This window comes from Jaculus jaculus, chromosome 12 (assembly GCF_020740685.1).
Source record: "Jaculus jaculus isolate mJacJac1 chromosome 12, mJacJac1.mat.Y.cur, whole genome shotgun sequence".
Lineage (NCBI taxonomy): Eukaryota > Metazoa > Chordata > Mammalia > Rodentia > Dipodidae > Jaculus > Jaculus jaculus.
The window spans coordinates 55053532-55177944 of NC_059113.1; the positions used below are offsets into that span (position 1 = coordinate 55053532).

Sequence of the window (124413 nt, forward strand, 5' to 3'; positions counted from 1 at the left end):
AATTCATCCTGACATCACTGTCCGGAATGCAAGGCATTGCTGAGTCTGAGTTTCATCTTCAACTCCTGACCACATTAAACCACACCTGAAATATACTTCAGATCCACCAATGTCCCTGTTCTCTGCCACTCACCTAAACCACACCATCTTTACTTCCTGAGGTACCTTCACTTTCCATCTTCTCTTTTCTTCCTTCTTCCATCCAATGTCATGAAGCAGCACCATTTTTTTAAAGATAAATTGAACACTCACACCCCACACTTAAATCTTCCAGTGGTTTGGCATGGCACTCAGATAAATTAAACATTGGTAGCAAGACCAAGAAGGCTCTGAATGATCCAGCCCCTCTCTTTCTCTCCAGCCTTCAATCCTATCACTTTCCTTCTCATTCATAACATATAAGCCATGTCAGTATTTATATGATATCTGTAGTGAATAAGGACATAGGTTCAGACTCTTTGCTGCCTCTGTGTGATAGAATTCTATGTCTGTGCCTCATTCTCATTGGCCTTGGGTTATATTCATTTTGACCAAGGGAACAAACATGATACCAACAGAGGCTGTGGGTATGCTTCTGTGGTTTGGCTTATCCTTCTGCACTGATGCCATCTGGAGGGTAAAAAAGCCAACTTTGACTAGCTGCTTGTCCATCCTAAGAGTCAAGGAAAGAGACCTGAACCCACCCCATAGTCTAAAGCAGCAGTGACCACAAGCAACCCACATATCCCTCCACAGAACAATAGATGTTTGTTGTTCTAAACTGCTAAGATTTAGGAATTGTTACACAGCAGTAGCCACAGCAATGCCTCACTGATGCACTGAACTCTTTCTATCAAAGCCTTCTGTTAGTGTGTCCCTATACTTCTAGACATAGTGCCAGGAGGAGAAATTCTGTGTCTATTCTGTGGACCTCTATAGAATCTTGGCCTGGAATAATACTTAATATGTGGTAGTGGCTAAATAAATATCCTTGAAATAAATTATTATTTGTTTTGTAAATACAATATTTGTTGCCACTATAACACAGTCATAAGCATATAATTGGTTTTAATCTACTCTGTTATCCATGTAATTGAATGCTTTTATTGTTCCAATTCATTTTCCAGCTGGTTCTCTTGGGTTGTCTATAAGTAAAATTATACATCTCTGGTGTTAGCTGGTTAAATTGTGGTTGTAGTAAACCTCAGCTCCTGACACGCTTGTGTCCAGGATGTAATGGAAGGCTGTGTGTCTTTCCTGGAGCCACAGGTGCAGCAAACATCAACACTCACCTCAGATAGGTGACAGACAATGGTGGACCAAAGAAATAATTTCAACCAAGTCTCTTAGTTAACTCATGAGTTTATTGAGGTTACTTACAGAAGGATAGTGAGGGTCACATACAGGAGCAGGGACCACTCAAAGGCAGCTGCATTACAGAAAACCCCTCGACCGCTCGCAGCACAGAAGCTGCATCAGTGAAGCACAACCTGCAGGCAACTCAACTATTGGGAAAGCCTCTCCCCAGCAACCACTGCTGCTTCTGTGACCTTAGGGAGGGGCCTTGTGACTCTTAACATTCAGGAGCTTCCTAAGACTTAGAAATTTGGTTTACAGCCATACAACAGGAAAAGTACTCCTGGACCTAAGCCTTGGGAAGCCTAGGAATATCTGCTTCCTGCAGTTAGAAGCCCGGGTTCACCTTGTGTGACATGTGGCATCTCTTCTTGGGAGATCCCATGGAAGGTCTTATAGAGAAAGAACCCAACCCAGTTGACAGATTTATAAATAAATACAGTGGTTACCTTAAGCCACAGAATTTTAGAGTAGTGTGCTAGGCATCAATAGATGCCTGAAATATCTGTAAATAACAATTCTGCATCCCTAATTAAAATATCACTTTATATAACACCATTTGGTCTCAACTTGTGACTCATCCAAAATATGCAATCAATCTTCATGGGCTTAGAAAAAGTATAATTGAAGGTTAAAAAAAATCAAATGATTGATTGATACTGTTTATTTTAAGAGAATGGAGGCCAGAAACGGTGGCACATGCCTTTAATACCAGCACTTGGGAGGCAGAGGTGAGAGGATCGCCATGACTTCAAGGCCACCCTGAGACTCCATAGTGAATACGAGGTCAGCCTCTGCTAGAGAAAAATCTTACCTAAAAGAGAGAGAGAGAGAGAATGGTGTTTTAAAATATTTACCAGGGTCCAGGAGAAACCGCAGAAGCAGCAGCAACACAAGTACTTCTCCCAGTGCTAGCCAGACAACCTGCAACCAGCTCTAGGGAAATAGCAACAAACACTATGGTGAACTGAAGCACATTGAAACAGAAATACAGAGGCTACAGAGAACTCAACAGTAAAACTGATAACACAGCCAAGGCTCAGGGGTTGCTGCAGAAGAGGGAGCAGGAATATTGTAAGAGCCACAGGGTGGATAGAAATATCCTAAAGTACAGCCCCCTGAAACTAACAGAGGCCCTACTTACCACACAGTGACCACCAAGAACCCTACTAAGCAGAACCCTCAGGGAAATGGGGACTGGGGGGGGGGAATCAAGGGATATAAGACTATAACCTATGTAAAAAAAATTATAAAACGCTGGGTGTGGTGGTGCATCCCTTTCCCAGCACTTGGAAGGCGGAGGTAGGAGGATTACCATGAGTTCAAAGCCACCCTGAGACTACATAGTGAATTTCAGGTCAGCCTGGGCTACAGCAAAACCCTACCTCAAAAAAAAAGAAAACAGGGGAGCGCTGGAAAGATGGCTTAGTGGTTAAGGCACTTGCCTGTAAGGCCAAAGGACCCAGGTTCAACTCCCCAGGACCCATGTAAGCCAGATACACAAGGTGGCGCATGCATCTGGAGTTCGTTTGCAGTGGCTGGAGGCCCTGGTGTACACATTCTCTCTCTCTCTGCCTCCTTCTCTCTCTCTCTCCCTCTCTTTCTCAAATAAATAAATTAAATTAAATATTATTAAATGATACATATGAGTTGAAAAACTAAAAGAAAAAAGTAAATAAATAAATGAAAATGGAGTTATGGGAAAGGACTTTCAATTTGTGTCATGTTCTATCCTGTTTAAATTTGATATTATAACATGCATTATTTGTGCTAAAAATATATTATTACTAGCATTGTTTTACTCTTCCTTTATGGAGAAAAATATCTAACATTAAGCAAAACATTGACTTTTTAATTTTGCTATATGGATGAATGTGTGTGAATGTTATAAATATTGTCATGTACAGCTTATTTCCAGTTATCATTATGTAGCCACGTATGTTGGTGACGGTTCTGGGGGCTGGTAAGTCCAAGATCAAGATGCTGGCAGCTCCTTATCTGGTAAGGGCTGCTCCATCTTCACAGCTGGTCCCTTGTTGCTGTGTTCTCACCTGGTGGAGGAGGCCCAGGAACTGCCTCACGTCTTGTTTAGAGGGGTACTTACCTCATCCATGAAGGCAGGTCAGAGCCTTTAATACACAATCACTTCTCAAAGGTCTCACACTGGATACTGTCACATATAAATTTCAAGGTGACAAGTGGTAATATGGTAATTTACATTGCCTAACACTAATTTACTGTGGCATGACTGACTGTCTTGCAAAAAAAAAAAAAACAATTCTGCTATTACAGTAGATGATCTGTCAAGAGAGAAGCAGATCGGTATACCCCAGTCCTTTCCATCTGAGTACAAATTCCTAGGAATTAAGTACATTCTCTGCCCCTTTAAGGGAATCTCAAGTGTCCAGCATATTCACCACACCAGGTTTCCTGTAGTCAACATCCACATTCCCTGCTGGGGCTCAAAGCTTTTGGGTTGTGTAGTAGGAAACATACTGATCAATCTAGAGAATCAAATTGCTGAAGCAAACAACATGACAGAGAGAAAAGAGCTGGGCAAACAGGAGCTAACCCCAAATGAAGCAAAGTTAACACCAAAATCAGAAGGGAATGTTAAAATACGTGCACTTACCAGACCAAGATATTTCAATAGATAAACATTCTGAAATCCAAAGGTGAATTATCAACAACAAAGAGACCTGAGTTCTTGTAAATTAAAATTAAAAATTAAAAGCCCAACTTAAAGCTAAAGCAACAGGCCAAAATGCACAGAAAGGCCAATCTACGGGTATGAAAAATTTAATATAATTTATTCTCCAGAATGCAATGCAAAATAAAAGGAATAATTTTCCTACCCATTACATCCTCTCCTGCTTTCTGATGCAACTCTTTTTTAAAAATTATTTTTATTAATTAGTTTTGTATTCAGCAAATACAGTCAGTTTGGTACCATTATTAAGTTCATCCATGACCTGCCCCCTCCCCACTGGCCTCTCCTTGTTGAGGTATATGGGTCATGCATTGTGGAGTTAGCCCACAGTTATGGGTAAGACAAATGTCTCTGCATATCATGACCCAACATGTGGCTCTGACATTCTTTCCGCCCCCTCTTCTGCAAAAGTTCCCTGAGCCATATTGGGTTCATTTTTGGTCTGACAACTCTTGGAAGCTTGGAGGCAGCTGGACAAGCAGGTCACAAGGAAGAGAGACCACAGTCAGGGAGGGAGAACTAAGAACTAGGCCTCCCAGCTCTCCCTTCTGAGGAAGCTGCCACCCCAAAGCACAACCTGGCACAGGAAGAATAATTTTACCTCTCTTCCAAAACCTTCAAATGGAATTTGAAGCATCACACATATTTGCTAAAATGAGACTTCTATGGCTTGAGGTGACTTGATAACTGAGTGACTAATAATAACTAGGAAATTTGTGAACTTCCCAGGGATTTTTGTCAGAACAGGCTTGAACACACAGTGGGGAAGGAAAATAAAACTGCTGAATGATTATGCCCACAGTCCAGCTGGTTGTAGCTAATGGTTCCATTTGGTTCACAAACTATAAGGGAAATATAATCAGAAGCTCACTGGGAGATTTTTTAAAATAGACCAGGAGGCCCCAACCTCAAAAAGGCAGACTGAATCTAGAGAGGGTTCCAATGATCAGCATTGTAAACAAGCCCACCACCACCCCCCCAGAGATGGTTTATAGCAAGTTAACACACTTGCCACCTCTTCAACAATAATCTTCAAACCCAAAGCCAACCTACACTCATTTTTCTCTAGGCTGCACTGCAAGATTTCATTGCTCTTGGAATTCTTTACTTCTGTCTCAGCAGCTTGTGTTGCAGTTTACATGTTGAATGTTCTCCCAGGTGTCAAAGGCTTGGGGCCCAGGGTTGTGTCCCTTTGACTGAGGAGACATGGACAAGCGTCTCTTCACCACAGAGAATGAACTGACACAAACCAAAAAAAAAAAAGAGTCCACCCAAGTCTAGCTTAGTGGGCCAATGAGCTTGTTGGGGTTACTCACAGGAATATGGGTAAAGTGTTATAAGCTTGTAGGTGACTTATAGAAAAGCCCACCCCAGCATAAGTGACAACTTATGAAAGTGGCATCTCTGGAGCCCCTGTATTGGTTGGCCACTTAGCCAGAGCCTGCTCTCCTCAGCAAGGTTTACTGCTTATATAACCTTGAGGAATGGCCTTGTGGAATCTTATAACTTCCTAAGCCTTGTAAGTTTCATTTAGTTCCCAGGCCTTGTATGTTTCTATTACTTCCTGAGTCCTATGAGACTGCCTTCCAGGAGAAAATGGTTAAGTTCAGAGGATATAGCTACCCAAAGTCCAAGGTACTACTGTTGTGCTATTAGGAAGTATTGAAACCTTTAGGAAGTGAGACCTAGTAGGATGTTTAGGTCATAGGAATGAGCCCTTGAAAAGGGATTATGGAACTCAATCTGTTATCTCTCTCACTTTTGCTTCCTGACCCTGCCACAAACTCCATGACATTACCACCCAGTGCTCTCATCAGAGGCCCAAAGCAATGCAGCCACCCAGCATGGAACCAGACCTTCTAGAGCCATGCCTCTAAAGAAACCTTTGGGCTGGAGAGATGGCTTAGCAATTAGGGTGCTTGCCTGCAAAGCCAAAGGACCCAGGTTCCATTCCCCAGGACCCACATAAGGCAGATGCACAAGGTGGCACATGCATTTGTAATTCATTTGCAGTATCTGGCCTTACACTCTCTGTACTGATCATACTGGCCTTGACCTCATGATCCTCCTAACTCCTTCCCAAGGGCTGGCATTATAGGTGTGCACAACGATGCCCAGCTTGTCCTTTGAATCCTGAGAAGAGAATCACTGTTTCAGTCTGTCCTACCCACAATGCCAACTATATACACAATTCAGATTTCTGTCTTGGGGCTAGAAAGATAGCTTAGCAGTTAAAATGCTTGCCTGCAAAGCCAAAGGACCCAGGTTTGATTCCCCAGGACACACATAAGCCAGATTCACAAGGTAGTGCATGAATCTGGTGTTCATTTGCAGTGGCTGGAGGGCCTGGTATGCCCATTCGCATTCTCATTCTCCTTCCCTCCCTCCCTCTCTTCTTCTCTTTCTCTCTCAAATAAATAAATAAACAAACAAATAAATAAATAAATAAATCTTTTGCAAATAAATAAATATTTATTTATTTATTTTAAGAAATATTTGTCTTAAAGGTAAAAGGACAGGACCAGAAAGGTACTTAAAATGCCCAGCAACTTGATAGTCAAATATATCCCAGCACACCACTGAGTCTATCCCAGGTGATCGTGAACATCAACCTCTGTGAGTCATCTTTTCTAGTAGGCAGGTTCGTGATACATAGGTCGAACACACCCACTCAACAGGCCGTGTGGAGAGAAATGAATGACTGCATGCATGCATGAATGCATGAATGAATTCTCCTGAAGGGATTCCCAATGTGAACTCCTAAAGGAGACACATTATAAGCAATTTTGGTAATTGCAGCTTTTCAGGTGGCAAATGAGAGAGGCAACCCCTGCAGACTAGAGTCAAGAACTCAAGCATCATTAGTCAATCGTTGACATCTCTTTGTGAAGCACAGTAAATAGACATTTTTAGAGAACTTGGCAACAAGCCATTTTCTGCAACTACCTTTCCCTTTCAGCAAGGAGAATGGGAAAGTTCATGAAGAGAGTTTCTCTGATATAAGAATCAAACCATGGCTGATCTCCCCCAGCAGGTGAAGGCTGTCTCACAGCTTCAAGACAAAATACATGAACAGGAAACTGGTGCCTCTCTGGCCTTGCACAGCTTCCATCAAAACCATCTCAGATGTCTTGGTCTGCACAGGAAGTGATGGCTTGGTATACAGCACACTGTCCAAAGGGGTTACAAGGTAGTTGTGAAAGCTAACACACACTCTCTGCTTCCTTACTCGATGTATAACCATGTAAGCAATACAAAAGTGTTTGAAAGGTATAAGAACAAGTTTTGATGGTTGATTAAAAATAAGGCTGAGAGTCTGGGATGTGGATTAATGGTTAAGGCATTTCCCTGCAAAGTCAAAGGACCCAGGTTCCATTCCCCAGGACCCACATAAACCAGATGCACAAGGTGACACATGCATCTGGAGTTCATTTGCAGTGGCTAGAGGCCCTGGCATGCCCATTCCCCCCCCCACACCTCTTTCTCTCTTTCTCTGTCAAATAAACAAAATAAATAAATAAATAAATTTTTAAAAATAATAATGAACCAGGTGTGGTGGTGCACACCTTTAGTTCCAGCACTCAGGAGGCAGAGGTAGGAAGATCACGGCCACCCTGAGACTACATAGTGAATTCCAGGTGAGCCTGGGCTAGAGCAAGACCCTACATCTGACAAAACAAAACAATAATCATAATAGTAGTAAGGTTAAGGGAATCTACACAGATGCCTCAACTCATTTTGAACCTTGCAAGTACCACTCTTGGAGAAATAACTACACTGAGAAGCTCTGGCTTATCATTGTCCAAGTTACAACCTTTCATCCTTAGGATCATGCAAATCAGCACACATTCAGTAGTAACTAAACTTTGCTATTTTGATCTTTTCCCAGTCTAATGATATGTTGTGCAATATTCTTTTGTGATGCTAGGTAGTAGAAGTGAGCCACAGTTGCAAATCAACTATAAAATTACAAGGGTATCCACCAACACCCCAATGTGCCATGCTTATAAGCTATGACAAGGGGTAGATAAGGTATATTAAATTCACAGATGACTTAACAGTATTTCCAATGTGTGGTGCATTTGCAAGGAAGTAGCACACTGTAAGTCAAGAAGCATCTGTATAAGCTTGCTGAATATTTTAAACGTTTCCTTTAGGAAACCTGAGAAAATGCAAGGATGTTCTTTAAGAGCATCAATCATCAGAGCCACAAGATAGTAAAGTGGATACTCCCAGAGTCCATTCCACAGAAAAGCCCATCGTCCAGTATCCCCAATAAACATGTCCTTGAGTGAACACAGTGCAGTTGGGAGGGAGGAAGCAGGAAGCTTGTCAGAACCTTCTTGTCCTTCCACAGATTGCTGGAAAAAAATCTCTTTTGTCACACTCTCCAAGGCTCAGGCACCATTGAGGAAGAGGTGGCAAGAGGGGAAGGGAAGGAAAGGGAGGGGAAGGGAAGGGAAAGGAAGGGAAGGGAGGGGAAAGGAAGGGAAAGGAAGGGAGGGGAGGGGAGGGGAGGGGAGGGGAGGGGAGGGGAGGGAAGGGGAGGGGAGGGGAGGGGAGGGGAGGGGAGGGGAGGAGAGGGGAGGGGAGGGGAGGGGAGGGGAGGGGAGGGGAGGGGAGGGGAGGGGAGGGGAGGGGAGGAGAGGGGAGGGGAGGGGAAGGGAGGGGAGGGGAGGGAAGGGAAAGGGGAGGGGAGGGAAAGGAAAGGAAAGGAAAGGAAAGGAAAGGAAAGGAAAGGAAAGGAAAGGAAAGGAAAGGAAAGGAAAGGAAAGGAAAGGAAAGGAAAGGAAAGGAAAGGAAAGGAAAGGAAAGGAAAGGAAAGGAAAGGAAAGGAAAGGAAAGGAAAGGAAAGGAAAGGAAAGGAAAGGAAAGGAAAGGAAAATAAGAAGAAAACTTGAAGGGAGGAGGGTACTTAACAGGTTGATATTGTATATATGTAAGTACAATGATTGAGGTGGGGAGGTAATATGAGGAGAAATTTCAAAGGGGAAAGTGTTGAGGGGGTAGGGAGGGAATTACCATGGGATATTTTTTTATAATCATGGAAAATGTTAATAAAAATTTAAAAATTTTAAAAAAAGAAGAAAAATTGATATGCTGGGACAATAATGCTCCCTTTCTATGACACAAGGCCCAGAGTCTCTTGAAAATTCCTCACTCAAGGAACCAGGAAGTCACAAAAATCACCAGTCACCTTTTCCTGGTGCATCTAGGCAAATACAAGGGCCACAGTAAATTTCTAGATCCCAGCCTAAAATCTGCCTCAACACCAACATACAGCTTTGAGTCTTTTCTACAACCTCACTGTGATTATTTCCTCTTCTAGAGTATCATTTACATAAGGACACATATTTATATCTTTGTGAGATCCTAAGGAGGTCCTCAGTAGATACCGGTTTGTTTGTTTATTATTTGCAAGCAGAGAGAGAGAATGAATGGTCATGCTTGGGCCTCGTTTTACTATAAATGAACTCCAGGTGCATGTGCCACTTTGTGCATCTGGCTTTACATGGGTACTGAGAATCTAATCTGGAATGACAGGCTTTGCAGTCAAGTACCAATTATGGCTAAGCCATCTCTCCAGCCTGATACATGCTTCTTTACAAACATACTCAAAAATATCTGGCCAGATGTGGTGGTTTATGCCTTTAATCCCAGCACTTGGGATGCAGAGGTAGGAGGATCATCATGAGTTTGAGGTCACCCTAAGACTACATAGTGAATTCCAGGTCAGCCTGAGCTAGAGTGAGACCATACCTTGAAGAAAAAAAAAAAACATGTATCTGGAATCCAGGCATGGTGACAATAATCTGTGATCCCAGCACTCTAGAGGATTAAGCAGGAGAATGACAAGATTGAGGTCATGATAGGCTACTAGAAGATTCTGTCTCTAAAACAAAAATGACCTGGATGGAGTATTAGATACTCCAGTATCTATTTCAAAAGACAGAAGAAGTTGACTAGCTGTCATGATGCTGGAAAGACCTATGCAGTCTGTTAGAGGAGAAAAGTCATCAACAGTCTTAACCAACAGTGAATTCTTCAAGCTTCACAGCTGGCCAAGCCAAATGTGCCAACTAGTGCAATGGTGGCATGTCTATTATGGGGAAACCATCTGATTTTTGATTGGATTTGAGTTCTGCTCCATGAGAAGGACTTCATGCCTGGAACTGAAAGTCTAATCAAAAGCCTATTGCTGGGAAGGTCATAAGTTCTAAGGGAAAAACTACTTCTGCTGTCTGGCTAAATGGATGCCACCAAACTATCCTCTAAGTACCTATCTATGTCCATATATTAATGTTACTCTCACTTTTGCTTAGAGAAGCTTCTTGTTTCAGATGGCAGTGACCACTGGGGAGACTCAAAACTCATTAAAGTGTTGAGAAGATACAATGGAGTTTCCAGCAAATGAGACATATCTATCACATGTTCCAAGGCTCAGGGACAACTGTGAAGAGGTGGCAGAAAGAACAAAAGAGAAAAAGGAAGGGAAGGCATGTTCATTCATGACTTCACAGCAGCTGATGCTACCTATACAAGGCCTGCATAATAGGAAGGCAAAAAATATGGAGACATCAAAGTATGACAGGAGCTAGTTGGGAAGAAGAAAGGGTTCGGTGTAGAGAGTTTTAATAGGGGGGACAAAGGGGAATGGTGGGAGTGGATTTTGATCATGATACATGGTAATAATATATGTTCAGCACTCAAGAAGACATCTTTACCATCCCCACCAAAACTCAGGGAACACTGCAAAAGAGGTGGTAGAATGTAAAGATGTAAGAGCCAAAGGATGGGGGACAAGTGCTTTGTAATGTTATTTTCTGTACATGAGGTGGGTATCACATTCATGACCTCACAGCAGCTGTCGTTACCTGCACAAAATCTGCATACTATTTGGCCCACTGGCATGTCTCCATGGATGCTGGAGGAGGGCAAAAAAGGTTTAAAGTTCAGTTTCTCAAAGCCAGACTATGTAGCTTTGTTGTGGCTTACTCAGTTCACAAAGTGTAAGCCCATGAAAAATAGAAAGCTTCCTTTCATCCTTTGGGCTGGAGAGATGACTAAGTGGTTAAGGCACTTGCTTGCAAAGCCTGACATCCTGGGTTCAATTCCTCAGTACCCATATAAAGGCACAAAGTAGCATATGTGTCTGGAGCTCATTTGCAGCAGCAAAAAGCCCTATTCTCTCTCTCTCTCTCTCTCTCTCTCTCTCTCTCTCTCTCTCTCTCTCTCTCTTTCTCTCTCTCTCTCTCTCTCCTTCTCTCTCCTTTTCTCTCCACTCTCGCTTTGCAAATAAATAAATAAATCCCCTAAACTCTGCCTGATTCAAGTGCTATCTCCATTCTGGGATCCTACAGAAGCCCTCCACCTCTCTACCTATCATCAGTGTCCTCCTCTGTAAAGTGAGCTCTAATTAGCATCAACATCACAGGACTGTTCTGAGGATCAGAAAACACCAGCCAGTAGAAGCACTTCATGAAAATGGCAGATATAAGCACTCAATAAATACAAGTCATTAAAGGCAGTATTCCCATCCCCAAGTTTCCCTGAGAGCAGAACCTCCATCACTTATAATCAGATTTACACCTTTATGTACCCCATGGACACTAATTAATGACAGTGTTACCAAAGCACAGAAATGGGCCTAAATCAACCATTGGGATTTGGGCAAGCACTGCTGCAAAGATGGCTCAGAGAAATGAAGAAGTAAGGAGGGCATGTCAGCAGAGACAGTGATGCGGACTAAGGGCGAGATCAGGAAGAGTTATATCTAGCAGATTCTGGGGATAATCACCCCATCTTTCAAGACTGAATCAAAGTGAATCTCTATGTTCAGAACAATCCAGTGAGAATCTCCAGGACATCTATACTGATGACAGTGGAAAATGAAGAAAAGAGGACGTGAATATCTTCAGTGATTCTTTAGTTTCTGTTCTGGACATATGGGTCAACATAGAGAATGTAGGTAGCAGGTTGGGAGGGGGCAGAGCACAAGTGTGCATGTTAAGTTTCATAACTTGTAAAGATGTGGGTAGTGAGATTTGATGTTCACTGAAGAAATTGGAGATGCCATCACATAAATGGTAGTAGCAAAAAATAGTGCCAATCTTTAAAAAAAAACTTTTTATTGAAAACTTCCATAAGTATTGATAATAAATCATGATAATTCCCACCCACCATCCCCATTTCCCCCTGTCCAAATCCACCATCCATTGAATCCATTCTTCTTTCCAAGTAGTATCACTGCTATTTTAATGTCACATTATTTCTTCCTATTATGAAGTCAGTAGTATCAGGCACAGTGAGGTCATGAATATTAAGACCACTTAGTGTCTGGAAGAAATCATAGTAAGCAGTCCTACCCTTCCTTTGGCTCTTGAATTCTTTCCTTCACCTCTTCCACAATGGACCCTGAGCTTTGGAGGGTGTGATAGAGATGTCTTACTTAGTGTTGAATATTCCACCATTACTTCTTCTCAGTACTATGGTGACTTCTTTTTAATTTTTATTTATTTATTTGAAAAAGAGAGTAGGCACCCTAAGGCCTCTAGCCACTGCAAATGACTCCTGATGTATGTCCCACTTTGTGTATCTGGCCTTACATGGGTACTAGGGAAGCAAACCCAGGTTGTTAGGCTTTGAAGGCAAGTGTCTTAACCATTGAGCAATCTCTCCAGCCCCTATGGTGACTTTTGAGTCATCATCATCTGAAAAGAAAAGCTTCTGTAACCAAAAGTACAAGTACAGAGAAATGGCTTAGAAATTAAGGTGCTTGCCTGCAAAGCCTAAGAATGCATATTTGCATCTCCAGGTCCCACATAGCCAGACACACAGTGATGCAAGCGTGCAATGTTCCACATGTGCACAAGAGGGCACATGCATCTGGAGTTCTTTCAGGGTGGCTGAAAGACCCTGAAATACCCATTCTCTCTCTCTCTCTCTCTCTCTCTCTCTCTCTCTCTCTCTCTCTCTCTCTCTCTTTCTGCCTGCCTATTTTTCTTTCTCTCAAGTAAATTAATTAAATTAAAAAGAAAGGAACAGGCCTCAGTTGCCCTTTTAAAAAAAGTGAGAGTAGTGTTAATATATGGACATAAACATTAGAAAGTACTTAGAGGGCAGTTTGGTAGGCATAATATATGCATTTAGCCAGACAACAGCAGCTGTTACTCTCCTAGAGTTTACGACCTTCCTGGCTTTGGAGGTTTCCAGTACCAGGCATGAACTCCCTCCTGTAAAGCAGGCTTCCATTCCAAGAGATCAGCTGGTTTCCCCCATAACAGACATGCCTCTATTACACCAGTTGGCACATTTGGCCTGGCTGGCCAGCCATAGGACTTACAGAATCTACTTCTGTTTAACACTGTTTATGACTTCTCTCTCCCAAAAGGCTGCTTAGCTCTTTCCAGCATTCTGACAGCTAGTCAACATGGAAGAGGTTTGCAGCTCAACCAGCTTCTTTCGCAGTGACCTGCAGCCCAACCATGTGGACTCTTTAGCAATAGGGTCTTACCATCCAGTTCTGGTGGGCAGCCAAGAGCTGAGCAAAGGCTTGTAATGTTTGGGGGACATTAGAGACCTCCTTGGCCAAAAATTCACTGGAAGGTATCCCACCCCTGGCACTGAAGTTTTTCTAATAATAATCTATGGCATCTGGGTACACCATTATCCACACCCATGGAATACTCTCTCTCTCTCTCTCTCTCTCTCGCTCTCGCTCTCGCTCTCGCTCTCGCTCTCGCTCTGTCTCTCTCTTTCTCTCTCGGTTTTTCAAGGTAGGATCTCACTCTAGCTCAGGCTAACCTGGAATTCACGAAGTAGTCTCAGGGTGGACTCAAACTCATGGTGATCCTCCTACCTCTGTCTCCTGAGTGCTGGGATTAAAGGCATGTACCACCATGCCCTGCCCAGCTTCTCTCTCTTTTTTTTAATATATGTATTATTAGCTAGCAAAGAAGTAGGATTCCAAATGACTTATTCATAACATCTTAAATTTTAATTAATGCCCCTCCCACCCTTCCTTTCCTCCATTCCTTCCTCTGATACCACTTAGACCACCCCCCCCCCAGTAATCTGCCCCTTTACTCACATTTATACAATACCCTCCCCTGAGGACCTCCCCTCTCTTCTCTCCCTCATAGTCCCTTTCTAGTTTTATGTAATCTACTACTGAGTTTTGCTCCAATTCACATACAAATCCAAAAAGTTGTAGCCAGGATCCACATATTGGGGAGAGTGTGTGTCAATCTTAATGGAGGGCTTGCTGTGGCACCCTGCAATCAGGGTGGAAAGACAGTAAGACAGGAGAAAATGAGAAACCAGCTTAGCATTCTCCATCCCCTTCTTCACCTCTCCCTCTGCTGCTCCTCTTCCTTTCTGTGGAGGTAGGACTTACTTGGAGTATGTTACCCGAGAAACCCAGAAGGTGACTGATCTTGTAGAAAGACTAGGTTGAATCTGGTCTTGTAGGCTCACCTAGGAACCTAATTCATCTCCCACATATTATTATTTCCTTGTTAAAATGTATATCCTGGGCTAGAGAGATGGCTTAGCGGTTAAGCGCTTGCCTATGAAGCCTAAGGACCCCGGTTCGAGGCTCAGTTCTCCAGGTCCCACATTAGCCAGATGCACAAGGGGGCGCACACGTCTGTAGTTCATTTGCAGAGGCTGGAAGCCCTGGCGCACCCATTTTCTCTCTCTCCCTCTATCCGTCTTTCTCTCTGTGTCTGTTGCTCTTAAATTAAAAAAAAAATGTATATCCTATTCATAAGCTGAGGGATGCTAATTTTATTAAGATAATAGACCTCCATATCACTCTGATCTGGCTGTACACTGAATTCTTACATATGAAAGATGCATAGTTTTTGATCCCCAGGTGCACTATTGATGCTGAGAGCACAGGTCATATAGATAGCATTGTTGTCAAACCTCTGAGATCCTTGGAGGCAAGAGTGTAAAGAAGACAATGGAAATTTGAAGACAGAAATATCTGACTATGTGCTATGTGCTTGGTAAATATGCACAGAATATGAAATTCAGACAACAGGACTTAAATGCAATGACTAACTATAGTATTTGGGAGTCTTTGGGTTCCACCTGACAAAAACTCAATTTAAGTAAAAAAGGCAGAGCCATAAGCATACATACCTACAAATCAATGCTGGCTATTCCAGCTCCAGGCACAGCTGAGCCCAGAGGCTCACGCATGGTGACTGGATACAGCTTAGCTGCTTCCATCTCTTGTTTTTGCTTTCCTCCTACTGTCTGCTTCATCAAGCAAGATGACCACTCATAGAAGTAAGATGGCCTCCAACAGTTTCAGGCTTGTGTTTCACCCTCCCAACCACAGAAAGAGCATGTCAGTTTTCCAATCGTCCCAACAACATAAGTGATCATGGCTCATTGGACAAGCAGGCACTATGTCATCACAACTATCTGGCCTATAGCCAAAGGGAATGAAAGTTCATTGGCCACACTGGGGTCACATAGCTACCTAAAAGTTAATAATGATCAGCCTTCTTGTGGAAGAAAGGAGCGGTTCTCCAAGGAAGTATAGATTCTGCTATGAAAAGAAAGAACAGCAGGTGCGTCAGGGAAATCTGGTTGGACAAACCCTTCCCTAGTGTTGCTAAACCAAGCTCACTTTGCCCATCATGAAGTATGCCAACCACAGGAGCAATGAGTTTTGAAAAAGAGAGTTTATTTGGTGACCATGGATGAGCCACATATCTGCCTCACTGACAACAGTAGTATTTATGGGATAAAGCAATGTGGTTGGAGGCATGAGGAAATATTACTAGAGGCAAGGAAAGGTGACGTAATAGTGGCTTGTGCAGGCATAACCAAATTTCATAGCTCTTTATAGGATACATGTTCAGAAAATGACATCAGAGGCATGATCTATGCATGTAGCATTTGGCCCTCTGGTGTCAAAAGATCACTTATCAGATACTAGTGCAGGCTCATGTGAAGGGGTTGGTAGCTTCAGTGTATTTGAGCTGGACAAGGCCATCTCCCAATCCCTAAAAAAAGGATACCAAGGGGATCATAAACCAGAGATGTTATCCACGGTAAAGCTAGTGGGAGTTTGATTATGTTATCATTCAACTAAGTCACTTTGAAAATCAGTGAGGAAAGCAAGAAACTAAAAAAGCAAGTGAAGCCAGCTAGAATGATTGTTATAGTTGTCCCTTGGTTTCAAGACAAAATGTGCTGTTTGGTTCTTGAGCTTTCACTTGGGAGGAAGAATAGCTGGAGCTTCTTATAAAAGACAAAATTGTATTAATTTTCATTATGGTGACCTGGTTACATACACTTAGTGGCTCCTCTTTCAATGGAGAACCTCTTGGAGGATCATCTAGGAGTGTATTGGTGAGCTCAGAGAGTCAAAGAGGATTTCACATGAACTGTAGATGAGATGGGTGATGACTAGGGATGCAGTTCCCACCTGTGAGTTCATACAGTACAGTCCTCGCTGCTCACACTCTCTCCTGCATGTCCAGTCTTTCCTACTGCTTCATGTCATTTCCATCTCAGCAGACTGAGAAAGAACAAAGGGAAATTCATTTCAGCAATTCTTGATAGTGAAGCATGCTGTGGTTTGAAAGGTTATGTCCCCTGGAAACTGCATACTGAAACTTAATTCCCAAGGCAACTGCATTGAGAGTTGGTGTCTTTGGGAGGTGACAGGGCATGTCAGCTCCACACTAAGGGATGTGATTGGTGCTTCAAAAGAGGGCTGTGAGGAACTACTAGCCCTTGCCACTTCCCTTTGCTTCACTGTGAGGATACAACATTTGGAGGCTCTTGAGGAAGCAGCATTGATGGGAGAATGGGTCCTCATCACACCATGAACTTGTTGATGTGGGTCTTGCATTTTTCCAGCCTCCACAGCTTTAGACATCAAATTCTATTCTTTAGAAACCACTTAGCATAGGGAATTGGTTATATGCATGAACAAACTAAAGTGAGATTAACAAGGAAAGAAGCCATGTTTATGAGTCCTAATCCTTGATGCAATTTCATGACAGAAGTCTTAGGTCACAGTGCTCTCAATTCATATTGTTAAGAGAAAAGGGATGAGAGGCTATGTAGAGGAGATTGAATGAAACTGAATCCATCACTTGATATGACAGAGAAGGGAGTAGGAAGAAGATGAAAGGGGACTGGACTCAACTCAGGCACTAGTGAGCAGCAGCTCCCTACCACTCATGCTGCACAGGTCCCAGGAAGAGTGGAAATGTCCTACGTGCAAGTCTTGACCAGATAAAGCAGAAAGCCTAAGCCTACTACATAAAACAGCAAGTCCACAATCATCTAACTGCTTTAACAAAGCATGTCAGGTACTTTTGCAGGGATGTCTGAGGAGAGCTGAAAACCACATTCATTATGAATCACAGTACTTTTATTAATCTGCCCTTAATTTGGAGTGGCTGATAGCTTTAAAATAAAAGGGAGAGGAGGAGAAGGGTACAGGTATGAGATGTTGTAGACCACATGCTCAGGTGGATGCCAGCCAGTGGTGGTAATATGCCCCAAGATGTCAGTGTGGGCAGCTGTGGACAGAAAAGGGGATAAGCAATAGGAGGTTGAAAGAGGAGGCCCCACACAGGTGTGTGGCTAGAAGGAACTGCCAGTCCAGGCTCAAGGAGGGCTAGTGGAGGGGCACACCATTAGGGAAGGCCAAGAGAAAGAGGGAGAGACTTGGGGTGGCTGTGGGAACACATACTATGGGCCTGGGCTGAAAGAATGGGAGAAATGCAGAGAGAGAGAGTGGAGAAAGAGAAAGAGAGGAAATGAGAGATAAAGAGGAAATGGAGAATGTGTATGTAGGCAGGGGCTAAGGACAGAAATATATACACCTCAGGATCACAAGGGACAGAAAAGAGGCAAAAGCAGGTGTGAATCTAGTGGAGGAAGGGCTTTTATGCCTCTTGTGGCATAGGGTCATTGTGAGGTGGCCAGTGGAGGTGCAAACTCAAGGAGCCAGGTTGTCTGTCTGGATCCCTGTGGGGCAGAGGGGGAGGGGACTCCTTGCAGGAATATTTCAGTTTCAAGTTGAGAGAAGGGTGAAAGCTTTGAGACAAAAACAAGATAAAGGAAGTTTGCTGGTCTTCTGTAGACTAATTCAAACTCAAGCAGAACAGGAATGAGAAGATACACAATGAAAGCCAAATGGGCACACAGTTGGACCGAGTATATCCATTTTGATAAAGCAGGGAGCTCTGGAGTAGATCCAAGGACTTAATGCTTGACCATTGCTGCATATATCTTAAAAATGTAACCTTCCAAGTTCAACATCTGAGATGAACCAATATGTTCAAAAACCTTCCTAAGTCCTTCTCTTCTGGCGCCCACTTTATAACTATGTCCAAACAGTGTTTTTCAATGCATTTGCTTTTAGATGTTGTGTTGTGTGTGTGTCTAGCACATGTGTTGTGGTCTGGTATGTGCACATGTGTGTGAAGATAGACACTCATGTGCACATATGTGGAGGTCAGAGGAGAACTTTGGACATCCCTGTCTAACATTCATTCTCATACTTCCTTGAGGAGGTCTCTCTCTCTCTCTCTCTCTTTTTCCCTGGTGCTGTGGTTTTTATAAGCCCCGGCAATTAGCTGGTCTCTGCTTTGCTTCCCACAGAACTCGGGTTACAGTCATGCAACATGCACGGTGCTAGGGCATCAAAATTCAGTCTCAGGCCCTCTCAGACCTTCATGCTCTTTTAACCACTGAGCCTTCTCCAGTCCCCAGTGCTTTTTGTATTTTTGGTTTTTTGAGGTAGGGTCTCACTCTAGCCCAGGCTGACCTGGAGTTCATTATGTAGTCTCAAGGTAGCCTCGAACTCACAGCGATCCTCCTACCTTTGCCTCTGGAGTGCTGGAATTAAAGGTGTGTACCACAATGTCTGGCTCCCCAGTGTATTTTTTGTTAAAGTTGTTTAAGTCCTGTCAACAAAGTAAGCTGTTATTTCCTAAAATGTGGGAGCAGCTTTTCTAAGGTCTATACCTTTACTCTCAGAAAGGTTTCTCTTCTTTTAGACATTTCTTTTCTGCCAAATCAACCATCTATTCTTTCAATCTGTGCTCTTATGGCCTGAAGCATTCAAGCCTTACTTAAGCTTTTCATTATAATCAGCTGGCCTTAGCTTGCTACTCTCAGCAAGAGCTTTGTCTCAATCACATATGCATTAGAACAATTGCCCTTTGAGCTGGGGGTCAAGTAATCTTTGGGGTGCCATATGTAAATGAGAACACTTCAAAATGCTAATATATAATGAACCAACAGTTGGCTGGCAGAGTAATAGTAATAGGACTATGAGTGAAGTGTTGAGAAGGCCAGATGAATGGATCAAAAAGAAAGCAAAGCTGGGAAGAAGTGAAGTGACTAAGGCCCTTGATGGAGAAGAGGAGGAAGAAGAAAAGAATCATTACCATGGGCGGGTGTGGCTCTGGGCTGCATAAGAACAAGAAAAGGACAAATGTGTTGTTACTGTCCTAACAGCTGTGTTATAGAAAACACTGTTATGACTGGATATCCCCAGGGGGGAAAGTGGATCTCATTATAGAGTGACTGATATGATAAAGCTTTTGAAAAACAGAAGTCTGAAAAAATCAAGCAGTACAAATAAACAGAAAAATAAGGAACAATAGACAGAAAATCTGCATAGCTGGAGAGAAGTACATTTTCCAAGAAAAGAAACATAGTCATGATATACCTGTGGCTGTCTGTCTGCCACACTGGTTGCTAGTCATAGCAGCAGCTATATTACCAGATTGGAAAATAGGAGACAGAGAGTATTAGAGAGTGGAGCTCTCTGCCATTATTTCAGGCTCTGAACAAATTCCTGAAGTTGATACGTTGTGAGTATATTACATGGTCATGTACCATTGATGTTCAGGTCTGGCACAAGTAAAAGATAATTACATAATACACAGTTGCCCTCTGTTACAGATGTTAAACCAGAGTAGCACAGGTGTATGGAACACTGAGTGAAGGAGCAGGAGAAAGGGATGCACATAACCACTTTTGAGGGAAGAAAAAGGAGTTATTGGAAGCTGAGATCTAAAATATTACTTGTATTTTCTTCTCTTTCTTCTTTTTTAAATATTTTATATTTATTTACATATGAGAGTGAGAGAAAGAGAAAATGGACACACCAGAGCCTCTAGCCACTGCAAACAAGCTCCAGACACCTGGCCCACCATGTACATCTGGCTTATGTGGGTGCTGGAGAGTTGAACCTAGGTCATTAGGCTTCCCAGGCAAGCGCCTTAACTGCTAAGCCATCTCTCCAGCCCATTCTCTCTCTCTTTAAAATTTTTTTAATTATGAAAATTAAGCATCAAAAATAATGAATCAAAAATATTTAACACTATATTATCTGAAATTGACCTTATTATGAGTAATTGTGATAAACTATAAATACAAATATTCATTCATTTTTACTATGTTTATATGTAAGAGACTACAATACACTAAAATATTTATTAGTAGTATGGTCATAATAATTTAATGCAAAATAGGTATTTGGGATTTGAAAAAGACACATGTTCAATTTTTAGTGTCTATCCATACAATGTAAATTTTCAAATATTTTATTTATACACTTATTTGAGAGAGAAAGAGGCAGAGAGAGAGAATGGGCATGTCAGGACCTCTAGTCACTGCAAATGACACATGCACCACTTTGTGCATCTGGTTTACATGAGTACTGGGCAATTAAACCTGGGTCCTTATGCTTTGCAGGCAAGTGTCTTAACCACTAGGCAATCTCTCCAGTCCCATACAGTAAAATTTTATCAAGTGCCTTATTTGTACTATAAGCAAAACTTGCAATAGGTAAGGAAGACCATTGTTTGCTTTTTGAAAATCACTCAAGAAGTTAAAATGCCTCCTTCCAGAGAGGAGGAAAAGAAAGTGGAGCATAAAATTGGACCTTTTCTTTTTTAATTTGAGAGAAAGAGAAACAGAGAGAGAAATGGCATGCCAGGCCCTCAGCCACTGAAATCACACTCCAGATGCTTGCGCCACCTAGTGAGCATGTGCGACCCTGCTCTTGCTTTACCTTTGTGTGTCTCGCTAATGTGGGATCTGGAGAGTTGAACATGGGTCCTTAGGCTTCGCAGGCAACTGCCCTAACTGCTAAGCCATCTTTCCAGCCCAAGATTGGACTTTTTATTCTAAGCTCTTTGTGCTATTTAACTTTCAATTACCATGGGACTCAGTATCAGATGAAACTTTACTAAGCATCTACATTGTGCTAAGTACATGTGAGTTCATTTGAGTCTCCCACAAACACTTCTCTAGTGCTTACTGCATACTAGATACTGTTCTAACTCGACCAGTCTTTGAAACAAATTAATGAAGTACTTCATCTTATTTTGCCCACTTAGCAGGTGAGAAAAGTGAGTGCCAAGGAATGAATAATTTGCTCCAGGCCATGTACCTGAGCCCATGTGTCTGAGTACCTTGAAGCCTGTGTCCTGACTCTGTTCTACCGCATTCATGAGCCAAGCTGCAGGCACTGCCATGTAGTCTCAGGGATGAGGAAACATACAGAGAGACAAGAGCACTTTTCCTGAGATCCCACAGATAGCACTTTGTAGAATCTGGTTTGACCTGGTTAGATTTATTTTGACAACCATGCGTGGTATCTCCATTGTATTATGTAAATCTGTATTGAAAATTATGAGTTAATTTGAAACTAGAGAAAAACTCATCCATAAAAATGCTACTCAATTTAATGTTGGAAGTTCTGGCTAGGTCAATAGTGTAGGAAAAGGAAACAAACACACATTAACCAGAAGAGAAGAGACAAGAAGTCTGTATTTGCAGATGTCATGATGGTCTACATTAAAAAAGAAAGTATAAGTACTGAACAGGGTTAGCAAATTCACAAGATTAACAAAAAGTACCTGTAGGTCTACAAATACAAACTTATGCATATATATAACTAAATTATGTGTACCTGTTAACAGTGAGCACATGGAAACTGAAATAAGTACAATGCCAGGCTTGGGAGGTGGCAGTGGTAAAACACTTGCTGTGCAAGCACAATGGCATGCTTGGATTCCCAGAACCTGGGTAGAGCTGGTCACAGTTGCTATATCTATAATCCCAATATACATACAGTAAGATGGGAGTTGGAGACAGGAGATTCTGTGGAAGCCTGCTGAAAAACCACCCTGGCATATGCAAGGAGAAACAAGAAACCTAACTTCAAACAGAGTGGAAGGCATGAAGCAGCACCCAAAGTTGTTCTCTGACCTCCACACATACACCATTGCATATGTTCACACACATGACCATATACATGCACACACACACACACACACACACACAAACACAAACAAATACATAGTATTTTAATGTGGATATGGAGAGGCAAAGCAGCAATTATACTCCTGGGAACTTAACCCCCAAAAAAAAGAAAGAAAAAAAAGACAATTTGTGCCCACATAAAAAGTTATATAAACAATTATTTATTTATTTATTTATTTATTTATTTATTTATTTAGGGGTTTTGAGGCAGAGTAACACTCTAACCCAGGCTGGCCTCAAACTCATGGTGATCCTTCTACCTCAGCCTCCCACATGCTGAGACTAAAGGTGTGTGCCACCACACCTGACAAAACAATTATTTATAGCAACATTATTTATAATAATAGCCCAAAATCAGAAACAATAATGATGTCTCTCAACAGGTGAATAAACAGGATGGTTGTACATTTGAGCCATGGAATATTCCTCAACAATAAAAATCAATAACTACTGATGTGATATAAATGGATCTCAAGGGTATGATGTTGAACACAAAAGCTCCTCTCCAAAGGCTGCATGCTTTATGGCTCCACTTAAGTAATATTCTCAGAAACAGAAAACTATAAATTACTGATGGCTGTGGGCTAGTGGAGGGAAGAGGTAAGAGTGACTGTAAAGGTGTAGACAGGAAGGGTGAGTGTGACTATGAAGGTGTAGAGAAAGGGGTGAGTGTGACCCTGTAGGTGTAGAGAGAAGAGGTGAATGCGACTGTGAAGGTACAGGTTAGAGGTTACTGTGACTGTGAAGGTATAGAGAGAAGTGGTGACTGTGACTGTGGCTGAAGGTATAGAGAGAAGTGGTGACTGTGAAGGTGTAGAGAAAATGGGTGACTGTGACTGTGAAGGTGTAGAGAGAAGCGGTGACTGTGACAGTGTAGAGAAAGCAGGTAGAGGTTCTTTCTCACTCCAATTATTACTCTGAATTCATTTCTTTAACATTTGACTGATATTAATTAATCATCCAACTGAATGCCTGGTAGGTATTCTAATGAGTACTAATGATAAGGCCACAAGATAAAATAAGGGATAAATTAAATTGGAACTTCACACATGCAATAAGTAATTTGGTTTAAGTATATTCTCTGCTATACTTAGAAGCATACTTGAACTAAATACTTACTTGTTTATCTGAAAATCAAATTTAACTGGATATCCTGGAATTTTGTTTGGCTGTCTTTAATGTTGACTTCTGGTTTTGTGTTGACATCCTACATCTGAGAACACTTCTTTCAAGGACTTTGCCTCATGAAGTTCATAATCTCATGGGTTGAAAAGAAAAACAAGACATTTTCAAGAAACCAAAATTAGAAGTAAGGAACCAAGGTCTATAGCAAAGGCTACAGGGAAGTCATTTTATACAAGCAACTTAGAGAATGCATCTCTGATTAGGTGACATAGAGAGTAAGAGGCCCATGAAGACCAGAATAAGAACCATCTAAGTAAAGGGAAGAGCAAGGTTCTTGATACAGGAATGAGTTTGGAGGAGGTTAGGACATGGATGAGTGGCATTATCAAGAGAAGCAAGAGCCAAAATTTCCTTGGACTCTGAGGAGACATACTGAAGTATGATGCACTTGGGAAACAACTAAAGAGGAATGAAATTATCTCTTCCCCATTTTTTTTGAAAGGTCACTCAGAGAATGCTTTGAATAAGAGCAAGGATGAAAGCAAGAAAAGTTGGTCAGATTACTATAATAAATAACCCAGGAAAATATGATGCCCATGACTATAGCTGAAGCAGTGGCAAGAATATGGATAGATGTAAGATGAATTTGAAAACAGATCAGAAAGACCTACAGACTAGCTGAGAGAACAGGAGAGGGAAATGCAAGGATTAGAGATAGCTACAAGGTCTTCATCTTGAGTGGTTGGAAAAATATCGATGCTGTTGGCCCAGGTGAAGACTATGAGAGAAACGGGATAGGAGAGGAGAAGCACTAGGTAATCAAATTCTCACTGCTGAACATATTGACAGAGAAATTCTTAAGAAACAAACAAGAGAAGATGCCAGGTAAGTCCTCTGAAGTCTAGAGGAGAGGTCTGTGATAAAAGTTTGTACTAGTCAGGTTTACAACACTATGACCAAATAACTGAGAAAATCAACTTAAATCAGAAACAATTTGTCTTGGCTCACAGTTTCCATGGTTTCTTGGCCCCATGTGCTTGAAAAGAACATCATGATAGTGGAAGTGTGTGACAGAGGAGAGCTGTTCACATCATGATGGCTGGAAAGCAGAGGGAAAGAGGATCAGGCTGGGACTCCTTGAGAGGCATATCCCCAGTGGCATACTTCCTCCAAATAGGACCTACTTCCTACCTTTGACCACCTCTCAGTAATGCCATCATACTATTATTATATCATGGGATTACGTGAATTGCCTCTTATCTCCTGTCAATTCAATAATTTTCCTAGAGATTTCCTTAAATGGCTGCTGTCCCAATCCTACCACCAAATTTGACTAAATCAGACTCTGAAAGTGATTTGGTATGATAATATCATATAGGCATACTGTAAGAAATGAATGACTGGGTGACAAGAGATGAAAGTACTTTAAGTTGCTCTTTAATAAATAAATACTGGAAGAAGTAGTTATCTGAAAGGAAAATTATTTGCCTCTAATACAACATTCCTATCTGTGCCCACTAAAGAAGGAACTTAAAGAAGCAGTGGGTAGCCATGCTCACAATTTCTTGTACTTGTGAGAGTTGAGCAAAAATCCATATGAAGTTATGAAGTTTAAACAAATTAATGTCCACTATGCTTAACTCAATGCCTAGAGTTTCATCATTACCATCATCCTTACCACCACCGTCAGCACTACCATCACCATCATTATTGTCACAACCATCATCTTCATAGCGACCATTTACATAGTGCTTTCTATAAACTATGAAAAGCCCTAAGTACCTCTATCACTTAGCAGTCAAGAAAAGTTAGCATTGTTGTTTTCCTTGCTGTTATTAGGTTTCAAATAGTTTGGCTTCAACAACTGGGCATTAACAGAAGATGTAGAAGCCAGATTGACATGTTCTGATGTCGAGGTTAATAATGTCCCATGAGGTGTCTCTGGAGGAGACAGAAGGAGGAGGTAAGGGATCACCTGTGGACCTCCAAAACCACATATCAGACTAGGGCTGTTGTGTCCCATGCTGAGATTTGAAATGCTTCACGGAAATTGAGCCACAGGCAGGTTCAGAGCTATATTTGAGACATAGACACTGTCCACCCATAGATACCAGTGCATTTTAGCTTCTTATTGATTTGAAGAGGCTGAGATGGTTCTCCTCATTATACAGGTGGAAAAGCCATAGCTCAAACTTACCAAAAATTCACACAGCCAATTACCATCAGAGCCAGGGCTGACCCTGGAATGTCTTAATTCTAAGTTCAGACTCTTTCTTCAATCACATGTCTCAACTTTATTTAATTTAAAGAGGTCAGGCTATGGATAAATTAAAACAATTCAAAACCAATATCTAAAAATAACAGGGGAAATGAACAAAGTATATAAATATGCTAATTTCCATGAAAGGCATGCAAATACTAAGATAAAAGAAAGATGAGAACAAAATATACATCTTAAAAATATGTATATACATCATTTCATCCATCCAATATGTTTGTAAAATGCAAGATAGAAAATAACAAGCACAGGAAGGGATGTAGAGTGACAGCTGTGAAGTGGCACAAAGATCCCAAGGAACAGGTGATGATGGTATCTCGGAATGTTAAAGATAAACAACATAGCAACGCCCCTCCATAACTTACAAGAATATTTCCTGTGGATAGCAGGGAAAGGAAAGATGACTAATTAGCCATTACCAGAGAGTGGATACACACAGTGCAGCAAATTCAGACCACAGAACAGTGTTCTGCAGCCACAGGCAATAAACTAGATCAATGCAATACCATCACAAATAGATCTCAAATCGACAGACATGACAGAAAAAGGCAAGTTTGCAGAATGTTGCACAAAGTAGGACATCACTGAGCGAATGAGCTATGTGTTGAGAACAGGTGCTGGGGCTAGTGAAAAGGGTGTGTGTTTGGAGGCAGGGAGCTCATGGTTGAAACTCCTCAATATGTCTGTTTCCAAATTTTTTCCATTGCTCGCTGATGCATTCTTAACCACTGTCTTCTTTTATTTACTCCTCCATATCCCTTTTTCCAGTACAACCACAAAGTACCTAAAGCTAAGTACTTATCAAGAAAAGAGGTTTAGGGCTGGAGAGATGGCTCCGCAGTTAAAGGTGCTTGCTTGCAAAGTATTATGGGCCTGCTTCAATTCCCCAGTATGCATGTAAAGTTAGATGGACAAAGTGGCACATGCATCTGGAGTTCATTTGCATCAGCAAAAATTTCTGGTGCACCCATTCTCTCTCTCTCTCTCCTCAAATAAATAATTTTTTGAAAAGAGAGAGAGACTTTTGGTTAGAGAAGCTTCTCTTTTCAGATGGCACCATAGTGCTGAGAAGTGACAGAGTGCTCAGCACTGAAATATCTCAATCATATCTTCCAAGGCTCAGGGTCCCTTGCAAAAGAGGTAGCAGAAAGAATGTAAGACCCAAAGGAAGGGTAGGACTTCTTACAATGTGCTCCTCCAGACACAAAATGGCCTGGATATCCATGACCTCACAGTGCTTGACACTACCTACACAAGACCATCATAATAAGAGGAAAAGATCATGACATGAAAATAAAAGACAGACTTATTGAGAGGGGGAGGGGATATGATGGAGAGTGGAATTTCAAAGGGGAAAGTGGGGGGAGGAAGGGAATTACTATGGGATATTGTTTACAATTATGGAAGTTGTCCATAAAATAAATTAATAAATTTTAAAAAGAGAAAAGAGGTTTATTTCACCTGCCATTCTGGAGACCAAAAGCCCCAAATCAGGTGGTCCCATGCTGCGATGAGGGCCTCATGACAGATGACATTATGATGTTGGGAGCACTTACTGGAAGGCGAGGTTATATGGTCAGGCAAGAAGCAGAGAGGGATTGAGGGATTGAGGCCAGGCTCCTTGATAATAAGTGGCTCTCACAGTAACTAGCTCACTCCACAAGACCAGCACTAATCCATTCCAAGTGTTATGTCCCCCATGACCTAGCCACCTTCCACTAGGCTTTACCTGTTAGAGATTCCACAACTCCTTATTCCCATCATATTGAGGATTTAGTCTTCAGCAATGAGCCCTTGGAAGACTCACTCAAACCATATTCAAGCCATAGCACCTGCAAGCCTTCTCTCTCCCTTCCTTCCTTTCTTCCTTCTTTCCTCTCTCCCTTTCCCTGCCTCCCTCACTCTCTAACTCTCTTAAAACCAATCTAGATTTCTCAGTTAGTTTCAGATATATGGTAAATCACCTGACATTATAACTATAATTTTGCATTTATAAATACTTTTCTGGGGAATGAGTCCACATTTTTTATCTCTGAGATCCTCTAAGAGTTCAATACACTATAAAAAAAATGTAAATTCAAGTGTAAAAAAACTGCCAGAAAATAGATATAACTGATAACTGTTTCTTTGGCCCATCATGCCTCAGGAGTAGGAGGTAGTTCTTAGAAGGAAAAAGTAAAAGGGAGAGAAAATGTAAAGTGATTTGTTCTGACCCTGCTTCACTCACCCTGTGCCCTGGGAGAAAATGCCCTGCCTTAGGAAACATAAACATCTCCATCCTTCTCGGGCTGCCAGGCCTCCCATCCATCATTGTAGGCAGGCTCTGGGCGGCAGCAGCCGGCTTCTTTTACTGCCACTCATGACCTTCTCCATCAGATGTCAGGGTCTGACGAAGGCCAGTTTGTTGACAATTATGAAAATTTTTTTTCTAACCCAGCCAAAAATCCTCTACACCATCAGAGCTCTCCAGCTGAGGGAGATACTGGAGACCAGGAAGGGTCACCAGTTTTGTGAATAATACCCCAGCAGAGTGCCCAAGCCCATTCAGGTCTGGGCACTGCTGCAGAGGCTCCCATGTTCTGAGGATTCTGGGATCTAATTAGGCTCCTCTGTTATCCAGACTTGTGGGACTACTGCATCTCATCTTCAGAGCCTAGTGAGATGGGAGCAGTCACTGTACACAGCTGGGGTCAGTGGAAGGTCAGCCAGGCAGCTCAACTGACTCTGGGAAACTTGCCTATGCACCTGTCAGTTGGCTGGACTCATCTGGACTGGCCTCTGCTGGGTGGCAGAGCTGCTTCAGCTCTGCTCCAGTATCTCTCCTTCTTTCACACACTGTGGTGGATATGTTCTCATGGAAGTAACAGAAGTTACTAAGAGGCTGTGCCAGTCTGCAGACTTACCTTGCACCTGCTAAGGTACCAGCAGCCAAAGCAAGTTACAGGGCCCAGCCCCAAGTTAAGTTATAAGTTACAGAGCCTAGCCCCAAGTTAAGGTCAGGGGCTTAGAGACTGCATTTGAAGTCAGACTCTGCCTTTTATTGGATATACAATGTTCAAGGTGTCTTTTTAATTCTCTGGGAAAAAAGATGCAACTTTTCACTATCCAATTAAAAAATACTCTATTTTAGAGAGAGCAAGAGAGATAGAGAGAATTGGCATACCAGGGCTTTGGCCACTACAATCGAATGCCAGACACTTGCGCCACCTAGTGGTCATGTGCAACCTTGCATTTGCTTCACCTTTGTGCATCTGGCTTATGTGGAGTCTGGAGACATCGGGACCCCTGTCCACCAAAAACATGAAGATATTTCTCATGCTTAAGTTCTCCTGAAAGGCTTGTTTATGACAGGACCACCTTTCCTGGCCTGGCCACCCTTTCCCTGACTTCCTGTCTGGCAATGTGCCACTTTCTCCCATTTGTGTCCTGGCCATGATGTGATGCCATGAACAATAAGACAAAAGCCTGAGTCAATGAGCCTCATGTTGACCCTGAACTGCCAAGACTGTAAACTAAATAAACCTGTTTCATAAGCTAGCTGTCCCTGACATTTTGTTGTAGTGTAGTAGTCGTAAATTGGTAGATACACTCCCTACTAATATTGAGATTGTATTATACTCTTATAAATCTTATAAAGCAAGCCGGTCATGTGGTGCATACCTTTAATCTTGGCACTCGGGAGGCAGAGGTAGGAGGATCGCCATGAGTTCAAGGCCACCCCAAGACTACATAGTGAATTCCAGGTCAGCCTGAGCTAGAGTGAGAAACTACCTTGAAAACAAAAATCTTATAAAGCAACTGAGTCATATTTAGTATGGAGTGTTGCACCCCACAAAAAGCCTGAAATTATTCTCATCCTGGTAGGCCCCTCCCTTTGCAAGGTGGCTTCTCTGTAGCTCTCCCTCAATGAGTCTGGTTTAGTCCTGAGACTGGCTTAGGCCAAGGAGGCAACATCAGCATGGGCACAAATCACTTGAACAGCACATGCACATTGGGAATTGCCTCTCATGCTACATTTGGAAGCTAAGGCCAACATGCTAGAGGACAAGCAGCCCCATGGAAGAAAATCAAGGTGTCTCAGCAGGCCTGGCAGCTAACCATAGAGAAGTAAGCAAATCCAGTTTAGATTAGCCAGATCTGGCCTACACCACAAATTGAGTTGAGCCCAGCTCAAATCCAAGAAACATGAGCTGACTGGAGATTTCAGTTGGATCCATCATTTTCTCTGTCATATGGGTCAGTGTCTGTCATAAGTAGCTTGTACATGCTAACATCCTTCCTAATGCCCCTCCCTCCAGCTACCAGCTTGCTCCAGGCACTGATCATATATAACAAAGAAAACACTCAGAAATGTTTCTGTTTATATGAAGTTACTTTCTAGGGTAAGAGACTTCTCTTTTTAATTAAAAAGTTCAATAGGTTGTTTGAACAAGAATGATAAGGGCTCTGGGAAAAAGTAATAATATATAGCACTATGGCCCAGATTCCTTTCGAATGAGGGTAGAAAACATTGAGAGGGTTGATTTGTTTTTATTGGGGTCAGAGCCTCTGTGACTAAAGATCAGAAGCAGTTGTAGAAATGAGCCTCATGGAACCAAAGGGAACAACCTCCAGGACAAGAGATGCCTCAAAGCAAAGCTCCCAGGTGGCTGGGGCTGTCCAAAAGTAGAGGATTTGAAGTTGGGGAGGCAAAAGGGAGGTCAGATTGTGTGGGGTCCCCAGGGACCCTAGAGTTCTTTTTTTTGTTTTTTGACTATGTGGGCAAAAATACCTGAATGTGTGTTCTTTCAGAAAGATAACTTTAAATATATAGACCAAAACCAAACAGCAACCCTGAGCTGAGCTGACGTACAAGTTCCACTATTAGTGGGTGTCACCTGCATCTCATCAGCCCCTGGAGGCGTCATCTGAAGAGCTGGCCAGGGGCTGCCAGAGAGAGCCTTCAATTTTTCTTTCCATTCTTGAGCACAGACTGCCCTCTGCTGTTAAGCTTTAGACTAGCACCTGTAGTCTCACTGTCCCATTAGTCGTATGACCAGTTAGTTATCAGACCATCTTCCTTGCTGGTAAATTTCAGTGTCTCAGGAAGTCAGGAGAACAAGATATTAGAGGAAAATATGTCCCACACTTTCACACATCCATTTTCATCTGTATGTTACCATTTTGCATGTGTACGTGAGGTGTGAGTGTATGTGCATATATGTATTCCTGCACATTTAGGCACATCTATGCATGCAGATATGTATGCACGTGTGTATGTGTGTGGAGGGTAGAAGTCTATGTCAGATGTCTTCCTCTATCACTCCGCATATTGTTTGAGAGTTTCTTTCTGAACCTTGGCACTCACCGATTAAGTAAGACGGTCTAACCACTAAGCCCCAGGATCCTGCTGTCTCTACCTCCCCAGTACTGGGATGCTAGGTGCATACCACCATACCCAGAGTATTTACATGGGTCTGGGGATCTCAATTCACATCCTCATACTTGCACAGCAAGCACACTATCTGATGAGCCATCTCCTCTGCTCCCTTTTTCTTTTTTTACATTTTTGTGTATTTTTTTAAAAGTTTGGGCTGGAGAGATAGCTCAGCAGTTAAGGTGCTTACCTGCAAAGCCTAATTACCCATATAAATCCAGCTACACAAAGTGAAGCATGCATCTGGAGTTCATTTGCAGTGGTTGGAGGCTCTGGAATGCGCTCGCTCTCTCTCTCTCTCTCTCTCTCTCTCTCTCTCTCTCTCTCTCTCTCTCTCTTTCTCTCTCCTCTCCTCTCCTCTCCTCTCCTTACAAATAAGTACATAAAGTATTTCAAAAGAATAAAGTTTATTTTAAAGTAAGAGAAAAAGAAAGCAAAGAGAACACACTCCCCTGTGAGAAGGGGATTTTAGAGCTAGAAAATTCTGGGTCCCAGCAGGAATTAGACTTTTATTGACTAAGGGAAGCCCACCATCCAGAGTCCATGATTGGTCAGCTTAAATGAAGGTGAAGGAGGTGGTTGGTCCACTCTGCCTCCAGTACTGTGCAGATCCCTAAACGTCCACCAAGCCTGCAGGAAAACTTCACTCAGGCAAGGAAGAAGGAGGAAGAAGAATGACCCTCTTTGCCATCTTGGGTTTACATTTTTAAGTTTTGTGGTGCTAGGGATTGAACCCAGGGCTGTGTGGCAGTCTACCACCCAGCCATATCCCTAGCCCTATGAATATACTTTTTAATATTGTATCTATTTATTTGTTTATGAGATAGAGAAAGAAGCAAAGAGGTGGAAAGTATGAGCACATCAGGGTTTCTAACCACTGCAAACGAATTCCAGATGCATGTGCCACCTTGTGCATCAGGCTTTACAAGGGTATTGGGGAACTGAACCCAGGTCTTTAGGGTTTTCAGGCAAGTGCCTTAACTGCTGAGCCATCTCTCCAGCCCCTCTATGACTATACTTTTATGAATAGCTCTAGGTTCATAATAAAATTGAGAAGGTACATATATTTCTCATAATTTGTCATACCACCCCACTCTGAAGGATTTTTACTTCATGGTAGTCCAGGTTGCTCTTAAATTCTTTTTTTTGTTTTGTTTTTCAAGATAGGGTCTCACTCTAGCCCAGGCTGACCTGGAATTCACTCTGTATTCTCAGGGTGGCCTCGAACTCACGGCGATCCTCCTACCTCTGCCTCCTGAGTGCTGGGATTAAAGGCGTGCACCACCACACCCAGCGGGCTCTTAAAATCTTGACGATCTTCCTGCTTCAGCTTCCCAAGTGCTGGGACTGAAATTCTGTGTCCCATGCTCAACAGCAAACTATCTTTACTCTTATAATAAAACTGTTCTCTCATAGTAACAAAAACAGCATGGTACTGGCACAAAAACAGACATGTAGATCAGTGGAACAGAATAGAGGACCCAGATGTAAGCCCAAGTAGCTATAGCCACCTGATATTCGATAAAAATGCCAAAAATACCCATTGGAGAAGAGACAGCCTCTTCAGCAAATGGTGTTTTGAAAACTGGATATATATTTGCAGAAGGATAAAAATAGATTCTTCTCTCTCGCCATGCACAAGAATTAAGTCCAAATGGATTAAAGACCTTAACATCAGACCTGAAACTCTGAAACTGCTAGAGGAAAAAGTAGGGGAAACCCTTCAACATATTGGTCTTGGCAAAGACTTTCTGAATACAACCCCAATTGCTCAGGCAATAAAACCACAGATTAATCACTGGGACCTCATGAAATTACAAAGATTTTGCACTGCAAAGGACACAGTGAAAAAAGCAAAGAGGCAACCTACAGAATGGGAAAAAAATCTTTGCCAGCTATATATCTGATAGAGGATTAATATCTAGGATATACAAAGAACTCAAAAAGTTAAATAATAAGGAATCAAACAAGCCAATCAAAAAAATGGGCTATGGAGCTAAATAGAGCATTCTCAAAGGAAGAAATACGAATGGCATATAAGCATCTAAAAAAATGTTCTACATCACTAGTCATCAGGGAAATGCAGATTAAAACTACATTGAGATTCCATCTCACTCCTGTCAGATTGGCCACCATCATGAAAACAAATGATCATAAATGTTGGCGGGGATGTGGAAAAAGAGGAACCCTTCTACACTGCTGGTGGGAATGCAATCTGGTCCAGCCATTGTGGAAAAGAGTGTGGAGGTTCCTAAAACAGCTAAAGATTGATCTACCATATGACCCAGCTATAGCACTCCTAGGCATATATCCAAAGGACTCATCTCATTTCCTTAGAAGTACGTGCTCTACCATGTTTATTGCTGCTCAATTTATAATAGCTGGGAAATGGAACCAGCCTAGATGTCCCTCAACTGATGAGTGGATAATGAAGATGTGGCACATTTATACAATGGAGTTCTACTCAGCGGTAAAGAAAAATGAAGTTATGAAATTTGCAGAAAAATGGATGGATCTGGAAAGGATTATACTAAGTGAGGTAACCCAGGCCCAGAAAGCCAAGCGCCACATGTTCTCTCTCATATGTGGATACTAGCTACAGATGATTGGGTTTCTGCGGGAGAAGGAAAATACTTGGTAGCAGAGGCCAGTAAGTTAAAAAGGAGACATAAAGAGAAGAGAAAGGAAGGGAGGACGATACTTAATAGGTTGATATTGTATATATGTAAGTACATTGATTGTAATGGGGAGGTAATATGATGGAGAATGTAATTTCAAAGGGGAAAGTGTGGGGGTGGGGAAGGTGGGAATTACCATGGGACTTTTTTTATAATCATGGAAAATGTTAATAAAAATTTAACAATTAAAAAAAATAACTATCCTCTGAGGTAGGAGTATCACCATGAGTTCAAGGCCACCCTGAGACTACATAGTGAATTCCAGGTCAGCCTGAGCTACAGCTAGATCCTACTTTGGAAAACCAAAAGAAAAATCAGGACTGTGATGATGGATCCATGGGTAAAGTGCTTCCCACACAAGCATGAGCTCCTGAGTTTAGATCCCCAGCACCCACTTAAAGCCAGACATGGTAGCGTATCTATAATCCCAGAGTGCCTGTAGCAAGAAGGGGAGTGAAGCCAGGAAAATCCCCTAGAAGCTCACAGGTCAGTTAATCTAGCAACCTCCCCACAAACAATGAGAGACCCTGCCTCAAACAGATAAAAAACAAAGATTCCCAGGGCTGTCCTCTGGCCTCTGCATACTGTGTTAAATACACAGCTGCAAACATCTACATGTGTGTGCTTATACACACACACACACACACACAAACACACACACACACCAAATAAGTAAGGCTGGAAGTAAGTAAATGCAACAATTCATGAAGTTAGGGTTATGAATATATTCAGTCCAGTGGCTGGAGAGACGGCTTAGTGGTTAAGGTGCTTGTCTATAAAGCCAAAGGACCTAGGTTCAATTCCCCAGTATCTATCTAAGCCAGATGTACAAGGTGGCACATGCATCTGGAGTTCGTCTACAGTGGCTGGATGCCCTGGCGCACCCATTCTCCCTTCCTCTGTCCCCCTCCCTCCCTCCCTCCCTCCCTCCCTCCCTCCCTCCCTCTCTCTCTCTCTCTCTCTCTCTCTCTCTCTCTCTCTCTTATAAATAAATAAAAATAAAAATATTAAATACTCAGTCCAAAAATCTCTGTTGAGCACCTTCCATGTTCCTCATACTACTCTCGGTGCCAGATTGCTGTTTCAAATTACTATATCACAAGAGTGAATAAGATAAAATAAATCACTCGAATACCTTAAATTATAGCACTCGAGAAGCAGAGGTAGAAGGATTGCTGTGAATTTGAAGCCACCCTGAGTCTACATAGTGAATTCCAGGTCAGCCTGGGCAAGAATGAGACCCTACCTCAGAACTCGGAAAACCAAAACAATAAATGAATAAAATAAACCCCTGTGCTTATGGGACTTAGACTACGGTATAGAAAGGAAGAGATATGTTCACCAGATTAAAATAGTGTTTCTTCACTGTACACCTGCTCTATTTTCTCCTGGGGGAACACACTGAGATTATGTAAATGTTCTGTTTTTTATCATATATTTACTTACTAGCTTTGACATTCATTTAAAGATTCCTGCCTGAAACAATTGTTACTATGGTGACTGCCAAGTGGTAGATTTCTAATTCCTTCATGGCCTCTGGATTTATTAATTAGGATTCTACTGTTAGCAAAATGTTTCCTTTCTCCCCATTTTATTTCATTCATACATTCACTTAAATCCTTATGAATGTGTAGATTCTTATTTTAATCTATAGAATATAACCCAATACTACCATTGATACGTTGTTATGTTCACATTGTTCCAGCTTTGGTCTGGGGCTTAAAAATAGTTCCTGAATCATATTGACATGGCCTCATCATGAGTACTTCCTTTCTTTTCAGCACACGGTAGCCCAGGTCACACTGCATTTCTCCACCCTCACCCTGACGTCAGCTGTTTGTAGAAGCCCTGGTACCTTTTCTTAGGGGGTGGTAATTAAACACCAAGAGATGCATACAAAGTGTGTTCACTCTTCTGAAGATGTGTCAGTGACATTTCATGTTGCTGTAACAAAACACCTGACGGCATCAACTTAAAGAGGGAGGATTTGTTCTGACTCAGTTTCCTGGGTCCAGTCCATCAGGGCATGAAGGAAACAGAGAAGAGAAGTGATAGCACTCCACTGGTTTTCTCCTTTTTCTCTGCGTATTTTTTCCAGGCCCCCAGCACATGAGGTGGTATGACCTACATTCAGTGTGAGGTCCCCCTCAATTAGTCCTCTTTGAAATGCCCTCACAGACATATTAAGACTATTAATGGTTCATTTTCATATCTGCCTATAAAATGTTTTGTGAATATTATGTCATGCCTAATACTTTTTTACACTCTTATGGGTACAACAAGGCTCTTCTCCCTGCTAAGCAAGTGCTCTGCCACTAAGCTACAGCATGTTTATTTTAAAATAATATTCCTTTCCCATATTCCCCATTTTCATATGATTTTTGGCAAAATACTTTACCTAAATTCTAATAATGTTATCCGGTGATTCCTGAAGGATGCTCATGAGAAAAAGACTTTAAAAAGGAAAAAGAAAAACCTAGAAGATCTAAAAAATAAAAATTGTAAAACTTTGTCATCCATAGAGAAATCACATCATGAGACTTCTTAGCAATACTGAATATCAAAAGACAGAGAGAGCTGGAGAGATGGCTCAACAGTGAAACGTACTTGCTTGAAAAACCTGACAGCCAGGGTTCAACTCCCCAGCCACTCACATAATGCCAGAAGCAAAACTTGGGGCAAGTGTCTAGTGTTTGTGTGCAGCAGCAAGAGACCCTGATGCACCCATACACAAATAAATAAATTAAATAAGTAAGTTAGCTAATTAAGTTAAAAGACAGAGAAAAGCCAGGAATGGTGGCGCAAGACTTTAATCCCAGCACTTGGGAGGCAGAGGTAGGAGGATCACTGTGAGTTCAAGGCCACGCTGAGACTACATAGTGAATTTCAGGTCAGCCTGAGCTAGAGTGAGACCCTACCTTGAAAAATATCAAAAAAAAAAAAAAAAAAAGACAGAGAAAAGCAATGTTGACAAGGATTTATAGGAAAGTTGTGTAAGATCTAGACTTGGGCTATAATTTGTCCTATGAGGAAAACCAGTTGCAGGAAAGAAAAGCTCATGAAAAAGAAAATTAACCCTAAAAAAATTAGTAAGAAAATGGTATGAATACATAATTCATATTTTCAGATATTCCACAGGAAGTCATAGCATAAAATACTATGTTAAGAAAAATAAACAACCACTTAGAAATCCTATAAATATATCCACTCTAGTTTAATAGATATCCCAGCATATGGACAATGTACCAGATGGAGTTTAAGTTTGAAATCATGATCTGAATGATCAAAGTGATAGATTCCTAGGATGAGTCACAAGAGAACAAGAAAATGGAAAGCCCCGAGAACTCAACAGAGCCCTTGCTTAGCATGTATAAGGTCATGAGTTCAGTCCCCAGCACCACAAGAAATGAAAAGTCAAACCAACAACAAAAGTAGATCAAAGTCTTAGGCAGTATTCCAAGGAATTGAGAATGAACACAAACATTCAACATATGCCTATAGGAACTCCAGAAGAAAGGAACCAAAACAGCTGCAGAAATAAAAGAATGAAAGATAGAATAAAAGTACTGTTAAGACACAAAAGGGTTTAGAAATAAATGTCTCATGCTATCATTCTTTTTTTAAAATAAGAAAACAGAGAATTGAAGATATAATGAAGATAACCTAAGAACATAGGGAAGGGAGGGCCTAGGGGCATCCTTACAGCCTGTCTAGAAAGCAGTTAGTTTCTATCTACACAAGAAACCAAATAGTTTGGGGTCAGATGCCTTCAAATATAAATAATACCCCCCTGTACTTCTGTGTTTACTGTAGCAGTATTCACCATATCTAAGACGTGGTGAATCTAGGTGTTTATGAATGGCTAATTAGATAAAGAAAGTTATATATATATATATGGAGAGAGAGAGAGGGAATACTATTCAGACATAAAGAATGGAATCCTGTCATTTCCCTTTGTCACTGTAAAATTGCCATTTTTGTCACTGTAAAACTGATGGAGTCAGAGGATAATGTACTACATGAAATAAGCCAGGCATAGAAATAAGTACCACATGTTCTCTATCATATACTGAAGCTAAAAAATGCAACCTAGGACTGGAGAGATGGCTTAGCAGTTAAGGCGCATATCTGTGAAGCCTAAGGACCCAGGTTCAATTCTCCAGGTTCCACATAAGCCAGATGCACAAGGTGGTGCAAGCATCTGGAGATCGTTCACAGTGGCTAGAGGCCCTGGTGCACCCATTCTCATTCTCTCTCTCCCTCTCTGTCTCTAACAAATAAGTAAATAAAAGTAAATCTTTAAAAAATGCAACCTAAATGCAGAATAGTGATGACTAGCTGTTGAGGAGAAGCAAAAGTCAGTAAAGGGAAATTGGGTAGTAGGTATCCAAGCACAGTGGGAAGGTAATTCAGTCAGTACTGGCATTCTGCAGCACAGTGAGATGACTATAGCTCATAAAACCTAGTGTGTGTCTTATCAAAGACAGGTATTTCTAAGCTCCAAACATAAAGAAATGATAGGAAGAGGGAAATGCTAATTATCAGTGCATGCTATATGCATGTGTTAAAATGTCACTCTGAGCCAAGGGTAGTAGTACAAGCCTTTAATCCCAGCACTTGGGAGGCTGAGGTAGGAGGATCACTGTGAGTTCAAGGCCAGGCTGAGACTACACAGTGAATTCCAGGTCAGCCTAGGTTAGAGCAAGACCCTACCTCAAAAAAACAACAAAAAATAAAAACTAAGAAAAGTGTCACTCGGTGCCTCACTAATACAATAAAAAGAGAAAGAAAGGGCTGAGAATATGGCACAGGGGATAAAACACGTGCCACACAAGCATAAGGACTGAAGACTGGATCCCAAGCCCACACATAAATGGCAGGTGGGTGTGGTAGTCCACCATTGATCTCAGTACTCAGGAGGTGAAGATGATGGGGATGGGGCAAGCTAAACTGGCAGAATGGATGAGTTCTGGGTTCACGTGAGAGATGCTGCCTCAGTAAATAAGGTAAAGAGTGATTAAGGAAGGTGCTTGACATCAACCTCAGACATACACACACACACACACACACACACACACACACACACACGCCAACAGGTATACAAACATGCACACACATGCACATCATACACATAACAAGAAAAATTAAGAAAAGCAAAACATAACTATGGCTGATCTTAGGTAAATCATGAAAACGTTTCCTGGGTTAAGAAGAAAACTGAAATTCCAGGACAGAAAAAAAAATAGCTCTGTAAGAAAGACTCCATAGCAGTCATACAGAAGCTCATGACTGGTCAGAGTGATGAGAATAAGGGGTGGTTGAATATTCAGACACGTGGACCATCTACATCACCCCTTTCAAGGCTCAAGGAAAAGGGGGGGGGCAGAAAGAATGCAAGAGCCACAGAAAGGAGAATGGTGTGGGGTGCTGATTTCCAGGAATGGCATGGCCATTGTCCTCCTGAAATCACAGTAGCTGTCATTACCTGCACATAATCTTCACCAAATGCGCTATGAACATTCTATCATGATGAGAGAAAGAGCTCATAAAAGCCGGCCCCTCAATGAGGATCTATACACAGTACAGGGGATGGAGAGACATTTTCTTCAGTGGTGTAGCCACTGGTAATGTGTCCATGCTCCTGTAAAAAAAAAAAAAAAAAAAAAAAACCTCGTCCAAACCTCTGTAAGTAACCCTAATGAAACTCATTGTGTCATGAAAGAAAAGAAGGAAGAAAGAAGACATGAAACTGGGAGGGGAATACTTTGGAAAAGTAAGGGTATCAGTGACAGTAGGAGGGAGGCAAGAGTAGGAGGTAGTGGGGAAGGGAATATGATCAAAATACATTTTGTACATACTGAAAATGTCATAATGAAACCCATTATGTATAATCAACATGTGCTAATAAAGACAGTGTGAAAAGCTAGGCTCTAAAATGAAAACAACTGAAGAGTGGAGTGATTTTAAGCGTTGATGTCTTCTGAAAAAAATATCCACTTCATTTTGTTATTCTGAAATGGTTACCCTCAAGCATACAGGTTTAGCAGTATAAATTTTGTTACTTACCTATGCACTGAGAGCTATTTATATTATCTAATGTTTATGTAATATTTGTTAACTTTCAATTTCTACTTTAAGACTTTTAGCAAAATGTAAAACCTTGCAAAGTGCAGAAGTTGGGAGCCATGGGGAAATAGAAAGCATGGAGAAAGAAGTGCAGGCATACAAATTTGCAAATTTCTTCAAACTTGAAGATATCCGGTGACACTGTCTTATGATAACAGAACAAGATATACACATTTTAGGGGAAAAAAAGAAATTCACATTTAAAGTCCATACTTAAATGTACTGAAGCAATTACTTGGGGGTCTATAAATGATATAACAGCTGGCCAAACTTGGAGAAGGGGGTCAAGTTAGACTGTTCCTTACCTTTCAAACTATAGCATCTGTAAATATCTACATATTTTAAAAAAGCAAAAGTTTGGGAATAGTATGTGAGTCGTTATAAGAAAAGGAATGGTTAAAAAGTGGATCTTCGGGAGAGTGGAACAAGAGGCGTGAAGAGCTTTGCTTCTCACTTCTGCCTTTCTGTATTGCCTAGCGTCTTTCCTATCTGTGTTCTAATTTAGTAATGATTTTTTAATGTGTTGAAATATTAGAGCAGCCGGTGAGGAATAGAACAGGATCTATAACTTCTGAAACCCAATACAGAGAAAATGATCCAAGGAAACGTAATCAATGCAGCAACATGCAGGAGACTGAGGAAGGGAGTTCAAGAAGCAGAAAACAGACAAACATAATGGCAAACACACACACACACACACACACATGCATACACACACACATATACACACACACAAACTCTTAGAAGTCAAGCCAAATAGGAAATATACTTATTATGCTGAAGAAAAGAAACAGATTAGGAAGTAGGATTTCCAAAAGGTTTAGTAAAGGGTTTAGGTATGCTGTGTATGTTCATATTAGCCTCAATAAAATTAAATTGTGACTTCAGAAAGAAGTTTGAAGGAAAAGGACTCCTGAGGAAGGAAATAGAAAAGAGGGCTGCATACTCTGGATCATCAGGGTAAACTGAACCAAAACTACCTCCAGAGCCCAGCAGTTACCACAGAAATCCAGGCGCACCTGAAGAGACCCAGTACCATGTCTTACCACTCCACTAGAGGGCACTGCAGGCTTAATTGTACCCACCCCGGGAAAAGTCATGATGTTCTAAACCCCAATACCTTTGAATATGCCTGTGCTGCCAGATAAGTAAGGCCTTCTATTTTTTGTTTTTTGAAAATTTTAATGTATTAACATATTGAAAATTGTTCGTATTCCCATCAGATTATATTCTTATTTTCCTCTGTCCTCTTAACCCCCTCTTCCCCACCCCTGTTCCACTGAGGGCCCTCCTCAGTGGGATTATTAGTATTCACTGTGGATCATGAATGCACCAGTCTGCAGGAGGGAAAATGCCTCAAAGGACACCTTCCCACCTGTGACTCTTACAATCTTTCCACCTCCTTTTCTACAATGTTCTCTGAACTTTGGAGAGCGTGTTAATAAGACTCTTTTAGTGTTGATCTGATGTTCTGCTTTGGTGAGCTTTGAGTCTTCTCAGTGTCTACCACCATCTCCCTGGAGGAGGGTCTCAGGCCAGCAGAGACAGAAGTACTTCATATCTTCATCTGTCTCTTCTTGTTTCCTGGGCCTTGGCACATGTGACAGAGATGACTGACCTCCTGATAGGCAGTTGGCTTTCTCTTGTTATAAGGATGGGTCTTGGGCGTCTCCCCAGCACACACTGATATCTTTAAAAAAAAAAAACAACACAGATTTAGAGATAAAGTCTTTAAAGAGTTAATTAACTTAAAGTAGGGTCGTTAAGGTTGGCTGTAATCCAGTATAACTAATGTCCTAAGAAGTGGAAGTTTGGACACAGATGTGTCCAGGAAGAAGACTCTGAGTGTTTTTTCAGCTTTCTAGTATCACTGTGATTAAAAAAAAAACTGAGAAAATCAACTGAAAAGAGTAAAGAAAGTTAGGTGTGGTGGTGGCACATGCCTTTAATCCCAGCCCTGGCTGGGCGGGGGACAGAAGTAGGAGGATTACCATGTGTTTGAAGCCAGCCTGGGACTACAGAGTAAATTCCAGGTCAGCCTGGGCTAGAGTGAGACAAGAAGAAAAAGGAGGAGGAGGAGAAGAAGAAGAGGAGGAAGAGAAGGCGAGTGGGAGAGGAGGAGGAGAAAGAAAAGATTATTTTGGCTCAGTGTCAGAGGTTTCAGTCCATGGTCACTTGGTCCCATTGCTCACCTTGTGAAAAACAGGAAACAGAAAGAGGAAGAGGCTAGTACTTCCTCCCCCTAGGACCCACCTCCTAAAGGTTCCATCATCTCCCAATAGTGCCATGGACTGCCAACAAAACCTTTAGCATGTAAGCCTTTGGGAGATACTTAAGACTTCACCATGATCAGGTGAAGGCCCACCATAGGCCGACCGACAACTCAAGCAGAGACTTCAGTGGAACCCAGCTCTGCCAACACTTGTAACTTGGGTGTGGTGGCACATGCCTTTAATCCCAGCACTCAGGAGGCAGAAGTAAGAGGATCACTGTGAGTATGAGGCCACCCTGAGAATACAGAGTGAATTCCAGGTCAGCCTGGGCTGGAGTGAGACCCTACCTGAAAAAAAAAAAAAAAAAATTACTTAAAAGTAGATCACCATGGTACCCACTATAAGGAAGTCATAAACCAAAATATAAATGACACTTGCCCCTTTTTTAAAGGACAAAATACTCAAAAGAGAAATTTTATTTGCCTATTCCAATATTGTTAATCATCAAGGAAATGCACACCACACTGTGTATTTGTTTTCAGCCCTGCTATCCAACTACTGGCTTTAAAACACATGCCTAACATATAAGCATCTTAAAAAATGTTCTACGTCACTAGTCATCAGGGAAATGCAGATTAAAACTACATTGAGATTCCATCTCACTCCTGTCAGATTGGCCACCATCATGAAAACAAATGATCATAAATGTTGGCGGGGATGTGGAAAAACAGGAACCCTTCTGCACTGCTGGTGGGAATGCAATCTGGTCCAGCCATTGTGGAAAACAGTGTGGAGGTTCCTAAAGCAGCTAGAGATTGATCTTCCATATGACCCAGCTATAGCGCTCCTAGGCATATATCCAAAGGACTCATCTCATTTCCTTAGAAGTACATGCTCAACCATGTTTATTGCTGCTCAATTTATAATAGCTGGGAAATGGAACCAGCCTAGATGTCCCTCAACAGATGAGTGGATAATGAAGATGTGGTACATTTATACAATGGAGTTCTACTCAGTGGTAAAGAAAAATGAAGTTATGAAATTTGCAGAAAAATGGATGGACCTGGAAAGTATTATACTAAGTCAGGTAACCCAGGCCCAGAAAGCCAAGCGCCACATGTTCTCTCTCATATATGGATCCTAGCTACAGATGACTGGGCTTCTGCGTGAGAATGAAAATACTTAGTAGCAGAGGCCAGTAAGTTGAAAAGGAGACATAAAGGGTGGAGAAAGGAAGGGAGGAGGCTACTTAATAGGTTGATATTGTATATATGTAATTACAATGATTGTAATGGGGAGGTAATATGATGGAGAATGGAATTTCAAACGGGAAAGTGTGGGGGTGGGGAGGGAGGGAATTACCATGGGATATATTTTATAATCATGGAAAATGTTAATAAAAATTAAAAAAAAAAAAAAACATGCCTAAGACAAAAATGCCCCCACCAAACATGGGAAATAAAAAGCCTGGCACCTTTGAGTCTCTGTCTAACGCACATAAGTGAGGGTGGCCACTCCAGATTGTGAATAAACAGATTTAGTTCACCCCCCCCCAAAAAAAGCCTGGCAAACAAGCACTTTCACTCATTGTTGTTTAAAAATGTAAATGGGGGCTGGAGAGATGGCTTAGCGGTTAAGCGCTTGCCTGTGAAGCCTAAGGACCCCGGTTCGAGGCTCGGTTCCCCAGGTCCCAAGTTAGCCAGATGCACAAGGGGGAGCACACGTCTGAGTTCGTTTGCAGAGGCTGGAAGCCCTGGTGCGCCCATTCTCTCTCTCCCCCTCTATCTGTCTTTCTCTCTGTGTCTGTTGCTCTCAAATAAATAAATAAATAATTTTTAAAAAATAAATAAATAAAAATGTAAATGGGGGTCTACAGAGATGGCTCAGCTATTAAGGTGATTGCCTGCAAAGCCTAACAACCTGGGTTCAATTCCCCAGTAGGCAAGTAAAGCCAGTGGATGCACAAAGAGGCACATGCATCTAGAGTGCATTTGCAGTGGGTGGAAACCCTGTCACATCCATTCTCTCTCTCTCTCTCTCTCTCTCTCTCTCTCTCTGTCTCTCCTCTATCTCTATTTTCAAATAAATATTTTTTTTTAAATGTAAATGGGCACATCTCGATTTGGGGGAAAGAGCAATTATTCCAAATTTAATACTCTGCATGCTCCAGAGATAGCAACATTCAGGATAATCTAAACAAAAACCTCACCCATGTCCACAAGGATGAGTGCACAAAAGGGAATATTACAAATATGCTTGAAATATGAAAACTTACTAAATAAATGCTGTAACTACAGAGTGTCATTACATAAGTTTTGAAATGTTCATATAAAAGATGCAGTTGTTGGGCTGGAGAGATGGGTTAGTGGTTAAGCACTTGCCTCTGAAGCCTAAGGATACCGGCTCAAGGCTCGATTCCCCAGGACCCACGTTAGCCAGATGCACATGGGGGCGCACACGTCTGGAGTTTGTTTGCAGTGGCTAGATGCCCTGGTGCGCCCTCTCTTTCTCTCTCTTTCTCTCTCTCTCTGTCTGCCTCTTTCTCTGTCACTCTCAAATAAATAAATAAAAATAAACAAAAAAAACTTTTTTAAAGATGCAAGTGTTAAGATAACATGAAGAGATCTCAAAGCTATAGGGAAGAAGATCAGAGAACAATGTAAATGGCCCTATTCATATTATTATTAAAGACTTAAGTAAACATGTAACTGTAAGCTCCTAGAAGGAGTCAGTGAGAACTCAGCAGTTTACCTCAGCACATGCAGGAGGGTTCCTTTTATTGCTTTTTACTGCTGTTTTGATGTTATCTAAATTTTTTATCAGTAGGATGAATTTACCTGTCTTGTAATTAAAAGAAAATTGAACTGCTTTTACAAGATCATGCCTACACTCTGCTTTCTGTATATTATTTCATTAAGTTCCATGGGATGGACACTGATTTTCATTACAGAGGCAGCTGGAGCTTAGAAAATAAGTTACTGGCTCTCAATAGCATGTTAAATTTCTTTAGGGATCTACTGTTAAGAATAAATTCTAATGAGCGTTCTCCCAAATCTAAAGAATCAGAGCCTCTGGGGGTTTTGTCCAAGTATGTGTACTGTGTAACATGTTCCCAGTGTGTCTCCAATGTGCAGCCAGGGCTGTGAACCAAGGTTTCCCCTTAATGTAGTCACATGGTTAGCAAACAACAAACCAGGGGCTAGATTTCAAGTCTATACTGTCATTTCATACACAAAAAATTAAACAGTCTGCTTTCTATTGCTATAACAAGATACCTGGCAAGTTATAAGAAATACAAGTTTATTTAACTCATTAGCTTGTGATTCTGGAGGCTGGGAAGTTGGAGGGCATGGTGCTGGCACCTGCTCAGCCTCCAGCAAGAAGAACCTTGAGTTGCAGCATATGGTGGAGGCATTTGCATGGCAAGCTTTGGTCTCTCTTTTATATGGCCACTGATACCATCATGGTGGCCCACCCTTATGACCTCACATAACCCTAATAAATTCTCAAAGACTTTGCTTCCAAATACTAGTCTCTCTCTGCTTTTCGTTCCCTTTTTCTATTCCAAATACCACAAGCATATAAATTTAGGAATTAAACTAACATAAATATTTGGGACCCATATTCAAACCATACCAATATAGATATAAATATACACACCTATTATAAGTATAAACATGATATAAACACAAATAAATATAAGTATTGATAATTTTCTCAAGCAATGAAGAACAGCTCAAATATAAAATGAACTAAACTCTCTTCTCATCTTGTTCCTTGGAGCCCAGCCTCATGTCTCCTCAGCTTGCTTTTGCAGTGTAGCCTCATGTGTCCACTTTCTGCAGTGATCAATGAACCTCATGTGAGTGATATTCCAGATATTTAACAATAAGACAGCACAGTACAGATCAATCAGAATAGACTCCAGAATTAACTCAAGAACAAGTCTGTGGATGTTAACATTTTAGTCACTGGATCCTGAAAAGCTGAGCTCCTGGGCAGGATAGCTGTGAGGCAACCCTCAGAGCACTCAGCTGTCAGATGTGTTTGAACAGCTCAAGCCTTTCACAAGTGGTTCCACGGTCCCAGGTCTTCCTGTGCCTCTGCTGAGTCTGTGCACTTTGTAAAGGCTGCTCTAAGATGGTCACACTGCCAGGCAACAATCTCATGTTCCTACTTCTTCAGAGCTAAAAGGGAAAAGATACTGGCAAGTCATCTGTGGTCCACACCAAGCAGCCTCCATCAGCTGTGTACCCAGCTGCCCCTCTCACTTCCAGATCCATTGGGGTGGTCATTTTGCCTGCTCTTGCCATGTTCCCACCTTGAAGCACCCCTACTTCTTCAGAGCTAAAAGGGAAAAGATACTGGCAAGTCATCTGTGGTCCACACCAAGCAGCCTCCATCAGCTGTGTACCCAGCTGCCCCTCTCACTTCCAGATCCATTGGGGTGGTCATTTTGCCTGCTCTTGCCATGTTCCCACCTTGAAGCACCCCCAGTTGTTCCCAGATGGCTTCTGAGCTACTTGTTGCTGGGATCCTCTTTGTATCAACATTGTACTGCACATGCGTGATTAATCCAAGAGCTGTGGACTATTGGGAGGTATGAGGGAGGGAGAGAGAGAGTGTGTGTGTGCATGTGTTGATTGTGACAGATTCAAATTGCAGGCAATGGTGCCCATGAAACTGAAATACCAGAACTACAAAGCACCACAGACTGCAGGTTCACAGGTGGCAAATAAGTCTGCCTGAGGATTCATTGACTATATCCTGACACTAAGCAGTTTTGAAAATAGCATCTCCAAAGGAGACTTTGAATCATAGGTGTTTATTTCTTGGATAAACCAAACCTCAAAGCAGTTTTATAAGTTTTCAGTTAAGTACCTTCTCCGGCTTTCAATGGCCCTCTGCACCCAGTCCTGGCTGCTTCACTGACAGCTTTAAAGATCACCCAAGTTAAACTGTGCTGCTCTTTCCTAATCTTAAAATATGATGCTGGACTTTCTAACTCAATAAAGACAATCTGTAAAATGTATATTTAGTATCTCTATTGTGTTTTGTTTTGTTGTTTTAGGTTTTTTTGGAGGCAAGATCTCACTTTATCCCAGGCTGACCTGGAACTCACAGTGATCTTCCTACCTCTGCCTCCGTGTGCTGGGATTAAAGGCATGCACCACCACGCCAGGCTTAAAATGAATATTTAGGATTATTTGGATAGCAAGTGACAGAAATTAACCCAAATTGATATAAGCAAAACAAGGGGATGTACTGGCTCAACACAAAAGGCCAGGGGTTCTAGCTTCAAGTACACATGGATCTAGGGGACAAATGACTTCAGAACTCAATGGCCCTTCTCCATATTTTTCTTCTGCTCTCCTTTGAAAGGACTTCTCAGATAGACTCTCCTTAAAGGAAGCTAGGTTATAAGTTACAAAGAACTGGGGTAGATCATACACCATGTGGGAAATGATTCTCTAGCCCATTCTCAATGAGTCCTACACAAACTCCATACATATTCACATAATTAGCCACACAAAGGCTGAGGCAGGAGGATCATGAGTTCTAGGCCATCCTGAGCTACATAGTGAGACACTGTCTCAAAACACAGAAAGGAATGAAGGAGAAAGAAAGGAGGGAGGGAGGGAAGAAGAGAAGAGAAAGGGAAAGAGAGTATGAAAGGATAAGTAACCCCTTACCTATGATCCTGTAAATCACCCCAATAAAGACATTGTTCCACCAAGCTAGACTTGGATGGCACCCGCTCTTTGGCTTATCATTGGTGCTCTGAGGTGAATAGATATTTGTCCAGACAAAGTCATGTATCACAAATGGAGCTAAACAGGGACTGAAAAATGAGATTGATGGAAACAGTTGTATACCCCTTCCCCACTATGTGGGATAGATAAGACATGTACTAGAGACTGAACCATCTGAAGGTAGAATATCTTTCAATACGTAGTATGAGATGGCAGGCCTCCCTGATGAATTGGATAATTTCTACAAAGTGGCTAATGGACTAAGGAATATATTGCAAGTCTAAATCAGCATTATGGGATAAGATTGTACATGGCCTGTGGTAGTATGTTTCATGGCCTTTGCTGTGGGCAATAAGACATGCATCTGAGGCTATGAGGCTCATCTATGTGGCCAGAAATAACTTATTCATATAAGGGAAGAATGTGGGGTGAGAAGAGACACAGATTCCATCCTCCACATTATCCTCTGATATAGAAGGAAAAATGGAAAATGGGAGGATTACAGGAGGTGCTGGGTTGCCATTTCTTATAGGTCACAGAACATAGGGAAAAGCAAGTACAAATTAGACCTATGCTAAAGAGCCCTTCCTGAGATCCAAATACTCAGAACCCACTGAAAGAATCAAGAGCAAGAGAATAGGGTAGAGGTAACAGAAGATACCTATGTGTCCAGCTTTAAAACAGAGGGAGGAAAATCTCTGATTTGGCATGCAGACAGGGACCTTAATAATGTGCCAGTACAGAAACTGAGCTGGGTGCAGTGGCTCAGGCTTATAATCCCAGCACTGATGAGGCTGGAATAGGGTACCATGAGTTTGAGGCCAGCTTGGCTTACTTAGTGAGTTCCAGTTAAGTATGAGTTAAATTGAGAACTGAGAAGTGGTAAGGAGGGAAGATGAATGTGAGAATGAGTGAATCCCCTGCCTCTGAACTACTTGAATCGGGGGACACTTTTAAACTAGAAACAAGAAAGTCTTCACAGCCCTCATCATGGGGTTTTGAGACACAGAGGCAGGTGTGATCAAACTGAGTGCTGTGGAAGCACAGAAAGTGAGTAACAAATATAGTCATCTCCCTTTGAAACAAAGTTGAATAATTTGAGGCATACGTGGAAAACCATTCCTGATGGACTGATTCATACCATTAGAAAAGATTGGCTACTGGCTAAGGTCTTCAAGAATATTAGGAACTGACAGACAATAGAGTAAAGGCAGGCATTACTAGGGAACTGGGCATGAGAAAGGTTTAGAGTTCAGAACCCTGGCACCCATATAAAGCCAGATGAACACTATGTTCCTATAATCCCAACAGCACCTACAGCAATGCAAGGTGGAGTCAGAAGAAACCAGAAGCTCATGGGGCAGCTAGTCTGGCCTTTCCAGTAAAGACAGACGCTGTCTCAAACAAAGTGGAAAGGGAGGACCAACAACCTGAGGTTATCCTCTTTCCTCTACACACATCCATATATGCACATACATGCACATAATTGAAAAGCTCCTGCACAGCAACAGAAACAGCTAGTTAAATGAAAAGACCACTTAAAGAATAGGGGGAAAATCTTTCCTAGCTATACTCCTTATAGCAGATTACTATCTAGAATATACAAAGAACTAAAAAAATTAGACAATATAAAATTAGCCCACTCTAATGAAATTAATACTTCTCAAAAGATGAAGCCTAAGGACTCATGTTCACCTCTCCAATTCCCGCATAAGCCAGACACACACAAAGTGATGCAAGTGAGCAAGGTCACACATGCACACAAGGGAGCATACATGTCTGAAGTTCAATTGCAGTGGCTGGAGGCCTAGTGCATCAATTCTCTCACGTGTGTGTGTGTGTGTGCTCTCACTCTCACACATTTAAAAACTGGCTAGTCTGTTGGGCTTGCCTCAAAAAAAAAAAAAAAGGTGGTGAGGAAGTAGATAGAAGGGAACCCTTATATACTGCTGGTGAGAATGAACAGTAGCCCACCCAGTATGGAAATCAGTGTGGAGGATCCTCACAAAACAGATCTACCATACTACTCCCAAAGGAGCCTGTGGTTTTAATGGAGTGTCCCCCACAGTCTCATGCATGCTTATACCTCATTCTCAGTTCCCAGCTTGTAGAGCCTCGCTAGAGGAAGTGCATCACTGGGAGCAGGCTTTGAGGATGATTGGTCTAGCCCTACTGGTTGTTAGCTAACCAGCTCACTGTTACTGCTACCTCTTACTTGATGTGACATAATGCTCATCCTCTGCTCTTTATTGCCATGATGAAACTTCTCCTCAAGACAGTAAGCCCAAAGCCAGGTGTGGTGGTACATGCCTTTAATCCCAGCACTCTGGAGGCAGAGGTAGGAGGACTGCTGTGAGTTCAAGGCTACCCTAAGACTACAGAGTGAATTCCAGGTCAGCCTGGACTAGAGTGAAACTCTACCTCAAAAAGCCAAAAAAAAAAAAAAAGAAGAAGAAGAAAGAAAAACAAAAAAAAGATGTGAAAATATTAATACATCTAAAATAGACATACTGATACACAATCATTTCACTTCCACATATAAATTCTTACTTTTAATAGTTTATTTTTATTTATTTTCTTATCAGAGAGATAAGGAGACAGAGTGGATACACCAGGACCTCCAGCCACTGCAAATGAACTCTAGATGCATGTGCCACCTTGTGCTTTTGGCTTAGGTGGGTATTGGGGAACTGAACCTGCATCCTTAGGCTTCGCAGGCAAGTGCCTTCATTTCAATTCTTAAAGAAATGAATTGCATTTTCAGTTCAGAAAATATTTTTGAGAGGGATAGAGAGATGCTTTAGCAGTTAAGGCACTTGCCTGTGAAGCCTAAGGACCCAGGTTCAATTCCCCAGTACTCATGTATGCCAGATGCACAAAGTGGTGCATGGGCCTGGAGTTTGTTTTCCGTGGCTGGAGAACCCTGGTGAGCCTACTCTCTATCTGCCACTTTCTCTCTTTCTCTCTCTCTCTCTCTCTCTCTCTCTCTCTCTCCAAACCCTCTCTCCCTTTCTAATAAATAAATAAAATATCTAAAAAGACATGAGTGCAGCCAAGCATAGTGGCTCATGACTTTAATGCTAACACTCAGGAGGCTGAAATAGGACTACCATGAATTCACAGCCAGTCTGGGCTGCAGAATGAGTCTAAGGTCAGCCTGGGCTACAGTGAGTCCAGTGAGTCTCTGCTTCAAAAGAAAAGAAAAAAGAAGAGAGAACTAACTGGTATTACCAAAACATTTTCTATCTTGGCATTGAGGTTTTTTGTTTGTTTTTGTTTTTTAACTTGGCACAATATTAACAGTTTTGTGTAACTATTTAAAGCATGTTTAATAGGCACTTTTTAAAGATATTTGTAATTACTTGAGAGATGTAATAAGAGAGGTAGAGTGCATGGGCATACCAGAGCATCTTACCATTGGGAAGGAACTCCAGATACATGCACCACTTTGTGCATTTGGCTTTTCATAAGTACTAGACAAGCAGGTTTTTCAAACAAACACCTTTAACCATTTGACCATATCCCTTTCCCTTAATGGTTATTTTTACAGTAATCCTACATTAAATCTCACTGGACAAAACCAAATTATAGTTCTTCAAGTTGGTGTCCAAAGTTCTGCTGGATCAGCACCATGGACAGAGGGATGGTGACCGGACCAGCTCTGAGGCCACCTATAAAATGTGGTAAGACTTCCTAAAGTATGAAACACTGGGGTGCATGCTTTTCTTAGAATCATGATAAGAGAGTGTCTGAGTCTGAATGAGTTCATGTCCTGAGAAAATAACTACTCCTCAGCCAGGTGTGGTGGCACACGCCTTTAATCCTTTAAGCACTTGGCAGGCAGAGGTAGGAGGATCCCATGAGTTCAAGGACACCCTGAGACTACATAGTGAATTTCAGGTCAGCCTGGGCCAGAGTGAGATCCTACCTCGAAAAAACAAAAAAGAAAAAGAAAAAAGTAACTGCTCCTGTACAGTGTCCCAAAGTCTTTATAACAATCTACTCTGCTCCCAAGACAAGAACTCTCACATTGTCCTAAAACAAGCATCTAGTTACTAAATGTGGGGACCATCATTCTTTTCACTTACACAGCATTGAGAACTCTTTTCTCCTTTGTAAATCACACTTCAAAAGAATTGATGCACTTTAGGAGGATTTATGAAGATACTAAAATTCTGTTTATTTTTCATTTATTTACTTGCAAGCAGAGATATCTAGAGAAACAGAGAGAATGGGTATGCCAGGGCCTCCATCCACTTACAAGTGGACTCCAGATACATGTGACACTTTGTGCATTTGGCTTTATGTGAGTACTAAGGAATTGAACTCAGGTCATTAGGCTTTGCAGACGCCTTAAACACTGAGCCTTCTCTCCAGCCCTGAAATTACTTTTTGTTTTGTTGTTTTGTTTTGTTTGTTTTTTGAGGTAGGGTCTCGCTCTAGCTCAGGCTGACCTGGAATTCACTATGTACTCTCAGGGTGGCCTCGAACTCATGGCAATCCTCCTACCTCTGCCTCCCAAGTGCTGGGATTAAAGGTGTGTGCCACTACACCCAGCTTCGAAATTACATTTTAATCAAGAGTCTCTGAATTCCAGCAATGCACTGTAATGTTACAAGTAATACAATCGGATGCTCAGGATTTGCTTCAAAATAATCCAGGATTTGTGGGGAGGAGTGAGAGAGAAAATAAGCTCGACCATAAATTTTTAAAGCTAGCAGTCAGGGGCTGGAGAGATAACTTAGCAGTTAGGGCCCTTTGTCTGCAAAACCTAAGGACTCATGTTCAATTCTCCAGATCCCATGTAGGCCAGAAGCATAGTGATGCAAGCGCACAAGGTTGCACATGTGCACAAGGGTGTGCTCGTATCTGGAGTTCAATTTCAGTGGCTGGAGGCTCTGGCATACCAATACTTACTTACTTTCTCCCTCTCTCTCTCTCTCTCTCTCTCTCTCTCTCTCTCTCTCTCACACACACACACAGAGAGAGAGAGAGAGAGAGAGAGAGAGAGAGAGAGAGAAAGACACCCACACACACAAAAGAAGGCAGTCTGTTGGGCTTGCCTCAAAATAATAAATAATAAAAGCTAGCAGTCAGGAACATGAGCCAATGCTGCTTTTATGCTGGAAACTTCCAATTAAACATATTTGTGGATATGGGTATGTGCTCCTGAGAGGCTGTTTTCAGTCTTTATAAGGCCACATCTAAGAGAAAATGAAAACCAAGTCTGAGTGTCTTCTGCTCCAGGAAGAACTTTAAGGAGGGTAGGCTATAACTTCCCCAGGCAGATTTTTCTGGCTTTAGTCCACAGCATCAGATATAAAGTTCAGATGATCAAGGATGATTATTTCTTCTAGAACAAAACGTCTCCAGAGAGCAACTTTTTTTTGTGGTTTTTCTAGGTAGGGTCTCTAGCCCAGGCTGACCTGGAATTCACCTTGTACTCTCAGTGTAGCCTTGAACTCTAGGCAATCCTCCTACTACCTTCTGAGTGCTGGGATTAAAGGCATGAGCTACCATGCCCAGCTCCAGAACATCTGCTTAATCAAAAACAAATAAAACTTTTCCATGTAGACTCTCTCCTCTTCCCCAAGAAGCAACTAGGAACAGCCCAGTGTTGAAGGGCTGGGCCTCAGAGTATAGGCTGCCTGATGACAAGTTTAAGCCCAATTCACTCAAGTTTTAGGTCATAACCAAAACCACCACCCAAAAAAAAAAATCCTTAAATATAAAATAGGAGGAAACCAAGATTTAATGCAAAGCACATTAGGGTAGACAGAGAGAAACTAAATAAAAAAGTACAAAAGGAAGAAGCACCAAATTATTTCTCTGGGACACATGCTGGAGGCTAGAGGAGAAAATAAGAAAATGAGTGCAAAGCTGCTTAAATAAACAGATGATTTGCCTACCATGTGTGCAGTAGCATTCTAAGCTCTTGCACAGTGGTTAATAAAAATCTCCACCACCAGGGAAATGCAAATTAAGACTACTTTGAGATTCCATATCACTCCTATCAGATTGGCTACCATCAAGAAAACAAATAACAGAGGCTTGAGAGATGGCTTAGCGGTTAACACACTTGCCTGCAAAGCCAAAGGACTCAGGCTCAATTCTCCAGGACCCACATAAGCCAGATGAAAAAGTTGGCACATGCATCTGGAGTTCGTTTGCAGTGGCTGGAAGCCCTGGCCCCCGAATTCATTCTCTCTCTGCCTCTGTGTGTGCGTATGTGCATGTGTGCCTCTCAAATAAATAAAAATAGATAAAAGAAAACAAATGACAATAAATGCTGGTGAGGATGCAAAAAAAGAGGAACCCCTCTATACTGTTGGTTGGGAATGCAATCTGGTACAGCCATTGTGGAAATCAGTGTGGAGGTTCCTGAGACAGCTAAAAGTGGATTTACCATATGATCCAACTATACCACTCCTAGGCATATATCCTAAGAACTCTTCTCACTATCTTAGAGATAATTTGCACAAACATGTTCATTGCCATTCTATTCACAATAGCTAGGAAATAGTACCAGCCTAGATGTCCCTCAATTGATGAATGAATAATGAAGATGTGGTACATTTATACAATGAAGTTCTATTCAGCAGTTAAGAAAAATGAACTTATGAAACTTGCAGGGAAATGGGTGGATATGGAAAGCATTATTATATTTGGTGAAGTAACCCAGGCCCAGAAAGCCAAACTTTGCATGTTCTTGCACATATGTGTGTCCTAGCTACAAATTTTGGGGCTTATATGTGAGTTAGAATAAAACTCAGTAGCAGAAGCCAGTAAGCTAAAAAGGAGATATAAAGGGAATAGAAAGGGAGGGTCTTAAGAGGATGGTATTGTATATATGTAAGTAGAACAGATTACTAGGGGTGGATAAACCTAAGTGAGGTCAGGAGAAGAGATTGAGTAAAGGAAAGGTGCAGGGAGTGGGCTAATTAAAATCTAAAAGGATATGAATAAGTTATATGGAAACCTACATTTTGGACTATGGCACACCCAGAAGCCATAGATTGTTACTAGAAAATTTTCAGTGCCAGGGATGGGATACCTTCCAGTGAGTTATTGGCCAGGGAGGTACCTGATGCCCCCAAAACATTACAGGCCATTGCTGTCTTGGTTTCCCACCAGGAATAGATGGTAAGACCCTATTACTAAAGACTCCACGTATTTGGACTATAAGGTCACTAAAAAATCCTGCTGGAGCTGAGCTGAAAACCTCCCCTGTGTAGACCAGCTGACAGAAAGCTGGAAAAATCTATGCTGCATGTAGTTCCATGGGAGAGAGAAAAATCACCAATGGTGATAAACAACCGTAGACACTGCCAGCCTTAAATTTGGCCAGCTAAGCCAAATGAGCCAATGGATACAATAGTGGTATGTCTGTTATGGGGAAAACCAACCACCCTCAAATTGGACTGAAGGCCCACTCCATGGGAGGGAATACATGCCTGACACTGAAAACCTATGAAGGGGGAAGCCATGAGCCCTAAGAGTGTAACAACTGCTGGTGTCTGCCTAAAGGTATATACTATGCTCACCACTTCTCTTAATGCTCTTACCCATATATTTATGCTACTCTCACTTTTGGTTAGAGAAGCTTCTCTTTTCAGATGGCAGTGACTTTGGGATGACTCAGAAAGCACCATAGTGCTGAGAAGAAGTAACAGAGGAGTGCTCAGCCCTGAAACATCTCTGTCAAAACTTTCAAGGCTCAGGGTCCATTGTGGAAGAGGTGACAGAAAGAATGTAAGAGCCAAAGGAAGGGTAGGACTCCTTACAGTGTGCTCCTCCAGACACCAAATGGCCTGGATATCCATGACCTCACAGTGCCTGACAATACCTACACAAAACCATCATAATAAGAGGAAAAGATGATGCCATCTAAATAAAAGAGAGTGATTGAGAGGGGGAAGGTAGAATTGCAAAGGGGAAAGTGGGGGGAGGGAATTACCATGGTTTATTGTCTATGATTATGGAAGTTGTCAACAAAAAAGGAAAGGAAAAAAAAAAGAAAAATCTCCAGACAAGCATGGTAGTGTACATCTGTAATCTCAGCAGATGAAGGCATGAAGGTCACAAATTCAAGGCCAGTCTGATCTGTATAGTAATACCCTGTCTCAAAACAAAAGTTCTATTTCATATTTCATTAACATTGTAGTAAGGAAAAACAAATGTATCTTCCAATCATTTAAAAGTGTTATTAGGGGCTGGAGGGATGGCTTAGTGGTTAAGACATTTGGCTACAAAGCTAAAGGACCCAGGCTCGATTCCCCAGGACCCATGTTAGACAGATGCACAAGGGGGTAAACGCATCTGGAGTTCATTTGCAGTGGCTGGAGGCCCTAGCATGCACATTCTCTCTCTTTCTCTCTCTCTGCCAAATAAATTAATTAAAATGCTTTAAAAGTGTTATTAGGGCTAGAGAGATGGCTTAGTGGTTAAGAAGCTTGCCTGTAAAGCCTAAGGTCCCATGCTCTACTCTCCAGGTCCCACATAAGCACAAGTTGATGCAAGCATACAAGGTCGCACATGTGCCCACTAGGTGGCACAAGTATCTGGAGTTCGATTACAGTGGCTGGAGGCCCTGGTATTATTATTTCACCTGACAATTGTTAGCCAACTTCTTTTAAACAATCTGATCCAAGGCTGGAGAGATTGCTCAGTGGTTAAGGTGCTTGCCTGCAAACTCTAATTACCTGATTTTTATTCCTCAATACTCCTATAAAGCCAGATGCACAAAGTGGCACATGTATCTGGAGTTCATTTGCAGTGACTAGAGGCCCTGGCACACCCATTCATATTCTCTCTTCCCTCTCTCCCCCTCCCCTCCCCCTCCCCCTCCCTCTCCCTTTCTCTCTCTCTCCCTCTGTTTCTGCTTGCAAATAAAATAAAATGAAAAAATTTTTAATTTGATATGGCAAGGCTTGGCCTATTTTCCTGCCTGAAAACAAGAGACTAGTGCTTACAGCTGCTTCTTTCAGATAAGAAATGACTTCCAGTTCAGTCTCCACCAGTCCCTAATTATTTTTTGTTGTTGTTTATTGTTGTTTCGGTTTTTGTTGTCTGGTATTTTGTTTTTTGGGACAGGGTTTCACATGACCCATGCTGGCCTCTAACTTATTATGTAGCTAAGAATAATCTTCAATTCTTGATTCTCCTGCCTTCACTCTCTTTCAAAGGCTGGAGCACATAATGCAAAGCTTCTAATGTCTTATATTCTTTGTGTTGCACTCAGTTCAGGTTCTCTGAGCCCTATGAAACTTTGATACATCTGGTGGTAAACACCAAATGTCCCAAAGGAGTTTCTCAGACCATTCTTCAACTTAAACATTTTATATACATGGTGCTCTGGGCCTCTGAGGTGCTAGAATTAGTCAAATTATAACTATGGCTTTAAGAAATTAGTTACTGAGCTGCGGTGAGAATAAGAATTTGTTTTGCTCACTGACGGATGCTAAGATCCTAAAGCATCTGTCACCTGTAACAAGGTACGCACTCAATAAACATGGGGTGGGTGGGAGGAAGGAGAGGTAGGTGCCGGGACATCCAGCTATGATTTTGCAGGACTTGAGAACAGCACTGGGACAGAAGCTGGGCCTGTAAGTCTCAAAGAATCCTTTTGATGATGCTTGGCCACACATACCTTTACTTAGGCAGTAAGAAATCCCATGTCCGTCCAGGAACGGACGGAGCCATCCACACGCCCTTTCTAGGGAGGAGCGCTAAGCCTTGTTCTTTCGCAGGGACCAAAGCTCCAGTCAAGGATCCCACACAGCAGGACTCCAACAAACATGAGACACCAGACTAAGGCCACAATCCCTCCGCAAAAGAGTCCCCGCCCAGCATCCCCGTTTCCAACCGAGAAGACTGGGCACCGCCCCAGCGACGTCTCCCCTCCAGGCAGGACTTGCACTCGTCCCCAAGGCCCCACGGCGCGGCGCGTTCTCGCGAGAGTCCAGCGTGCAGCCCCTACCCCCAGCCCCTCGCCCGCGAGGCGGCCCCCGCGGCGCGCGGGCACGGGCGACGCATGCGCGGCCGCGGCTCCCAGCGCCCCCCGCGCTCTCGGCGGGCCGAGCTGACAGACGAGGCCCAGCGCCGGCTGGTCGCCGCCTCCCGCGAGGCCTGGCCGCGCCCCGCAAGCCCTCGGGGTTTTAGCCCTCGGGGTGAGGGTGGGGCCGCGGACCCACTCGGCGGCCTGTGCTCGACGTGCGGAGGTTTCCCACGGGCGCCGCCGTGAGCCCGGAGGAGCTTCGGCGTTGGTCTGGGACCCTGCCCGCCCCCCCGCCACTGGACACCTGCAGCGGCCCGGTGACCCGAGCGGGAACCTGGGGCTGGGCAGGACCTGCCCGTCCGGCTCCGCTCATTGTCGAGGCCTCGCCTGTGGGAGCTCGAGCTGGGGAGCTGACACACCCCCTCCTGCCCGGCAGCCCCGCGCCCCCTCCGCGGCTCTGCACTGACGCCTTCGTCTTGCGGACACGTCTCGTTCGGCAGAGGCCGGGCTTGGCGACCTTAGGGTCCACGTTCCCCCTTGCAGGAGCCTGGTCTAGGTTTGCTTAATCAGTCCCCTCGTTCCTGCCGACACTGCCGGGTTTGCCCCCCACTTTTCCCAGACCTCCAGGAACATTAACGGGGGGCTCTCGGAGGCTTCCTTCCGGTTGGAGCTAGACGAGTTCAGCCTGGTTGGATCATGGCTGCAGCCCTGGACCCTCGGGTCGACGTCCCCCTGGAAGTTGAGGAGTGCCTCCTCATGAAGGTGGAGAAGGACTCCCAGTGGGCGTCGGAGCCCGTGCACGGAGGACCCGACAGCACTGAGTGTGAGTCCTTCCGCAGGTGCTTCAGACAGTTCTGTTACGAGGACGTGACGGGGCCCCACGAAGCTTTCAGTAAACTCTGGGAGCTTTGCTGCCGGTGGCTGAAGCCAGAGACGCGTTCCAAGGAGCAGATCCTTGAGCTGTTGGTGATTGAACAGTTTCTCACCATTTTGCCAGAGAAGATACAGGTTTGGGCACAGAAGCAGTGTCCGGAAAGTGGAGAGGAAGCGGTGGCTCTGGTTGTCCATTTGGAGAAAGAGACCAGGAGACTGAGACAGCAGGTGAGAGAGGATTTTCCAAGGGTTTTTGTATTTGAGAATGATAGTGGGAAAGGCAGGTGGGCAGGGCTGCGTTGCAGGAAGAAGTGCTTATTGTGGAAAGATAAAAGAGTACTAATAAAAGATTTTTAAAGCTAATCCATGTCAAAGCAGATTTGAATTTCATATTAAGTACAAAAAAAAAGGTTGGAACTATTATTTTGCAAATGAAACTAATATTTTGACCCCACATATAGGTTTTAATCTTTACTATGTTGTTTCCAACAAAATTATATAAAGAACAATAGTTAATATTTCACAGGGTTTGTCTTAGGGAAAAAGCCATCAATTACCCCAGAATCCTCTCTAATTTTTTTTTCAAGGTAGGGTTTCACTATAGTATAGGCTGACCTGGAATTCACTTGGTATTCTCAGGGTGGCCTCGAACTCACGGGCAATCCTCCTACCTCTGCCTCCCGAGTGCTGGGATTAAAGGCGTGTGCCACCACACCCAGCTAAATCTTTTAAAGTTCCTGTCACTGTTTTGTTAGTGCCATGGTCCTTAGCACTCCAGTCCATTGTGCTGCCAGATCTTAATTTCTTAGTGGCGTTTGCATGCTGGTGTAGTTGTTTTACAATACCCTTTCACTGACCTCATGAAGTCCCACAGCATTTGCCAGGTGTGCAATTTGACTTTGCATAGGATTGTATTTTCTAAGTTTGTAGTTCCCTGGAGAATGTGTGTGTGTTCTGATGACTTGTCTGTGAACCTAGTAGATGTGAAGTCTGAATGTCTGTTCTATAAAAAGATATTCACTTCTGATATTACCCTCTCCACTAGCAATAAAGAACGCCCACCTGACCTGGTGTGGTGGCCCACACCTTTAATCCCAGCACTCGGGAGGCAGTGGTAGGAGGAAGGTGGAGAATTCAAGGACACCCTGAGCCTCCATAATGAATTCCAGGTCAGCCTGAGCTAGAGTGAGACCCTACCTAAAAAAAAAAAAAAAAAACCTTTCTGTTGTTGCCTTAGGACGAAACTGATGGACAGTACTGGTACTGTCCGCCCAGCACAGTCCATTGAGAACGGGATGAAATTTTCCTTCCTTCTCATACCATTTGTCCCTTAATATCTTTAGTGGGGAAATGTAGTCCTGAGTTGCACCTGTTTTCCTCCCACTTTCCATTATATTGACTTCATTTTGCAGATCAGCAGTCCTGTACACTCAGAGAAACAAACTCCACCTGGAACTGCATGGGAAGTTGCTGACTTTGAACCAGAGCACATGGAGACCCAATGCAGGGTCATTTCTCAGAAAGAAGTCAGAAGCCTCCACTCAGGACACCAGGAACAGCTGACCCAAAAAAGAGAACATCGGCCCTTCCCCAAGAATGGTAAAAAGGACTCAGTGTGCCCAATACAGAGACCATGTAGATTCACCTTGTATCCCTAATATCGTGGCTTGCTTAGTGTAGGGTCCTGTCAATACCCACTTGAAAATAAGTTATTTAGGGCTGGAGAGATAGCTTAGCAGTTAAGGTGCTTGCCTGAAAAGCCAAAAGTCCCCGGTTCGATTCCCCAGGTCCCATGTAAGCCAGATGCATAAGGAAGTGCATGCGTCTGGAGTTTGTTTGCATGGCAGGATGTTCTGGTGTGCCCATTCCTCCCTCCCCCCCCCATCTGCCTCTTCCTCTCTCAAATAAATAGATAAAAATATTTTTTAAAAAGAAAATAAATTATTTAGACAGAAAAACTGTATCCACTTCAAGATCTGGAAATGAGTGCAACCCAAGTGAAAGGGATCTTAAAGATGGAAAATAAGGAAACTTATCTTACCCACCTAGCCTTGAGTCTTGTTTGAAAATCTCCATTCTACATTCAGCTTGTGTCTTCACTCATGCTATGTATGTAGATGTTCTTGACTGGTTATAAACAACTTGAAAACGGTTTGGAAAGGGAAACAATACTTATATTCCAAAACTGATTCACAAGTTAAGGCATCTCAGAATTGCATGTGAAAGAGATGATAGCAGGACTTCCCTGAAAAGGGACACCAACATCTAGATATGGATGAAACAAGTCAAGTTCTTGGAATGAGTCTTCTGTTCTTCCCAGCCTAGCTTTCTCCTGTCTCCTGAAGTATGGTTGCAGCTCAAGTTGACAGGAGTGGAAGGAGTACTGGGCCTATAGTCAAGACTTCTGCTTCTGTCCTTAGAAACCTTCTTGCAGAAGCCCATACTTTCTGTCTGATCTTGGGCAAGTAATATGAAAACTGTTGAGATGTCAAGAGCTTACTCTGGAAGAGGCAGGCAGGTGGGTATGCAGAGACGGAATCCCTGAGGCTTGCTGCCTAGGGGGCTTAGCTCCAGGTTCAGTGAGACCCTGCTCCAAGAATAAGGTGGAGAACAAGTGAGGAAGACACACCCTATGTTGATGTCTGCACTCCACGTGCATACAAACACATAGGTAACATACATACCCCTACAGCACATGCATACACATGCCCATACACATGCAATCAATAAATAAATGTTAGTTTCCTTTCTCTATTAATGCCAGACTTATTTTTGTTATTTATTTTCATGCACATATGTGTATATAGTCACACCAGTGCTTCTTGCCGTTGCAAACAAACACCAGATGTACCAGTTTTTGTATCTGGCTTACATGGGTAGCTGGGAAACAGAACCTGGGCCAGCAGGCTTTGCAAGCAAGCACCTTTAACTGCTTAGCCAATTCTAAGCCCCCAGAATTATTTTTAAACCTCTCTGTGACTCACACAAGCTTTCACCAAGAAGTAAGATTCATGATGACCATACTCATTTTCATACCCTGCCCAAACAATAGAATGTGCTGCAAGTATTAGTGAATTTTGAATTGTCCAGAATATGTTCATTAAAATCAAAGTTCCTTTAATTACATGCATTATGATGGCTCCAGCTGATAAGCTTAATTTCACAAATACCTACTTACGGAGTTTCTAGACTTTGCCATCCAGCATGATAAAGTGTTCCAAAAGTAGAAGTTTTTTCTGTTGAAGTAATGACTGGGATGTCGAGGACAAAAATTTGAGAGTATACATATTATGTATATGAAAGATTCATTCTAGAGGCTGGAGAGATGGATTACCAGACCCCTGGTTCAAGGCTCGAATCCCTGATACCCACATAAGTCAGATGCACAAGGTGTCATATACATCTGGAGTTTGTTTGCAGTGGCTGGAAGCCCTGGTGTGCCCATTCTCATTCTCTCTCTCTCTCGCTCACTCTCAAATAAATAAAAATTTTTAAGAAGATTAATTCTAAGAAATATACATTATTTCAGTCATATGTTTTTCAGGAAATATAATACACTTCTATGGAAATGACTTCACTTGCTTCTGTAAAAGTACTAAAGCAAAAATAGTTACTCTTGACATGTTGGGAGAAATTGGACTAGCATTGCTGTATAAAAGGTGATCTCCCTTCTACGGTGGGAGGGTTACTGTTTGTCTACTGTGTCTGTTACTGTGTTTGTGTTTTCAGAGTTGCTGAGGACACTATTTATTCATAGGGCCTTGACTTATGATAGATCAGAACTTGGCAACTTAACACACCAAATCAGGATTTTTTTCATTTTACCTATAGAATGTGCCACTTTGTATATCAGGCTTTACACAGATACTGAGGAATTGAACCTGGGCTTTGCTAGTAAGCGCCTTGAACCCCTAAGTCATCTCTCCAGCTCACTACACATTTTTGTTTGTTTGTTTTATTTGTTTGTTTGTTTGTTTCAAGGTAGGGTCTCTCTAGCCCAGTCTGACCTGGAATTCATTATGTGGTCTCAGGGTGGCCTTGAACTCATGACGATCCTCCTACCTCTGCCTCCCAAGTGCTGGGATTAAAGGCATGAGCCACCACATCTGGCTTCCACTACACATTTCTTAAAAGGAAAAGAAACATGAATTAAAGGACCAAAGCCTGTAATACTTATTATTTCTTCTCTTTTAATAGCTAGCTCTTCTCTCTGGGTTCCAGTCCCTGCTGATGAGTGGAACATCACAGATCAGGAGGTGACAGCCGCACATCTTCCTGATGGCTCCCAGGTAATTGGAACAGTCCTCTGTGGCCATCCTTGCTAGTGCTTTTACTTCCCTCACATTTTTATACTCCTTCCAAGAGTTGTTTTGTTGTTGTTGTTGTTTTGTTTTGTTTTGTTTTGTTTTGTTTTAACTTTCTTTTCCAGAAAAGATTGGAGTCTTATCTACTAAATAATGGAACTCCTTGCTGGATCAGCTCTTACATTATCTCTTCCTAATACTGCTCAATGTGGCATGTGGTGCATACTTGTCTCCTTAACTTGATTCTTCCTTAGGGCCTTTTGCTGCTTCACCCAGGGTGGTTCACCCTTTGAAGACACATGCAGTTGTCTTGTCACTGGTGTTAGTGTTGTTACAGGAACCAGTGAAAGATGTCCACAGAATGAGAAGGTTTTCCTATAGAAAGACTGTGCATCAGATTCCTACTCAAGGAGACCCCTACCAAGAAATAAGGAAGGAGAGTGCTGGGAACATGGTCTCCCTGGGTAAGGATTCTTTTCCTTTACAAATAATAGACTCAAGGATTTCTTATATATTTGCTCCCACTGGTCAGAAGGTAATTGTTATTGCTTAAAGGCTCTCCATGGGCTGACTAATGTAGTTGCTTCTATGTTTTCTCTTACCTCACCCATCTGCTCTTGTTTTGTTTTCATTCTGTTTTCTTTTCTTTTTTTTATTTTGGTTTTTTGAAGTATGGTCTCACTCTAGCTCAGGCTAGACTTCACTGTCTCAGGCTGGCTTTGAACTCACAGTGATCTTCCTACCTCAGCTTTCCAAGTGCTGGTAGGATCAAAGGCATGAGCCACCACTCCTGACTTAAACATACATTTTTAATGTATTTATTTATTTATTTATAAGTAAGAAAGAGGCAGCAAATGGGTGCACCTGGGCCTGGACCCTAGAGTGAGACCCTATCTAGAAAAAAAAAAAGAAACTAAAAATTCATTTCCTTAATGGTAGTAGCTATGTTGCCATATTGAATGGCTTAGTTATCAAACATTCCCATTATCACAGAGAGTTCAGTGGACAATGCTAAATTAGCATGTAGAGATTATAAAATGAGCCATATCAGAAATAAATAAAGGGAAATCAACAATGGTCTACTGTTAAAAAGCAGTTAAAGCAGTTAAAAAGCAGTTAAAGCACACGCCTTTAATCCCAGCACTCAGGAGGCAGAGGTAGGAGGATCGCTGTGAGTCAAGGCCACCCTGAGACTCCATAGTGAATTCCAGGTCAGCCTGGGCTAGAGTGAGACCCTACCTCGAAAAACCAAAAAAAATCAGTTAAAGCACTTGAAAAAATGACCAATTTAAAATGTCACCAGTAAAAAAGCACTCTGAAAAATAGCAGGCATTCTAGCCATCTGCCCAGTTGTGTATACAATAAGTGTATCATTCTATTTCCTAAGATCACACAACATCCAGGCCTAGTAAAGTGTTGAATCAGTCCTTAGTAAAATCTGCCACCAGTGGAGAGGGACCATACCCTGAGGATTCAGATTCAGCCTAACTCCTTTGTGTGCAATGTTATATGGAAAGATCCAAGCCCAGAAACACCTGCCCCAATCTTTTATTGTAGATTGTAAACTAATGGCTTATTGCTGAGTCTATATTGATGCTTTGAACTACACAGTGTTTTCATTTATAATTAATTTATAAATCTGGATTTCTAATATGTCTTATAAAATCAGACTCCAGACACTGTAGGCAGTCCTTGACCATAGCTGAATAAAGGACTCAGCTACCATAGTTCTGCTCTAGTTACTCACTGTTTCACCTGTCTAGACCCTCTGGGTACTTGAGCTTGTCTTGGCCCCACACCTACTTCTCTCATGTAAAAAATAAAAGAGTGGGCTGGGGAAATGGCTTAGCGGTTAAGCATTTGCCTGTGAAGCCTAAGATCAAATCCCCAGGACCCACGTTAGCCAGATGCACAAGGGAGTACATGCATCTGGAGTTCATTTACGGTGGCTGGAGGCCCTAGCGTGCCCATTCTCTCTCTTTATCCGCCTCTTTGTCTGTCTGTCACTTTCAAATAAATAAAAATAAACAAAAACATTTTTAAAAATAAAGAGTAAGTTTCCATCCTTGGGGCTCTTTAGGATGGATTTGATTTGATGTTGCTTCTGTAGAATTCAGTAAATTTTCTATACATGTTATGTGGAAATTTAAATTTTATTGCATAACTATTAGACACCAGATACTATACAGAGGACTATACACTGAATTTTTCCAGCACCTCTTTAGATAGATGATGTTATTTCTCAGGATATAAAGAGGTTAGAAAACTTCCCCTGGTCAAAAAGTAAGGTAAGCATTGTGGCTAGAATTCAGATGTTGATCTCAACGTTGTAGATTAGCATACTCACAATTTGCTACATGTTCTTAAATTTTTTCTATTAATGTTACCAGAATGTTTTCAGAAGTTGGGGGGTTTGTTTTGGGCTTTGTTAATGAAATATTCATAAAAAATATATCTTGAGCCAGGCATGGTGGGATTCACCTTTAATCTCAGTACTTGGAAGGCAGAGGTAGGAGGATTGCTGAATTCAAGGCCAGCCAGAGACTGCAGAGTGAGATCCAGCTCACCCTTGGCTAGAGTGAGACCCTACCTCAAAAAAACTAAATAAAATTTACATATTCTTGTACCAGTGGTTTTAAAATGTGAAACCACCAGTTGTTTTTCCCCTACATGTGGTAGCAAGTAGATTTTAATCTCTGGAGGAAAAGGTCTTTGATATATCTCAGACCATGAAGTTAAGTTTCACATCATTCCTGCCCTACCCTTAACCTCCTTTTAAGCAGAACATCTTCTCTTTATTTCTTTGATATGTCTTTGTGGGTCCCCTAAGTTTTTGTTTGAAAATTAGTTTCCAATGCCAAAATTTTTTCCAGCCTTACTGAAGTATACTTGACAAGATTTGATATAATTAAGATGTGAAATCTGATGGTTTTATATATATATTGTACTATATTGCCACAATTGAGTTAATACATTCCTCATCTCACATAGGAAGGGGGGCACATTACATATATGCTTAAGCAAGTTCCAAGTGTATAATACAATATTAAAACTACATTCATCCTGTTATATGTTAGATCCCTAGAACATATTCTGCTTATAACTGGAACTTGTACCTTTGACCAACGTATCTCCATCTTCCCCACCCCAAAGCCTCTGGCAATCATTGTTATATGCTCTTTATAAGTTAAAACATTTTAAATTCTATGTATAACTCAATCATATGATGTTTTGTTTTCTGCTGTCTGGTTTATCTCACTGGCATAATGCCCTCTGCTTTCATCCAGGGTATCTCAAGCAGCAGTATTTATTTTTCTATAGCTGAATAATATTCTGTGTTTCCCTATTTCACATTTTCTTTATTCAGCTATGGATATATACTTGATTTGCTTCCATATCTTAGATATTGTGAATAATGCTACCATGAACATGAGAGTGCTAACACCTTAAGATACTGACTTAGTTTCCTTCAGAAAGCATATATATTGGACCATTTTAGTTTTCCATAAGTGGTGTGCAGGGAGGGTTCCCTTTTCTCCACATCTTCACCGGCACAATTATCTTTATATTCTTTTTTTTTTTAATACTTTACAGAGAACGAGAGAGAGAAAGAGGCAGATAGGAAGAGAATGGGCACAACCAGGCTTTAACTGCTGTAAATGAACTCCAGATACACGTGCCACCAGCTTACATGGGTCCTGAGGAATTGAACCTGGGTACTTCTAATTTGCAGGCAAGCTCCTTAACTGCTTAGCCATCTCTCCAGTCTATTTTTATTTTCTCAATGCTAACTGTTCCAACAGATATGAGGTGATTTCTCGTTGTGGTTTTGATTGGCTTTCCCAACTGATTGGTGATGTTGAGTACATATTCATGAACTAGTTGGCCATTTGCACACCTTGTCAAATCAGATTTTTTTGCTGTTAACTTGTATGATTCCTTGTTTGTTTTAAAGATTTTGACCTCTTATCAAATATATATGGTTTGCTAGTATTTTCTCTTATACTAAAGAATGTGTCTTCACTTGATTATTTTCTTTGTTGTAAAGCAGCTTTTATTGGGCTAGAGAGATGGCTTAGCGCTTTTTAAGGTGCTTGCCTGTGAAGCCTAAAGGTCAAGGCTCAGTTCTCCAGGTCCCATGTAAGCCAAATGCAGAAGGTGGCATGTGCATCATTTACAGTGGCTAGAGGCCCTGGTGCACCCATTGTCTCCCTCTCTCTAATAAATAAATAAAAATAATTTTTTAATTTTAAAAAAGAAGCTTTAATTGCCTGTACTTTGGGTGTTAAACATCCAAAAAACATTTCCAGACCACTGTCAGGTGACTTGCCATATGCTTCTCTCTAGGGATTTTACAGTTTCAGGTCTCTGATACATTTTATGTTATTTTTGTGGCTATTATAGGATAACAGTCCAATTTTACTCTTTTGCAAGCAGATACTCAGTTTTCTCAACTCTTGTCAAAGATTGTTTGAGGGATGGAGATGGCTTAGCAGTTAAAGGTGCTACTTTGCAATATCTGACAGTCTGGGTTAGATTCCCCAGTATCCACATAAAGCTTGATGCACAAAGTGTTACACATGTCTGGAGTTCATTTGTAGTGGCAGGATGCCCTGGCATGGCAATTCTCTCTCTCTCTACCCCTGTCTCTCTCCCTCCTTCCCTTCTTCCCTCCCTCTCTTCTCTTTCCTTTCCTTTGTCCCTCTCCATTTCTCTCTCAAATTAATAATTTTTAAAAAGATTATTTGCTTGTATATGGATGGATTTGTTTCTGAACTATGTATTCAGTTTCACTTTCTCTGTTTTTATGTCAGTGATATACTGTGACTAATATAGCTTGAAATATAATCGATAAAATGTTTTGCTTCTTTGGAAGCCCCAGTTGTATATGTATGTGTATGTATGTTGAAGTAGACAAGGAAGGATATTGAAGCAGATAAACATTTAATAAGAAACAAATTCTAAACCAGGTGTCGTGGCTCAGACCTGCATTCCCAGCACTTGCAAGCTGAGGCAGGAAGATTGCTACAAGTTATCAGCCAACTGAGGCTATGTAGTGAAACTCTGTCTCATGAAATAAATTCATGGTAAAAGAATAAGAAGAAAAATACTGAGCACTAAGGGCTAGGAATGTAGCTCAGTTGGTAAAGTACTTGCCTAGCATGCATGAGTCCCTGGGTTGGGTTCCCAACACCACATAAATTGAACACAGTGGAGTATGCTTGTAATCCCAGCAATCAGGAGGTAAAGGCAGGATGTTCAAAGCCAACTTCAACTACATATACTGAATCTTATGCAATGTAACTACTGAAGGGAGTCAAAGGTAAATATATATATAATTTCTTACCTTTAAGGGGATTCCTGAAAGACCTAGCTAAAAAGAAGTAATACAAGCATGAGAGAAATGTCAGCATTAGTAAATGTTTGTGTCAAAGAAGTCATGTAAGTTAATAACTGCCATGCATTGTTGTGGCTGAGGAAAACAAGTAAATGAGTTGATGTAAACAAGTGACTCAGGAGAGCATGTTTCTGCAGGAGTCTAAGGCATGCAGTGATGTCCTCTGTGCCCACCATGAAACATATTTCTCTTACTGTAGGAGACACGGTATCCACATCTAACAAGACAGCCCAGTTGGAGCCAAGAAAGGAGCCATGGACTGTAGGTCTCTGTTCTTCCAATAAGAGAAATATCCTCCGAAACAGCTATGTCACAGAGAAGTCAGTGCCTGCTATTCAGATCCCTGCAAGACATGCAGGGAAAGCATGGCGAGAGCAACAGTGGGGCTTAGAAGATGAAAAAATAGCAGGTGTGCACTGGAGCTATGAGGAAACTAAAACGTTTCTTGCAATTCTCAAGGAGTCTCGCTTTTATGAAACACTTCAGGCTTGTCCCCGAAATAGCCAGGTATATGGTGCTGTGGCTGAATGGTTGCGAGAATGTGGCTTCCTCCGAACCCCTGAGCAATGCCGGACCAAGTTCAAAAGTCTCCAGAAAAGTTACCGAAAAGTGAGAAATGGACATGCATTAGAACCCTGTGCCTTCTTTGAGGACATGGATGCCTTGTTGAACCCTGCAGCCCATGCTTCATCCACTGATAAGCCAAAGGCCATGATCTCTCTCCCCAGACTAAAGAGAATTTGTATCAGTGCTAAGGAACAGGTCACTTTGGTGGAGGAGGGAGAAGATGCCGAAGAATCTGATGGTGATGAAATGGGCATTGAGTTTATCCCCAAGTCTGATATCCGTGGTGCCCCTGTCTTGTTTCAGAACCTGAGTGGTAAGAATTATGCTCTCCTCCTACCCCAGTATAAAAACAGTAGTATGGTCTTGTGGGAACAGGAACAGATTTGAAAAAATGTGGGGAGACCTGCCACACTCCTGGCTCTTTCTACTGTGATGTGATTCCATAGCTGAAAGGGCATTCAAATATCTGTTGCTGTCCTCAGTGCAGTCTCAGTAACCACTCTGAGGAAACTGGAGGACTGTTTTTTGGGGTTGTTTTTTTTTTTTGTTTGTTTTGTTTTTTGGTATTTTTTTTGTTGTTTGTTTTTTGGTTTAGAACAAAGACTGGATTTTGAATATTTGGGACCTTGTGGAAAGAAGGTAAATGGAGCTGAAAGGTACTAAGGGTCTAGAATTATTTGGAAAAGGGTATAAATGAGCCCATTGTATTAGATGTAATAATTGCAAGATTGCATTATTAGACCATCCAGGAAAGCAATAAAATAATATGTTACTAACAAGGTAAATGAACAAAAAAAAAGAAATATAAGTTTTTGCATAGTATAAAAGGAGAGATAGCAATACAAAATTGATGAATCAAGTAGAAAAGTAACAGTAAGAGCCAGGTGTGATAGCATACCTATAATCTCTGCACTTGGCAAACATATAAGTATCAAGAGTTTGAGGCTGGCCCAGGATACATAGCAAGTTCTAAACTAGTCTGGGCTATATAACAAGACCCCATCTTTTAAAAAGCCAGAAAGATGGGCTGGAGAGATGGCTTAGTGGTTAAGTGCTTGCCTGTGAAGCCTTAGGACCCTGGTTCGAGGCTTGATACCCCAAGACCCACATAAACCAGATGCACATGGTGGCACATGCATCTGGAGTTCGTTTGCAGTTGCTGGAGGCCCTGGCATGCCCATTCTCTCTCTCTCTCTCTCTCTCTCTCTCTCTCTCTCTCTCTCTCTCTCTCTCCCTCCCCCCCCTCCCTCCCTCCCTCCCTCCCTCCCTCCCTCCCTCTCTCTCTCTCTCTGTTGCTCTCAAATAAATTAATTAAAATTAAATTAAAAAAATAAAATAATACAATAAATGAAAAAGCCAGAAAAAAAAGCCAGGCATGCACGCCTTTAATCCCAACACTGGGGAGGCAGAGGTAGGAGGATCACTGTGATTACGAGGTCAGCCTGTGCTAGAGTTAGACCCTACCTTGAGAAACCAAAAAAAAAAATTAAAAGTCAGGTGTAATGATTCAACTCATCCCTTAAAACAGCAGTTGGAAGACTGAGGTAGAATTTCAGTGAATTCAAGGCTATTCTGGGCTACATAATAAGTTCTAGGTCTGCCTGCACTAGAGTAAGAAAAAAAAAAATGGATGTGGTGGCACATCCCTTAAATCCCAGCACTTGGGAGGTAGAGAGGTAGGAGGGTCACTGAGTTTGAGGCTGACCTGGAACTACAAAATGAGTTCCAAGTCAGCCTGGGCTAGAGTGAAACCCTACCTTCAAAAAATAATGGCTGTGCTGGCACATGCCTTTAATCCCAGCACTTGGGAGGCAGAGGTAGGAGGATTGCTGAGAGTCTGAGGCCACTCTGAGACTATATAGTGAGTTCCAGTTCAGCCTGGACTAGTGTGAGACCCTGCCTCAAAAAAAAAAAAAAAAGAATGGGGTGGGAATTATGGTTCATTTCTATACTTATGGATATTGTCAATAAAAAGTTTTTTAAAAAAATAACAGTAAAATGATAGTGATAAATCCAAATGTACCATTAATTATAAACTTACAGAACTAAAGATTGACACACACTAACCCAACTTCATGTTGCTTATAGAAGATACAACGTGGGCTGGAGAGATGGCTTAGCGGTTAAGCACTTGCCTGTGAAGCCTAAGGACCCTGGTTCGAGGCTCGGTTCCCCAGGTCCCACGTTAGCCAGATGCACAAGGGGGTGCACATGTCTGGAGTTCATTTGCAGAGGCTGGAAGCCCTAGCGCACCCATTTTCTCTCTCTCCCTCTATCTGTTTTTCTCTCTGTGTCTGTCGCTCTCAAATAAATAAATAAAAATTTAAAAAAAGAGAAGATACAACGTAAATATAAGAACTCAGAAATATTAACGTTAAAAGGAGGTTGGGCTTGGTGGTGTGTATTCCTATAATCCTAGCATTCAGGACCTGAGAAAGGAGGATCATGACTTTGAAACAGTCTTTTGGATGCACAGGAAGATCTTGTCTTAAAAAACAAAAGGAGGGGGCTAGAGAGATGGCTTAGTGGTTAAGGCACTTGCCTGAGAAGCTCAAGGACCCATACTCAACTTTCCAAGTCCCATTAAGTCAGACACACAAAGTAACACAAACATGTAAGATCATACTTGCGCACAAGGTGGCGCACATGTCTGGAGTTTGATTGCAGTGGCTGGAGGCCCTGGTCCACCAATCTGCATACGTGCACATGCATGCTTGTATACACCCTGTCATAAGAAAAGTTAGTCTGGGATGGAGAGATGGCTTAGTGGTTAAGGTGCTTGCCTGCGAAGCCTGAGGTCTTATGTTCGACTCTCCAGGTCCCATGTAAGCCAGACGCACAGTGGTGCAAGTGCACAATGTTGCACACGTGTACAAGGCAGCACACACATCTGGAATTCAGTTGCAGTGGCTGGAGGCCCTGGCACACGCCAATTCTCTTTCATTAAAAAAAAAAAAAGCTAGTCCGTTGGGCTAGTGTGTGTGTGTGTGTGTGTGTGTGTGTGTGTGTGTGTGTTTGTGTGTGTGTGTGTGTGTGTGTATGTGTATGATACACCATGCAATGGAGACACCCAGAACTAAATAGCCATTTAATAACTATATGACAGTAGATACATGATTAAATGTACTGGGCTTCCATTTTCTTATCTGCAGTAGATGACAGAGAATACCTCAAAGGTTTTTACTCATGTTCAATGGAATATATAGATGAAAATACTATTAAAAAAAAGTTAAATTATGGTACTGTCTCACATCACTGGCATTTGTAATGCCTTTCCTACTCTATTTTATTGAAGAAGATAAATTCCTTGATAGAATGGAAAAATAAATGGGGCTAGTAAAGCTGAGAGTATATTCATGATGACATTTGTTTAAAATAAACAGATTTGCTGAAAGAGTGGGAGGAGGCAAAATACAAGTATTCACCAATCTGAAAGTCTTAAACCCAAGTGTAAGTTTCTTGGAGTGATGTCAAATGTAATACAACCAGTGTAGACTGAGCACAGGAATAACTTTTATCAAAACAAAAAAACAAACTATACTGCACTGTCCTGAAAAGTAGTGTTCTGGCCAGTGTCACACTGATCACACCATCTCTTAAACTAGGGGGTCATAGGTTTCAAGGATTCAGTATTATTGGACATGATTCTGATGCTCAGGGAAGATTTAGAAATTATAAGAAATTTACTTGGGGGAGTATTCCTTTGAGTGTTCTACTTCATTGTTTTTAACAACCTGAAAAAGATACTTCTAGATAGCTAAATCCTTTGGTTTGTCTCCATAGGAATGGCAGATTTGGAACACTACATCTTATTCTTCCAAGTAAACTTTGAAATCAGTTCATTAATTTCAGTGTAATAATCCTATTGAGGGTTTGAGTAGATTCATTTGGAAGTATACATCTACACAATTGATTCTTTCTACCCAGAAACATTGGCTCGATTTTCTACTTCTTGTCACAGAGTTTTAAAGTACAGGTTTTCTGCTTGAAAAGCTTATTCCTGGGTATATCATATTTCCTACTGCTATTATAATAGGAGTTTTTTTTATCACATTTTGTAATATACATACATAATATAGAGAGAGGCTCCAGACTACTTTACTTATATCTTTGAACTTTATCCTGCAATGGCAGGTGTACACTGGGGCTATGAAGAAACCAAGACATTTCTTGATATCCTTCGTGAGACTCGGTTTTATGAAGCACTTCAAGCCTGTCATCGAAAGAGCAAGTTGTATGGGGCTGTGGCTGAACAGCTTAGAAAGTGCGGCTTCCTCCGGACACCAGAACAGTGCCGAACCAAGTTCAAAAGCCTTCAGAAGAGTTACCGCAAAGTAAAGAATGGTCATGTGCTGGAGTCCTGTGCTTTCTATAAGGAGATGGATGCCTTAGTTAACTCTCGGCCATCTGTCCCTACCAATGCCCCAAAAGAAATCCCATCACCTTCAAGGCAAGAAAGAGGGCATATTGAGATTGAGCCACAGAAAACTATAATCTGGGAACTTGATGAGTCTTCACGGGAGGCAGTAATAGAGGATTCTGGCAGTGAGAGAATAAGTGACGAGGAAACTATAGATGAGCCACAATTCCAGGGACCAACAGCTCTACTTCAAAGCCAAACTGGTAAGGATCACCAGGGTTTGGGTTCTAAATGAGAAGTGTGACTTACTGAAGGCAGCAGCTCTAGCATGTGACTCATACATATTTATTCACTCAGCAGGTATGTGCCATTTGCTATTGGAGGAATAGGGAAATAGCACTGGGTAAAACAGGCCCTGTTTTCATGGTACTTCCATTCCAAGGGGGAACTTAGCCTTAGTTTTTGTCTCTATGGGTGAGACAGTGTTTTGTATCTTGCAGTCATACTGTAGAAAAGAATTTGAAATTACACATGAGAAAAAAAAATGACAGAGATATCAATCTCAAATCAGAAACATGGCTATCTATGGTGTGCTTGTATCTTACCATAAACTAAGACTTAAAATGTTAGACTAAAACCCCACACCTATCCTTTAGAGATTCTCCTAAAGCCTTCTCTCCCATCTTTTTAATCCAGGCTTATGACATGGTTTGCCAAGTAGACCATCACATCTGTCTGCCCCTCTTTAATTGCCATAGCCATTTTCCTAGTTCAGTCTTTCTTGCCTATACTACTCTAAAGTATCAAAACTAGATTTCTTCATTCACATTTTAAATTTTTATTGCTAATTTCTATAGAGAGAATATACCATGATCTAATCTCTCAAAACTCCCTCTCTCAAACTGAATCCCTTTTTCATTCCAACTAATCTCTCTCCTACTTTGATGTCATCTTGTGTAGGTAGTGTCAGACACTGTGTATGGAAGATAGTATTGTAAGCACTCCTCCCCTTCCTTTGGCTCTCTCTTTCTGCCACTTCTACTGCTATGGTCCCTGAGCCTTGGAGAGTGTGATAGAGATGTCTCAGTGCTGAACACTCACTGTCACTTCTCAGCACTTTGATGAGTTTTGAGTCACCCCAGTACTGGATCATGAGCACCTGAAAAGAGAAGCTTCTCTAAACAAAAGTGAAATTGTATTAATATATAGGCATAAATGTAAGTGTTTAGAGGGAAGTTGGTACACATAATATATGAATTTAGCCAGACAACAGTCATTACTCCCCTAAGGCTTAGTACCTCCCAGCAATAGACTTTTGACTAAGTTTTCAGTACCAGGGGCCTCCAGTCCAATCAGAGATCAGTGCTTTCCCCCTAAACAGACCATTGCACCACCAGTTCATACATTTGGCCTGGGTGACCAGAAGCATCCACACTTTTTTTTTTTTTTTGAGAAAAAGTCCCACTATGTAATTCAGGCTTGCCTGGAACTTATGGTCCCCCTGCCTCCACCTGAGTGCTGGCTGGGATTAAATGCATTCAGTAGTCTACCCAGCTCCTCCTAATCCATGATTGATGCTGTGTAGCTATCATTAATCTGAGCTTGTGTTGTTCTTCAAGCTCTACATGCTGTTATTTTCTTTCTCTATGCTTAATTGGAGCAAAACTACTTGCTATACCTTTCATGCTCCTTACACTGCCTAACAACTAAACCATGGCTCATGATCTCTCCACCTTGAACATCATGGGCTCTACATATCTGTATGTCCACATTCCCTCAACTCCCATACTTCATCTCACGGCACCAAACACTTTGTCCAAGAACCAACCTTTCAATAAAGGGTGAGCTCTTGCAGGACATTAGTTCTGTCTTTTTGTAGCCACAGGATATATCAGAATATGATATGAGGTGGTCCATATTGATTTCTTAAAACCAATTTCTCTGGTTTGCCTGAAGTGATTATGGAACTGAGGCCCCCATAAGAGGAATTAGTGTCCAGGTACAATGGAGAAGGAAGTTCACACCTATGTTTGGTAGTATTTATATGGGAAATTAGAAAGATTAAGTTCTATATAACTTTGATTTTGATACCATGGAAACAAAGTCTCTGCATCTTATCCTTAAAATGACCACCAGATCTATCATCAAATTATCAGATTCTATCTGAATCAACTTACTAGGTTATGATATCTTCCAAATCTAAGAACAATATTAAGTCCAGTAAAAAAAAAAAAAAAAGCCTCAAAAGGATTGCTAAATGAGGAACTGGGGATATGACTTAGTTGGCAAAATATTTTATCACACAGGCATGAAGACCTGAGATCAGATCACAGACACCCAAAGCCAAGTGTGACAGTACCCACTTATAATCCAAGCACTCCAAAGGCAAAAACAGGAATGGCTAGCTAGTCTCGTAAAAACCAGTGAGCTCCAGGTTCAATGAGAGACCCTGTCTCAAAAATTAAGGTGGAAGCCAGGCATGGTGGTGCATGCCTTTAATCCCAGCACTCGGGAGGCAGAGGTAGGAGGATTGCCGAGAGTTCAAGGCCACCCTGAGTTTATAGAGTGAATTCCAGGTCAGCCTGAGCTAGGGTGAGACCCTACCACGAAAACCAAAAAAATAAAAAAATCAGGTGGAGAGATGGCTTAGCAGTTAAAGTACTTGCCTGCAAAACCTAAGGACTCAGGTTTGATTCTCTAGTACCCACACAGAGCCAGATGTACAAAGACGGCTAGAGGCCCTGCATACCTATTCTCTCTGTCTGTTTGTCTCTCTCTCTGTTTGCAAATAAGTAAATAAAATACTTTTTAAAAAACCACAAGGTGGAGCCAGGCATGGTTGGTGCATGCTTTAATCCCAGCACTCAGGAGACAGAGGTAGGAGGATTTCTGTGAGTTCAAGGCCACTCTGATACTACCTAACGTGTTTCAGGTCAGCATGGACTAGAGTAAGACCCTACCTCAAAAAAACAAACTAATAATTATCACTACTATTAGTGATGTGGAGAGTTATTGAGTCATTGTCAAGCTCTGACCGTCACATGCACCTACACACATCTGAACATGCAAACACACACATGCAACAAAAGAACTACTAGAACTGAGGAGATGGCTCAGCAGTTAAAGGTTCTTGCTTGCAAAGCCTACCAGCCAGGGCTCAGTTGCCCAGCACACACGTAAAGCTAGATGCACAAAGTAGTGCATGATTTTTGGAGTTTTTTTTCAGCAGCAAGAGGCTCAGGCATGCCCATACTCACTTTCTCTCTTTCACAAATTAGTAAACATTTTTTAAACGGCTAGAGAGAGAGAGCTCACTGGTTAAGGCACTTGCCTGCAAAACCTAACAACATGAGGTCATTTTCCCAGTACTCACATAAAGTTAGATGCACAAAGTAGCGCATGCATGTGAAATTCACTTGTTTTCCATCTTTGTCTCTTTTTCTGTAAATAAATAAGTAAATAAATAAAAATTTCTAAAAATAAATATTAAATATAAAAATTGCATCACTAGGGCTTTGTACTTAAGTTGATGCATTAACTGATGGCTGCCTTTCTCTCCTCACCCATGCCACAGTTAGATTAGCCCTAAATTATTGGTCACTGTTAAAAGTAAATAAGGGGCTGGAGAAATGGTTCAGTGGTTAAGGAAATTCCCTGCAAAGGCCTCTTGTCCTACAAATGAATTCCAGATGTATGCACCACTTTTCATGTCTGACTTTACCTGGATGTTAGGGAAGCAAACCCAGTCCACAGGCTTTGCAAACACATGTCATTAACCACTGAGAAATCCCCCAGCCCAAACTTAACATCTTCTGGAATTTTTTTATTTTATTGTTTTATTTTTAATTTTTATGTATTTATTTGAAATAGAGAAAGGCAGAGAGAGAGATTGGGCATGCCAGGGCCTCCAGCCACTGCAAATGAACTCTAGATGAATGCACATCTGGCTTACATGGGCCCTGAAGAATCAAACCTGGGTCCTTAGGCTTTGGAAGCAAGTACCTTAATGCTAGGCCTTTTCTCCAGCCCTTCTAGAAATTTTATTAGCAATGTACAGTGATAGGGTATGAACCCATTTCTCCTTTATATCCCTCTGTTTGTGGTGAAAGGTATGGTTTCTATCCCCCCCCTCCCAAATAATTCTGTTCACTTTTATTTCCTTGTGTACTTGGTTATAGTCATGGGGAAAAGGTGTTCATGGAGTCACACTAAACAACTATATGAATTCACTTTATACCTGAGGAGGTCTGGTGTGTAAGCAGCCTCTCCCCATCTACCTAGCAGCTGTCTTCCTCAGCACCCCAGTTACAGTCCCAGTGCTATCAGACTATAGATGGTAGCTGGTTTAACTTTACCTTCATCAGTACCCCAATTATGGCCCAAGTGCAACCAGACTATGTATAGATGGTAGCTGGTTTGTCTATTTTTTCTAATTTTTTAATTTATTTTAGTTTTTTATTTGCAAGTGGAGAGACAAAGAGGATGGGCACTCCAGGGCCTCTAGCCACTGCAAACAAGCTCCATATGCATGTGCCACTTTGTTCATCTTGCTGGTAGTGGGGGATTGAAACCAAATCATTAGGCTTTGCATGCAAGTTCCTTAACTACTAAGCCATCTCTCATAAAGCCCCATCTATTTATTTAATTTTATTTATTTGTAAGCAGAGACAGAATAGTTTATCTTCATGAAAATCCCAATTATAGGGCTGGAGAGATGGCTTAGCAGTTAAGCACTTGCCTGTGAAGCCTAAAGACCCTGGTTCAAGGCTCAATTCCCTGGAACCCATGTTAGCCAGATGCACAAGGGGTCACATGCATCTGGAGTTCATTTGCAGTGGCTGGAGGCCCTGACATGCCCATTTTCTCTCTTTCTCTACCTGCTTCTTTCTCTCTCTGTCGCTCTGAAATAAATAAAATTTAAATTTATAAAAACAATTATAGGCCAGCCTGGGACTACAGAAAGAGTTCTAGGTCACCTGGGCTAGAGTAAGGACCTACCTCAAAAAAAAAAAACAAATTATGTGCATATATATATATATATATATATATATATATATATATATATATATATATGTATATATATATATATATATATATATATATATATATATATATATATATATATATATATATCTCTCCACAGTGCTGCCAAACTGTAGATGGTAGCTAGTCTTTGCCAATTGTCTAATGTCATGATTCCTGTTTGCCCAAAGATTGCTTGTATGTAACCCCTGTGTATAACCAAACTTTATTTGGCAGTTTAATTGCAGCACAATAATGGTTGGCATAATACCTTGAAATTGAAATGGGGACATGCCAAACTGGGAATCACTTTGTCTTAGCAATTAATGGGATATTTATTACTAAACTAAGTCACTATGAAGCAAGGTTCCAGTTATACAGTGTTAATTTGATCATTGTCTTTTCAGCACTTAGTCTTTTCACCTAGTTTCCTTCAGTAGCACATAGGTGGAAGGAGAAAGTGCATTCATCTTCACTCTTTCTCATTCCTTCCTTTCATGAAGGCAAGGTATTTGGTTTGCTCCCATTCTTACTTGTGCAGTACCTGGTTTATTAAGTCCAAATCCTTTTGTTGATGAGCTATTTTGAGCTATAGTACTTTCCTTTTAATAATGTAATTGCTCTTGAAACAGACTCTGTAGTCTGCAGGACACATGTAGAGTACAACTGTAAAACAAGAGCATAGGGCTGGAGGTATGGTTCAGCAGTTAAAAGCACTTAATTGTAGAACCTGATGGCCCAGGTTTGATTCCTCAGCACCCACATAAAGCCATATTCATTCATTCATTCATTCTCCACTTGCAAATAAATAATAAATTAAAATTAAAAAAATAAACTGGAACAGAGGCACTTCCTCCCCTGACTTGCCAGAAACCATGATAATCAAATCACCACAGAAAGTGCATCATTGCTACAGCTCAGATTTTTGTTCCTTTTTCTTTGAATCCCAGTTTTACTCAGTAGTAACATTGTAAAACGCTTCCATAATGAACATAAGGTATCCCAACATAACCATATGGAGTGTGGCCAGTTTATTCTTCATAGGACTTTTTATATGCTGCTTAAGTTTTTATATGAAGTTGCATTATCATAGGCTTGGCTTCTTGTGATGAATTTTTTCATATGCATTCTGTACATACTATTGTTAAGTGAACTGCTATTGTAAGATGGATTTTAACTGACATATAAGGGTTTCTTTCAAAAGGCACTACCTTAGAGACATTCTAGTATTTGCTTCTATTGTTTAGACATTGTAAATAATGTACAGATGGAAACAAATCTTGTTGCTGATTTGTCCTTTTCTTTCCCTGCACTTTGTTACATCTGGGATACAGTGCAATTCATCTGATTAATACGCATTTTAAAATGCCATGACCACTAAGTACTTTGTTTACAAACAGATGAAATTAGTTAATAAGTCATCAAGATAAGACAAAACCAGGGCTATGTCATGCCAGAGCTTTTGTCCCTTCACCATGTCATGTTTTCAGTCCAGAAAATTCCATGGAAAAATTCTATCCAAAATGACTTTGTAGTTAATGTGGAGTGTTGATAAGAGAATAAAGAGGCAAAAAGCTGGGTGTAGTGGCTCACACCTTTAATCCCAGCACTCTGGAGGCAAACGTAATAGGATCACCATGAGTTCGAGGCCACCCTGATAATACAGAGTGAATTCCAGGTCAGCCTGGGCTAGAGTGCGACCCTACCTCAAAAAACCAAAAAAATAAAAAGAAAAAGAAAGAATAAAGAGAAGATGGGTCTATCTTTGGAAACAGTAAACGTTAAGTTTGTACTCACAGTCTGTGGGACAACCAGAAGAGCACAGCTACTACAGCGTCTTAAAAGAATCAGCACTCTTGGCCAGGAATTCATTGACTTTAGAAATTCTGTGAGGAACTAGAATTTTGTCACTAGAGTTTACTCTACTGATGTATAGTGTACTATGTTGTGGTAAATGTGAAATAAAGAAAATAGAATAAGTTAGAATTTCAGGCAGATAAGCCAAACTATTTCTATGTTAATTAGAATATGAATGGAGAATGATGGGGGCTTGGATTACAGTTCAATTCAAAAAAAATTAATTATGAAGGCGTACCCTGAACTCTGTCATTAGCCTTTTTACGGCTAAAAAAATGGATATAGCATAAAGATCAATCAAGTCACAGGTGTATGACCCACATCTTATAGATCAGGTTAATTTGTTTATGCTAATGAAATTTTTATTGTCTGTTTCTTTTCCAGATTTTGAAATTGAAAGTAATATCAAGGAGAACCCAATGCAGGTAATATATAAGGACAGAGAACCCCACAGGGCAGTAATAGAAAAGTCAACAAGATCTGTTTCCTTGAATACTGACTCTCGTAAATACTGCAAAAGGGAATGTATCTCAGGAAGGCGTTGGGAAAACCTTCAAGGAACTAGACAAGGAAAGCTTGTGCCTCAGTCTAAAGATCTGGGGAAAGCTGTGGTGCATCAGAGGCCTTTCCTGGGAAAGAGACCATATGGACTGCTCAAGTACAGAGAAGGCATCGGAAGGGATGCCCATCTTATGTACCGGGTAACCCACCAGAAAGAGAACCCATGTAAGTGTAGCATCTGTGGGAAGTGCTTTGGTAGGAGCAGAAGCCTAATCAGACACCAAAGAATCCACACTGGAGAAAAGCCTTTCAAATGTCTTGACTGTGGGAAAAGCTTTAATGACTCCTCAAATTTTGGAGCTCACCAGAGAGTCCACACTGGAGAGAAGCCGTACAGATGTGGGGAGTGTGGGAAATGCTTCAGTCAGAGCTCCAGTCTCATTATCCACCAGAGAACCCACACTGGTGAGAAGCCCTATCAGTGTGGAGAGTGTGGGAAAAGCTTCACTAACAGTTCTCACTACAGTGCCCACCGCAGAGTCCACACTGGAGAAAACCTCTACAAGTGTGGGGACTGTGAAAAGAGCTTCAATAACTGTACAAGATTTCGAGAACACCAGCGAATCCACACTGGAGAAAAACCCTACACATGTGCCCAGTGTGGCAAACGTTTCAGTAAGAGCTCTGTCCTCACAAAACACCGAGAAGTTCATGTGAGAGAAAGGCGACTGTCACACCCTTTCATGTACCCCCCAGAGAACCTGCTAAAAGAGAAGAGTGATGAGTTCAGGAGAGCTCTTTGACAACAAGTTATTCTCTTACCACAGGCCCCTCTAGTCATCTTACTCTAGTCTCACTCTGGGAAGCAGTCTTTGTAAAGTTCCCAACACCAGCTCGGGAACATAAATAAGCTAGACTTTCACCCTGTTCTTGCCTCTGCCTCTAACATGATCTCTCTATCCCTCTCCTATGTGTCTTGACTTTTAATACAGTAGAAATGTTAGATTTTTTTCAGTTCAGAATAAAAATCTCTCCTGCTTTTGGATTGCTGAGTTCAACATTCAAAATTCTTCCATGTGGATTGTGTTAGTGTTCTTTTCAAGGAGATACCCTCCTACATGAGATCCTGGAAGCAACTTAATAATGGATTTTCACAACTGGGCAGAATTTTCAGGAGTGTGGTCAGAACTATGTCAAATCCGTCAAGATATTCTCAAAAGGAGAATGAAGATTTTATAACTTCTTTAAGAAGTCTCAGAAGTTTATCCAAACTGCTAGGGCAGAACCCCGTGTGTTGTCTCTGAAGTCACTGTGCTGATGCCTGGTCCTCCACTGAGAAAAGCTGTTCACCATCACCCTCCTGTACCCAAAGACTTCACTCCCAGTGGCTGCTGTGTCTCCAATTGCAAATAATTCCATCTCCTACTTTTCCTCACAAGTCCTGTGCTTACCTCTTCATTGTTTTGGGTGCTCTTTGCTGATGCTGACACCTCTGAACTCTCTTATCCCACTCAGGTGGGAAGTATGCATGCTCCTGCTGTCTTATTAAAATAAGATTTCAGATGAAGTTTACTTCTACTCCATCACTTTTCTGGCATTTATCTAGAATAAGACTGGTAGGATGACATATTTCATACCTTCAATTTCACATTTCAGCCTAATATGACAATTTTTATAAAAATTTAAGGGAAAGCCAGGTGTGGTGGCACACACCTTTAATCCCAGCACTCGGGATATTGAGGTAGGAGGGTTGCCATGAGTTTGAGATCAGCCTGGGCTAAAGGAGATCCTGCTTCAAAAAAACAAAAATTGCTGGGCATGGTAGAGCACGTGTTTAATCCCAGCACTTGGGAGGGAGAGGTAGGAGGATTGCTGTGAGTTCAAGGCCACCCTGATACTACATAGTAAATTCCAGGTCAGTCTGGGCTAGGGTGAGCCCCTACCTTGAAAAACCAAAAAAAAAAAAAAAAAAAAAAACCCAAAAAATACATATTTAAGGAAGAATGAGATAGAGACTTAAAACATTTAGTGAACTCCTTAGGCCTGATTTAGATCAAAGAACTACCTCGACCAGACCATACTTCCAGGGCTGGCTGGTATATATATCTCCTCATCAAAGGACATAAACCTAACCAGATCCCTGAGTAAATACAGAACATCTTGTTGTCCCCCATTTTCCTGATTGTCAGAAAATCCTGCTGATAATCTCCTGGTATTAGCCAGCTAAATACTGGCAGAAAGGCTCAGATGGGGGGACAGTTAACTCATGGAATTACAGATGAAACTTAATTTGATCTTCCAAAGCCAGTTAACTTTAGGGTGAAGCCAGTGGCATCTATACCCTTCAAATACAGGTAATCCAGCATGGCTCTGTTTTCAGGAGAGAGAAGTCCCAAGTTTATTGGGACAATAAGCAGAGTAAGCTGTGTGTAGGTTCTTCTCTTGTTCTCCCTTTCTCTCAAATGCACTCTTGCTTGAAGACATCCAGAGATAATATTTTTATTTGAATCTTTTAATTTTTCAAGAAAGTGTCAAGGAGGGTAGGCACTATAACAAGAAATCTAGTTTATGGTGCCAACATAAAGTGTGGCCTGTTGGAAGGCAGGTGACTCAGGTAAATACTGGTAAATGTTTCTGATGTGCATTGTTGAAAATGTTATGATTATTCATATGTCAGTAGTTGATTTCCTGTGTGGTCTGAATTAGATACTTCATGGTGTATGCAGCTTCATGTTGGTATTGTGCCTAGCCCAGTAACATGTGTATGGTGGCCAGTGGCCTTGTGCTTATATATTATGTAGATGTTCTGGAACTTGAGCTCTAGAAGAAAATGCACATTAATATAAATTACCACTTAGTAATATGTACATGGGATTGATAGCTACATAGAAGCATGATTCAGGAAAGTAGATGACTTATGCATACTTACTAAGCACTGTTATGTGTAAGACCATGTTCTAAGTACAGTGAAGGGTTCAAAAGTGAAAAAGGAGGCATGGTGACTATACTCCAGCACCTTATGATAGAGGATGTATTACAGCAAAAGATAATGCTGGTGGCATCCATGTTGATATCAAAGGCATGTCACTCAATCTAGAGAAAATCACATTTATTCCGAAGAGTTTCTGTAAATTGAAAATCTAATATCATGTTTGGTTCTACTCTCCCACACACTTCCCAGTGATTCTACTGTCACATTTCCCAATAGCAGGAAAGGTTCAGGCCCTATTCCATCTCCCTTGGAACAAAGTGATTTTCTCCTATATCTAGGATCAAGCTGAAGTGATATTTGGGTTCCCCTACCTATGTAAACTGGATTGTAAATGAGCTGTTTAGATGTGTATTAATTGAATGGACTTTATCTCAGTTCTTAAAAACTGGAAGTTCTTGCCAGGAGTGGTGGCACACGCCTTTAATCCCAGCACTCAGGAGGCAGAGGTAGGATCACCATGAGTTTGAGGCCACCCTGACACTACAGAGTGAATTCCAGGTCAGCCTGAGCTAGAGTGAGATCCTACCTTAAAAAAAAAAAAAAAGGAAGGAAGGAAGGAAATAAATAAATAAATAAATAGAAGTTCTTACCAATTTCAGCCAAGGCTATTTGTTTACATTTGTTTTCTCTTTTTTTCTGCTGTGAGAAAGTTAAATAATCCTGTTCTGAGTACATCTTTGATATCATTTCACACTGTCCTTCGGGTGAGCCATGGGAAAGAGTTCTTCTGGATCTCTGGGAATTCTGATCCTTATTGAGAAACAAAATCAGGTTTTATCTTATAAGCACTGTGATTTTTCTAACTTTCTGCTGTTCTTTCTTTGTTCTGGCTGCTGGAGAACTCAGCAAAGCTATCCAACCAACCACCTAAGCTTGTATTTATTTTATTCTGTCCTCTTTCTTTGCAGATTATCTCAATTTTTATTTATTTATTATTATTATTATTATTTGGATTTTTTAAATAGGGTTTCAGTCTAGTCCAGACTGACCTGGAACTCACTTTGTAGCCCAGGCTAGTCTTGAATTCATGATTATCCTCCTACCTCAGCTTCCCAAGTGCTAGAATTAAAGATGTGTACCACCACACCTGACTCAATTGTTATTTTTAGAAAGTGGTGTAGACACATATTTTATTCTCTGTCATCTTAAAGGCATTTTAGAAACATAGCTTATATTTCTTTCCCAAGCCTTCATTGACTCCCACAAATACCTCTAAATTTTGCTGATTTTTAATATATTCAACCTAGTTCATTTCTCTGGAAAGAAGCACTTTTAAAAAGGAAACTGAGACATAAACAGCTCAGAACAGCATATCATAATGGAATAAGTATTAGAAGCCAAAAGAAGGCAGTTTTCATTTTGAAATTGCCCCTTGTATTATTTGACAAATCACTGCCTCTCTCTTCTTGAGAAGTTGAACTTGATTTCTAAGACTGCTTGAATGCCCATGTTCTTGAAGCTGTGGAAAGTGGTAGAGATGAGGACAAGGGTTCTGGCCTGGCTCCACTCTGCTTGCCATCTCTGGGCCATACTGACACCACCTCATACTTAGGGCAGATTGCTCAGTGAGGAGAAAGAACAAGCCACTCGGGTTTAGCAGCAGGAAGCCCCTCACAATCAACCTGATAGGCAAAAGCAAGTAGCTAACTTGAAGGAAGTCTTATTTTGTGAGATCCTGTACCCAGTGACAGGCCTGTTTCAATGGTAAAGAGCTGGAGAAACCCCAAGTGGAAGGGACAACTAAGTGACTTGTGTAACTGTGCCTCCACCTCTGCCTGAATGCATTCCAAGAGCAAGTATAAATGGATGTCTGTCCATCATTTTGTATTAATGTTTACTTAGATGTCTTCTTGAAAATGTATATGTGGTAAAAATGTTCACAATAAACGGCTCCCTTGGTTCACCATAATTTAAAAGATGTCTTTATTAAAGGAAAAAGAAAAAAAAAGCTAATCTGAGTAGTTAACAAAAAGATCTTCAGTCTCATGCCTGTTCACAGTTGTCCTCCAGAGCTAGCAGGGCAACTGTTCATGAATCCATAGCTGTTCATGTATAGCAGTCCTGGGTGCTGTTAAGTACCACTGCATTAAATAATGGTTTGCTTTACTTCCCAGTGAGAATTGGTGCTCAGTACTCTTACCTCATGTATCTCTGATGAGGTTGTACCCAGCCTAACTGTGCAAGAAATACTGGCAGTTCCCCTAAAGATACAGTTGCAGGAGTGAAAGACTTTTAAGTGTCTGGCTCAACATGAGGAACAAATTAACATACGACATGACAGAGCCAGGCATGGTGATGCATGCCTTTAATCCCAGCACTCAGGAGGCTGAGTTGTAGGGGATCACTGTGAGTTCAAGGCCAGCCTGGGCTAGAGTGAAACCCTACCTCAAAACAAAACAAAACAAAACAAAACAAAAAACAGTGACAGGAAGAAAGCATAGATTCTTGGGTGTACATGGGAATCTTACCAAGATATAAAGGCTTTAAGAAGTAGCAAATCCAGGCTGGAGAGGTGGCTTAGCAGGTAAAGTGCTTGCCTGAGAAGTCTAAGGACCCATGTTCAATCTCTCACCAGATCCCATGTAAACCAGACTTACAAAGGAGATTCAAGCGCAAGATTGCACATACCCACTAGGTGGCACAAACATCTGGAGTTTGATTGTAATGGCTGAGGCCCTGGTGTGCCATTTCTCTCTCATGTGTGCATGCTTGCTGTCTCCCTCTCTCCCTCTCTCTCTTGCTTAATCTCTTTAAAAAAAGAGAGAGAGAGTAACAAACTCCGGGTATTTGTCTACCAAGTGGACTTAACAGAGCAGCACTTGTACAAAAGCAAGTAGAATACATAGGAAGACTAAAGGAAGATGATTTTAATGTTGATGAGGTCTATACAGAACTTTCAGCCCATTTCTTATCCCTGATTGTAGAAACGCCTCTGGTACAGTACAAGGAGAGCATCTTTCACACAGGCATTTCCTGTGCTCAAGAAGAGGCTCACGGTTAAGATGGCGGCGTAGGTAACACGCCAAAGCAGCCTAGGGGGGAAAAAGACCAAAAAAACTCAGCAAAATACACACTTTTACTAAAAAGTGAGGTGTATAGGAAATTGAAGCGGCAGCAGAGAAGTAGAAGAGTTCCAGAGCATCCAGAGCCTGCACAGGTGGGAAAAGCGGCTCCGGCAGCTCGGCCAACCGCCGCGGCGCACCAGAAAGCCGCCAGACTCGGCTCGAGCCGCAGGAAAAGCCAGGTGCGGGAGCTTTCCCTCACACCGCGCTCTCCGCAACTCGGGAAACGTGAGGGGAGAGCGGCAGCGAGCAACGGAGGAGCAGACCGCGAGGTAGAAGAACGCTTGGAGCAGTGAGAGAACCAGAGCAGCCGCGGCTCCCTCCGCTCCCCCACCGCCTGAGCCCAGCTCCAGCGAACAGAGCAGCGGCCCTGGACCCGGCCACGCCAACCTGAGCCGACAGCAGGACCCAAGCAGGAGCAGAGTTCGGCAGCAACATCAGCAGCTCCAGCACCGGTAACAGCGGCCCCAGCAGCAGCAGACCCAGGAGTGGCAGCAGCGGCAGACTCAGCAGCAGCAGCTTCAGGGCGAGCAGCGGCAGTGGACACAGCAGCAGCAGCTTCAGCAGCAGTGGTGGCTCCAGCAGTGGCAGCTACAGCAGCAGCAGAGGTGGCGGCAGCGGCTCAGTTTGCCCTGCAGGAAAAGCAAGTGCCCAGCTCCAGAAATCAGAACAGCAGCCCGACGACCCAGGCAGCAACTTGACTGAGACCAAAATCATCCAAGGTAACTGGGATTGCACCAGGGAAGGGTCTCACTTGGTCACAAGCTGACTTGGATCCCTCAACAGACCAGAAATCTTAACCTCTTTGTTGATAGAGGATCTGGTCATTATAATAACTACTCTTGCATACATACTCGGGGCTGTTTTTGATTGAATGTGTACAGTGTTTAGTTAAATTGTAGAATCTACCTGTATTTTATTCCACTCAGCCTGCTTGAATACTCCTATAGCAGGGAAACTCAATCCCTAAGAACATCTTTGTAGATAGATACTCTGAGAGTCTTACGAGCCACATCTAGCACCTTAAGGTCCTACCCTGAAAATATATTACATCAAATCAATTGATACAGCTAAGAATACACAGCTAGCTAGAAAATCCAAGCATTAACTTAATCCAAGATGCAAAAATATATACATTATAACACAAGAAACACTAAAAAGCAAGACGATATAAATCCACCTAAAAGTATTAATGCATCAGAAATGTCCTCCAGTGAGAAAGAGTTAGAGGAAATGCCTGAGAAAGAGTTCAAAAGAATGATTATAAATATGTTCAAAGAGGTCAAAGAACACATCAAAACAATCAAAGAAGAATTGAAAGAGGAAATCAAAGGAATCAAAGAAGAGGCAGGACACCAATTTAATGAAATAAAGAAGGCAATACAAGACATAAATAAGGAAATAGAAAGAATAAAGAAAAACCAGTCAGAATTACTAGCAATGAAGAACACAGTTAATGAAATAAAAAACTCTGTAGAAAATCTCACCAGTAGGATGGATGAGGGAGAGAACAGAATATCTAAGCTAGAAGACCAGGTGGCAGACCTAATGCAGTCCAACAAAGAGAAAGACAAACTTATAGAAAAGTATGAGTGGGAATTTCAAGATATTCGGGACACTATGAAAAGATCCAGTATAAGAATTCAGGGCATAGTACAAGGAGAAGAACTCCACTCCAGAGGCATAGTAGGTGTTTTCAACAAAATCATAGAGGAAAATTTCCCCCAAATTGGGAAAGAGGTGCCAGTGCAGATACAGGAAGCCTTTAGAACCCCAGCCAGACAAAACCCAGAAAGAACCTCTCCTTGCCATATTATAATCAAACTTCCAAACACACCAAAGAAAAAATATTGAAAGCAGTTAGAGAGAAAAATCAAGTTACCTACAAAAGCAAGCCCATCAGGATTACAGCAGATTATTCAACACAAACTTTTAAAGCCAGAAGGGCTTGGAGTGATATATTCCAAGTTCTGAAAGATAACAACTGTCAACCAAGGTTACTTTATCCTGCAAAGTTATCCATTCAAATAGATGGAGAAATAAAGACATTCCATGACAAAAGCAGGTTAAAGGAGTATTTGAAGACAAAACCAGCTCTACAGAAAATACTTGATAGAATCCTCCATGCTGAACAAAAGGAAAAGCACACATATAAGGAACCTAGAAAAAACAAGCTATACTCAAATACCAGTTAACAGAAGAGAGCACAGGTAGAACCAGAAACACACACACAAAAAAAAAATGGCAAACATAAATACACACCTTTCAATAATATCTCTTAATATCAACGGCCTCAATGCCCCAACGAAAAGACATAGATTTGCAGACTGAGTTAAAAAGCAGGATCCTACAATTTGTTGTCTCCAAGAAACTCACCTTTCTACAAAGGATAGACATTATCTTAGGGTGAAAGGTTGGAAGATGGTGTTTCAAGCAAATGGGCCTAGAAAACAAGCAGGGGTTGCTCTTCTAATATCAGACAGGGTAGACTTTAGTCCAACGTCAGTCAAGAAAGATAAGGAAGGTTACTTTATATTTATTAAGGGCACACTCCAACAGGAGGACATTACAATCCTAAACATATATGCACCTAACATGGGGGCTCCCAAATTCGTCAAACACTATTAGAACTAAGGTCACAGATAACACCAAACACAGTGGTGGTGGGTGACTTTAACACCCCACTCTCATCAATTGACAGGTCATCCCAGGAAAAAATAAACAGAGAGGCATCTGGACTAAATGAGGTCATAGAAGGAATGGACCTAACAGATAGATACAGGTCATTTCATCCAAAGGCTGCAGAATATACATTCTTTTCAGCAGCACATGGAACATTCTCTAAAATAGACCATCTATTAGGACACAAAGCAAATCTTAACAAATTCAGGAAAATTGAAATAATTCCTTGCATTGATCTGACCACAATGGAATTAAACTACAAATCAGTAGCAAGAAAGGCTATAGAGCATACACAAAATCATGGAAACTAAACAATACACTACTAAATGATGAGTGGGTCAATGAAGAAATCAAAAAGGAAATCAAAAAATTTATAGAGTCAAATGATAGTGAAAACACAACATACCAAAATCTCTGGGACACAATGAAGGCAGTTCTAGGAGGTAAATTTATAGCCTTAAGTGCCTATATTAAGAAATTAGAAAGGTCGCAAGTAAACGACCTAATGCTTCGCCTTAAAGCCTTGGAAAAAGAAGAACAAGGCAAACCAAAAAGTAGTAGACGGGAAGAAATAATAAAGATTAGGGCAGAAATTAATGAAATAGAAACAAAAAGAACAATCCAAAGAATTAATGAAACAAAGAGTTGGTTCTTTGAAAGGAGAAACAAGATTGATAAACCCTTAGCAAATCTGACCAAAAGAAAGAGAGAAGAGACACAAATTAATAAAATCAGAGATGAACAAGGTAACATCACAACAGATTCCAGAGAAATTCAAAAAATCATAGGGACATACTATAAAAGCATATACTCCACAAAGTATGAAAATCTGAAAGAAATGGATGATTTCCTTGATCTATATGACCTACCTAAATTAAATCAAAATGAGATTAATCACTTAAATAGACCTATAACAAACATGGAGATCCGAACAGTTAATAATCTCCCAACTAAAAAAAGCCCAGGCCTGGATGGATTCACTGCTGAATTTACCAGACTTTTAAGGAAGAGTTAACACCATTGCTTCTTAAGCTTTTCCAGGAAATAGAAAGAGAAGGAATTCTACCAAACTCCTTCTATGAGGCCAGCATCACCCTGATACCAAAACCAGGCAAAGATAGAACAAAAAAAGAAAATTACAGACCAATCTCCCTCATGAACATAGATGCAAAAATTCTCAACAAAATATTGGCCAACAGAATACAAGAGTATATCAAAAAGATCATTTACCCTGACCAAGTAGGCTTTATCCCAGAGATGCAGGGATGGTTCAACATACGCAAATCTCTAAATGTAATACATTACATAAATGGGTTGAAGACAAAAATCACATGATCATCTCATTAGACGCAGAGAAAGCATTTGACAAAATCCAACATCCCTTCATGATAAAAGTCCTACAGAGACTGGGAATAGAAGGAACATATAGGCTTTATCCCAGAGATGCAGGGATGGTTCAACATACGCAAATCTATAAATGTAATACATTACATAAACGGGTTGAAGGACAAAAATCACACGATCATCTCATTAGACGCAGAGAAAGCATTTGACAAAATCCAACATCCCTTCATGATAAAAGTCCTACAGAGACTGGGAATAGAAGGAACATATCTCAATATAATAAAGGCTATTTATGACAAGCCTACAGCCAACATATTACTAAATGGGGAAAAACTGGAAGCTTTTCCACTAAAATCAGGAACAAGACAAGGGTGTCCACTGTCCCCACTTGTATTTAATATAGTTTTGGAAGTCTTAGTGATAGCAATAAGGCAAGAGACACACATAAAAGGGATACAAATTGGAAAGGAAGAGATCAAGTTGTCATTATTTGCAGATGACATGATTCTATACATAAAGGACCCTAAAGACTCTACTAGCAAGCTGTTAGAGCTGATCAAAACCTACAGCAATGTAGCAGGATACAAAATAAATACACAGAAATCAGTAGCCTTCATATATGCTAACAACAAACACACAGAGGATGAAATCAGAGAATCACTCCCATTCACAATTGCATCAAAAAAAAATAAAGTACCTTGGAATAAACCTAACCAAGGAAGTAAAGAATCTATACAATGAGAACTTTAAAACACTCAAGCGAGAAATTGCAGAAGACACTAGAAAGTGGAGAAACATCCCTTGTTCCTGGATTGGAAGAATCAATATTGTGAAAATGGCAATCTTACCTAAAGCAATCTACACATTTAATGCAATCCCTATCAAAATTCCAAAGGCTTTCTTCGCGGAACTAGAAAAAACAATCCAAAAATTCATTTGGAATCACAAAAAACCTCGAATATCTAAAATAATACTGAGCAACAAGAAAGAGGCTGGTGGTATCACCATACCTGATTTCAACCTATACTACAGAGCCATAGTAACAAAAACAGCATGGTACTGGCACAAAAACAGACATGTAGATCAGTGGAACAGAATATAGGACCCAGATGTAAGCCCAAGTAGCTATAGCCACCTGATATTCGATAAAAATGCCAAAAATACTCATTGGAGAAGAGACAGCCTCTTCAGCAAATGGTGTTTTGAAAACTGGATATATATCTGCAGAAGGATGAAAATAGATTCTTCTCTCACGCCATGTACAAGAATTAAGTCCAAATGGATTAAAGACCTTAACATCAGTCCGGAAACTTTGAAACTGCTAGAGGAAAAAGTAGGGGAAACCCTTCAACATATTGGTCTTGGCAAAGACTTTCTGAATACAACCCCAATTGCTCAGGCAATAAAACCACAGATTAACCACTGGGACCTAATGAAATTACAAAGATTTTGCACCACAAAGGACACAGTGAATAAAGCAAAGAGGCAACCTACAGAATGGGAAAAAATCTTCGCCAGCTATATATCTGATAGAGGATTAATATCTAGGATATACAAAAAACTCAAAAAGTTAAGTAATAAGGAATCAAACAAGCCAATCAAAAAATGGGCTATGGAGCTAAATAGAGAGTTCTCAAAGGAAGAAATACGAATGGCATATAAGCATCTAAAAAAATGTTCTACGTCACTAGTCATCAGGGAAATGCAGATTAAAATTACACTGAGATTCCATCTCACTCCTGTCAGATTGGCCACCATCATGAAAACAAATGATCGTAAATGTTGGCGGGGATGTGGAAAAACAGGAACCCTTCTGCACTGCTGGTGGGAATGCAATCTGGTCCAGCCATTGTGGAAAACAGTGTGGAGGTTCCTAAAACAGCTAGAGATTGATCTACCATATGACCCAGCTATAGCACTCCTAGGCATATATCCAAAGGACTCATCTCATTTCCTTAGAAGTACATGCTCTACCATGTTTATTGCTGCTCAATTTATAATAGCTGGGAAATGGAACCAGCCTAGATGTCCCTCAACAGATGAGTGGATAATGAAGATGTGGCACATTTATACAATGGAGTTCTACTCAGCGGTAAAGAAAAATGAAGTTATGAAATTTGCAGAAAAATGGATGGACCTGGAAAGTATTATACTAAGTCAGGTAACCCAGGCCCAGAAAGCCAAGCGCCACATGTTCTCTCTCATATGTGGATCCTAGCTACAGATGACTGGGCTTCTGTGTGAGAATGAAAATACTTAGTAGCAGAGGCCAGTAAGTTAAAAAGGAGACATAAAGGGTAGAGAAAGAAAGGGAGGAGGATACTTAATAGGTTGATATTGTATATATGTAATTACAATGATTGTAATGGGGAGGTAATATGATGGAGAATGGAATTTCAAATGGGAAAGTGTGGGGGTGGGGAGGGAGGGAATTACCATGGGATATATTTTATAATCATGGAAAATGTTAATAAAAATTAAAAAAAAAAAAAAGAACAGGCTCAGAACATTCTTCTTGCACTGACTATATTTTCAAGTACTTTTCACTCAAAATATCCTATACCAAAACAGTCATACTTAGGATGGCCTTTTCTGCCATCTTTCACAGTGGGTTGTTTTTTGTTTTTTTTTCTCAACTTTGTGAGACCAGTTTTGCCATCTATCCCAGACTTGGCTCAAGCACTTAATCCTCCTGCCTCAGCCTAAGTGCCAGGACTACTGTTTTGTGTAGCCAAACCTGACGCAGTGTTGCTTTTTTGTTGTTGTTGAGATGGGGTCTCACTCTAACTCGTGCTGAGCTGGAATTCACTATGTAGTCTCAGGGTGGCCTCAAAGTCATGATGATCCTCCTACCTCTGCCTCCCAAGTGTTGGGATTAAAGGTGTGTGCCACCACACCTGGCTCAGTGTTGCTTTTTATGGTATTTTTTATATAAGTGAAAAATTCAAGGACTGGAGAGATGGCTCAGCAGGTTAAATGAGCTTGCTTGCAAAACCTGACAGCCTGGGTTCACTTCTCCAGTACCCACGTAAATCCAGGTGCAGAAAGTGGCACATGTGTCTGGAGTTCATTTGCAGTGGTAGGAGGCCCTGGCATGCCCAAACTCTCTCTGTTTGCCTCCCTCACTCAAATAAATAATATTTTTTTAATCCAGTAACTTACTTTTTTAACTCTTACTGTCTTCTTTTTTAAAATATTTATTTATTTATTTGAGAGAGAGAGAGAATGGGCACACTAGGGCCTCCAACTGCAAATGAACTCCAGACACATGGACCCCCGTGTGTATATGGCTTATGTGGGTCCTGAAGAATCAAACTGGGATCCTTTGGCTTTACAGGCAAACTCCTTAACTGCTAAGCCATCTCTCCAGCCCAATCCAATAGCTTTCATGTAGCCCTTCTTGCCAAAACCATCCCACTTTTGTGGGCTATAGAATCAGTAGAGAGATTTTCCATTTGTGGAGTATGTTTCCAGATGCATGTCCAGGAACTGTGGGAGGTACTATAGGATGGTCCCAGAGAGTCAGTTCAACTGAAGATGAGGTAGATTCCAGACACAGTGTTTTTATCACGTGGGCCTTGTAAGTATAGGTTTCTATTTATGCAGCAGACTTCAGTACTATTCAAGGACCTTCACTTTGTTTGTTAACTCTGCAGAGCCACAGCCTACAAACTGTCAGAGTCTAGAACAGCCACAAACCTCTTCAGAGAAAGCCAGAATAAAGACACAACATGTTCACATGCAGCCTGTGTCAAAGAGTTCTTCCATATGTTACCTGACCTTCCTTTTCACAAAATTAACCTGTGAATTAATCAGGTCTGGCAATTGATTGAGAGACTGTGAAATTGTGTGTGGGGGTGGGTGTGGGGGATTGTATAGGGTGTTAGGGAGCCAAGGAGAGAGATGTTCTTAACCGCTAAGCCATCTCTCCAGCCCAAGAGAGATGTTCTTAAGAGCTAACTTGAGCACATGGACACAAGAGCCCATGGAGCCTGTAGCTGTCTGGACAGGGAGTGTGGAAGTACCAGTAAGGAGCCCACTTCCAAGAAACCACTCTGGAAGGGACAGACGTGATTTAGCCAGTACATGTCCAATCTCCAGGAACCACTCCCAATAGTAGCACCATGTGGCACCTGCAGGCACAGCCAAGAGAAGGTTTGCCCACTTGCTCCCTAGGGGATTGCTTACAGCCCAGCATTGCTACATTATGGTGAGGGGACAATGCCAGGATACACAGCATGGCCTATGAGATCCCAAGACAAGTCTGACCCAAGGACATGAATTCATACTTGTACCCAAGGAGCTTAAACAGCCCTGCCTGTTGCAGGACAAGAACCATAGGTGGCAAGTCTGAACCCTTGACTCTGAGCTCTGCTGCCAGATGATCATTACATTATTTAGCCTGATGGAGTTCAGGAGCTGGACAGGATGATAGTTCCAACTTTTGCCCCAGGGAAAGCCTCAGGATCCTTACCTGGGAATAGTTTGCTAAGAAATTGCCAAGTACATTTAGAAACTTCTGGCTCAAAGCCCATCCCCTTGTCATTATTCTGATACTTACAATTGCAAAATATTTGATTATATGGTAATGAAGTACTAACACACTATCTTTACTATGTCCTGTGCATTATGCTAATACTTAGAACATATAAATCACAAGTATTCTAAACAGTGATAAAATAGGTAATTGCTGTGATGAAATAATTGACCACTAAGGGAGGAAAGGGTCACATTGGCCCACAGCTTCAGAGGGATTTCACTTGATCACGGCAGAGAAGAATGGCAGCAGGACCTTATCCAAAGAATGTGCAGCAGCAGGGCTTTACATCATAGCAGCAGAACTTCATCCAGGGAATGTGCAGCAGGGGATCTTCCCATCATGGCAGGGAGGAAGCAGAGTGCAGACTGAAACTAGAAGTGGGTACAACCTTAAAAGTCCTACCCCTAATGACTTATTCTGCTCACCTGGCCCTACCTCCTGAAGGTTCCAAAACCTCCCAAAATAGTGGCGCCAGGTGGGAACCAAGGGTTCAAGCAAATGAGCCTATGAGGGACATTCCTCATTCAAACCATAGCATTCCACCCCTTGTTCATGGCCATCTCATAACGCTGAGTGCATTCATTCCATCTTCAAGAATCCCCATAGTTTTTAACAGTCCCAACTCTGTTCAAAAGTCCAAAGTCTTTTTTGAGCTTATTGGAAGATAAGTTGCATGATAACTATTCAATTCAGTCTTTCCTGGAAGGATAACAAGGAATGACCAAATGAAAGCACGGTTAAAACCTAGCAGGGCAAACATTAACTTCTGCAGCACCATATCCAGCATCTAGGGCATGTGTCATCACCTGAGCTCCAGCAAGCTTCAGCAGACACAGCCGCACTAAGGTCCTGACATTTGCAACACATGTAGCCTGCCCCTTAGTTAGACTCAGTGCCTGCTGCCCTCCTCGGCAAACATCCCACAATGCTGACATCTCCAACATCCTGAGGACTCCATTGCAACTTAAGCTTCACTTTCACAGCCTCACATATGGCCTGCTTAGGAACTCCTTTCAGAGAAACTGACCATGCCACACTTGCCTGTCATCACAAGCTTTCCTCTGGAACCTTGGTTGTGAGTCACTGATCCCATAACTCAAATTCTTCATGACTGCAGAGCCAATCCCATCTGGATGATGCCAATTTGTACTGCTAGCTCAAGATGTAGCCTTGCTGCAAGGCCATTGAGAAATCAGGCTGAAGCTGTAAACCTCCTCCCTGTAGACCAGCTGACAGAAACCTGGAAAAAGCTATGATGCATGCAGCTGTATGGGAGAGAGAGAAGTCATCAGTGGTGATAAACAAGAGTGGACACTGCAAACCTTAAGTTTGGCCAGACAGGCCAAATGAGACAATGGGTGCAATAGTGAAATGTCCATTATGGGGGAAACCAACTGCTCTCTAATTGGACTGGAGGCCTGCTCCACAGGAGATAATGCATGCCTGGTACTGAAAACCTATGACGGGGGAAGTCATGAGTCCTAGGGGTGTAACACCTGCTAGTGCCTGGCTAAATGCATATATTATGCTCAACAAATGGTCCTGTAAGCCCTTCTCTTAACATTCATGCCCATATATTAATGCTACTCTCATTTTTGGTTAGAGAAGTTTCTCTTTTCAGATGGCAGTGACTCCGCCATAGTACTGAGAAGAAGTGACAGAGCGGGCTGGAGAGATGGCTTAGTGGTTAAGGTGCATGCCTGCTCAACCTAAGGACCCAGGTTCAATTCTTCAGGTCCCATATAAGCCAGAAGCACATGGTGGCACATGTGTCTGGAGTTTGTTTACAATGGCTGGAGGCCCTTATGTGCCCATTCGCTCTCTCTGTCTCTCCCTCTCTCTGTCTCTAATAAATAAATAAAAATGAATCTTTAAAAAAAAAGAAGATTGTAATGGGGAGGTAATATGATGGAGAATGGAATTTCAAATGGGAAAGTGTGGGGGTGGGGAGGGAGGGAATTACCATGGGATATATTTTATAATCATGGAAAATGTTAATAAAAATTTAAAAAAATACCAATAAATAAATAAATAAAATAAAATATGTTCTTAGCAAACTAAAAAAAAAAAAAAAAGTGAGGGCTGGAGAGATGGCTTAGTGGTTAAGCGCTTGCCTGTAGAAGCCTAAGGACTCCAGTTAAAGGCTCAATTCCCAGGATCCACGTTAGCCAGATGCACAAGGGGGCACATACATCTGAAGTTCGTTTGCAGTGGCTTGAGGCCCTGGCGTGCCCATTCTCTCTCTTTCTCTGTCTGTCTGTCTGTCTGTCTCTCTCTCTCTCTCTCTCTGCCTCTTTCTCTCTGTTTGTCACTCTCAAATAAATAAAAATAAACAAATTTTTAAAAAGAAGTGACAGAGGAGTGCTCAGCACTGAAACATCTCTATCACACCTTCCAAGGCTCAGGCTCCATTGCGGAAGAGGTAATAGAAAGAATGTAAGAGCCAAAGGAAGGGTTGGGCTCCTTACAATGCACTCTTTGAGACACAAAATGACCTGGATATCCATGACCTTGCAGTGCCTGGCACTATCTACACAAGACCATTATAACTGTAGAAAAAGATCATGATATCAAAATAAAACTATCATAGCTTAGTATATTATTACGAAAGTTGTCAATAAAAATATTTTAAGGAGCCTGGCGTGGTGGCACACGCCTTTAATCCCAGCACTCGGGAGGCAGAGGTAGGAGGATCTCCGAGAGTTCGAGGCCACCCTGAGACTACATAGTGAATTCCAGGTCAGCCTGAGCCAGAGTGAGACCCTACCTCGTAAAAAACCAAAAAAAATATATATATATATCTTAAAAGAAAAGCATGTAGCCTTGGACCATGATTACAGTGGCCTCTGAGTGTCTGAATCTGGGAAAGTATTTGGCAGGTGGTTTTTTTCAAGTAGCTCTATCTCCTCAGACACTTTCCTTTCAACTGTGTTTGCATTTTCATACCCTGGAGTAATCAGTACAGGGGTTTCTGCCCTCAACAGGGGGCAAAGCACCTTTCCCATTGCCCCAGAGCAAAGTATGCAGGTGCTTATCATAGAAATAACCTATTTATTGGGCTGGAGAGATGGCTTAGTGGTTGAGCACTTGCCTGTGAAGCCTAAGGACCCCGGTTCGAGGCTCGGTTCCCCAGGTCCCACGTTAGCCTGATGCACAAGGGGGCACACACGTCTGGAGTTCGTTTGCAGAGGCTGGAAGCCCTGGCGCGCCCATTCTCTCCATCTGTCTTTCTCTCTGTGTCTATCGCTTTATTTTTTTATTTGATTTGATTTGATCTTTTCAAGACTTTTATTTTATTTGATCTTTTCAAGGTAGGGTCTCATTTTAGCCCATGCTGACCTGAAACTCAGTTTGTAGTCCCAGGGTAGCCTCAAACTCACAGCAATCCTCCCCAGTGCTGGGATTAAAAGTGTACACCAGGGCAGCGGCAGTGGCAGCAGCGCACCAGAAAGCTGCCAGGCTCGGCTGTGCCACAGGAAAAGCCAGGCGAGGGAATTTTCCACTCACACTGGAGCTCTCTGCAAAGTCAAGAACCATGAAGGGAGAGTGGCAGTGAACAACAGAGGAGCAGATCACAAGGTAGAAGAACATGGGGAACAGTGAGAGAACTACAGCAGCATCAGCAGCCTCCCCTCCCCCACTGCCAGTGCCCAGCTCCAGCAAACAGAGCAGTGGTCCCAGGACCCAGCCATGCCATCTTGAACCAACAGCGGGACACAAGCAAGAGCAGAGGTAACTGGGATTACACCAAGGAAGGTCTCACCTGGTCATAAGCTGACTTGGAACCCTCAACCCATCAGAAATCTTAACCTCCTTGTTGTCAGGATTAAGGGTGTGGGTGGGGCACCACACACCCTAAGGGACAGTTAGAGGATCTGGTCGTCATAATACCTACTTTTGGATAAATAATCCGAGCTGTTTTTCACTGAATGTGTATGTTGTTTAGTTAAACTTTAGAATCTGCCTGTATTTTGTTCCACTCAGCCTACTTGAATTCTCTCATAGCAGGCAAACCCAACACCTACAGTCACTTTTGCAGATACTCTGAGAGTCTTGAGAGCAATACCATATGCCTTAGGCTCCTACCCTGAAGTTATATAACATCAGATTGTCTGATACATCTAATAATACCCAGCTAAATAGAAAATCCAATCATTAAAGAATACAGGATGCAAAAATATATACATTATAAAAAAAGAAACACCAAAAATCAAGACAATATAAATCCACCAGAAAGTATTAATGCATCAGAAATGACCTCCAGTCAGAATAAGTTAGAGAAAATGCCTGAGAAAGATTTCAAAAGAATGATTATAAATATGTTCAAAGAAGTCAAAGAAGAAATCAACGGAATGAAAGAGAATATCAAAGGAATCAAAGAAAACACAGGACACCAATTTCATGACATAAGGAGGTCAATACTAGACATAAATAAGGAAATAGAAATAAGAAAAAACAGTCAGAATTACTAGCAATGAAGAACACAGTTAATGAAATAAAAAACTCTATAGAAAATCTCACCAGTAGAATGGATGAAGGAGAGGACAGAATATCTAAGCTAGAAGACCAGGTGGCAGATCTAATACAGTCCAACAAAGAGAAAGACAAACTAATAGATAAGTATGAGTGGGAATTTCAAGATATTGGAGACACTATGAAAAGATCAAACAAGAATTAGGGGCATAGGAAAAGGAGGACTTCACTCCAAAGGCATAGTAGGCGTCTTCAACAAAATCATAGAAGAAAACTTCCCCCAAATTAGGAAAGAGGTGCTAATGCAGATACAGGAAGCCTTCAGAACTCCAGCCAGACAAAACCTGGAAAAAACCTCTCCTTGCCATATTATAATCAAACTACAAAACACACAAACCCAAGAAAAAATATTGAAAGCAGTCAGAGAGAAAAATCAAGTTACCTACAAAGGCAAGCCCATCAGGATTACAGCAGATTACTCAACACAAACTTTAAAAGCCAGAAGGGCATGGAGTGATGTATTCCAAGTCCTGAAAGATAACAACTGTCAACCAAGGTTACTTTATCCTGCAAAACTATCCATTCAAATAGACAGAGAAATAAGGACATTCCATGACAAAAGCAAGCTAAAGGAGTATTTGAAGGCTAAAGGAGTATTTGAACCAGTTCTACAGAAAATACTTGAAAGAATCCTCCATGCTGAAGAAAAAGAAAAGCACACATATAAGGAACCAGGAAAAAACAAACAATATCAAATATTAGTTAACACAAGAGAGCAAAGATAAAACTGGAAGAACCACAAAAAATGGCAAAAATGAATACACACTTTTCAATGTTATCTCTTAATGTCAATGGCATCAATGCCACAACCAAAAGGCATAGGTTGGCAGACTGGGTTAAAAAGCAGGATCCTTCAGTTTGCTGCCTCCAAGAAATCTACCTTTCAACAAAAGATGGACACTATCTTTGGGTGGAAGGTTGGGAAACGGTGTTTCAAGCAAATGGACCTAGAAAACAAACAGGGCTTGCTATCCTAATATCTGACAAGGTAGACTTCAATCCAACATTAGTTAAGAAGCATAAAGAATGTCACTTTATATTGATTAAAGGCACCCTCCAACAGGAGGAAATTACAATCCTAAACATATATGCACCTAACATGAGGGCCCCCAAATTCATCAATCAAATGCTATTAGAACTAAGGTCACAGATAACACCAAACACAGTGGTGGTGGGTGACTTTAACACCCCACTCTCATCAATTTTCAGGTCATCCCGGGAAAAAATAAACAGAGAGGCGTCTAGACTAAATGAGGTCATAGAAGGAATGGACCTAACAGATATATATAGGACATTTCATCCAAATGCTGCAGAATATACATTCTTTTCACCAGCACATGGAACATTCTCTGAAATAGACCATATATTAGGACACAAAGCAAAACTTAACATATACAAGAAAATTGAAATAATTCCTTGCATTCTATCTGACCACAATGGATTCAAAGTACAAATCAGTAGCAAAAAGGCTAAAGAGCATACACAAAATCATGGAAATTAAACAATACACTACTAAATGATGAATGGGTCAATGAAGAAATCAAGAAAGAAATCAAAAAATGTATATAGTCAAATGATAATGAGAACACAGCATACGAAAATCTCTGGGACACAATGAAGGCAGTCCTAAGAGGTAAATTTATAGCTTTAAGTGCCTATATTAAGAAATAAGAAAGGTCACAAGTAAATGACCTAATGCTTTCACCTTAAAGCCTTGGAAAAAGAACAAGGCAAACCAAAAATCAGCAGATGGGAAGAAATAATAAAGATTAGGGCAGAAATTAATGAAATAGAAACAAACAAAAAAAAAAATCCAGGGCTGGAGAGATGGCTTAGCAGTTAAGCGCTTGCCTGTGAAGCCTAAGGACCCTAAATACCCAGAAATCAGTAGCATTCCTATATGCTAACAACAAACACAGAGGATCGAGGCTTGATTCCCCAGGACCCACATTAGCCAGATGTACAAGGGTGCTCACGCATCTGGAATACGTCTGCAGTGGCTGGAAGCCCTGGCGCCCCCATATTCTCTCTCTCTCTCTCTCTCTCTCTCTCTCTCTCTCTCTCTCTCTCTCTCTCTCTCTCTCTTGTTCTATGTCTGTCGCTCTCAAATAAATAAATAAAAATAAATAAACCAAAAAAAAAAAAGAAAAAAAAAATCCAAAGAATCAATGAAACAAAGAGTTGGTTCTTTGAAAGAATAAACAAGATTGATAAACCCTTAGCAAATCTGACCAAAAGAGAGAAGAGACACAAATTAATAAAATAAGAGCTGGACTTGGTGGCACACACCTTTAATCCCAGCACTCGGGAGGCAGAGGTAGGAGGATTGCCATGAGTTCGAGGCCAACATGAGACTCCATAGTGAATTCCAGGTCAGCCAGGGCTAGAGTAAGACCCTACCTCAAAAATCCAAAAGAATGAAATGAAATGAAATGAAATGAAATGAAATGAAATGAAATGAAATGAAATAAAATGAAATAAAATAAAATAAAATAAAATAAGAGATGAAAAAAGTAACATCACAACAGATACCAGAGAAATTCAAAAAATCATAGGGACATACTATAAAAGCATATACTCCACAAAGTATGAAAATCTGAAAAAAATGGATGATTTCCTTGATTTATATGACCTACCTAAATTAAATCAAGATGAGATTAATCACTTAAATTGACCTATAACAAGCATAGAGATCCAAACAGTTATCAAAAATCTCCCAACTAAAATAAACCCACAAGCTGGGCGTGGTAGTGCAAGCCTTTAATCACAGCACTCGGGAGGCACAGGTAAGAGGATCACTGTGAGTTCAAGGCCACCCTGAGACAACATAGTGAATTCCAGGTAAGCCTGGGCCAGAGTGAGACCCTACCTTGAAAAAAAGGGAAAAAAAATAGCACAGGCCTAGATGGATTCACTGCGTTCACTGCGGAATTTTACCAGACCGTCAAGGAAGAGCTAACACCATTGCTTTTTAAGCTTTTCCATGAAATAGAAAAAGAAGGAATTCTACAAAACTCCTTCTATGAAGCCAGCATCACCCTGATACCAAAACCAGGCAAAGATAGAATAATAAAAGAAAATTACAGACCAATCTCCCTCATGAACATAGATGCAAAAATTCTCAACAAAATATTGGCAAACAGAATACAAGAATATATCAGAAAGATCATTCACCCTGACCAAACAGGCTTTATCCCAGAGATGCAGGGACAGTTCAATATATGCAAATCGATAAATGTAATACATTATATAAATGGGTTGAAGAACAGAAATCACGTGATCATCTCATTAGATGCAGAGAAAGCATTTGACAAAATCCAACATCCCTTCATGATAAAAGCCCTGCAGAGACTGGAAATAGAAGGAACATGTCTCAATACAATAAAGGCTATTTATGACAAGCCTACAGCCAACATATTACTAAATGGGGAAAATCTGGAAGCTTTCCCACTAATATCAGGAACAAGACAAGGGTGTCCACTGTCCCCACTTTTATTTAATATAGTACTGGAAGTCTTAGCCATAGCAATAAGGCAAGAGACACACATAAAAGGGATACAAATTGGAAAGGAAGAAATCAAGTTATCATTATTTGGAGATGACATGATTCTATATATAAAGGACCATAGACTCTACTAGCAAATGGTTAGAGCTGATCAAAATCTACAGCCATGTAGCAGGATACAAAATAAATACCCAGAAATCAGTAGCATTCCTATATGCTAACAACAAACACACAAAGGATGAAATCAGAGAATCACTTCCATTCACAATTGCATCAAAAAAAAATTAAGTACCTTGGAATAAACCTAATCAAGGTAGTAAAGGATATCAACAGTGAAAACTATAAACCACTCAAGCGAGAAATTGAAGAAAACCCTAGGAAATGGAAAACCATCCCTTGTTCCTGGATTGGAAGAATCAATATTGTGAAAATGGCAATCTTACCAAAGGCAATCTCCATATTTAATGCAATTCCCATCAAAATTCCAAAGTCATTCTTCACAGAAATAGAAAAACAATCCAAAAATTCATCTGGAATCACAAAAAACCTCGAATATCTAAAATAATACTGAGCAACAAAAATAAAGTGGGATGTATCAACATACCTGATTTTAACCTATACTACAGAGCCATAGTTACCAAAACAGCATGGTACTGGCACAAAAGCAGATATGTAGATCAATGGAACAGAATAGAGGACACAGATATAAGTCCAGGTAGTTATAGCCACCTGATATTCAATAAAGATGCCAAAAAATACTAATTGGAGAAAAGACAGCCTCTTCAGCAAATGGTGCTGGGAAAACTGGATATGTATCTGAAGAAGGATGAAAATAGATTCTTCTGTCTCTCCATACACAAGAATTAAATCCAAATGGACTAAAGACCTTAACATCAGACCTGAAACTCTGAAATTGATAGAGGAAAAAGTAGGGGAAACCCTTCAACATATTGGTCTTGGCAAAGACTTTCTGAATATAACCCCAATTGCTCACGCAATACAACAACAGATTAACCATTGGGACCTCATGAAATTACAAAGATTTTGTACTGCAAAGGACACTGTGAATAAAGCAAAGAGGCAATCTACAGAATGGGGAAAAAAATCTTTGCCAGCTATATATCTGATAGAGGATTAATATCTAGGATATACAAAGAACTCAAAAAGTTAAATAATAAGAAATCAAACAAGCCAATTAAAAAATGGGTTATGGAACTATATAGAGAGTTCTCAAAAGAAGAAATACGGATGGCATATAAGCAGCTAAAAAAAAATGTTCTATATCCCTAGTCATCAGGAAAATGCAGATTAGAACTACATTGAGATTCCATCTCACTCCTGTCAGATTGGCCACCATCATGAAAACAAATGATCATAAATGCTGGTGGGGATGTGGAATAAGAGGAACTCTTCTATGCTGTTGGTGGGAATGCAATCTGGTCCAGCCATTGTGGAAATCAGTGTGGAGGTTACTAAGACACCTAAAGATAGATCTACCATATGACCCAGCTATAGCACTCCTAGGCATATATCCTAAGGAATCATCCCATTTCCTTAGAAGTATGTGCTCGACCATGTTTATTGTCACTCCATTCATAATAGCTGGGAAATGGAACCAGCCTGGATGTCCCTCAACTGATGAGTGGATAATGAAGATGTGGCACATTTATACAATGGAGTTCTACTCAGTGGTTTAAAAAAAAAAAATGAAGCTATGAAATTTGCAGAAAAACGGATGGATCTGGAAAGGATTATACTAAGTGAGGTAACCCAGGCCCAAAAAGCCAAGCACTGCATGTTCTCCCTCATATGTGGATCCCAGCTACAGATGTTTGGGCTTCTGTGTTAGAAGGAAAAATCTCAGTAGCAGTGGCCAGTAAGTTAAAAAGGAGATACAAAGGGAAGAGAAAGGAAGGGAGGAAGGTACTTAATAGGTTGGCATTGTATATATGTAAGTAGAAGAATAGATCAACTGGAGTGAAAAGGCCCAAAGTGAAGTCAGGGGAAGAGATTGAGTAAAGGAAAGGTGGAGGGCGGGCTAATCAAAATCTAAGAGGATGCAAATAAATCATATGGAATCCTCTGATTTTGGACAATGGAACACTCAGGAGCCATAGATCGTTGTTAGAATATTTTCAGTGCCAGGGGTGGGATACTTCCAGTGAGTTGTTGGCCAGGGAGGTCCCTGATGCCCCCAAAACATTGTAGGCCATTGCCGATGCCCTTGGTGTTCCACCAGGAATAGATGGTAAGACCCTATTGCTGAATACTCCACATACTTGGGCTGCAAGGCTGCTGAGAGATACTGCTGGAACTGAGCTGTTAACCTCCTCCATGTAGCCCAGCTGACAGAAAGCTGAAAGAAGCCATTATACATGTAGTTCAATGGGAGAAAGAGATACCACCAGTGAAGATACTCAACAGTGGACACTGCAAGCCTTATAATTGGCCAGCCAGCCCAAATGAGCCAATGGGTGTAATAGCAGCACGTCTGTCATGTGGAAACCAACTGCCCTCCAATTGGACTGGAGGCCTGCTCCATGGGGGGAAACACATCCCTGATACTGAAAACTTAAACCAGAGGTAGTCATGAGCCCTAGGGGTGTAACATCTGCTGATGTCTGGAAAAATGTATATACTATGCTTATCAAACTGCCCAGTAAGCAATTCTCTTAATATTTATACCCTTATATTAACATTACTAGCACTTTGGGTAGAGAATCTTCTCTTTTCAGATGGCAGTGACTTTGGGATGACTCAGAAGGTATCACAGTGCTGGAAAGAAGTAACTGGACTACTGAGTAACATCTCGATCACACCTTCCAAGGCTCAGGGTCTAACACTACCTAAAAAAAAAAAATAGTGCTCGCTTCAGCAGCACATATACTAAAATTGGAACGATACAGAGAAGATTATCATGGCCCCTGCGCAAGGATGACATGCAAATTCGTGAAGCGTTTCATATTTTTCTTTTCTTTTTTTTTTTTTTTTTTGTTTTTTGGGGGTTTTTTCAAGGTAGGGTCTCACTCTGGCCCAGTCTGACCTGGAATTCACTATGTAGTCTCAGGGTGGCCTTGAACTCATGGCAATCCTCCTACCTCTGCCTCCCGAGTGCTGGGATTAAAGGCATGTGCCACCATGCCCAGCCATATTTTTCTAAAATTCTACTTCCTAAAAGGCAGACCAAATGGCTGAACCTTCACCAGGCCCTTACAGGGAACACCTGAACCACAAGACACTGGAGAGGGTAGGATCGAGGCTAACCTTAATCTTCTACATCTTACTTCCCTCCCTCTCCCTCTCTCTCTCTTCTCTCTAACTCTTGTATATTAGTTATCTTTTTCCTCATTTTCTTAGTGGGCACTGACCTGTAACTCCCAGTACCAGCATGGGGCTATCATCCACAATGAGCTTTTGATCAGAGAGACCTACAATGTTTCCTAAAAGACAGATAGATTTCTGTCAGAGTTCTTGACCCACCAAAGGTTAGTGATAAGACCCTACTGCTGAAGACAACATATGCAGTTGACACGTAAAATGGAATGGCATTACTGGAAGCTAGAAGAGAGTCAGTCACCAGATAGTCAGAGTGTCTAGTGCCAGAAGGTGCTACATGAGCGACTAGAGGAAAATGACCAATATCTGTCCAAGCAATTCATGGTCTAACCTACTTAGCAGCAAATAACCTGGTGTGATGCCCACACAAGTGCAATAGTGGCAAACAGCCATAGTGGGGAACCAACTGCTCTTGATTTGGCTAACTGATCCCATCAGTGGTACGGGACCCATAGCTGGAGCTGGGAAACAAGTCAGAACTATATCCAAACATAAGCCCACTCTCCAATATCAAGCTACCATCAATCATGGGCTACAAGAGGGCCTACACCTATTAAATTCTCTATTAAAAAAAAAGTGGGCTGGAGAGATGGCTTAGCGGTTAAACGATTGCCTGTGAAGCCTAAGGACCCCGGTTTGAGGCTCGGTTCCCCAGGTCCCACGTTAGCCAGATGCACAAGGGGGCGCACGTGTCTGGAGTTCGTTTGCAGAGGCTGGAAGCCCTGGCGTGCCCATTCTCTCTCTCTCCCTCTATCTGTCCTCTCTGTGTCTGTCACTCTCAAATAAATAAATAAAAATTTTTTAAAAAAAAGTAAGGGTTATCTCATTTGTCCTGGTGCTAACTTACTCTCCATTGGAGAATCTGCTTCTCTTTTTCAGATAGATGCAGATCCTAAGGAGAGAGCCACCCCATCATACCTCAAAAGGGGCCCGACTGAAACTAAGGAAAAGTGGCGAAACAAGCAAGGGTGATATTTTCCTGATGAACCAGATACCAGCACAAGGGGGAAGGAGACCAACACAGAGAAAAATCAACTCCAACCAAATCAGAGAATCATTACTGAAGCTGACCAAAAATGAACCCAACATGGCTCAGGGAAATTTTGCGGAATAGGGGGTGGAAAGAATGTCAAAGCCAAATCCCAGCACTCGGGAGGCAGAGGTAGGAGGATTGCCATGAGTTCAAGGCCACCCTGAGATGACAGAGTTAATTCCAGGTCAGCCTGGACCAGAGTGAAACCCTACCTCGAAAAACCAAAAAAAAAAAAAAAAAAAAGAATGTCAGAGCCACATGTTGAGTCATAATATGCAGAGACATTTATCCTACCCATAATTGTGGGTTAACTCCACAATGCACAACCCATAGACAGATGAACCTAATAATGGTACCAAACTGACTGTATTTGCTGAATATAAAGCTAATTAATAAATATATATATATATTAAAAATTTTAAAAAGTGTACACCATCATACCTAGCTCACTGTGACACTTTTTTTTTTTTGAGGTAGGGTCTCAGTGTAGCCCAGGCTGACCTAGAATTCACTATGGAGTCTCAGGGTGCCCTCAAACTCACAGAGATCCTCCTACCTCTGCCTCCTGAGTTCTGGGATTAAAGGCGTGTGCCACCACACCCAGTTCACTGTGACTCTTTTGTCTGCAGTTCTAATTGCACACGTACTCCTTTCCTTACCACACTGCACATTTTGTGCATCTGCTCCACTTTTTGATCTGAGTTCTTCCTGAAAGCCAGCAACACCCAAGCTACATCCTGGATCCTGTGCTTGAAATTTCCCCACCGAGAAAACTAGTCAATTGCTTTTAACTTCTACTTTTCTCAAATTGTCAGGGCATGAGCAAAGTGTATCCAGATGCCTTGCCAGAGTGTATGTAATGTCAATGGCCTCGGGCCTCATTCCTGGTAAGACACCTGAAATTTCATGATCATGATCTTCACACAGTGCATTTCTGTCAGCATTCTGGCAGAATAGATCCACCAAAATGGTCTTTGAGCAGAGCTTTCTATACCTTCGGGTTTCTCGAGCCCACACATGCATACTTTTCCACATTCCTTCCATAAATCAGCTCTGAAGGCCCGTGAACCACATGGGCCTGTGCATTCACAGTACCATCCCCCTTTCTCGATACCAGTGTTCTGTTAGCTCCTTTTCCATCTCTGTGATAAAATACCTGAGAGAAACAAGGGAGTAAAGGCTTATTTTTGTTCACAGTTTTGGGGAAATTTCTCTGTTATCACAGGGAAGGCAGGATGGCATGGGGATGGTATGACAGAGTAGCTCTTTGGCAGTAGGAGCATGGCATGCAGGCTTCTCACGTGTGACCACATAGATGTAGAAAGAGCTCAAAGAGCTCTCTGTCCAAAACCAGAAGCAAGGCACACCTCCCATGACCTGCTTCCACTAGCTAGGCCCTATAGCCTGAAGATTCCACACCCTCCCCAAACAGCATAAACCTGTTGGGAACAAGTCTCCTTCAAACATATGAACCCGTGAGGGACATAATATAGTATTTCCATTTTTTAAGTTTTTTTGTTCATTATTTATTTATTTGAGAGTGACAGAGGAAGAGGCAGAGAGAAAGAGAGAGAGAGAGAGAGAGAATGGCTGCACCAGGGCTTCCAGCCACTACAAACGCACTCCAGAGGCGTGCGCCACCTTGTGCATCTGGCTAACATGGGTCCTAGAGAATCGAGCCCCGAACCAGGGTCCTTAAGCTTCACAGGCAAGTGATTAACTGCTAAGCCATCTCTCCAGCCCCAATATTTCCATTTTTAAAAGTGAGAAGTTAAATTGCTTCTTCAAGCACGAGTCAAGAGATGACAGCTCGAAGACTTAAACTTGGAATTCTCAGAATCTAAGCCCATAGCCAGTATACTTTATTCTATGCTGGCGCTCCTATGCCACCACACTAAAGTTCTCTGAGCTTACAGCCAGTATACTTTACTCTGTACTTGTTTCCCTGTACCAACGTCCTAAAACTCTCCAAGTTCTTTGTTACTGAGGGAAGGAGAGGTGGACTGGAATTTGAACAGGGGTGATCTAGGTCAGTTTTGTATTCTGCTCAGTAGGATCAGAATCTACTTGGGAATCATTAACATCATGTCCCCAAAAAAGTCATGTCCATTCCAGAACCTGAAAATAAAGCCTCATTTGGAAAACAGGTGTACGTAGTTAAGGGAAACACCAAAATGAAACCATATGAACTAGGGTGCTATTAGACAGCAAATATCTCTCAGAGTTCTTAACAGTGCCACAGCAGGATAGGTGCAGAGAGTATGCCATACTGCCTGTCACAGACTGGTAGCGGAGGATGCTGGGAACTGAAAGAGGCAAGGAAGGATTTTTCCACTAAAGCCTGTAGAGGGAGCATGTCCCTGCAGATACCTTTATTGCATACTTGTGGCCTCCTCGACTGTAAGAGAATATATTTCTGTCATTTGAAGCCACCAAGTTTCCAATCATAAGACTGGAATCATTTCCCTTCTGTACATCAAACACCAAGCCACATAATATGGAGTTACAAAGACCCATTCACACTGAAAGTTGACCATACCTGAGGTTAGCATGTTGATTTGGGGTACCATTTCTGGGAACCTCTGTTGGCTCTTCTGGGAAATGAGGAGAGTATCCACCTGTAGCGGCTAGAGCTGCAAATGAATCACTACAAATGTTGTGGCCTAAAATCATGCACTTGTTCTCTCCCTGCTCTACAAGTCAAGAATGCCAAAGTCAAGTTATCCACAGTGAAGTACCCCTCCAAACACTCGAGAGGAAGTCCTTCCTGGCCACCTCTAGCTTCTGGTGGCTTCTGCTGACACAACCTCTATGACACAACCTCTGCCACTATTTTCCCATGGTGTGCTCAAGAACTGCCGTTTTCTGTCTCTGCTAAGGACATTATCCTTGGATTTAGCCATCCAGTATGGTCTCATGTTGATACTAACTTCAATTACATCTACAAAGAAAGACCCTATCTCCAAAAAAAGTCACATTCCTAGGTTCTGGAAGGAACTTGGGGAATGCTATTCATCCCTGAATCTCATGGGATTGTTGAGGGGAGTGTCATAATGATACAAAGATTTGGCACAACTCCTAACACATAATAAATGCCCAGTAAGTGTTGGCTATACATTTTGTTTATATACAGGTGTACACATATGTACATGAATTTTTTTATTACTTTTATATATTTTATATTGACAACTTCTATAGTGGTAGATAATAACCCATGGTAATTCCCTCTTCACCCTATTTTCCCCTTTGAAACTTCACTCTCCATCATACCCGTTTCCCCTCTCAATCAGTCTCTCTTTTGAATTATTTTGATATTGCTAGATTTGTCACAGGTTTATTTCACTCTTCCACCAAATAAAATTTTAACATCTTTTACTCTTTGTAAGTCCTATAATTTTCTTGCTGCCAATTTTATCATATTTTTACTCTCTTTACCATTTTCATCACTATTGTTATTTGTTAAACTCTTTTTCCCTGGGAACTTTTAGATGTTTGGAGGTGTATATATGGACCTATGTACATATACATATACATGCATATATACTGGACACTTGCATGCATCCTCTCAACAGGCTGTCATGTCATTGAATTAATGATTTATTTCTAGTGAAGAAAATTTCTGCTCTGGTATTTGGCTCATCTTGTACATATATTTGTTTTATTTCAGAAGGATCTTTCCCTAGCATTTCTTGATGGTATCACAATGATCTACAAATGACCATAGATTCTTACAGAGAAGTTCACTCCACTTGGAAGGGGTGAGGTTCAGAATGTGTTTTTTTGTCCCTTATTATTCATTCTGTTCAGTTCTCTACCCACATGCCACTGTCTCTCTAGGTCCAGTCTATGTCACCTGCTGAGAATCCTTCATGGGTATCTTTGCAGCTCTGTCCCAGTCGCCATGCAGTGAATGCATTCACCCATACCCCAGATAGTACTGTGCCTTCACCAAGGCCTGGGTTCTGCATCTGGTCCTCAGCAGTCTTGAAGCCTTTGATCTGGTGTCAGCTTTCACTAGAGTCCAGGTGGATACTATGCTCCATGCTGAGCTCCAGTGGGTCTGACAAAGTAAAGATAGGCTCTGGGTGGACAGCACTCTGAGGACTTACATCAGCTCTGGAAACCAGGCTCTGCTAGGCTTAGCCAGACTCTGGACAGATTATGCCCCACCTCCTACTTTAATTTCCTTTCCAACAGTGCCCATGTCTCAAACGAAAGGCAAGTCAACAGGCACATGGGAGAAACCACTAAACTGTTTATTGCAAATCAGATTGGCAGCTTGGGAAGCAGGGATGCGGTTAGGTTACAAAAGACCCTGTTCTTGCAGAGGAACTGAGGAACAATGGGATTTTTAAAAAAGTGGATGGGAAGAGCTTGGGGTGGGCTCAGTGATAGAGTGCTCACCTTGCATGCATGGGACCCTGGGGTCTATCACCAGCATAGAGCAAAAGAAAAGAAAGTGGGTGGTAAAATAAGCAGATGTCCATAAATAAGCACTTTCTCCACCTGCTCTCTCTCCTATTCCTTGCTCTCTCAGGACCAGCCTTTTCTGTGCAGTCCGCACCCTGAGACATCGCTAGCCATGTGTCCCCAGGCCTCTAGGCAAAAGCCTGGGATGAGCACAAAGAAGTCCCAAGTGTGAGGAGCATTCTCAGGACGCAGCAGCAGATCATCTGCCTGGGGAGGCAGGCCCAGGGCAGTTACAGCCAGTCAGTGGCTCCTCTGGACTCAGCCCTGCAGGAGGTGCTAAAACTGTCCCAGCCTCGGCCCAGGACAGACAGCAAGGACACCAGGCAGCGAGGACTCCAACAGCTCCGCTTCACCGTGCCTTCAGGATTAGGCGGGTTTTTCCATCTCCAATGACAAGCCTACCAAAAAAAGTAGGGAGCTGTGAGGTTTCCATATTCCCTGAGAGGTCTTCACACTTCAGGAGGAAAAAGCCTGCTAGAGGTCTCTAGACCCAGAATTCTCTAGAGAGGTGGCTTCCTGAGCCCTTCCAGTCTCCATAGCCTGCTTGGTGTGGGAGACACTGTTTCCTCCTCTGTCTCCTCTCTGGTTTTCAGTCCTTTCCCCAAAAATGCCTCATGGTGGCCACTCAGAAAGCAGCCAACAGAGAGTGAGATGGGAGACGCTTTCTGCTGAACCACAGGTGCATCCTGAAGCTCCTAGGCTGCCGTGGGCAATGGCACAAGCAGTCTCCATGTACCCAGCCCAGTTTCTATGCCTCCAGACAGTGCACAGTGGCCAGCTTGTACTAAATATGTACAGTAACCCCTGCACTGAACCACCGGGAGCAGGAGAGAAAGCACAGAGAAAAAGATCACACAGGACAGAGCAGGGTCCCAGTTCTTTCTACCTGAAAACCACTTAACCTTCTCACAACAGCAACCTGGCTGCCCATTACACAGTACCAGAGAGCACTATCATGCTGGGTGTTGTGTGAAGGTACCCTCCCATCATGCACTCCCCTGCATGTGCCAGTTAATGCTTGCTCTGTGGATAGGCCCCTCATGGGATGCTCTTCCCCAACTTTCAGTCCAACTCTGGTGGTTCAGCTCCACTTCAGACACAGCCAGTAAGAACTCAACCCATTTAGCTACAGTGATGGATTCATAGTTGGACATGTGACCCAAGCTGAGCTGGCCCAAACCCCCGGACATCAGACTCAGCACTTTTGCCAGAACTGTCACTCTAGATCCTTTGGAGGTGTTAAGCTATTGGAATTTAAGTGAAGAGGGACCCCTGATAGAAAGCCTGCTAAGTATGAAGCCTACCCAAAGAGAGCCAAAGACCTCAGCACCATGTTGCACATCACCTGGAGCCAGGGCTACCTGTGAACTTCTCAACTGTGGAAGGAAGGAATTCCACTTGTGAACTGGGTTTCTGTCACTTGCAACAACAGGCTCTAGATCCAACTAGATTCCTTGCCTCTAAAGGCTCCCTCTATCCCTTTCCAACTCCAAGTGAGAGCCCAGCCCTCTTGCTCCAGGATCCTTGAGAGCTATCCCCCAGAGCCCTGGTCACCTTCTTACCTAATGAGCAGTCCTACAAGAAGGCCAGCCAGCAGTGGACCCAGCCAGTAGATCCAGTGGAAGTCCCAGTGGCCAGCCATCACAGCAGGTCCAAAGGCACGTGCAGGGTTCATGCAGGCTCCAGAGATCGCACCACTGGAAACAGTTACACAGGTCACCAGCATTCCAGCTAGGCCCCACATCAAAGCCATGTTCTCCAACCAGGTAAGGATCCAGTCTGCCCAAGTACTCTCTCTAAACCCTCATGCCAGGGGCTCCCAGATGGACTCCAGAAAAGGTAGAGAGGTCATTAGCACTAGGAAGCCAAAGGTCAGTCCTCTATGAACACTCCCTATATCCTTCAAGAACAGTGGCTATCAAAGAGCATCTGCCCAATCATGACAGGAAGAAGAAAATGGGTCAAGGGCCTCTCCAAAGTTTATAATGCAAAGTAGAGCAGTGTCAGTCACCCACTTGAGTACAGCTGACCAAAATTCAAAGCCCAGCGCAGATAGCTATGGCTCTGTGATCCTTGTTTCATCTCTGTTCCCATGGAGGTGAAAGTACCCATCCCATAGGCTGTTGTTGAGAGAAAATGAGAAAATGCAACCGAGCTCAGGCTTCCCACAGAGTGAATGCACAATAAGCAGTCACTATAATCTGGCCAGTCCATTAAGGCATTTGTGCCATACACTTGGGGCCTAGACTCTTCTATGGAGGTGGACTGTTCCCCAGTACCCTTCTCTAGCTCCAGTTTCTGTGTCCCTATCTCTTGCCTTCAGACTAAGGTCCTTCAGACTTCAGCTGCCCCTGTGTCCAGCAGCCAGAGCAATGACTCAGTATGCTTGCAAGTGAAATAACTGCCGCTAGAGGGAAGCAAAGCACCATCATGGTCCTGCAGCATTCCCAGCTAAACTACTCTGCTCAAGTTGACAGAGACTGACCCCAGAAGGCTACGCTGGCTCTGTGTCCAAAACAGGGGAGAGGAATTGGCATCATGACATGGCCACTCCTTCTATATATGTCACTTCATTTCTACTCTCAAATACGTCACTTCTATCCCCCGAACTTTAGTTTCCTTACCTGCACAATGGAAGAAATAGTCTCTGACCCAAACTTGTCTCCTAAAAGCCTCTTCCCAAAACTACCAAGAGGTTCAAAATGAATGAAGCAAGAGTGCTGTAAGCCTGAGGTGACAACCTGCAGGAACATTTTGCTTCTGATACCCAAAACTGGGGAAATGCATAAAAATCCAGATCTTTGGCTTAACCTGAATTAATAGAGGGTCCCCCTAGACCCACATTCTCATGGAGTCTATAAGGGAATTGCTGCCTGGTACCTGCTCAAAGCCAGCTCAATTTGCCCATTTGCAGCACTTTCCTGGTCCCTATTGGCCCCCAGGTATGGCCTGGGCCTAGGATACTCACCCTGCCAGGATGTCCACAGTGACAGAGAAGCCGATGGAGAATGGGGCCAGAGGGCCCTGTGTCCTCTCGTTGATAGCACCCATGCACACCACCAGCGTGAGCAGGGCTGTCAGGATGACCTCTGTTCCAAGTGCCCCTCCCACCTGGCCCTGCTCCTGGACTGTCACAAAGGCTGCACCAGATGCATTCCAGAACCTTTCCTCTGGACTCACCGCCTGTGGGGAGATGCCAATCAGCCTCATTCGGAGCAGACAGAAGCTGTAACTGGGTAGAGAGGACCTAAAATTGTGTTCCCATAAACCAGCCTGCAGTTGGACACATCTGAGGCTATGTCCCAGCCCCACCTGTTTTTGCTATGTGACTATGGAAGCTACTGGACCTCTTTAAGCCTTGCTTTGCACATCTGAAAAATGGGAATAACTGGGCTACAGAGATAGCTTAGTGGTTAAGATGCTTGCCTTCAAAGAAAGAGGACTCAGGTTCGAGTCCTCAGGACCCACATAAGCCAGATGTACATGGTGGCACATGTGTCTGGAGTTTGTTTGCAGCGGCTGGAGGCCTTGGTGTGCCCATTCTCTCCCCTGCCCCCCACCATCACCTCTCTTTCTTTCTCTCTCTCAAATAAATAAAATAAAATATTTCCATTATTTTAAAAAAATGGGAATAACTGAGAGATGAACCAGGTGTTCTGGCCTGAACTTAGATGTAACTTAGATGACCCTCTTTGAGAAACAGGATACAAAAATATGTCATCCTCATAACTTCTAGAGTATGACCAGGTAAAAACAGGGCCAGGGCCCTACAGAACCTAAGAAGGGTCAAGTGAGGAGCTTAAGCTGAACTCACCATAAGAGGAAATAAGCCTTGGAGAAATGCAACACTGACAGAAGCAGGAGGGGGTGCAGGGGGAGAAAGAAAAGGAGATGGAAGGAAGGAAGGAAAGATGAGTCCATGGAGTTATGGGAAGAGCTGTAAAAAATGTGTAGCTCCCTCTGAGGAGGAAGCTCTACACCAGTGCACGTGCCTGGCATGCTAGAGGTCCTGGCTCCAGCCCCGCCGATGCAGCTGAGGAAAGAACTCGTTTCAGAACTGGATGAGAAGATCCCAAACATAATCTGAGCCCAGAAGAGGCTACTCAGTAGCAAGCTGAAGCATACAGCAGTTTCCTCAACAGTGCTTTATGAAATGTTAGGGTGAATAAACAAGTGGATGAGGGAGGGAGGGAAGGAAGAGAAAGAAATTAAAACTCCAAATCCCAGCAGAAAGTTGGTATTCTCTCCCTCTACCCACCATCCACACAGTCAGGAGTCAAGCCAGCAGCCCAGCCTCCATGATGATCACCCACCTTGGCCAAAGCAGCTCCAATCAACCCCCCACACAGCTGGGAGAGCCAGTAGGGAAGGAGCATTATCAGGTTGAGGCCTCCGACCAGCATGGCTGCCAGTGATACGGCAGGGTTGAAGTGTCCACCGCTGCAACCCAGGAGCAAAAGAAAGCAATGAGGCTGAGGTTCAGGGCTGATCCAAGGATGTCCCTTTGATTGTATGCATCCCAGCAAGTCCCCCAGGCTGGTATTCAGGGCCAGAGTCAGCCAGACCTTGGCACATACAGAGTGCATCGCATGATTAGCATTTTCCCAAGGCATCACTGAGGGACATCATACATGGGTATGGGGTAGGGAAAGGAGGAACAGACCCTAAGCCCAGACGCTAGGAGACTCTAAAGGACAAAATCATAGTAAATGCACCCCTGAACTCCTCCCAGACTCCTCAGACCTTGCTCAGTCATCCAGAGACACAGACAAGTGTCAGGCTAGATACAAGGCTTCGTATCAGCAGCCTATGTGAGGTAGCGAAGACAGCACTACTGCATGTTCAACCCAAAGCACTGCCTCTGTAGTCAGTGCTCAGTAAACAGCAGCAGCTCTAGCGTCCACATTCTCATTCTGCACACAGAGAAGGTCAGCAGTTCACCCTGCTTGCCAGCCAGGAAGCCGCCAAACCCACCTGAACAGAAGGCCATGTTCCCTCCATCCCACTCAGAGCCTCCCTTGGATATTTAAAGAGAAATAAAGCGTCCATTCTGGATTTCCCAGGCATAGTATTTTAATTTCCTCACTCAATTACATTTTTGAGTGAGATTAAATGCGGACCAGCCCTGTCCCAATTCACTCCTCCAGACGCCCCATGTGGAAATCTCTGAACAGCTCCATCTGTCCCACACAGCCACCATTCAGATAAGAGGTAAGCAAGAGAAGAGGTACCTGTCTTTGCCTTCACTCACCTTAAGATGGACCCCCTGCAAACACCTTTGTAATTCAGTGGGAAACCAATCCAGGGCTGAATTTTCCACACAGCTATGTTGATCCTCATGCCCCTCCTGAATGCTCAACCCTGAGTGCTCAAAACGGGTCAACTGCTTTCTACTCAATTCCAGACTGGGCCTTAACTCCTGGCTCACACTCGATTATCTTCCTGCCGGCCTCTAACCTTGGACCAGTGACGTGGACTTTCTCTTTTGCAGATGTAAAACAGTAACAATGACAGAACCTACTCAATAAGGTGGTCACAGGGTACAATAATTAATGCCTGAAAAATGCTCAGCAGAGTCCCCATGGCATGATTAGCAACATATATGTGTTGGATTGAAAAACTAATGTAAACCATACAGTATTCTCTCATTTTATAAGGGGGAGGGGCACTTTAAATTTGGAGACTGGCTTGCCCAGAGCTCATAGACTGCAGAGCTACATGATCCCAGGCATTCTGACCCTCGCTCCCTGTTGTTCCCCATGGTACCCTTCGAGATGCCAAGTGAGTTCCCAAGGGCCTACCAACAACACTGCTTCCCACCCTCAGATCCCCAGGTTGGCAAAAGGCTGAATGCTGGGAGCTGGTCTCACCTGATATTTCCCAAGGTGGCAATGATGAGCCCCAAGGCCAACCCATGGGCCAGGGCTGGCTGTAGCCTCCCAGTGTCCGGGCTGTTCTCAATGACTGACAGGCACCCGATAAAGATGAAGAGGGCAGAGCCCAGAAGCTCCACCAGGCAGGGCTGCACAAACCGCTCATACCAGGACATACGGCACCTGCTGCTTATGCTGGGCTCCTTCACCTTGCCACTGCCCATGTCGATGTCACACATCGGCGCCTGCCGTTGGAAAAGAAGAGGAGACACGGGTGGGAGGGATGCCCAGACGGAAGCCCCCAGCCCCAACCTCGAACATATCCTCAATACCCTCTTGGACAGCAGACTCACCTCACCAGACATCAGGTTGCGAAGACACAAGCTGAACTCAGGACAAAGTAGCTGGAAGCCACACTTAATGTGTTAGGCAGGCTCACCTCTAGGACAGAACTGGTCCGCTACAGACTCTGTCCTTTTAAAGGATGTGAGACACTCACCAAATGTGTCAAGAAAGCAATAAAGCCAGATTGGGAGGAGGTGGCCCTGAAGCCCAGAAAAGTAAACTATGTTTTCTCTTAATCTCAACAGGGCAGGGAGGGGGGGGGTCAAGGATTACTGGGCTGGGTGCCAATAACAGGGAGGTGGGGCCTGTTTGCATCAGCTGGAGCGCACATTCCAGGCCCCACACAGCCAGGAGAGAAGGTCCAGACTCCCGCTCTGCAGTTCAAAGGTGACTAGCAAACAGGTGTGAGGAAAGCCCGCCCCTAGGAAATTGCCATGTTAAGTAATATTAAACTCATTTTCCACTACTTTACTACGATTCCCAGAGACAGCCCCTCCTGCTCACCACCTCTACTGACCCTGATTGCCTGACCCACAACCAGGTGACTCCCCAAGTGATGAAGGCAGCAGAGACAAGGTGGCATTGCCTGTGTGGCAGAGCCGTGGACTTTGGAAATGGTGTTGGGATGAAACTCACAGCCTCACGCTTGCAAGCCAGGCATCTTACCAATGAGTCTTCCCCAACCTAGGCTACCAGATCAAATCCCAGCTCTGCCATGAACTTTATACACAACATAACCTCTCCGCACCTTTATTGTCTCATCTGTGAACACCAATGATGGTGGTGGAACCAATATCAGAGTCCTTATTGAGATACACAATAGCATAAAACCAATGTTCTTAATTTAGGATTCACTAATATAAAATAGTACATGAATATGAATGCTCACTCATTTAGAATGTGCAGTTAGATGCTAATAATAATTGAGCACTTTCTTAGTGCCAAGCACTGGGCTCAGGGACTTGTGTATTCACTCAATGAAACCTCACAGCCACCCATGAGTTAAGTACTTTTCACAGCATTTTACACATGAGAAAATGGAATGTCAAGGAAGTTGGCATTACCAAGATCACACTGCTTATATGGTTGAAAAACTAGTAGGTTGTCACAAAAGGACATTGTAATTCCACTAATATTAAGTGCCTAGACAGTCAAATTTATAGGTACAAAAAGTAAAATGAAGGCTAGGGAGACAGTTCAATTGGTTAGAGTATTTGCCTAGCATGCACAAAGCTCTGGGTTCAGTCCTCAATGCTGCATAAAACCAGCAAGATCAGGAGGCAGAAGTAGGAAGATCATTGTGAGTTCAAAGCCAGCCCAACACTACATAGTGAATTCCAGGTCAGCCTGGGCTAGAGTGAAACCCTACCTCAAAAATCAAACAAACAAAAAAACCCAGCAAGATCAAAAATTCATTCTTAGCTACATATCATGTTTGAAACCAGCCTGGGCTATGTGAGACCCTGCCTCAAAAAGATGCAAAGATGAAGAATAACAAGAAAGAAGAAAGGAAGGAAGAAATAAAGAAAAAAGAGAGGGTGAGGGAGGGAGGGAGGGAGGGAGAGAGGAAGGGAAGAAGGAAGGAAAGAGGGAAGAAAGAGAGACAGAAGAAAGAAAGAAAAGAAAGAAAGAAAGAAAGAAAGAAAGAAAGAAAGAAAGAAAGAAAGAGGAAGGGAAGGAGGGATGGAGGAAGGAAGGAAGGAAGGAAGGAAGGAAGGAAGGAAGGAAGGAAGGAAGGAAGGAAGGAAGGAAGGAAGGGAGGGAGGGAGGGAGGGAGGGAGGGAGGGAGGGAGGGAGGGAGGGAGGGAAGGATAAGGAAAGAAGGAAGGAGAAAGGAAAGGAAGGAAGAAAAGAAAGAAAGATGGCGAGAGCAAAAGAAAGAAGAGGAAAGTAGTGGTTTCTAGATTCAGGGGGAGGAGGAGAGACCTGAGTTTCTGTTGGGAAGATAAAAACATTCTGGAGGTAGATAATAGAGATGTATGTGGGCTGGAGAGATGGCTTAGCGGTTAAGCGCTTGCCTGTGAAGCCTAAGGACCCCAGTTCGAGGCTCGGTTCCCCAGGTCCCACGTTAGCCAGATGCACAAGGGGGCGCACGCGTCTGGAGTTCGTTTGCAGAGGCTGGAGGCCCTGGCGCGCCCATTCTCTCTCTCTCCCTCTATCTGTCTTTCTCTCTGTGTCTGTCGCTCTCAAATAAATAAATAAAATTTAAAAAAAAATAGAGATGTATGTAAAACAGTGTGAATGCTACTAAACTATACACTTTAAAATGGTTAAAATTGACAGGGTGTGGTAGTACAGACCTTTAATCTCAACACTTGGGAGGCATAGGTAGGAGGATTGCCATGAGTTCGAGGACAGTCTGGGACTACAGAGTGAGTGCCAAGTCAGCCTGGGCTACAGTGAGAAACTACCTTGAAAAAAACAAATAGTTAAAATGGTAAAAATTTATGTTACAAATGTGTGTATGTGTGTGGATGGATAGAGAAATAATATTAAGGATACAGGAGTTTCAATGATCATTTCTTCTCTTGGCTGCAGCATCTGTCCACAACCCTGTAGGGTAAATCCTACTTCTCTTTGTTTCTGCTTTCAGGTGATAACCACAAAGCACAGAGGGTCTGAGGAATGTACACATGGTAGTTCAGATTAAAAGTATCTCCTCCAGGACAGAAGACAATAAGTCCAGATAAAAGTTGGACAATGTGTTCAATGGTCTTATCAAGTGGAGGCCCTGAGAAACTCAGGCTTCTGTGGAACATCTCTGTGTTACAGGAGACATAAGGTCTGCTTTCTTGCTGGTTATCTTTAGCCTGTACCCTCCTCCTTCTCTGCAATCTCCTGCACAAAAAGATTCTTAGGCTTTCCTTCCACATCCCCATATCCCTGTGAACAGCAAGACTCAGCTTCCCTCCCCTTTCTTTGCTCAAGCCCTCTCAGTGGAGTGCCCAGATATGTACCATTTCATGTTTTAAAACAAATCAAAATAGCATTTACTATGTGCCTGTCATTAGACCCTGCACCAGACCCCTCACATTCACTCTTGATTTATAATGATCTGTTGTTTCTTCCCCCACTCCACACACAGAAGCTCCCAGCTGGTGTTTTTACATTAATTCTATCCAAGCCCCCTCCCCCCCACCTCAATTTTCATCCATTTCTTTCACAGTGGAAGCCACTAGGGCACAGTTTACTACATGGATTCAGATGTGTGGGATCAGAATGCTCTGCCCATCAGCTGCTGCCAGTGTAGTATCAGTTTCTCCTCTAGTACAGTGGTACCATTCCCTAAGCTTGTGTGAGGGACATGAGGTGAGATAGTTCAGAGCAAGAACCCAGTAAACAGTAGCCATTGCAATGGCTGGTGCAGGGTAACTGCTATAAGAAACATGTCCTCAGCATGTCAATTCCTTGACACAATAAAGATTGGTTAATTGTTCACATAACTATCCATAGATCATTCTTTATCAAGTGGCAGCTTGGGAACCAAAATGCCTCCATCTTACAGCTCCACTGTCATGGTCCTGGGGTGCCTTCCAGCAAATGGGGAAAGAGAATGCAGTGCACCCTAAAGGAGGTTGCTATGGCTCAGTCTAGAAATGTAATTATCTTTCCCAGCCACACTTGATAGGCTGGAACTTGGTCACATGGTTTCTCATGGCTATAGAAAGAGATTCTGAGAACCAGACAGCTGTGAGCAAGAGGAGACAGAAAGGCCTTTCATGAGATGGGAACCATTGCACATAGTAGCTGCTGTCTGGATTAGAATCTCCTTGAGCCCTTCATTGACATGGAACCTTCCAGTGCCTCTTAGAGTTAGTGTATTAGTTACTTTTGTGGTTGCTATGACCAAATACCCTACAAGGAAGCAGCTTAAGGGAAGAAGGGTTTATTTTGGCTTACAATGTAACAAGAGCTACAGTTCATCATGGTGGGGAAGCATGGCTTCAGGAGTGGTAGGTGGCTGGTCACATTGTATCCTCAGTGTGCAGAGAGCAGAAAGGAAACTAAACTACGAAGCCTCAAGGCCCACCACAGTGACTCATTTCCTAATTTCCTCATTTCCTCCAGTGAGGATCCATCCACTTCCTAAGGTTTGCACAACCTTCTAAACCAGCACCACCAGTTGGGGACCAAGTGTTCAAACATATGAGCTTATAGGGGGTATTTCATATTCAAACCACACATTTAGTCAGCCCTATGGGCTTTAAGTCCTATCCTGGTTTACCTCTTGCCACAGGGCCCATAGAATCGAGGACACCCTCTTCCCTGCCTATCCCTAACATTCTTCTCAGACTCCACTTTTGCCCACTTGGCCAACTTCTCATTCAAATCTCAGACCAGGTGACCCCACTAACTTCTGTAACAACCAAATGTTAGTCCTCCAGATGTGCACCTTTCCCATTCTAGCCAAGCTTGGATGCCAGAGCCCACAAACCAGTGGGTCCAAAGGAACAGCCCAGTCCTCTTCAGTGAGACCTGTTTCTACTGCACAGGAGTACTTGTATGGCCTGTGGACCCCCTATGAAGGCCTAGCACTTTAGCCATTAGCAAAACCAGTAGGTTAGGAAGATCGTGTTTTTCTTATGAAGTCTTAGGCTACCTAACTTCCCATCTTTCCAATGCCTACTTGATTTAACCAAGGAATCTAATTTTTATCCCTATTTAGATAGCAACATCTCAAGATGACTCAGCCACCCAGGTCCAGGTAAAGTATAAAAGCAGGTTGTGGTTTCACCTAGCATATTGTCTTTCTCCCCTTTTATTCCATGGCAGTTATATTGTTCATGCACAAACGTGGTGCTGGGCACTGTGGCGGCCATCTTGAGACCACAAGATAAAGTTGCCATAGGTAGATCCTTGAAGGTACCATTGCCAAGCCAGTTCAAACCACCTACTCTAGGCTTCTTGTTCAGTTAACAAGAAGCTGTAGGAAGTGGGCCAGGGCACCCCAGGGAGTTATAGTTACAGATAGCCTACAAACATTTTAAATTTTCAAAGGAAACAGTCATGCCCAAGATCTGCCAGAGGCCATTGGAACTATTAGCTTCAGACAGTTTAGTTTTATTGTCCACTGACCCCACATTCCTCATAATTTATCTTTGTGAAGCCACTGCTGTGATAAAAATCCAAATCCCCATTAGAATCAACATAGACAAAGAAATGATTTCAACATCTGAAGAGCCCTGCTTCAGAGGCACACATCTTGAGGGAGCACTTGGAGGATGAAAGGAACTGGGGAGCTCAAACAAGCGAGTTGCTTAATCATGGTTATATAAGAAGAAAATAAAAAACCTAAGCAGGCTGTTTTCCAAATTATATGTATTATTCCATGTGTGTATATTACTTTCACTATATTATTTTATGTATGCTCCATGCATATACCTAAATATGCATGTGGGTATGCATGTGTCACAGAATCTGTGTGGAGGTGAGGTCAGAGGACAGCCTCGGGAGGTTGGTCTTCACCTTCCACCTTGTTTGAGACAGGGTTTCTCTTACTGTTTGCAAGTGTGAACACCAGACTAGCTCGCCCACAAGCTTTAGGATTCTCCTGACTCCTGCTTCCCATTGCCATAGACACCTTAGGATTTCAGATGTGAGTTCCTTTCCTTCTGGCTTTATGTGGGCACTGGGAATCCTGACTCTGGTTGTCAGGCTTGCTCAGCAAGTACTTTAAACAAACCTCAGATGCATGCATCACTTTGTGTATCTGGCTTTATGTGGGTACTGGGAATGAAACCTGGGTCATTAGGCTTTGCCTTAACCGCTTAACAATCTCTCCAGCCCTCAGCAAGTGCTTTTAACCACTGAGCAAACTCCCTGAATTTGCATCATATAGTTTTTACATTACCTGCATTTAA

The 124413-nt window shown here is 42.1% G+C and overlaps 2 protein-coding genes and 1 non-coding gene across 3 annotated transcripts; 2 read left to right on the plus strand and 1 right to left on the minus strand.

The window, feature by feature from the left end:
• The first annotated feature begins 58261 nt into the window (after window positions 1-58261).
• Zkscan2 (zinc finger with KRAB and SCAN domains 2) lies at window positions 58262-82420 on the plus strand. Its single transcript, XM_004668336.2, has 7 exons — window positions 58262-59056; window positions 60241-60427; window positions 63026-63117; window positions 63470-63596; window positions 68730-69410; window positions 73232-73720; window positions 80721-82420. Exons 1-7 carry the CDS (start codon window positions 58652-58654, stop codon window positions 81638-81640), a joined length of 2901 nt encoding a protein of 966 aa, XP_004668393.2. The 5' UTR covers window positions 58262-58651; the 3' UTR covers window positions 81641-82420.
• A 23937-nt stretch (window positions 82421-106357) lies between these two features.
• LOC123453811 lies at window positions 106358-106464 on the plus strand. Its single transcript, XR_006632989.1, has one exon. It is a non-coding gene; the product is annotated as a U6 spliceosomal RNA (small nuclear RNA).
• A 5708-nt stretch (window positions 106465-112172) lies between these two features.
• On the minus strand, window positions 112173-118678 carry Aqp8 (aquaporin 8). The gene is made up of 6 exons (XM_004668352.2): window positions 118561-118678; window positions 118205-118452; window positions 116648-116774; window positions 115303-115517; window positions 113897-114031; window positions 112173-112732 (listed from the first exon to the last, which is right to left on the minus strand). The coding sequence occupies exons 1-6, from the start codon at window positions 118570-118572 to the stop codon at window positions 112684-112686; spliced, it is 786 nt and encodes a 261-aa protein (XP_004668409.1). The 5' UTR covers window positions 118573-118678; the 3' UTR covers window positions 112173-112683.
• Window positions 118679-124413: the final 5735 nt, after the last annotated feature.

What these genes read in the sequence shown, in the direction of transcription:
- Zkscan2 (XM_004668336.2), top strand. Translation starts at nt 58,652, where the DNA reads ATGGCTGCAGCCCTGGACCCTCGGGTCGACGTCCCCCTGGAAGTTGAG. An exon ending in CCAGGAGACTGAGACAGCAG is followed by an intron (nt 59,057 to 60,240) that starts GTGAGAGAGGAT and finishes TTCATTTTGCAG; the next exon opens with ATCAGCAGTCCTGTACACTC. An exon ending in TGGGAACATGGTCTCCCTGG is followed by an intron (nt 63,597 to 68,729) that starts GTAAGGATTCTT and finishes CTCTTACTGTAG; the next exon opens with GAGACACGGTATCCACATCT.
- Aqp8 (XM_004668352.2), bottom strand. An exon ending in GCCACCTTGGGAAATATCAG is followed by an intron (nt 116,775 to 118,204) that starts GTGAGACCAGCT and finishes CCTGGGTTGCAG; the next exon opens with CGGTGGACACTTCAACCCTG. An exon ending in TTGGAGCTGCTTTGGCCAAG is followed by an intron (nt 115,518 to 116,647) that starts GTGGGTGATCAT and finishes ATCTCCCCACAG; the next exon opens with GCGGTGAGTCCAGAGGAAAG.